This window comes from Oncorhynchus nerka, linkage group LG10, assembly GCF_034236695.1.
Source record: "Oncorhynchus nerka isolate Pitt River linkage group LG10, Oner_Uvic_2.0, whole genome shotgun sequence".
NCBI classification, from domain to species: domain Eukaryota; kingdom Metazoa; phylum Chordata; class Actinopteri; order Salmoniformes; family Salmonidae; genus Oncorhynchus; species Oncorhynchus nerka.
This window is the reverse complement of record NC_088405.1, coordinates 78,416,228-78,533,173: the sequence shown is the minus strand read 5'-3', so window position 1 is coordinate 78,533,173 and position 116,946 is coordinate 78,416,228. Positions and strand designations below refer to the sequence as shown.

At 42.6% G+C, this 116,946-nt stretch overlaps 4 protein-coding genes across 10 annotated transcripts; 2 read left to right on the top strand and 2 right to left on the bottom strand.

Annotated features, from left to right (window-relative positions):
* Nucleotides 1-849: 849 nt before the first annotated feature.
* LOC135573592 (creatine kinase M-type-like) lies at nucleotides 850-5,643 on the bottom strand. Its single transcript, XM_065022857.1, has 3 exons — nucleotides 5,453-5,643; nucleotides 5,206-5,326; nucleotides 850-1,204 (listed from the first exon to the last, which is right to left on the bottom strand). The coding sequence occupies exons 1-3, from the start codon at nucleotides 5,569-5,571 to the stop codon at nucleotides 1,127-1,129; spliced, it is 318 nt and encodes a 105-aa protein (XP_064878929.1). The 5' UTR covers nucleotides 5,572-5,643; the 3' UTR covers nucleotides 850-1,126.
* A 6,232-nt stretch (nucleotides 5,644-11,875) lies between these two features.
* Nucleotides 11,876-19,904, bottom strand: LOC115136045 (creatine kinase M-type). The gene is made up of 8 exons (XM_029671398.2): nucleotides 19,796-19,904; nucleotides 18,096-18,304; nucleotides 14,877-15,031; nucleotides 14,554-14,686; nucleotides 13,685-13,856; nucleotides 13,435-13,558; nucleotides 12,701-12,890; nucleotides 11,876-12,405 (listed from the first exon to the last, which is right to left on the bottom strand). Exons 2-8 carry the CDS (start codon nucleotides 18,286-18,288, stop codon nucleotides 12,227-12,229), a joined length of 1,146 nt encoding a protein of 381 aa, XP_029527258.1. The 5' UTR covers nucleotides 18,289-18,304; nucleotides 19,796-19,904; the 3' UTR covers nucleotides 11,876-12,226.
* Nucleotides 19,905-45,694: 25,790 nt separating this feature from the next.
* Nucleotides 45,695-48,431, top strand: nccrp1 (P1, F-box associated domain containing). The gene is made up of 6 exons (XM_029671397.2): nucleotides 45,695-45,888; nucleotides 46,571-46,651; nucleotides 46,767-46,863; nucleotides 47,492-47,587; nucleotides 47,864-48,002; nucleotides 48,121-48,431. Exons 1-6 carry the CDS (start codon nucleotides 45,747-45,749, stop codon nucleotides 48,265-48,267), a joined length of 702 nt encoding a protein of 233 aa, XP_029527257.1. The 5' UTR covers nucleotides 45,695-45,746; the 3' UTR covers nucleotides 48,268-48,431.
* An 87-nt stretch (nucleotides 48,432-48,518) lies between these two features.
* Nucleotides 48,519-112,231, top strand: slc8a2a (solute carrier family 8 member 2a). Of its 7 annotated transcripts, XM_029671390.2 has the most exons (16): nucleotides 48,519-49,299; nucleotides 84,992-85,054; nucleotides 85,138-85,241; nucleotides 85,804-86,228; nucleotides 86,519-86,656; nucleotides 87,297-87,524; nucleotides 87,646-87,927; nucleotides 88,221-88,676; nucleotides 90,823-91,187; nucleotides 95,664-95,767; nucleotides 102,946-102,963; nucleotides 103,208-103,320; nucleotides 103,470-103,508; nucleotides 108,017-108,119; nucleotides 109,695-109,961; nucleotides 110,225-112,231. In XM_029671390.2, exons 4-16 carry the CDS (start codon nucleotides 85,866-85,868, stop codon nucleotides 110,599-110,601), a joined length of 2,853 nt encoding a protein of 950 aa, XP_029527250.1. In that variant the 5' UTR covers nucleotides 48,519-49,299; nucleotides 84,992-85,054; nucleotides 85,138-85,241; nucleotides 85,804-85,865; the 3' UTR covers nucleotides 110,602-112,231. The 7 variants fall into 7 exon arrangements, with proteins under 7 accessions (XP_029527250.1, XP_029527252.1, XP_029527254.1 ...); XM_029671392.2 differs by lacking the exon at nucleotides 85,138-85,241; XM_029671394.2 differs by lacking the exon at nucleotides 102,946-102,963.
* Nucleotides 112,232-116,946: the final 4,715 nt, after the last annotated feature.

Genomic DNA, 116,946 nt, shown 5'->3' with positions numbered 1-116,946 from the left:
AAAGTAAATGTAATTGCTTTAAGTATCAAAAGTTAAAGTATAAATCGTTTCAAATTCCTTTATATTAAGCAAACCAGATGGCATAATTTTCTTGTTTTTTAATTCATTTACTGATAGCCACACTCCAACACTGACATCATTTACAAAGTATTGGTGTTTCGTGAGTACGTCAGATCAGAGGCAGTAGGGATGACCAGGGATGTTCTCTTGATAAGTTTGTGAATTTGACAATTTTCCTGTCCTGCTGAGGCCTCCCCGAGGACTGGAGTTGCCCACCCCTGTAAGCATTCAAAATGTAATGAGTACTTTTGGGTGTCAGGGAAAATGTATGGGAGTAAAAAGTACATTCTTTTTTAGGAAGGTAGTGGAGTAAAAGTAAAAGTTGTAAAAAAATATAAATAGTCAAATAAAGTACATATACCCCCAAAAAACAACTTAAGTAGTACTTTAAAGTATTTTTTGCTTCAAAGTACTTACACCACTGGTATAGTCTACACCTTACTGTGGTAAAAGGTAGTCTACTCTATTAGTGGCCAAACATTTACACAGAGCTGATTTTGTGTAACAATTCATGTTTACACTATACTGTTCAAATGTAGTCACTATTAAAGTTCAAATTTATTCTGATGGAGTTTAATTTTAACACTTGACGCCAGTGAAGTGTAAATCCAACAAGCAGTGTTAGTATATGTTAAATTTCAACTATTCACAGAGCAACAAACTGAAATGGTTAGAAAGCTAGTGTAGTGTGGGACAATATAAGAACAGTGTAAACTTCAAGTTGATTTAACACTTGTTATGCTCTTACCTTGAGTGCATGACCAAGAAAGACCAAACTACATCGACATCTGTATTGGTTCATGGTAATAGGTTTATTGGACCACAGTTTCAATGATAACTTTCAATTATAACTTTTTACAACCAATGTAATGTTCACGTCTGTCAGGTAAACCCAACTTTGGTGGAGGCGGATACCAGGATGTTTCCGACTGAACAGGAAAGAAGTGGAAAAGATTGGCATAAGGAAGAAAATGAAAGTAAAAAACAGAAGAACGACAAAGGAGAGAGAGAGAAGAGGCAGAATGAAAGAAGAAAAATATCTCCACTACACGCAGGTTGGTTGGCGTCATTGTACCGCTTGATTCCTAGCGCCATGCGTTGGAGATGTCGAACACTCCACCCACGGAGGCAGTGTCCACGCCATCTGTAGAGAGCAGGGAAAAGGGAGAGAGAAGCGGGTTTAAGTGTATGTCTCAGACAATCTCTGCAAAATTACTCATACTGTAAATTATCCAAATGTCCCAAAAATCAGTGGTGTAAAGTACTTTTAAGTAAAAATACTAAGTAATACCTAAGTAGTTTTTGGGGTTATCTGTACTTCACTATTTATATTTTTGCCAACATTTACTTTAACTTCACTACATTCCTAAAGAAAATAATGTACTTTTTACTCCATACATTTCCCTGGCTATTTCTTAATAGCTTTTGCTTATTTTAATTTCTGTTCCTTTTTACAGAATCAGAAACTTTCTGTCCAAAAATGATGCAGAAAAATTAATCCATGCTTTTGTCACTTCTAGGTTAGACTACTGCAATGCTCTATTTTCCGGCTACCCGGATAAAGCACTAAATAAACTTCAGTTAGTGCTGAATACGGCTGCTAGAATCCTGACTAGAACCAAAAAATGTGATCATATTACTCCAGTGCTAGCCTCTCTACACTGGCTTCCTGTCAAAGCAAGGGCTGATTTCAAGGTTTTACTGCTAACCTACAAAGCATTACATGGGCTTGCTCCTACCTATCTCTCTGATTTGGTCCTGCCGTACATACCTACACGTACGCTACGGTCACAAGACGCAGGCCTCCTAATTGTCCCTAGAATTTCTAAGCAAACAGCTGGAGGCAGGGCTTTCTCCTATAGAGCTCCATTTTTATGGAACGGTCTGCCTACCCATGTCAGAGACGCAAACTCGGTCTCAACCTTTAAGTCTTTACTGAAGACTCATCTCTTCAGTGGGTCATATGATTGAGTGTAGTCTGGCCCAGGAGTGGGAAGGTGAACGGAAGGCTCTGGAGCAACGAACCGCCCTTGCTGTCTCTGCCTGGCCGATTCCCCTCTTTCCACTGGGATTCTCTGCCTCTACCCTGTTACGGGGCTGAGTCACTGGCTTACTGGGGCTCTCTCATGCCGTCCCTGGGGGGTGCGTCACCTGGGTGGGTTGATTCACTGTTGTGGTCGGCCTGTCTGGGTTGGCGCCCCCCTTGGGTTGTGCCGTGGCGGAGATCTTTGTGGGCTATACTCGGCCTTGTCTCAGGATGGTAAGTTGGTGGTTGAAGATATCCCTCTAGTGGTGTGGGGGCTGTGCTTTGGCAAAGTGGGTGGGGTTATATCCTTCCTGTTTGGCCCTGTCCGGGGTGTCCTCGGATGGGGCCACAGTGTCTCCTGACCCCTCCTGTCTCAGCCTCCAGTATTTATGCTGCATTAGTTTATGTGTCGGGGGCTAGGGTCAGTTTGTTATATCTGGAGTACTTCTCCTGTCCTATTCAGTGTCCTGTGTGAATCTAAGTGTGCGTTCTCTAATTCTCTCCTTCTCTCTTTCTTTCTCTCTCTCGGAGGACCTGAGCCCTAGGACCATGCCCCAGGACTACCTGACATGATGACTCCTTGCTGTCCCCAGTCCACCTGGCCATGCTGCTGCTCCAGTTTCAACTGGCCTGGGCCCTAGGACCATGTCCCAGGACTACCTGACATGATGACTCCTTGCTGTCCCCAGTCCACCTGGCCATGCTGCTGCTCCAGTTTCAACTGTTCTGCCTTACTATTATTCAACCATGCTGGTCATTTATGAACATTTGAACATCTTGGCCACGTTCTGTTATAATCTCCACCCGGCACAGCCAGAAGAGGACTGGCCACCCCACATATGCTCTCTCTAATTCTCTCTTTCTTTCTCTCTCTCTCGGAGGACCTGAGCCCTAGGACCGTGCCCCAGGACTACCTGACATGATGACTCCTTGCTGTCCCCAGTCCACCTGACTGTGCTGCTGCTCCAGTTTCAACTGTTCTGCCTTATTATTATTCGACCATGCTGGTCATTTATGAACATTTGAACATCTTGGTCATGTTCTGTTATAATCTCTACCCGGCACAGCCAGAAGAGGACTGGCCACCCCACATAGCCTGGTTCCTCTCTAGGTTTCTTCCTAGGTTTTGGCCTTTCTAGGGAGTTTTTCCTAGCCACCGTGCTTTTACACCTGCATTGTTTGCTGTTTGGGGTTTTAGGCTGGGTTTCTGTACAGCACTTTGAGATATCAGCTGATGTACGAAGGGCTATATAAATACATTTGATTTGATTTGATTTGATTTTACTTGTTGTGTGGTAAAAGGGAAGACTGTTGTGATCTGTGACGATTTAGAGTTGAATATATCAGCAGCTGCTCTGGATGTTTTTTGTTGTGTGTGTGTGTGTACCTGTGCCACGCTTCTGCAGACGCAGCCTGGTGGTAGTGGTAGTAGTAGTGTTGATCTGCCATGATACAACGGGATGTGTGAGATAACAAGCAGCATTAGTTCCGGTGCTTTGAACAAATCATGATTTCACCGGTGTTAGAGTCTTTCGAATTCCGAAAGGGGAGGGGACATTTGGCACATCGAATTGCCTGTAACTTGAAAAGAGCGAGGGGTTGAGCTCTTTGTTCTGGTTCCGATCCTTGTTCTATCACTTCTTCTTCTTCTTAAGGATAGGCGTCCCGTCAACGGGACAGTTTCAAATCATACACCTTGTCACGATCGCAGATTTTTTGAGAAACAACAAATATTGGTACATATAAGTGTCTTATATCGGCTGAAAGCTTCTTGTTAATATAACTGCACTGTCCAATTTACAAGAGCTATTACTGCGGAACAAAATGCCATACTATTGTTTGAGGAGAACTTCTAACAACAAAACACTTCTTTCACCGCGATAGGTTTGATAAATTCACCTCTGAAAGTGAAATGTGCACTTACATTTTGAAGTCTTGCTCTGATTTTTCATCCAAAGGGTCCCAGAGATAACATGAAGTGTCGTTTTGTTAGATAAAATCATTTTTTTATATCCTAAAATGGTCCATATAGCATGCACGATCGATTTTGTATTTCCACTCGTTCAATTTGCAAAGAAAGGAATCTGTGAAAATCTAACCCTTAACGTTGTTTCAACCAGTCAAATCACATTAGTATGTATTCCTCAGAGATCCTAGAACGTAACCAGATTTCACCATATCATTAGGGGTGTAGTATATCCTATATGGCACCATATTTGGTCAGAGAGCGATGCCTTCATGGCACACCGATGACGTGGGCGGTCTTCACTTGAACAACTCCAATCGGGTCAAAGCTAGCTAGATAGCCAATGATCAGGGCTTTACGGGAGTATCCGGAAACCATGTATCTGTTGTAAAATGTAGCTACTAACCTTGTACGGCAGCATGCCTTTTCCTTTAGGCCAAAAATTCTAAGAATATTCAGTTATGAAGTTATGAAAACTGGTTGTTTTGCAAATGTTGAACTTATAATATGACTACTAATACTGGAAAAGCTCAATTAAAGTCCAAGTATAGAGATTTGATGATATTCTTGCAGAAAAATTTAATATGAATGCAAATGTCTCCTTCACAATTTGCCCAAATGTACCTGGGTGACTTCACACTAAATGTCATGTAGTTCACTCATAGTTCAAGTTATCCGTCTGAAACTTTGCACATACACTGCTGTCATCTTGTGGACATAATCGGAATTACAACCAGAGTGATGGCTGGAACATTGACCTTTCTGTTTTTTCAGGTAGCAAAAAACAGTTGTTTTTTTCTTTGTATTTTCTACTACCAGATCTATTGTGTTATATTCTCCTACATTCAATTCACATTTCCACAAACTTCAAAGTGTTTCCTTTCAAATGATACCAAGAATATGCATATCCTTGCTTCAGGGCCTGAGCTACAGGCAGTTAGATTTGGGTATGTCATTTAGGCGAATTTTAAAAAGAAAAAAAAGAAAGTGTACTATCCCTGGACCGAAATCTTAATTGAGCATCGGACCAGTTACGCAAGACTTTAGTTCTGGGTTAACCTAAATTAATATTCTTATAATTGTGTCCCTGCGCTTCCATTGTGTTAGGGGTGGTTTTGTGCCATGTCAAAATGGTTTGAGTACCAGTACATACCCTTCTCAGACCAACGCAGAAGCGTCTGAAGACCTCCTTCATATTGTCGCACTTCTCCACGGAGATGACACGCAGGTGAACCTCATTCATCCAGACAAAGAAGCTCTTGGCATCGTTATGCCTTCAGAAAGGAGGGATGAGGTTTCACATGATACATCACCATGATACATTGTGGGATATTCTGTACAGTACAATACAGTATTGTTTTGGTTGACTATTGGTATGGGTCTGTGTTCTGGGTGCGTACCAGATTCCTCTTGCATCGGGCCAGTCAGGGGCTATACCAGCGCCCAGCAGCAGTGGGGAGACGGGCTTGTCAAACAAGAAATGGTCAGCGATAAGCTGCTCCTGCTCGGCATTGGTCATCTTATTCAGGGGGTAGTACTTTCCCTTGAATTCACCGTCCAGGGTGTTCAGAACTGGAGAGACAGAAGTGTAAAAAGTGTATATTGATTTAAATATTTTGTGTTGTCTTGACCTAATATTCTAATCTACAATAAAATATGCATTAAAGATTAGTCGGAACATTCTCACTCTGCACATGCTTTGGGAGGAGTTTCCCAATAGCATTATGACTCTCAGATCATATTTTGTTCTTATCTGTTCAGATGATCTCTCTCATTAAACCTGTTGGGGCTAGCCCTGAATACTGCCCCTTCTGGAGGAATTCGGCACCCATATAAACCATGATAAATTTTTGTCAAAAGTTGCTAATATATGCAATTAAAAATTGTTATCGAATAGGAAACACTCTAAAGCTTATAAAACCGTTTAAATTTTGTCTCTAGCTAAAGCAGAACTCTCAGGGCATGCATTCTCCCAAAGTCTCTCTTGTAATGGGAAAAGTTGCCATCACTTTGACGTCATTGTTTACACACTTCCCAAAGAGCTATAACCATGGAAACACGTTCTATGTCTTCAGCGTGAAGCCTGCTTTCGATGAGGCCTGTAACTGCGAGAATCACGTGCTCACGAGACGTTCAGCGTGACCAAACGTCCCGGTGACGCACAAAAAAAGTTTCACCAATGGGAGACTGAAGATTTCTCTCTCTTTCTCCCAGGACAGACTGAACAACGTGTGCTAATCTGTTCGCCCTCACGATTGCTGTAGACCTTTATAACATGCTAAGGCTTAATTATAAACATAGTTTGACAAGTTTACTCGAAATATAATGTATACTTTCGACGTTTTGGTGCGCAGCCACTTGAAATTTGCATACATTTCGACCGAAAAGTGTCTAGTTTGAGAACGGAAAGACACAGACTTGCAAACTGAACGCTAACTTGGTGAGTATTAACCCTTCCACGTCTTCTGAAGCAAGAACAGCCATGGTAAGGGAATATTTACGTCTTCATTTTGGGTTTCTGCCGACTCCATGATAGAGGAGTCAGCATGCTAACTGAGAGCGCCGACTCTCTATTATAGCCTAGTAAACGCCAAATGTAACGTTAAAAATAATTGTAACATAGCAATTGCATTTAGAAGAAGTTTATCTTGCCATACATATGTAAAACATGCATATTTAGTCAAAGTTTATGATGTGTATTCCTTGTTTGCTGACGTTATCTGCCGGAGCTATTTATTTCTCCTGACATTGGAGTAGCATTTTTTGAACGATGCATAATTGTAAACAGAGATTTATGGATATATATTGCATATTATTGAAAAAAAAATGAATGTACTGTGTAACATGTTATATTACTGTCATCTGATGAAGATTTCAAAAGGTTAGTGAAATTATTTTTCTTTTAATCCTGCGTTTGTTGATTGCATATTTTTTCCTACTTGGCTAAGCTAATGAAGTATGTATGCAGTGGTGGTTGGACATAAATATGTGCTATGTTTTCGCCGTAAAACATTTTAGAAATCTGACTTGCTGGGTAGATAAATAACTTCTTTATCTTTCATTTGAGCCATTTTTCAAGCGATTCTGTGGAGGTTAAATATTTTTAGGATTATTTCTTGCGTTCCCTGCGCCACATTACAGCTCAGGGGGGATGGGGGGTGATCCCAAATGGGATCATGTATCCCCATCAGGTTTTAAGGAAGAGTTCAGAAGAATTACAACTGTTGCTCGAGTCTACCTTTTGCAGAATCTGGACGATTATACTATTGGACTTGTTTAAGTCAAAAGGAGGTGCTGTGAAGGCGGACATGGAGAAAATCCTTGAAGTTCTGTACGGGGTACAGTATGCACAGTAAACCACCTTCACAATAGTATATATTTGTTATACTGTATGTATTCAGTTGCCAGTATTAAATGCAATTATTTGTATAACTTACTTACTTACTTACTGACTGACTTTATTGTCCCCATGGGGAAATTTTGTTGCAGTGTCATGTACACGTTTAAAGTGGCGTTTAAATACAAACAAAATTGACAATACAACTTTCATAACAGTTACATACCAATAAAATATTTTTTTTAAAGACTAGCCTGCTGGCCTTACTGAGTCGATAGGAACATTAGCCCGAGCTATTTAGGAGGAATATCACACCTGGCACAAATTACTGTCTCGTTCTGTTTTTCCTGCTGAGGGGTGCCCTATACCTGCGCCCAGAGGGGAGTAGTTCAAAGTCCGGAGGGTCCTGACCTTAAAGATCTCATCCAGGCCTGTCTGTTTGACTCCAAGTACCTTGCTTGCTGTGGTGATAATCCTTCTCAGCATATCTCTCTGGCTGACATCATATTACAGTGCAACACCATCCAGGAAAGAAGAGACAGTGTGGTCCGTGGCCTGATCATATCCCCCGGCGAGAGGGTTGGAGACCTTATCGCAGAATAAAAGGTTGTTTTTATTTATCATTTATCTCTAAATGAGCTATCTTCCTTTCTTTCCCCTTCTCTCCTCTCAAATTGCACAGTTAATCTAGTAGCCTAGCCTGTTATTTCTTAATTTTTTCACTCAGGATGCTGACAACACCATGATCCGAGAGGACCTCGTTCAGCATGTGATGAAGTTGTTCACTGTGAAGCATCTGCACCAGAATATAGAGCATGGGATCTGCACCAAAATATAGAGCATGGGATCTGCACCAGAATATAGAGCATGGGATCTGCACCAGAATATAGAGCATGGGATCTGCACCAGAATATAGAGCATGGGATCTGCACCAGAATATAGAGCATGGGATCTGCACCAAAATATAGAGCATGGGATCTGCACCAGAATATAGAGCATGGGATCTGCACCAGAATATAGAGCATGGGATCTGCACCAGAATATAGAGCATGGGATCTGCACCAGAATATAGAGCATGGGATCTGCACCAGAATATAGAGCATGGGATCTGCACCAAAATATAGAGCATGGGATCTGCACCAAAATATAGAGCATGGGATCTGCACCAGAATATAGAGCATGGGATCTGCACCAGAATATAGAGCATGGGATCTGCACCAGAATATAGAGCATGGGATCTGCACCAGAATATAGAGCATGGGATCTGCACCAAAATATAGAGCATGGGATCTGCACCAGAATATAGAGCATGGGATCTGCATCAGAATATAGAGCATGGGATCTGCACCAGAATATAGAGCATGGGATCTGCACCAGAATATAGAGCATGGGATCTGCACCAAAATATAGAGCATGGGATCTGCACCAGAATATAGAGCATGGGATCTCCACCAGAATATAGAGCATGGGATCTGCACCAAAATATAGAGCATGGGATCTCCACCAGAATATAGAGCATGGGATCTGCACCAAAATATAGAGCATGGGATCTCCACCAGAATATAGAGCATGGGATCTGCACCAAAATATAGAGCATGGGATCTCCACCAGAATATAGCATGGGATCTGCACCAGAATATAGAGCATGGGATCTGCACCAGAATATAGAGCATGGGATCTCCACCAAAATATAGAGCATGGGATCTGCACCAGAATATAGAGCATGGGATCTGCACCAGAATATAGAGCATGGGATCTGCACCAGAATATAGAGCATGGGATCTCCACCAGAATATAGAGCATGGGATCTGCACCAGAATATAGAGCATGGGATCTCCACCAGAATATAGAGCATGGGATCTGCACCAGAATATAGAGCATGGGATCTGCACCAGAATATAGAGCATGGGATCTGCACCAGAATATAGAGCATGGGATCTCCACCAGAATATAGAGCATGGGATCTGCACCAGAATATAGAGCATGGGATCTGCATCAGAATATAGAGCATGGGATCTGCACCAGAATATAGAGCATGGGATCTGCATCAGAATATAGAGCATGGGATCTGCACCAGAATATAGAGCATGGGATCTGCACCAGAATATAGAGCATGGGATCTGCACCTACATTTCCTCATGGGGGACAATAAAGTCAGTAAGTAAGTAAGTAAGTAAGTTAAACAAATATTTGCATTTAATATTTGTAACTGAATACATACAGTACAACCTATATACTATTGTGAAGGTGTTACTGTGCATACTGTACCCCGTACAGAACTTCAAGGATTTTCTCCATGTCCGCCTTCACAGCACCTCCTTTTGACTTAAACAAGTCCAATAGTTTTGGTGTATAATCGTCCAGATTCTGCATAAAGGTGGACTCGAGCAACAGTTGTAATTCTTCTGAACTCTTTCTTAATGAGAGAGAGTATAGCTTTCGTCTGTCCCCTCGCCTCGACCCAGACTCGAACCAGGGACCCTCTGCACACACAGACAACCGGTTGAAACGCTATTTGCACGCACCACCGCTAACTAGCTAGCCATTTCACATCGGTTACACATGTGATCTGCATCAAAGGAGCAGAGGTCCTGGCTGGTATTCCCAGTGTTAGTCATGTACCTTGTTTATGGGCCTCATCTATGGCTTAAATCTAAGGTACTCCAGAGAACTGAAATATACCTTTTGAGGTGTTCCAAAAAGTATTCTTGGACCTTGATGATCTCAGGACCTCCCCATGGCTCCAAGCTCTAAAGATGAAGTTACTTGTTTTCAGAGATATCTATGAGAACTCTCAAAGGGCCACTCACACACTGTGGTCTAAACCCTACTCAGTAAGCTGAAAAGATAGTTGCTAGGTGGTATAGGAGCTACAGTATAGATTATGTTCTTTGTCAGGTGAAGTCATAAGAGACAAAGAAGCTTTGTTTACTCCATACTCCTTACTCCATATGCGCTAGTGGCTATCTGAGATTATTTGTCAGAAAGCTATCTGGATGTAACTTTACCTAAGGAGGCAAGGTGGAGTTATACCCAGAATGCTTATACCTGTCAAAATATTATCCATAGGGGCTTCACTAGTGCATATAGAGTCAGGTTAAAGGAACAATTTGGCATATTCAGTGGCAAGAAAAAGTATGTGAAAACTTTGGAATTACCTGGATTTCTGCATAAATTCGTCATAAAATTTGATGTGATCTTCATCTACGTCACAATAATAGACAAACAGTCTGCTTAAACTAATAACACACAAACAATTATAAGTTTTCATGTCTCTATTGAACACACTGTGTAAACATTCACAGTGTAGGGTGGAAAAAGAATGTGAATTGGATTTAATAACTGGTTGACCCTCCATTGGCAGCAATAAACTCAACCAAATGTTTTCTGTAGTTGCGGATTAGAACTGTCATGAGGAATTTTGGACCATTCATCTTTACAAAACTGTTTCAGTTCAGCAATATTCTTAGGATGTCTGGTGTGAACAGCTCTCGAGATCATGCCACAACATTTTAAATCGGGTTGAGGTCAGGAATCTGACTGGACCACTCCAGAAGGTGTATTTTCTTCTGTTGAAGCCATTCTGGTGTTGATTTACTTCTGTGTTTTGGGTCGTTGTCTTGTTGCATCACCCAACTTCTGTTGAGCTTCAATTGTCCGACAGATAGCCTTACATTCTCCTGCAAAATGTCTTGATAAACTTGGGAATTCATTTTTATGTTGACGATAGAAAGCTTTCCAGGCCATGAGGCAGCAAAGCAGCTCCAAACCATGATGCTCCCTTCACCATACTTTACAGTTGGGATGAGGTTTTGATGTTGGTGTGCTGTGCCTTTTTTCCTCCACACATAGTGTTGCGTGTTCCTTCCAAACAACTCAACTTTAGTTTCATCTGTCCACAGAATATTTTGCAAGAAGCGCTGTGGAACATCCAGGTGCACTTTTGCGAACTTCAGACGTGCAGCAATGTTTCTTTTGGACAGGAGGGGCTTCTTCCTTTGGTTGAAAATGAATTTCTATGGGGGTAAACGTAGGAAAAATGGCATAGCACAGCATCCAGAAAAACTGTTGCTTTCAAACTAGGGATTTTGTGTAATTGTGGTAAACAGTAATTTTGCTCATATATTATGCATGTATGAACTACACATTGACACGTCCAGACCAAAGTGGGAGGTTTAAAAAATACTTAGTAGTCAGGAGCATGTCTTTAAGAAGTTTCTCAAATGGATTATATATATATTTTTTACATTTTATACCAAAGTAGAGTAATTCCAATAAAAACCAGTGATGGCCAGTGTTATCTTAATTTGCAACTATTTACTGAGTTACAGAATATCTGTGAAATGTACACTTTTGAATGTGTACCATTAACGCAGTGTAGTGTAGGACCATATAGAGACTTTGACTGTTAAATTGAACACTATTAGACTTGATTTAACATTTGCAGTGACTTATCATGAGTGTATGACCAAGAAAGACCAATCTGTTTTGGTTCATGAGGCCAAGTTTATTTAATCACAGTTTCAATTATCATTTTTCTAAAAACAAATTTCAAATGTACGTGAGGCCACATCTGTCAGGCAAGCTGACTTCAGTGGAAGCTGATCCAGGATGTTACAAACTGAACAGGAGAGAAGTGGAAAAAATGGCGCAAGGAAGAAAAAGAAAGGAAAAAAACAAAAGAGAAAGAAAAGGCTGAAGGAAAGAAGAAAAATAGGTGAGCAGTGAAGAGTCTCTAGAGCGAGCATCAGTTTCCCCTAAGCGCCGGTTGGTTGGCTCAATGGCAAATAACTTGAAAATAGAAAAACAAAATACGATCAGCGACGTCAACAACTCTTTACTTCTGGGCGGGGATCATGCCGTCGATGGCCTCTCCCTTCTCCAGCTTCTTCTCCATTTCCACCATGAGCTTGACACCATCCACCACCATCTGGACCTGAGCTACCTCAGAAGATCCCAGACGGTCAGCGTTGGAGATGTCGAACACTCCACCCACGGAGGCGGTGTCCACGCCACCTGTAGAGAGCAGGGAAAAGGGAGAGAGAAGCAGGTTTAAGTGTATGTCTCAGACAATCTCTGCAAAAATTACTCATACTGTAAATTATCCAATATCACCAAAAATAACAGACTCAATGAACAGACGTCCTAACCGCTGTGGACATGGCTATTTCAGAAAAGCTTTTGCTCATCTTAATCTCTGTTCCTTTTTACTTGTTGTGTGGTAAAAGGGAAGACTATCGTGATCTGTGACGATTTAGAGTTGAATATATCAGCAGCTGCTCTGGATGTTTTTTGTTGTGTGTGTGTGTACCTGTGCCACGCTTCTGCAGACGCAGCCTGGTCAGGATCTCCTCAAACTTGGGGTGTGTGCTCAGCTTGGGCAGCTTGACGTGCACGCCACCACGCAGACCAGTTCCCAAGTTGGAGGGGCAGGTCAGCACGTAGCCAAGATGCTCGTTCCACATGAAGCCGTGGTTGTGCTTCTTGAAAGTCTCCTCAATCTGTCAGGTGAAATAAACTCTGTATCAACATTCTTGTAATTGTCTCTCTGCGTTTTCATGTCTTTTCATTGTGTTAGGTGTGTTTTTCTACCATGTCAAAATGGCAGCCAGGTTACCCGTGATACAAGTCAGTATTCAACGGCCATACATATCTGAGAACGTCAGGAGATGACGTGGAAACCGGCCACTAGAGGCAACAGTGAGCACTGTTACCTTCAAGTAGGTGTCAGATTTGCTAGTGTGTTGTGGACGGGGCTGGTGGATGGGCGTAAGCATCTGCCTCTGATTCCAAAGTTTTTGAGATTTTTGTTTTACGTCAATTCTTAAACTTAACCCTTACCTTAACCATTCAGAGTTAATGCCTAAATGTAAGATTTCGGGGCCAAAACTTAACCCTAACCTTGAAAATGTAACCTTAAACATTTTGAAATGTGATGTTAGCATCAACTTCAAGACTTGACATTTGAGAAACATGGATGAATGTCTAATTCTGACGTGAGACTGTGAGAGCTAGTTGTAAAATGGTTTGAGTACCAGTACATACTCTTTTCAGACCAACGCAGAAGCGTCTGAAGACCTCCTTCATGTTGCCGCCCTTCTCCATGGAGATGACACGCAGGTGATCCTCCTCATTCACCCAGACCAAGAAGCTCTTGGCATCGTTATGCCTTAAAAAAGGAGGGATGAGGTTTCACATGATACATCACTATGATACATTGTGGGATATTCTGTACAGTACAATACAGTATTGTTTTGGTTGACTATTGGTATGGGTCTGTGTTCTGGGTACATACCAGATTCCTCTTGCATCGGGCCAGTCACGGGCCATACCAGCACCCAGCAGCAGGGGGGAGACGGGCTTGTCAAACAAGAAATGGTCAGCGATAAGCTGCTCCTGCTCGGCATCGGTCATCTTATTCAGGGGGTAGTACTTTCCCTTGAATTCACCGTCCAGGGTGTTGAGAGCTGGAGGGACAGAAAACCCCTCAGTTTCCGCTCACTCTCAAGATGGTATCTCCCTGCCTGGAGTTATCTGACACCATGCACTAGTCATTGCAGCTAAGGATTCACTTTTGATCTCTATTTCCAATTATCTAAGGCGTTCCTAAGAATTGGATCTCCGGCCTCCCGAATGGCGGTGTTGCCGCATCACTACTGCCTGGGGTTCGATCCCAAGCTGTGTCACAACCAGCCGTCACCGGGGGTCCCATAGGGCGGTGCACAATTGGCCCAGTGTCCTCCGGGTTAGGGGAGGGTTTGGCCGGGGGGGCTTTACTTGGCTCATCACGCTCTAACAACTCCTTATGGTGGGCCGAGCGCCTGCAAGCTGACTTCGGTCGCCAGTTGATCAGTGTTTCCTCCGACACATTGGTGCAGCTGGCTTCCTGGTTAAGTGAGCGGGTGTTAAGAAGCACGGCTTGGCACGTCATGTTTCTGAGTAAGCATGATTCAACCATCGGCTCTCCCGAGCCCGTTGGGGAGTTGCAGCGATGAGACAAGATCATAATTGTATCTCACGAAATTGGAGAGAAAAAGGGGGTAAATGTTTTTAAATAAATACATTTGGATCTCCATTTTTCATTTTGTTCGTTTTATTGCCTAGCTTCATGCATAATCCTGTGTATACATATGTCCTGTAGCTATTGATAGCTGGGAAGCTCACCCTCGACGGACAGTTTCTCCACTGCTCTGCGCTCGCCACGGCTGTTGTGGGGGGGCAGGGTGTATCCTTTGATGCTGCGGCCAGTACGCACACGGCTGGACAGGACGTAGTTGGGGTCCAGGTCATCACCTCCCTATACAGAGAGAAGGTCACAACAGAGTTTCAGACCAGAACATTTAAAGTGTCTCAAAGAAGTTTGTGATTCCCAACCTCCTATGTAGAGATTATTCAAACATTTTCACACTGATTTTACTCAGCAGTACTCTTTGGCATTTCGTATAGGAAATGAAACCCATAAACATGTCAGAAGAATTAGACACTACCTTCAGGTTCTCAAAGTTCAGGTCGGTCTTGTGCTTGTCTGTGGGCTTGTATCCACTATGACGGTCTGAGATGATGGGGTCCAACAGATCCTTGAAGATCTCGTAGGACTCCTCATCACCAGCCACGCAGCCAACAGTCATGATGAAGGGGTGACCTGAGGACAGAGAGAGAGGAGTGGAGGAGGAGGGTAAGAAGGCAGCACATCCACATTAGTAGACTAACTGACATTAATATACCACTCTGTGGTGTGAAAAATATGCTATAAATATCTGCTGCATATTTAATAAGGTAACCTGCATATCTATACTAGAAATGGCACCGGAGAAGAAGACTGATGATCTATGTGTCCCCAACCAATTGTGTTTTTGTTTATTTGTGTTGCTTGTAACCTATTTTTGTACTTATTTTGTACATAATGTTGCCGCTATCGTCTCTTATGACCGAAAACAACTTTGAATAAACTCCACTTCCTTCCATTCTGCTAGCAAACGTGCAATCTTTGGAGATTAAAATGGATGACATACGCAGAAGATTAAACTACCAACGGGACATTAAAAACTGTAATATCTTATGCTTCATGGAGTCGTGGCTGAACAACGACACTATCAACATACAGCTGGCTGGTTATACGCTGTACCTGCAGGATAGAACAGCGCCGTCTGGTAAGACAAGGGGTGGCAGACTATGACTTTTTGTAAATAACAGCTGGTGCACGATATCTAAGGAAGTCTTGAGCTATTGCTCACCTGAGGTAGAGTATCTCATGATAAGTTGTAGACCACATTATCTACCGAGAGAGTTTTCATCTGTATTTTTCGAAGCAGTACATACCCTCACAGACTGAGGCTGGCACTAAGACAGCATTGAATGAGCTGTATTCGACCATAAGCAAACAAGAAAACGCTCACCCAGAGGAGGCGCTCCTAGTGGCCAGGGGACTTTAATGCAGGGAAACTTAAATCCGTTTTACCAAATTTCTATCAGCATGTTAAATGTATGTACTCCACACTATACTCCACACACAGAGATGCATACAAAGCTCTCCCTCGCCCTCCATTTGGCAAATCTGACCATAATTCTATCCTCCTGATTCCTGCGTACAAGCAAAAATTAAAGCAGGAAGCACCAGTGACAAGATCAATAAAAAAAGTGGTCAGATGAAGCTAATGCTAAGCTACAGGACTGTTTTGCTAGCACAGACTGGAATATGGTCCGGGATTCCTCCGATGGCATTTAGGAGTACAACACATCTGTCAATGGCTTAATAAGCGCATCGATGATATCGCCCCCACAGTGACCGTGCGTACATACCCCAACCAGAAGCCATGGATTACAGGCAATATCCTCACTGAGCTAAAGGCTAGAGCTGTCGCTTTCAAGGAGAGAGACTCTAACCCGGAAGCTTATAAGAAATCCTGCTATCCCCTCAGACGAACCATCAAACATGCAGAGCGTCAATACAGGACTAAGATCGAATCGTACTACACCGGCTCTGATGCTTGTCGGATGTGGCAGGGCTTGCAAACCATTACAGACTACAAAGGGAAGCGCAGCAGACAGCTGCCCAGCAACACAAGCCTACCAGATGAGCTAAACTACTTCTACGCTCGCTTCGAGGCAAATCACACTGAAACATGCATGAGAGCACCAGCTGTTCCGGACGACTGTGTGATCCCGCTCTCCGCAGCCAATGTGAGTAAGACCTTTAAACAGGTCAACAGTCACAAGGCCGCAGGGCCAGACGGATGATCAGGACGTGTACTGCGAACATGCGCTGACCAACTGGCAAGGGTCTTCCCTGACATTTTCAACCTCTCCCTGTCCGAGTCTGTAATACCAACATGTTTTAAGCAGACCACCATAGTGCCTGTGTCCATGAACACTAAGGTAACCTGCCTAAATGACTACTGACCCGTAGCACTCACGTCTGTGGCCATGAAGTGCTTTGAAAGGCTGGTCATGGCTCACATCAACACCATTATCCCAGAAACCCTAGACCCACTCCAATTTGCATACCGCCCCAACAGATCCACAGATTACTACGAGACAGCCTATAGGGAAGATGTCAGAGACCTAGCCATGTGGTGCCCGGACAACAATCTCTCTCTCAACGTGATCAAGACAAAGGAGATGATTGTGGACTACAGGAAAAAGAGGACCGAGCACGCCCCCATTCTCATCGACGGGGCTGCAGTGGAGCAGGTTGAGAGCTTCAAGTTCCTTGGTGTCCACATCACCAACAAACTAACATGGTCCAAGCACACCAAGACATTCATGAAGAGGGCATGACAAAACCTTTTCCCCCTCAGGAGACTGAAAAGATTTGGCATGGGTCCTCAGATCCTCAAAAGGTTCTACAGCTGCACCATCAAGAACATCCTGGCTGGTTGCATCACTGCCTGGTATGGCAACTGCTCGGCCTCCGACTACAAGACACTACAGAGGGTCATCTATGCATAGTCACTTTAATAAATCTACATACATGTACATATTACCTCAACTAACCGGTGCCCCTGCACATTGACTCTGTACTGGTACCCTTCTGTATATAGTCTCGCTATTGTTATTTTACTGCTGCTCTTTAATTACTTGTTACTTTTATTTCTTATTCTTAGCCATATTTTTTTAACTGCATTGTTGGTTAGGGGCTCGTAAGTAAGCATTTCACTGTAAGGTCTACACCTGTTTGTATTTGGCGCATGTGACTAACACAATTTGATGTGATTTGAGTTATATGGTTGTGGTATTAGTATGTCTTGAGCTAGCTGAGGATTTAAAAACAATCTAAGTATGTATTTCAGCATCCCGGTGCTGAAATACACAACCATATAAATCAAATCATCCCGGTGTTGAAATACATACTTTTTTTTTTTTTATCCTCAGCTAGCTCAAGACATACTAATACCACAACCATATAATATAACATTTCAGAATTGACATTATTACAAGTAAGTTGACTGATGGTGACTCAGTGTTGTTGCTAGCAAGTAGCGTGAACAGGTCTTGAGCAATGTATGTACAGCTCTGTAAGTCACTTTGTATATAAGTGTCTGCTAAATGGAATATATTATTTTCATATGTAATTATTGCAATTGTATTAGGATCGATCAAACCCTAGAGCGCTAACTTGGTTGTGCAGACCGTCTCAGTTCTACCTTTGACAGTTGTGTGTTTGGTGGCTATCCTCAGGGGGTGTTTGGGAGATATGTGGCACTCACCAGGGTTGTCGACACCAGTCTGGATGACGTCATCCAAGGTGAAACCAGAGGGGGTCTGCTTGTCCCTCAGCTTGGCGTACATGTCCTTGGTCAGCACCTTGGCCATGTGGTTGTTGTGCTTGGTGAGGTCAGGGTACTCCTCCTCAACTTTGAAGTTGAGTTTGAAGTTGTTGTGGGTGTTACCGAAAGGCATGATTGCGTTTCTAACACTGCAGGAGGGAAAGAAAATAAGAAATCTTCAGATATTTATTGTCTAGTTGCACAGAAAACAATCCACAAATCCTAATAGTAACCGATTTGAAAGGAAGTTCACTGACAGCTGAATAAAGTCTACAAGGAGTGCTCTGTCTCAGGGTAAGAGAAACTTCCTTAGCCAAACATTTAAAAGATTGCTGCGGGATACTCAATAGAACAGCTGCAAAAACTCCTAGTGGTGTGGATACCCCGTATCCTAGTTACAAATGTCAGTCAACGTCCCCGTCCATTGGGTCATGTTTCTGTTCTGGAATAGATAAGGTGGAGGAGCACTTGTGTGTTGGGTATTTTTAACACCCTCAACCCAAACCTTACATCCTCTTCAACATTCCACCCTTATCCTATATTCCCTTTGCCCTCTTACATATGCAACATATTTCCAACCTCTCCTCTCCACTCATGCAAAGAGCCCCCCTCTTCATGTCATTACCCTTTGCAGCCCCTCTTGGTTTTCCATCACAATATCTTGGAACATTTAGCTACCTTGATGCTCATCACACGTGAAGTCTTGTGAAACAACATTGCTGTTTTAATAAAGGTCAACTCATGAATTAAATTGTATTCACTCTACTTGATAGGCCATTCTCAAATACATAAATTGTATTTCATTTATTTTCCTTAAATGCATTTGGTTGGCATGGAATTTACCTCAACCTTTCTTGAAATATTTATTTAAAAAATGAGCACATGATCTGGACTTAACTATTGACGCACTTGTTGCATCACATGCCCATGTCCAAAAGCAATGAAAATGGTGTGACTGTTACAGTAACTGTCCGAAAGCAATTGCTGGACATTCTAGACCAGCTATCTTTTTACACCTGTTCCACAGCTGTGTATAGCCCTCATACTTTATCTGATTGTGATACACTTACTTATGTATCTCAGTATCCGCGCCAGAGAACCATTTGCTGACACAAAGCTTATATAACTTTGCAACAGTTCACAACTTTACAATTCACATCTTCATTTCCAGATAAATAAATAATCATCAAATGAACCAAGAGAATCAGACTCCTACTAAAATATCCTGTTCATTATCCCACTGATCTGAAACCCTTCCAGATTGCCCCCATATGTACATTTACTGACCCAGGACTTATTTTTGCATCATTAAGTATATTGTCATTTGAATTAATTATTTGCACAGAAGAAAAATACAAAATTATATGATTAAAACTAAAAAAATGAAAGAAAAGTGTGTAGGAGAGGTAAAAAAAAAAACCTGAGGAGCTTAAAAAGCACCTCTCCCTTTCAAATAGGGACACACAAAAATAACAGAACTCCGCTAAAATCAAAAATGTGCACCATTCAATTTTTCAAACATTTTCTCCCAATAATGTTTTAGGTCAGAAGCCTTTCCGAGTCCAACTAATCCAAACCGCCACACTGCCCTTATCCCAAAGCATTAGCTATTCATACAAAGCACAGCGTTGCATTTTTACCTGCACACCAGACAAGAAAAAAAGTAACAGTCCTTGGGATCAGATCCTGTTCACCAGAGCCAAAATATAGAGGTCACCCAACTCTGAAGATTCTTGAGCTCTTCTTATATACCAGGCAGACACGCAGCCATTGGCTGCCCATTTTACCGCATGCTGGTCTCTCATTGGCCCAATCCTGTGTCTCTGATACCCAGTTTAGTTTACGGAAGGACTGGATTTACATCTGTCATCCAAGGCGGGGCTGCAGCTGCACCTTACCCCTCCCTGCTCTCCCCTCCCTGTCCGCCGCCATAGTGCCTGTGGTAGGGGATCTAGTGTTTTTGTGGAGTCGATCCAGGATTTTTGCAGTCGACTCCTGACTCTAGCTATAATTGAGAGTGTGTGTATACGCACTCATGCACTGTGTGATTGACTAGCGATGCATACGGAGCTGTCTGACAATCTACTAACCAAAATAATCAAGGCTAATCAGTACATCAGCCTAGCTGCCTAAACCTTAATTCATTCATTCAAAACTCAATAAACAGACAGCTTGAAGCTACTCTTTAGTCTAAGAACATGCTATTGTATTGCAGATATGTGTTACTTACATTATCCTAAAATAATCGATATTAGCAGCAATCAATTATTTTTTAAATAAAATGAGAGTAGACCTGCGGAGTTGATGGTCAAGGAGTTGAGGAATTGAGTATTTTGGAGTCGACTCTCCACGGGGTCATCAGGATGGTGGGAGGGGTTGTGCGATGGGGTGTAAGTAGTAAGTAGCACGCTCCAAAAAAGCTGAGCAATGCTTTTGCCAAACATGCCATGGATAGCAGGGGTCCTTATGTCAGTAGCACAGGTTTGGAAAAGCTGGAATTATTTTCCCTTATCACATGGATTCTTATACCCCACAAAAGCTACTCAGTTTAACCTAGTAGGTTTGTCTTTTAATGTGTTTTGTATAGTACAGATTCATTAGTAATGCATGTGTAATGCATGTTATTTACATGTGAAGTGAATGATATGAACGTTATCTATAATGTCACCTTAGATCAATGCAGGTCATTTTAGATCAACGATCTGGCATTAATGATCACATGCACTCTTAAATCTCTACCCGGTACAGCCAGAAGAGGACTGGCGAATCTTCTGAGCTTGGTTCCTCTCTAGGTTTCTTTCTTCCTAGGTTCCTGCCATCTAGGGAGTTTTTTCTACGCACTGTGCTTCTGCATTGCTTTCTCTTTGGGGTTTTAGGCTGGGTATCTGTAAAGCACTTTGTGACAACTGCAGATGTAAAAAGGGCTTTATAAAATGCATTTAATTGATTTATTGAACAGCAGGTCTAGTTTGCTCATCATTATGTTTTTATCAAGACAGAATATTTGCAAGAAGGACATTTTAGCAGCGTTGGAAGCCCATCATGTGGGCGGGGATATGTATCTTTTGGCGGATGAGGGCAGGCCGATTGCTGATGATCCAGGTTTGACAGATGAAGGGGATCAGGGGACAGATGAAGGGGATCCCCTGAAGGGGATCAGTCATTTCTTCACCACGGCAGACCCAGAATAAAGATGATGGAACATGCCACTGCAATAGAACAATAACATCAACAACAAAGCAATGAAATATAAAGCAAAGGAAGAATTACAACTTTTTTTAAAGTATACTAAAGTATATGACCAATTCCCGTCTAGTGCAAATTCATCCATGCATCTCCCACTATAATTTTAATATGATCAAATGACCCCCAGTATTCAATCACATTACTTTGCACACATAATGGACACTACAGACCCCTTCCCTAATTTAATTTATTTATTCATTCTTATGATGTCGTGCTGCTCTCAAATGCTCCTCTGTGTGTTATATTTCCTAGTTATTGAGGTCATAAATATGACATGATGGCATTCAAGTGTTTTTTATTCAGAACAATTCTTCAACCAAGTTAGCAGGCTAGATAAGCTAGCTAACATTGCTGATAATAAAGTTGTCTAACTTGCTAATCTTGACAATATCGTCTTGATTGAAAAGGTGAAAGGTCAGTGAAGAAACATCACAACTCATTAACTTGGGTACTAAAATAATCCTATTCCAGAATTTTCGGACAGCACTTGAAGGCAGCATCATTGTCATCCTCCTGTCGGGATGTACTGCTTGGTCTATTTGCAGCAGGGTTACAGAGTCTGGACAAAGCGAGAGGAGACCAACACTGATGCAGAGAAAGTCCAATGAGCGAGCCATTGTGACGGGTGAAGTGCCTTGAGATAGCCCCAGGGGAGATGGGCATCCTGCCAACGCTGTAAGTCTATGGTGTGATTTGGCCAACAGGCAACGGCAACAGCTGGTTCGTCCCACCACAACACTTGCCTTACCCAATCACACCTGTCACCCACCACGCCACCTTGTTCCTAACCCTAACTGAACACTCAATCCCACACACTATGTCTTCACTCTTTCTTTCTTGACCCCTGATAACTCCCTCGGTCCCGCTGCCTTCCCTCACCCCAATTGCAACCTTACCTAGTACACCCCAACCCATTAGTCTACTCCCTCCCTCCTCTACCACTGTGAGGGGATACGGAGGGGTGGAGTGTGAGCTGGTCACGCTGCCCTTGCCCTGAATTGACACTCTGTCTCTTATTACACAGCTGTCTGCGGCGTGTCCACCTTCAACAGGGGGCAGGGGGCTGACCAAATTAGTCTCTTTCCCAGCTCCTGCCACCCACCCCTCTCCCTATGCCCAATCCCCCACACCCCAAGACTCATCAGCAATATTTAACTGTCAGACTTTCTTTCTTTTATTTTTATTTAACCTTTATTTAACTAGGCAAGTCAGGTAAGAACAAATTCTTATTTACAATGACGGCCTCCCAAAAGGCAAAAGGCCTCCTGCGGGGACGGGGATTCAAAATATATATATATATATAAATATTGGACATAACACACATATTGACAAGAGAGACAACACTACATAAAGAGAGACCTGAGACAACAACACAGCAAGGCAGCAACACATGACAGCACAACATGGTAGCAGCACAAAACATGGTACAAACATTATTGGGCACAGACAACAGCACAAAGGGCAAGCAGGTAGAGACAACAATACATCACGCAAAGCAGACACAACAGAGTGTCCATAATTGAGTCTTTGAATTAAGAGATTGAGATAAAACTGTCCAGTGTAAGTGTTTGTTACATCTTGTTCCAGTCGCTAGCTGCAGCGAACTGAAAAGAGGAGCGACCCAGCCCTGATTAAAGCTGACCATCCAACTTTTTGCAATGGATACACGTTGTAAATTAAAGATTGCGTTGTTTTTGCATTATGAAATTGGAATGAGTCTACTGGGCTGGAATGGGTTGACAACACTGTTAACTCACAACTTGATAATGGTAACCTCAGCAGTGCAGTAATTAGCCTGTGTGTTTTGAGTGTGTTTCTTCCATACCGATCATTAGTCGAGCTGTAGGTTGAGAGATAGTCAAGTAATAGCGTCTAAGAATGACTCTCTCAGTCTCCTGATATAGCAGCTGCAAAGTGCAAACGTCACACACTACAGATGCCCAGATCTGAGCTAGAACAGTTATGCAACGGAGGGCCGTTATACGATGCGTGTGAACCGACAGACCACACTACAGAAGCTACGGAATCACTGCGACTTCACAAGATATGGAAACCCCTCTGCTCCGACCTCAAAAATGAGCTCACAGTCTGTCCACCTCACTACATACAGATGTAGGATCTTAATATGACCTGTATTGTCACAGCAAAATAATACTGCAGCAACAGGATTTGAACATTTAGTCCATATTGTCGCTTGATCGTGGTGAAGCTAATAGCTGGACAAAATGAGGCTACATGAAAAGTGGAATACTGTTAATATACAGGTGTGTTAATGCAGGTTTTCAGTGAATGTATGTAAATCATAAAGCTCATCTGCATTTCCTGTGGCAGAGAAATTCTCAGCAACGAAAGAGTGATCAAATTAAGATCCTACATCTGTAGACTATATATGCTTTTTATACTGTCCTGTTGTCAATGGTCAATTGTCAATGTTTCCTAATGCAGAGAGTTGGTTAATCTTTTTTTGGGTTATGTAAGGGATGACGAGTTCAGGAACCACAGTCCAAGGCTGGAGAAACCTAAATGCCAGTGCCTTCTCACCCCAAAGACTACAGACTACAGACACATTTTTTGGGCATACACTATCCTTTCAAACGCAGACAGTCCACAGACTCTCTCCTAGTGCACTGCACACTGATCAATGGATGTTTGAGCCAAATTTGGTTAGAAATGTTGTTTCATGTAATGTTGTCGCTATAAAATATGAACTTACTGATGTATAGATTACTTTTTTATCCTTCACTTTAATGACTACACTGGTCAATGTCTACATTGAGGTTTCATGATTTATATTGATTAAATTGATTTATTGATGGATTGATACATTTTTGGGGGGTAAAACAATTTGTACAGTTTAAAAACTACAAGAAGCCCAGAGGATGACACATGAACAGACCTGGGTTTACATACATGTGTATTTGAGTATTTATTATTTCAATACCTTTGTCTGTGTATTTTAGTATTTTCAATTGCACAGCCCAAAACAAGTACATTTGTTTGAGTATTTGAACGGTTATTTTTTTCCAACCAAATAGTGTAATTGAGTCAGTGTAAATGAATCAGTGTATGTGGGAATTTTCAAATAATTTTCCAAGTGTATTTCCAAATACATCAACATTTTAAACTAAAAGATATCTGAATACTTACGTTGAATGTATGTGAAATTGAGATATTTGAAATATTATTTGAACCCAGGACTGCACATGAAAGCGTAAAAACACTTATTTCAATGTTGTCCTCGGTGTAAGACCAACACAGGACATAAAACATAGGCAAATACATGGAAATACACAGGAAAATACATCGGCCTATGATAAGCAACTAACTAGCCTACACCTCAATTAATACATAATTAATACAAAATTGCAAGACTAAAATAAGTCTATTTCAGTCATTCTCTTTTGTAGGCCTGTACATGTTTTCTAACCTGCCCTCTAAAGATATTTGTGGACTGGGACAGCTTAATGGCTATTCCACAGTTGAATTCCAGTATGAAAGAAAATGCTCTGTGCCGCATCATTGGCTCTGTGCACCTTGCAATAGTGGACACTGGCTCTTGTATTGTGGCTATATGCTGCACCATGTGTATATGAGTGTTCAAGTACCAAGGGGCAGTACCTTGTTTGACGTTGTGTATGTGGCTAAGTTTCAGCTGTGCTACTTTTTGCTCTTCTGGAAGCATACCAGCATGCCCTGCACTGACTAGCTCCTACATGGGTTCTGGCAGATACGTCCAGCAGATATGTGATTATGTTGTTCTTTACCACCTGCATTCTCTTATTCTGCATCACTGTCAGCCCACTATACCATGTTAAACAGGCATAACTTAAAGTGGTGTACTGTATCAACGGTGTCACCAGCAATTTCTTGATCCTGGTGTCAAACACCCTAGTTTTGCGATATAAAAACTTGAGCTTGTTGGCACTCTTGATGACGACTCTTGTTGCAATAGCTTGACATGAGAAAGACTGATCCCTCTTGGTTCGCGCCCAGGCTCTGTCGTAACCGGCCGCGACTTGTAGGTCCGTGGGGCGACGCACAATTGGCATAGCGTCGTCCGGGTTAGGGAGGGATTGGCCGGCAGGGATATCCTTGTCTCATCACGCACCAGCGACTCCTGTGGCGGGCCGGGCGCAGTGCACACTAACCAAGGTTGCCAGGTGCACGGTGTTTCCGCCGACACATTGGTGCGGCTGGCTTCCAGGTTGGATGCGTGCTGTGTTAAGAAGCAGTGCAGCTTGGTTGGGTTGTGTATCGGAGGACGCATGACTTTCAACCTTCGTCTCTCCCGAGCCCGTACGGGAGTTGTAGCGATGAGACAAGATAGTAGCTACTAACAATTGGATACCACGAAATTGGGGAGAAAAAGGGGGTAAAAAATGTTTTAAAGAAAAAAAAGAAAGACTGATCCACAGTCACTCCCAAGTAAGTGACACTTTCTTTCGACACTATGTAATTTCCTGCACAAGTCACCTTGATCCCATCCACTTTGTTCAGTCTCCGTTTTGATCCAAATAATATGGATTCGTGGCTGGGGACCAAAAGCAAACACTTATGTCGATTATTCCCAAAGTTGGCCCTGCATTTCAATGCTGCTGGCAAGTCATTCACATACAGTGGGGCAAAAAAGTATTTAGTCAGCCACCAATTGTGCAAGTTCTCCCACTTAAAAATATGAGAGAGGCCTGTAATTTTCATCATAGGTACACTTCAACTATGACAGACAAAATGAGGGGGAAAAAATCAAGAAAATCACATTGTAGGATTTTTAATGAGTTTATTTGCAAATTATGGTGGAAAATAAGCATTTGGTCACCTACAAACAAGCAAGATTTCTGGCTCTCACAGACCTGTAACTTCTTCTTTAAGAGTCTCCTCTGTCCTCCACTCGTTACCTGTATTAATGGCACCTGTTTGAACTTGTTATCAGTATAAAAGACACCTGTCCACACCCTCAAACAGTCACACTCCAAATTCCACTATGGCCAAGGCCAATGTCATATGGTCAGAAGAAACCAAAATAGAACGTTTTGGTAAAAACTCAACTCGTCGTGTTTGGAGGACAAAGAATGCTGAGTTGCATCCAAAGAACACCATACCTTTCTGTGAAGCATGGGGGTGGAAACATCATGCTTTGGGGCTGTTTTTCTGCAAAGGGACCAGGACGACTGATCCGTGTAAAGGAAAGAATGAATGAGGCCATGTATCGTGAGATTTTGAGTGAAAACCTCCTTCCACTTCTTTGAAGTGTACCTATGATACAAATTACAGACCTCTACATGCTTTGTAAGTAGGAAAACCTGCAACATCGGCAGTGTATCAAATACTTGTTCTCCCTACTGTATATATATATATATATATATATATATATATATATATATATATATGTATTATATGTGCTTCTACACCTGCATTGCTTGCTGTTTGGGGTTTTAGGCTGGGTTTCTGTACAGCACTTTGAGATATCAGCTGATGTACGAAGGGCTATATAAATAAATATGATTTGATTTGATTTGATGATGAAATGCACATTTATGTTTGATAAAAAAGTTATTGACACCAACTCCATTCACCACGCTCAACAGATGTGGGTAGAGCAGTCTACTAAAGGGTGAAACAAAATATATCACAGAAGCTCTGATGAAGGCCGAGAGGCAGATACTTAAGCTTTGTAAACCAAAGTGATACTGGCAAAAGCAGTGCGTGACGTTTTGTAAAATGTTGTACTTTTTTTGTGTGTGTAGAGCACTAATCGTAATGGATCAAAAAATAAAAGCATAAACACTCTGAAAGGTTTCCTGAAAGTTTAACTTTAAGGAAAGTGATATGTTGGGAACATAAAAACATTGTACATGGAAGATATTTTCACTTGTAGCCTACTCTGGATACGTGTTGGAAGAGGTGAGAATTGTAGCCCCTGAGAGCGCCTTGCTTGGAATCCATACAACTTGACCCTTTGGAGGAGCTAGCCATGTCAACTGTACATCCCATGTCAGAATATCATGGTGGCAAGCTGCAGCTGCCCAAAATACTTGTAGCCTTTTGAAACCTGATTCTGAACACTACATACATAACATGTTCCTCTACAGGATCGCCCCCCACCCCCCACCCCCCACCCCCCACACACCATTAAGCTAACGTAGGCTAATATGATTAGCATGAGGTTGTAAGTAACATGAACATTTCCCAGGACATAGACATATCTGATATGGGCAGAAAGCTTAAATTCTTGTTAATCTAACTGCACTGTCCAATCTACAGTAGCTTTTACAGTGAAATAATACCATGCTATTGTTTGAGGAGAGTGCACAATTATGAACTTGAAAATGTATTAGTAAACCAATTACGCACATTTGGGCAGTCTAAATACAACATTTTGAACAGATATGCAATGGTTCATTTGATCAGTGTAAAACTTTGTACATACACTGCTGCCATCTAGTGGCCAAAATCTAAATTGAACCTGGACGGGAATAATACATTATGGCCTTTCTCTTGCATTTCAAAGATGATGGTACAAAAAAACACATGTTTTTTTCTTTGTAATATCTTTCACCAGATCTAATGTCTTACATTCTCCCACATTAATTTCATATTTACACAAACTTCAGTGCTTCCTTTCAAATGGTATTAAGAATATGCATATCCTCAGGTCCTGAGCTACAGGCAGTTAGATTTGGGTATGTCAATTTAGGCAAAAAAAAATTTAAAGGGTTTGGATTTTTAAGAGGTTGTGGTTTCAACTGGTGGCTCAATGCTTAAGGTGGGAGACGAAGGATCAGGGTTGTGGAGGGTGTTACTCATCCAAAGCAGGGGGCTCCTTTAGGATTCCACATAGTCTTTCCTAGACCGTTATCTTACCCTGATCCATAGTCTTGTGGAATTACTTAAGAAACATGATTTCAAAATTGTTCTTCACCTCTTGTCCTGAACAGCAAATCAAGTTGTTCCAGCTTTTTAACAGCCCACAATACATTTTATCTTAATGGTGACAATTGTTTTCACCACCATGTTAGCTTTGTTCACCTGTCTAACTGCTATGGCATTTTAGAGAAAATATGTGTAAATCCCACCTGTCTTTTGAAAACAGACTAAGAATCATTAAATTAAGAAAGCTAGTGAACGCAGATTGTGTTTATTGAATTTCCTATTTGAAGATCAGTGCTGTTATATGGTTGTCAGTGAGAAGAGAGAGGAGTGCTTGTTTGCGTGGTAACGAGCCTGCAGGGTCATGTGTACTGAGGTCAAGAGGAGGCTATATTTATCACACCCCAAACACTGCCCCCCACCCCCCACCTGCCTAAAGTGGTGATTACATTTCATTGAGTCAGTTGCTTGTCTGTCCACCATCCCAAAGATCTAGTCCAGGCAAACTGTTCCCAGAAAGCCTGTAGGTTCAGCAAAAATGTCATGCAATTGTAGGTGCGAATGGGCATAAAAATGCATGCTACAAAGCCAACAGCCCAGCATATGTGGAACATATATGTACAGGATGTACTCTTTTATGTCATCATGTTTGTTTGTGTGTGACCATAGATGACACGTACTTATGTATATTATACCACTGGGTTGGCACATTTCTAGTTGCTGTGGCAGAATATTTTCCTATCCCATCTGATCACCAGACAGCCTGCATCCTTACATACCCCGAAATCCCCCAGCACCGAGGATGCACGGTCATGTGATGAGTAACATCCGGGTAAATCCGTTTGAATTCAATCCCTTTTTGACAGCATCCCTTTGATTAAAAAATACACTTTCCATACATGCTTGCCGATTGAAGAAGTGGTCAGAAAGTTACTTTTTGTACCTGAATGCCAAAACATTCAGGAGATAAAGGTACTCAAAGTTGACCCATTTGCACAGGAACAGACACGTGGTGTTTGCCAGCTGTCCCGTGGGCATCACCTGGTGTGGGTGCACTGATCCCGGCATAAACAGCCTCTAGCACAGGCATTCCCAAAACTAAGCACAGGCTCAGACAGTACACAGGCCTTCACCCAGTGCAGTGGAAAACATCCTATGCCAGCACCACTCTCTTCTGTTGGGGCCTGTTGGGGCCTGCCTAACAACACATGCTGCTACATACTGTGCATATATGAACACACAAAATACACATACGCACTTGTTCATGTCATTGCAAAACATGTTATTCCGTAGTTCGTGCCAATCCCAACCCCACCGATCCCCACCCTTAAAACACATCAAGTACAAAGCAACAAAACATCAAGCAAAAGCCGATCGTTGGACAGCTCAGCTATCTACAGTCTACATCCTGGAGGCCTTTTCACTAATTTCAGTACAGTTCGGTTCAATAAGCACACAGTGTTTTCTTGTACCCCGTTTCACAGAGCGTTGAAATGTGTACTGTGAAATACAGTCTTGGCACTTGTCTTTCAAACGTATTCAATTTGTTGGTTAATAAGTGTCTTGGCTCAACGAGAGAATTCGGGTACATTTCACTGTGTCATTCCCCAGTATGATTACAGGCCCTGTGCTGCCCCCTGCCAGATTTTGCCAGCCCATATAGGGTGTGGTTGTCTCTCTATGCCACTAGCAGCTGAACCATAAATTAGCTTGTATAAAACTCCAGCCCTAGTTGCACACACACACACACACACACACACACACACACACACACACACACACACACACACATAGTGACAGACAAACACCCTTTCAATACACCTAACATGCTCTACTAAAGGGCTTAGTACATTGCATTCCCATATAGCTCAGGGCCGACCAAACTGTGGCCAGACAATGTTTGGTTTAGACCGTCAAGGGAGGGGGAGGTGATAACTATGGCTCTATTCAAGCTTTAAAGATTCCGCAATATAAGTTTTAAAGTAATGTCCGATTGAGCTGACTTAAGCATTGTTTTTGTGGAAGCAGTCTCCGCTAAGTAGCTAAGTAGAAGGTAGCCTAGTGGTTAAGTGCTTGGGCCATTAACCGAAAGGTCGCTGGTTTGAATCCCCTGAGCTGAATAGGTGAAAAATCTGTCAGTGTGCCCTTGAGCAAGGCACTTAACCCTAGATGCACTGGATAAGAGTGTTTACTAAAATGTACAATGTCAATCATGCTGTAAAGCTGAACTTCTGCAATGCGGAAGCCCTTAGTTGGGCTCTCAATTTACTGTTTGGAGTTAGACAATTAAAATAAACAGGTGCAAAATTGAAATTTAGTAGTGCATAAGCAGCTTTTCACTTTTCAGCACTCCACTCGCAGTGTGCACAGCCCGTTACTGTGCGAAGAATGTGAGGATGGATTTTACCCTCTGCAGCAACAGGACTGTGCGTACTGTTTGTGAAGTGCTGAAACTGAAACTGCTTTTTAGGAGTGTGCAGGGATAGAAGTTGTTCCTTGTGTTTCTTGGCTATTTACATCATTTTGTTCTGTTCTTTTCTTTTGAACTATTATTTTAATAAACACATTTGAAACTGAGCTAATCCTACTCTGTTTGTGTCTGATCTGTGTAAACATTTTGACCCAACCCCCTGGTCTGCCAAAAAGAACATAGACACTTGGTTGCAGTTTTTTTTAAATGTATATATACATCTTTAATACAGGTAATCAGAATGTGCTGTTAGGTGTCAAGTTATATGGCTACAATTGTATTAATGATTGAAGTGTGATTTTTAGGATTGCTTACTAAAGACCTATTGTTTAAAGACCATAAATAGCTATTGTTTACCTTCTATGTGTCTAAATACATAGGCCTAATGTGTATTTGTTTGGCACGCAGCCCAACACGCAAGGCCAAAGATTTGAGCACCTCTGCTACAGCTCATCTAAGCACATAGTCACATCCTAAATGATTGCCACCCTTCATTAAGATGAGCAAAAATACTGTATAAAATAAATAATATAAATACTGAGGTATATACAAAAATTTGAAATTATATTATTTTGTACTAATGCATTTGCTCAGAGAAATATCATTTGTTTAACAAGTTTTTAAAAAGCTAAAACAGATAGCTGTCAAAATTATTGGCACCCCTTATGATTTAATCTCTGCATTTACAATCCACTTTTTAAAAAACTTAATCTCGGTTTAAGGAACTGTATTGTGGCCTTTCACGGCATTGGGTTTCACTGAGCAATAAAAATGAGGTAACCCGCATGTAAAATCCATTTGTCATCCATCACCATGGAGGAAGTCGGATGGCTCCGGAGAAGAAGGCAGACATTTTACGTGCCCCCAGCCGATTGTGTTTCCTTGATAGTTTATTTGCGTTGCTGTAAAAAAAAAAGTGTTCCTTATTTTGTACATAATGTTGCCGCTACCGTCTCTTATGACCGGAAACAACTTCTAGACATCAGGACTGCGATTACTCACCACTCACCATTTTTTTTCCTTTCATGACTCTGACGCAAAGAATATACTCGACGCAAAGAATATACTGCTTCCTCGGGAACAGGCCCAGATACCGGTGATCTGCGTGAAAAGGAGGCGGAGAAAGAGGGGCCGAAGGTCGGCTGAGAATTTTTTAGGTGATCGAATAAACCCCAACTTCCTTCCATTCTGCTAGCAAACGTGCAATCTTAGGATAATAAAATCGGCGAGTTATGCGGAAGACTAAACTCCCAATGGGACATTAAAAACTGTAACATCTTATGCTTCACGGAGTCGTGGCTGAACGATGACAATATCAACATACAGCTGCCTGGTTATACGATGTACCGGCAGGATAGAACAGCGCCGTCTGGTAAGACAAGGGGCGGTGGTCTATGTAATTTTGTAAACAACAGCTGGTGCACAATAACTAAGGAAGTCTCGAGCTATTGCAACCTTGGAGGTAGAGTATCTCATGATAAGCTGTAGACCACACTACCTACCGAGAGAGTTTATCTGTATTCTATGTAGCTGTTTACATACCACCACAGACTGAGGCTGGCACTAAGACAACATTGAATGAGCTGTATTCCACCATAAGCAAACAGGAAAACGCTCACCCAGAGGCGGCGCTCTTAGTAGCCGGGGACTTTAATGCAGGGAAACTTAAATCCGTTTAACCAAATTTCTATCAGCATGTTAAATGTGCAACCAGAGGGAAAATAACTCTGGACCACCTATACTCCACACACAGAGACGCATACAAAGCTCGCCCTCCATTTGGCAAACCATAATTCTATCCTCCTGATTCCTGCGTACAAGCAAAAATTAATGCAGGAAGCACCAGTGACTAGATCAATAAAAAAGTGGTCAGAGGAAGCAGATGCTAAGCTACAGGACCGTTTCGCTAGCACAGACTGGAATATGTTCCGGGATTCCTCCGATGGCATTGAGGAGTACACCACATCAGTCATTGGCTTTATCAATAAGTGCATCGATGACGTCGTCCCCACAGTGACCGTAAGTACATACCCCAAACAGAAGCCATGGATTATAGTCAACATCCACACTGAGCTAAAGGCTAGAGCTGCCGCTTTCAAGGAGCGGGACTCTAACCCGGAAGCTTATAAGAAATCCCTCTATGCCCTCCGACGAACCATCAAACATGCAAAGCATCAATACAGGACTAAGATCGAGTCGTACTACACCGGCTCTGATGCTCGTGAGATGTGGCAGGGCTTGCAAATCATTACAGACTACAAAGGGAAGCACAGCCGAGAGCTAAACTATTTCTACGCTCGCTTCGAGGCAAATAACACTGAAACATGCATGAGAGCACCAGCTGTTCCGGATGACTGTGTGATCACGCTCTCCGCAGCCGATGTAAGACCTTTAAACAGGTCGACATTCACAAGGCCGCAGGGCCAGAAGGATTATCAGGACGTGTACTGCAAGCATGCACTGACCAACTGGAAAGTGTCTTCACTGACGTTTTCAACCTCTCCCTGTCCGAGTCAGTAATACCAACATGTTTTAGGCAGACCACCATAGCCCTGTTCCCAATAACACTAAGGTAACCTGCCTAAATGACTACCGACTCTCTAACACTCACATCTGTAGCCCTGAAGTGCTTTAAATGGCTGGTCATGGCTCACATCAACACCATCACCCCAGAAACCCTAGACCCACTCCAATTTGTATATCGTCCCAACAGATCCACAGATGATGCATTCTCTATTGCGCTCCACACTGCCCTTACCCACCTGGACAAAAGGAACACCTATATGAGAATGCTATTCATTGACTACAGCTCAGCGTTCAACACCATAATGCCCTCAAAGCTCATCACTAAGCTAAGGACCCTGGGACAAAACACCTCCCTCTGCAACTGGATCCTGGACTTCCTGATGGGCCGCCCCCAGGTGGTAAGGGTAGGTAACAACACATCCACCATGCTGATCCTCAACACAGGGGTTCCTCAGGGGTGCATGCTCAGTCCCCTCCTGTATTCCCCGTTCACTCATGACTGCACTGTCAGGCACGACTTCAACACCATTATTAAATTTGCCGATGACACAACAGTGGTAGGCCTGATCACCGACAACGACGAGACAGCCTATAGGGAGGAGGTTAGAGACCTGGTCGTGTGGTGCCAGGCGAACAACCTCTCTCTCAACATGATCAAGACAAAGGAGATAATTGTGGACTACAGGAAAAAGAGGACCGAGCACGCACCCATTCTCATTGACAGTGCTGCAGTGTAGCAGGTTGAGTGCTTCAAGTCCCTTGGAGTCCACATCACCAACAAACTAACATGGTCCAAGCACACCAAGACAGTTGTGAAGAGGGCATGACCAAACCTATTCCCCCTCAGGAGACTGAAAAGATTTGGCATGGGTCCTCAGATCCTCAAAAGGTTCTACAGCTGCACCATCAAGAACATCCTGGCTGGTTGCATCACTGCCTGGTATGGCAACTGTTCGGTCTCCGACCGCAAAGCACTACAGCGAGTAGTTTGAATGCCCCAGTACATCACTAGGGCCAAGCTTCCTGCCATCCATGACCTCTGTACCAGGTGGTGGCAGAGGAAGGCCCAAAAAATTGTCAAAGACTCCAGCCACCCTAGTTATAGACTGTTCTCTCTGCTACCACACGGCAAGCGGTACCGGAGCGCCAAGTCTAGGTACAAGAGGCTTCTAAACAGCTTCTACCCCCAAGCCATAAGACTCCTGAACCACTAGTCAAATGGCTACATCTAGTCACTTTTATAACTCTTCCTACATGTACATACTACTTCAACTAACTGGTGCCCCCGTACATTGACTCTGTATCGGTACCCCCCTGTATATGGTCTCGCTATTGTTATTTTACTGCTGCTCTTAAATTACTTGTTACTTTTATCTCTTATACTAATCTGTATTTTTAAAACTACATTGTTGGTTAGGGGCTCGTAAGTAAGCATTTCACTGTAAGGTCTTCACCTGCTGTATTCGGCGCATGTGACAAATAAAATTTGATTTGAAAGGCAAAGAACTCACTGGAGTTCGCTAAATGGCATTGGCACTTGGATTAGAACCAGGTGCTATGGTCAGATTAGTTGAAAATGGAGCAGGTGTAATTTGTTTTGTAAGGTATTCCATAACTGTGGTGCATTGAAACTAAAGGCGGATTTACCAAACTTTGTGGAGACAGGCGAGACCTCAAGAGTTAACCTACACTGTGAATGACTTTGGTATCTCTGATTTTTATAGTAAATCTTCCAGTAAAACAATAACTCCAGTTATACAGTGCATTCGGAAATATTCAGACCCCTTCCTTTTTCCACATTTTGTGACATTACAGCCTTATTCTTAAATGGATTAAATCATTTTTTCCCCTCACACAATACCTCATAATGACAAAGCAAAAACAGGTTTTTAGACATTTTTGCAAATGTAAAACAAATCAAAAACAGAAATACCTTATTTACATAAGTATTCAGACCCTTTGCTATGAGACTCAAAATTTAGTTCAGGTGCATCCTGTTTCCATTAATCATTCTTGAGATGTTTCTACAACTTGAGTGGAGTCCACCTGTGGTAAATTCAATTGATTGGACATGATTTGGAAAGGCACACACCTGTCTATATAAAGGTCTTACAGTTGTCAGTGAATGGACATGATATGGGGAAGCCCCAAAATTGCCCTCCCTGGAAGCCTGTGTTTCAGACATGAGGAAGTGGAAGGCGACAAATGTTTTACTTTTAAACTCAGGCAAAACTGATTTCAAGGTTTAACTGCTAACCTACAAAGCATTACATGGGCTTGCTCCTACCTACCTTTGACTTGGTCCTGCTGTACATACCTACACGTATGCTACGGTCACAAGACGCAGTCCTCCTAATTGTCCCTAGAATTTCTAAGCAAACAGCTGGAGGCAGGGCTTTCTCCTATAGAGCTAATTTTTTATGGAATGGTCTGCCTATCCATGTGAAAGACAGAGACTCTGTCTTGATCTTTAAGTCTTTATTGAAGACTCATCTCTTCAGTAGGTCCTATGATTGAGTGTAGTCTGGGCCAGGGGTGTGAAGGTGAACGGAAAGGCACTGGAGCGACGAACCGCCCTTGCTGCCTCTGCCTGGCCAATTCCCTTCTCTCCACTGGGATTCTCTGCCTCTAACCCTATTACGGTGGCTGAGTCACTGGCTTACTGGTGCTCTTCCATGCCGTCCCTAGGAGGGGTGCGTCACTTGAGTGGGTTGAGTCACTGACTTGATCTTCCTGTCTGGGTTGGGGACCCCCTCGAGTTCGTGCCATGGGGAAGATCTTCGTGGGCTATACTCGGCCTCGCCTCAGGGTAGTAAGTTGGTGGTTTGAAGATATCCCTCTAGTGGTGTGGGGGCTGTGCTTTGGCGAAGTGGGTGGGTTTATATTTACATTTACATTTAAGTCATTTAGCAGACGCTCTTATCCAGAGCGACTTACAAATTGGTGCTTTCACCTTATGACATCCAGTGGAACAGCCACTTTACAATAGTGCATCTAGGTCTTTTAAGGGGGGGAGAGAAGGATTACTTTATCCTATCCTAGGTATTCCTTAAAGAGGTGGGGTTTCAGGTGTCTCCGGAAGGTGGTGATTGACTCCGCTGTCCTGGCGTCGTGAGGGAGTTTGTTCCACCATTGGGGGGCCAGAGCAGCGAACAGTTTTGACTGGGCTGAGCGGGAACTGTACTTCCTCAGTGGTAGGGAGGCGAGCAGGCCAGAGGTGGATGAACGCAGTGCCCTTGTTTGGGTGTAGGGCCTGATCAGAGCCTGGAGGTAGTGAGGTGCCGTTCCCCTCACAGCTCCGTAGGCAAGCACCATGGTCTTGTAGCGGATGCGAGCTTCAACTGGAAGCCAGTGGAGAGAGCGGAGGAGCGGGGTGACGTGAGAGAACTTGGGAAGGTTGAACACCAGACGGGCTGCGGCGTTCTGGATGAGTTGTAGGGGTTTAATGGCACAGGCAGGGAGCCCAGCCAACAGCGAGTTGCAGTAATCCAGACGGGAGATGACAAGTGCCTGGATTAGGACCTGCGCCGCTTCCTGTGTGAGGCAGGGTCGTACTCTGCGGATGTTGTAGAGCATGAACCTACAGGAACGGGCCACCGCCTTGATGTTATTTGAGAACGACAGGGTGTTGTCCAGGATCACGCCAAGGTTCTTAGCGCTCTGGGACGAGGACACAATGGAGTTGTCAACCGTGATGGCGAGATCATGGAACGGGCAGTCCTTCCCGGGAGGAAGAGCAGCTCCGTCTTGCCGAGGTTCAGCTTGAGGTGATGATCCGTCATCCACACTGATATGTCTGCCAGACATGCAGAGATGCGATTCGCCACCTGGTCGTCAGAAGGGGAAAGGAGAAGATTAATTGTGTGTCGTCTGCATAGCAATGATAGGAGAGACCATGTGAGGTTATGACAGAGCCAAGTGACTTGGTGTATAGCGAGAATAGGAGAGGGCCTAGAACAGAGCCCTGGGGGACACCAGTGGTGAGAGCACGTGGTGAGGAGACGGATTCTCGCCACACCACCTGGTAGGAGCGACCTGTCAGGTAGGACGCAATCCAAGCGTGGGCCGCGCCGGAGATGCCCAACTCGGAGAGGGTGGAGAGGAGGATCTGATGGTTCACAGTATCGAAGGCAGCCGATAGGTCTAGAAGGATGAGAGCAGAGGAGAGAGAGTTAGCTTTAGCAGTGCGGAGCGCCTCCGTGATACAGAGAAGAGCAGTCTCAGTTGAATGACTAGTCTTGAAACCTGACTGATTTGGATCAAGAAGGTCATTCTGAGAGAGATAGCGGGAGAGCTGGCCAAGGACGGCACGTTCAAGAGTTTTGGAGAGAAAAGAAAGAAGGGATACTGGTCTGTAGTTGTTGACATCGGAGGGATCGAGTGTAGGTTTTTTCAGAAGGGGTGCAACTCTCGCTCTCTTGAAGACGGGAGGGACGTAGCCAGCGGTCAGGGATGAGTTGATGAGCGAGGTGAGGTAAGGGAGAAGGTCACCGGAGATGGTCTGGAGAAGAGAGGAGGGGATAGGGTCAAGCGGGCAGGTTGTTGGGCGGCCGGCCGTCACAAGACGCGAGATGTCATCTGGAGAGAGAGGGGAGAAAGAGGTCAGAGCACAGGGTAGGGCAGTGTGAGCAGAACCAGCGGTGTCGTTTGACTTAGCAAACGAGGATCGGATGTCGTCGACCTTCTTTTCAAAATGGTTGACGAAGTCATCTGCAGAGAGGGAGGAGGGGGAGGGGGAGGAGGATTCAGGAGGGAGGAGAAGGTTGCAAAGAGCTTCCTAGGGTTAGAGGCAGATGCTTGGAATTTAGAGTGGTAGAAAGTGGCTTTAGCAGCAGAGAGAGAAGAGGAAAATGTAGAGAGGAGGGAGTGAAAGGATGTCAGGTCCGCAGGGAGGCGAGTTTTCCTCCATTTCCGCTCGGCTGCCCGGAGCCCTGTTCTGTGAGCTCGCAATGAGTCGTCGAGCCACGGAGCGGGAGGGGAGGACCGAGCCGGCCTGGAGGATAGGGGACATAGAGAGTCAAAGGATGCAGAAAGGGAGGAGAGGAGGGTTGAGGAGGCAGAATCAGGAGATAGGTTGGAGGTTTGAGCAGAGGGAAGAGATGATAGGATGGAAGAGGAGAGAGTAAGGGGGGAGAGAGAGCGAAGGTTGGGACGGCGCGATACCATCCGAGTAGGGGCAGTGTGGGAAGTGTTGGATGAGAGCGAGAGGGAAAAGGATACAAGGTAGTGGTCGGAGACTTGGAGGGGAGTTGCAACGAGGTTAGTGGAAGAACAGCATCTAGTAAAGATGAGGTCGAGCGTATTTCCTGCCTTGTGAGTAGGGGGAAGGTGAGAGGGTGAGGTCAAAAGAGGAGAGGAGTGGAAAGAAGGAGGCAGAGAGGAATGAGTCAAAGGTAGGCGTGGGGAGGTTAAAGTCGCCCAGAACTGTGAGAGGTGAGCCGTCCTCAGGAAAGGAGCTTATCAAGGCATCAAGCTCATTGATGAACTTTCCGAGGGAACCTGGAGGGCGATAAATGATAAGGATGTTAAGCTTGAAAGGGCTGGTAACTGTGACAGCATGGAATTCAAAAGAGGCGATAGACAGATGGGTAAGGGGAGAAAGAGAGAATGACCACTTGGGAGAGATGAGGATCCCGGTGCCACCACCCCGCTGACCAGAAGCTCTCGGGGTGTGCGAGAACACGTGGGCAGACGAAGAGAGAGCAGTAGGAGTAGCAGTGTTGTCTGTGGTGATCCATGTTTCCGTCAGTGCCAAGAAGTCGAGGGACTGGAGGGAGACATAGGCGGAGAGATCGGCAGTTCCAGAGGCTACCGGAGACCTGGAACTCCACGTGGGTCGTGCGCGCTGGGACCACCAGATTAGGGTGGCCGCGGCCACGCGGTGTGGAGCGTTTGTATGGTCTGTGCAGAGAGGAGAGAACAGGGATAGACAGACACATAGTTGACAGGCTACACAAGAGGCTACGCTAATGCAAAGGAGATTGGAATGACAAGTGGACTACACGTCACGAGTGTTCAGAGAGTTAAGCTTACGTAGCAAGAATCTTATTGACTAAAATGATTAAAACTATTTTTCCTGAATGCCAAGCGTCATGTCTGGAGGAAACCTGGCACCATCCCTACGGTGGAACATGTTGGTGGCAGCATCATGCTGTGGGATGTTTTTCAACAGCAGGGACTGGGAGACTAGTCAGGATCCAGGGAAAGATGAAAACTTGCTTGATGAAAACCTGCCCCAGAGTGCTCAGTAACTCAGACTGGGGCAAAGGTTCAGCTTACAACAGGACAACAACCCTAAGCACACAGCCAAGACAACACATGAGTGTCTTCAGGACAAGTCTTTGAATGTCCTTGAGTGGCCCAGTCAGAGCCCAGACTTGAACCCGATCGAACATCTCTGGAGAGAGCTGAAAATAGCTGTGCAGCGACACTCCCCATTCAACCTGACAGCACTTGAGAGGATCTACAGAGAAGAATGGGAGAAACTCCCCAAATAAAGGTGTGCCAAGATTGTAGCATCATACCAAAGACTCTATGCTGTAATTGCTGCCAAAGGTGCTTCAACAAAGTACTGAGTAAAGGGTCTGAATACTTATGTAAATGTGATATTTCTAGAAAAAACTGTTTTTGCTTTGTCATTTAGGGATATTGTGTATAGATTGATGAGGGGAAAAAACAGAATAACGTAACAAAGTGTGGAAAAAGTCAAGGGGTCTGAATACTTTCTGAATGCACTGTACATCCACAAATAAATGGTTAATTGACCACAAAAATCAACATTTTGCAATGGCCACCTCAGTCTCCGGACATGAACCCCATTTGGAAACCTGTGGTTTGAATTGATGAGGGCAGTGCATAAGCGCAGACCGAAGAATATAAAGGATCTGGAAAGATTCTGTATGGAGGAATGGTCTAAGATCTTTCCCAATGTGTTCTCCAATCTCATAAAACAATATAGAAAAATCCTCAGTGCCATTATCCTCACAAGGGAAGGGTACACAAGGTATTGAAAAACAGCGGTGCCAATCATTTCGACATCTTTTAAAAAATTATTTTTATTTAAACTTTTTTGTATTACTATTTCTTTTATCAATTGTGCATGTATAAAAAATATACATTTTTTATTTTATTTTTGCATACAATATAGCTCCGTTTTTGTATTATTTATTTTATACCGTCTTTTTTGCTCATCTTTATCAAGGGTGCAAATAATTTGGGATGTGACTGTATATTCCACTGAAATCACAGTATGATTGAAGTAAATTATTAAATCATTAAAGAGTTAAACAATTGTGTAATCCCGTGGATGTTGATGGTGTCTAAAGCTACCAAAATCCTGAGTGGCGATACAGCACACATTTCTCTACAGCACTATGATTTTGGCGCTATTAAATAAGTAGCTTCAGACACCGTCCAACACCACTAGGTGGAGCCATTTCCACAGTAAGCACTGTCAACTAGCCCCTCAAAATAGTCAGCCTACATTGTCAAGTAAAGGAACAGAAAATGCAAATATTCTACTCTATATGACATATTGTGCAATGTCAACTAAATCAATAAACAATCAAATAAACAATATCATAAATGCCTTTTGACATTCTGTAGGAATGGATAGAAATGTATTAAGAAAGGTCAAAGGTCAAGTGCGGTGTGACGCCGTGGGTCAGTGAGTCTCTAGGACGTCCTGAGGTTTCTGTACTGGAGCAGGTAGAGAGATCCAATGCCACTGAGGACAGTGAACAGGCACGTGATGATTCCTCCCCTCCAGGTCTGCCAATGTGTGGACCCCACCTAATACACACACACACACAGAACATCAGGTGTGAATGAATGACAGATTGTATTAGGAATCTCTATGAGGGGAGTACATCAAGCAATCAAATGTATAAAGGCCTTTTTACATCAGCAGTTGTCTCAAAGTCCTTTAATAACAGTATCCTGGTCTAGTATGACACATTCTCTTTCTTCTTGATTGTTATCTCTCTATTAACCTATTGTTCTCTTTCTCCCCTCCTACCCCATTGAACTTACACACCTTTCCCTTGGAGAACATGCTGTTCACCTCATCCCCAATCACCCTCAGCTGGCCCCTGCAATGCTCAGAGGATTCCTCTACAGGACACAGTCTGTGGAGTAGAATGGGCTGTCCTACTGCTTTTATCACACTGGCCCTCTTCACTGGTTCAAACATGAATAGAAGAGGAAGAACACTTTTATCCATTTCTCACAATATATGGAAATCTAGAATAGTTTGGTTATCACCTATCACAAATATTAACACAGAATTGAGTAATTACACTACTAAATGGACATGACTAAATTGTCATATCACATAAATAGAAATGCGATAATATATGCACAAACTGTTTAGGTTAGAAAGTATGCGGCCGCCCTAAAGGCATCAACATGCTTCAGTTCGGCTGTGCTCTCATACTTTAAAAGACCTTTGTTTGAAAAACGACAACAAAATCGGAAATAGTACTGTTTGTCCATTTTGAGACGCCGCCGGCAGTATACACTCACACTCGTTCGATTCAGCTAGCCGAACAATTTTACATCTAACTAAGATGTTTGGTGCAGTATTTCGCAATGAAATGTTTTAATGAATGCCAACTAATACTTAATTGAAGAATCCCTACAGCTGTTGACCAATCACGTACACTTCAGCTGCTGAATTTAGCCTGGCCTTGAGCAAAAATGTAGTGTGCACGAACACCCGAAAAAAAACTACCGAAGTCCAAACTGACAAAAACTTAAAATTCTATCATAATATATGCATGAACTCTTCCGAAATGTTATGGCTGGGAGACATGCGGACCCTTGCCTATGCTAATAGAATACTGGCAGTCTATGCCGCATTATAAACAGATTACACGGTTCATAGACATTATAATTTCCTACTCCAAGCACTCAAACAAACAAAAAATGCAAGGCTGGTTGGAATATGATCCTTATTAATTAACAGTGCACCCACTGTTTTCCGAGCAAGTAACTCTGCTTAAAAGTGATAAGGACTGGCACACTGACAATAAACAGGTATACTGCTAGCTGGTTAACTGACAAACATACAGTAATCTACACAGTTAAGATTGTTAAACAATCTCCATGACCAATCGACAAGCCAATCAGACTTCCACTCCCTCTCCATTCTCTAGGTAAGACTGTTTCGTCTTCTGAATGAAGACACAGGATAATAAAAAGCTTACACACCCTCAATGGAGGACAAATCAACCTTCTAACTTTTATTTAATCTCATTGAAATGTAAAGTGTACCCCTGATGTTTGACACCCACCTGCCTCCCCTGTTTCCAGTGCAGGTGTGTGGGTTAGGGCACAGATATAGGTCTGAGTGGCAGCATCACGGGAGGAGCAGTAAGGCCCTATGTCTTTCTGCAGGACCACCTGATGTGAGGTGGCCATGGGTTGGTGCTGCTGCCGAATGCTGCTCTGCTGGCTCCTTTCCATCACACTTTCCCTCTGGGCCCTAAACGCTACAGGACAAGGTTATAATAGACAATGGAAAGTAATCAAACCATGAAGAAAAAAAATATTGTAAAATTAAATAATGTACCTTTTTGAGATACAACAACTGATCTGAAACTAACATGTTTTCTCTCTCTCTCTCTCTTTTCTGTTGCACTTGTGTTCTGATGCTTCCTGATGACCGATGATAACTTACCCATGATAGGTTCAGTGTCAGGGCCTGGGATGGAGTGAGGACTCTGGGCTAGGGCAGTCAGGTATGTCTGTGTGCCAACCTCACAGAACAAGGACCTCGACTGATATCTGGCAACTCTGTCCCAAACCTGCCACGGGTGCAAAACATTGGACTGGGATGGTGATGTCCCAATGATGTTGGTCTCCAGGTCATTTGACCCAATGTCTGTCCTATGGAGGTCTCTACCCAGATCTATCCCAATGCTGTCTGCTTTGGGGTGGACTTTCCGAAGTTGGTCCATTCTGAGCTGCTTACAATCATTTCTAAAGTGAGTATCTTCTCTTAGGGCATCTGCCCTGTAGCTTAGGTGGCCCAACTTGTCTGTGCTAATATTGTCTCTCACAGAGATGCCAGTCCTGATGTCTGTCCTGTCACTTTGGCAGTTGTCTATTCGGACTGTTTTGGCGTTTTTCCTTCTCTCTGAGCTGAGAATGTTGTCTTTGCTGAAGTTGTCTGGCTGTAGTGCTCTACGGTATTCTTCTATGGTAGTGTTCCCTGTTCTGTGGCTGCCTATACCAGGGCTCTTGGTTCGACCAGCCATTGGAAGTACTGTTACAACTGGTGTCTCAGGAGACAGCTGTCCAGGAGACTAAAGGGAATAATGTCTGTATGAGGGCAGGCCATTTTTGTTTTTGACACATTTTTAGCAATAGTGGGCCAACCCCTTCTTATTAATTTCCATGGCTTGTGTTTGAACAGAGGACTTGTGTTTCCCATCAAACATTTTCGTAGGCAACCAGATAATTAAACATGTTCATTTCATGTGCTACAGGTGAAATTTACCTTCAACCGGTGGCAATGGTCCTTTTCAATTTTCAGCACAGCTTCCCTCCACACATGTTGTGGCATTTTATCTGTCTGGAAACTCATAATTGAAAGGCGGTCGGCGTATGCTATGTTCCTGAAGGTTCAGACCCTACATAGCTTAATTCCTAGACCTCCTTATTTGCCTGCTATTTTGTGCTTTTATCCTATTGATTGTGCTTCGTTAGAACGTTGGTTTAGAATCCTATTTGAGGTCATAATTAAAAATGAAAACCTTTATTGTGATGCCCATAGAGAAGCCACCAAACATCAGATAGGCCTAAATAACCCCTGGCATAGTCTGTAAAACAATATGTAGCCTATAATAAAGTCTAAATTAGCTCTAATGAAAGTGTAGTCACACATTTTTTATTTTTTAATCCCAGCCCCTGTCCCCACAGGAGGTCTTTTGCCTTTTGGTAGGCCGTCATTGTAAATAAGAATTTGTTCTTAACTAACTTGCCTAGTAAAATAAAGGTTAAATAAAATAAATAAAATTGTGAATAATAGCCTAGGCTACTCATTTACATTACATTTAAGTCATTTAGCAGACGCTCTTATCCAGAGCGACTTACAAATTGGTGCTTTCACCTTATGACATCCAGTGGAACAGCCACTTTACAATAGTGCATCTAGGTCTTTTAAGGGGGGGGGGGGAGAAGGATTACTTTATCCTATCCTAGGTATTCCTTAAAGAGGTGGGGTTTCAGGTGTCTCCGGAAGGTGGTGGTACTCCTTAGTTATTGGACAGATATGCCCTATTCAATCTCTATTTTCCTCAATGTTATTAGTGTTTTCTAATAATGAAATGGGTTGATGCTTCAAGTTGACCAAATTAATGTAAACTAAATGAATGGAAGAATGAATATCCTTTATATATTACTCAGAAGTAGTTCTGCTGCGTTCATAACCAAGTGGGTAGGTGTTGTGAAGTCATCAGTCGGATGCATTCACATGCTTTTAACTAGTTGAAAAATGCTAATTGGCTAATGGCCAACAAGCTGTATCAGCCATAAACAAAAGGTAGATTACAGCTATCATGCTTGTAAACAAATTTTAGTGTTAACCGATATATATTTATAGATTGCTTCTTATAAATAATATTTTGTTATTAGTGAAAAAGCTGTTATCAAGGTAATTTCCTTAGGTAATTTATTTAGTAGGTGAGGTCATAGTTCAGCATGTGGGTGAGTCTGAGACAGGGATAATAGATTAGTTTCCCACTAATAGCCCAATTACGAGTTGGATGGGAGTTCTTGTGGATTTTTCCCAGTACTATGTGGTAAATACCACTTTCCCAATTGGTTATGAATGCAGCATTACTTGGGCATCTATCAAATGTCACAATCTTCTCCAGGGGTGGAGCTTGCCTAGAAACCCGAAGTTGAAATGCATTGAATTCTGTCGGTCAGAAATTAGCGTTTGATTTAGAAAAGTTTCCTCAACTGAACTCTCAAAGACATAATGTTGAATAAAATACATGTTTAATGTACTTTACCGTAAATCTGAACGCACTATCAGGGCTTTAAACAGTTGTAGCCTGATTGCACTTTACTGTGGATATGTCTCACATTCCTATCGCCAAAAGGACCCATTTTTTATTTAACCAGGCAAGTCAGTTAAGAACACATTCTTTATTTACAATGACGGCCTACACCGGCCAAACCCGGGCCAATTGTGCGCCGCCCTATGGAACTCCCAATCACGGCCGGTAGTGATACAGCTTGGATTCGAACCAGGGTGTCTGTAGTGACGCCTCCAGCGCTGAGATGCAGTGCCTTAGGCCGCTGCGCCACTCTGGCTTGTAGAGGTCGCGAGAGCAAACTTTCCTTATTTCTGCGCGACGAATCTTCGGGTTTCCAGGTAGGTTAAGGGTGGGGCATAAACTACTATTATCAAATGCAGCTTTCGACTTTACACTTCCTGTTTCACTGTACGCTGGACACGAACACATCACACAATGGCGACCAATGAATGGAAAAAAAGATGCGAAACAGAGTGGAATATCAAAGGCATTTCGATGCCCGATGGAGTGGATTGGAAGTTCGTCTACGAAGCGAAGCCGTTCGGTCGAAATTTGTTGAGGAATCCTGCGCCTCACGGTACCTCACCATGTCACAATATGTCGAATTGTATTGAAAGTGGTGTATGTTTACTGCAGCTGTCGTTAGGTTTCACTGGAATAAAAAGGATAGTAAGTAGTAAAGCTTGATCTGGCATAGTACCTTAGTCTATGTTAGATATGTAGGAGGCAAGGGTTATTTTAAGGGGCAAGGGTTTTGAACAACTAAATGGTACAAATGCAGGAACACTACGACGTAGAGAAAATAGTGTATTGTTTGAACATCAATCGTTGGTTTGCCTTTATTTAAGACCTGTTTGGACTACTAGAGGGTAGGTCAGTGGTATTCAAACTTATTCAGCCCGGACCCCATTTTTATTCTGCAATAATTGCTCGCGAACGCTCCAAATCTAATGACACTTCAAATCGGTGAATTGTCGATTTTTACATCAACAAATAACCTTAAATTCATTGCATTTTCATCTCTTAACAAAATGAAAAGAAACCAATAAATACATTTACTAGGGAAATGTAGTTTTTAAAAGTATTTCTCAAATGTTTGTATATTGGCCCATACAATAATATGTACTCTTAATCTTTTGTTACATTTTTAGAAATATCTGTGTAAATGTTGTTGACTCATGACCCCGACTTTGAATACCACTGCTGTAGGTTAAAGTCCTTTTGTTATATTGACTCTGTCTTCCTCTTTCCCCACCCAGGTGTGAGTCAGGACTCCCCTCCTCCGGAGCGTGAACTGACAGAGTTTCCTCCAGAAGGACCTCCTCGCTCTGAACCAGAGGGTACATAGTTACAGTATACAAGAAGAAAATGTTGACTATTTCCATTTATAAGACCATAATTGATTTTTAACATTAAGTGAAATTCCTTTCATGATTCATATCTTTCAATCTATAGGTGACTATAGTGGCTGGACCACCAGCAGAGAGGACCTTGGTTATGATGCCAGCGGTGTACCACCAGGGGTCACCATCTGTTACCTGCCTAACTACAGGTGACATGAGCAACAACCAACTGTCACCTTTGTGCAAATGAGCTACCCCTCTTTACCTTGTCACAGGCCTCACTATCAGTCAAGCTAGTCGTATAACCACTCCCTCTAAAGGCACATTTCCTGGACTCAGATTAATGGAATATGTCTAAAATGTTCTACTTCATATTCATCATCTCCAGCACCACCATAACATCAACATGTGAAATGGTGTGTTAGTATGTTTTGTAGTGAAAAATATAGAGGAAGATATGTGTTTCAATGACATCATCAAGCAATTAGTAGGCAATGCCTACTCATAATTAGTTAGAATAACACTATGTACACTGATTATGTAATTTGAAACACTTATCTTCCTCTGTTTTTTACTACAAAACAGAAATGTGCAATTTCATACAAGTTGGGGCAGTGCTGGAGATGTTCAAAATTGTGACATTTCTCTATAAGCCTTCCCTGAATTTAAAACATTCTCATTGGAGATTCTTCATTGAAAGTACTTTTTGTCCAAGAGTAGTCTTAAGTAGTCTGGGTGTGGCCGGTAAACCAGACCAAATGCTTCAAGTTTTATCAGAGACGGTGGTAGCTAGATACAGAGTTATCTCTGACTGGTGCTGTGTTTCTGTGTTCTCAGCTGGTTTACCTTGGAGCAAAGAGTGGACCTAAAGGCTGAGGGAGTATGGGACGAGCTGTTGGATGGTTTCCAACCTGACATCGTCATCAAAGACTGGTGGGTTTCAACCTGACAGCCTAAGCATGCATTCATGACTCATGCTACATTATGATGTGTCTATGTCAACATCACAACCTGGGACTCAATCGCTTGAATTCAGATAGCAATAGGCAATTGCAATACCAGCGGTTTCCAATAATTTTGCAATCAGTGTAGAGTTTCACTACCTCTATCCAGAACCACAACATTATGCAACACACACTAGTTTAGATTGACCCTCCTTGTATTCATATTTTGGTTTTTAAAACATAGGAACTGTTTTGACCCCTGTAGGTATGAGGAGAGCCAACTGCACGAGTCCATCTACCAGCTGCGGGTGAGGTTGCTGGGAACAGATGGACAGACGGTCATCTCCGAATACATCATGAGCCCTACTGAGGAGCTTAGTGAATACTCCCACAACTGGAAAGAGGTGGGGCATAGATATCTTTTGTTATGAGTTTGTATTATACATATTAGCTTGAAAGACTGATTGTGTTTGATCATTTTATATACTTATTTGTGCAGTAAGTCATTTTCTGTCTATGTAGGTGTCCCATGTGTTCTCAGACTACGGGCCTGGGGTGAGGTATGTCCATTTCCTCCATAGACTGAAGAACAAGTTCATGGTGGAGTTCTTCCCCACCCTGGTCACAGGAAGTACTGTCCTTATCAAGCCAAGCAAATCCAGCCAATAGAAAACCTTCTAAAGGACCACAATGGACAATTTGGAAGTGATATCCACAATGGACCATGTGTCCAATGTCCATATTGTCAGTCATTGGTAGTGGAAATGTAGATCATATTCTACATTACAAAGCACTTTTGAAAATAAAATAAAGAATCCATCTTTAATGAAAAACGTTGATATTCTTGTTGAGAACCAAGCATTTGGATTACACATCATTTGACATCTTTCAGTCTGCTATTTACAAATAGACCTACAACAGCAGTGAGGACCAATCTTCATACTGCTGTATTATATAGCCCTAATAGGCTCAAATGCAACTAGAAATGTGTAGACTATTATTCCAGTAGGATATAAACATGTAGACCTAACTTTAAATAGGGCTGAACAAAGGTATATACTTAAATGCAAGTCTTTTCTTCTGAAATTAAAGTTAAGTTCTCTAGTACTTAATTTGTTATAAGTAGCCTAGCCTACTAAATGTTAAACTTAATACTTTGATTCAGAGGGGTTGGGTTAAATGCGGAAGACACGTTTCAGTTGAATGCATTTTTGTACAACTGACCAGGTATCCCCTTTCCCTTTAATTTGCTTCTTTAAACAGGCCTGCTTTTGTACTAACTTTTTTTTTTTTTTTTTTTCATAGGCCTTCTATATATGACGCATTCACGTGCTAGTCGGCGCTAAACTCGGTTATGTTCGACTTGCTAACTGGTTGAACGCGGTACGCTTACCATCAGAACCAGTAAGGAATTCGGAAACATGCAAGTTCCAACTAGCACGTGAACGCGGTAATATTCTCTGCTATAAAGAGACGGGTTCGTTGCAGGACCAATGATCGTGTTTGTTTCGCGGTTGCGCAGTGTACGCGGTGTGTGATCACCCGCATGGATTCCAGCATCAGTAGGGGATTGTGAGTAAACGGGAAAGTGCGTCTGTGAGTCCACCTGTTTGGGAAGAAGAGGACCGTTTTACTGGGGACTTGTTCTGATTGTTTCGAAGCAATGTCAGCATTACGGCGAAACGTGCCGTAGGCGACGAGGTAAGAATTAATGGTTCAAATAAATGACAGGTGGACGCAAATACTTTTTCATAGTTGACCGTTATACTTTTCTGTTATTCACAATATATTTGTTTTAGCATTGTGCGTGTGTGCACAGATTGTTTCATTTAAATAATTTAATGTAAATCAGCTATTTTTGATCAACTGTTCAGTAGATCAACTAGTGCGCATCTCTCAGTTGATTCTCGTCGCTGCGTAGCTTACGTTCATTCTAGGCAATTGTAATTGTCATGACTGGAAATGTTACAATGCTTGAGCATGTTTAATGTAATGCAGGTGGTCATGTTATCCATGCTGTTTGAATTTATATAGAATATAACGTTTCAATATCAGACACCTTTTGTCATGTCAACCTACAGAACATAGTAGCTTACTAAATTGTTGGCTACATTTCCCATTTACATCTTACACTTTCAGTTTTATTCAATGGAATACAAAATATCTTATTCACATAGGCCACGTTATTTGCCTACTATAAGTGAGTAATGTCCGTGATGTGAGCTCAATTTCCAACTTTATCGCCTAAATTGTATTCTGTTGCGTCCTATTTATAGACAGTCTGTGGTTAAAATCTGTTGTAAGACAACAAAAAACTCCCAGCTCAGAGTAGGTTTTAGGATGGTGCATGCATGTTAGTTTCACAATCGCGTATAGCAGAACAGCAATGATTAAATGTTTAAATACGTTAACTTCTAATAATGATTTTCTTCGCTTTGTACCTGACTTGCATATCTTAGACCACCCTTTGCTAAACTGATACAAATGTGGATCAGTGAATACAAAATTCACTGCTAAGTGTTTTGTTAACCGAATATTATCACATTGTTTTCATCAGAAGATAAATGTGTGCAATTGTGTTCACGGTCTTCGGCAAACAGTAAATACTACTGCACAATTCTACAATCACTCCGTCAGTGTCATAACATGTACAATATAGGGAAATATCTAGGCAATGGCGACTCTAATTAAATGTGTTTGCTTTAAAAAACAAAACAATATTGCAGACGTGCAGAGGGAGAAAATGTAGTTGGGTTACTTATGTCATCTCCAACATTGTGAACTTTAATTTTAGAGCTTTGCATTGGTGTGGGTTGTGGCCTATACAATCATATCAATTGTGTTCCTTTATTTTTTTCACCTTTCCTTCTACTATGGATTGTGTTTCTGTATGCCAATGTAAAGTCTACAAAACTATGAGAAAAAACCCTATATTGATTACATGGATTTGGATTGTGATTATACCAGTGAATGAATATTGCACACAATGTGCTTTTGCCCATAATTCTGAACCTTTGGATAGTTGCACTTTCAATTTTGATCACCATGATTTTGTGACAGCAAAGAACATGCAGTGATCTACTTGGATTTTTTCTGTTTTGTTTGCTTGGACCCGAGAGAAGTATGGTTGCATTACTCTTTTTGCAGGCAGTCATGTTCTTTTGATGAATGTATTTGCGATTTTGAGTGTATAATAGTTTTGATTAATTAATTTGTTTTGAGAAGGCAACTACATTAAAAAGAAAAAAATAAGCATTTACTGTTTTGCAAAAGGCCACGGAGTTCTGTGGCTTGTGGACTCGGTTCCGAAAAAAATATTTGTACACGTTTGATTAAAACTGTAAGACACTGCCTCGCCAGGAGTAAAATCGACTCATAAAAGTTTCTCAGCTGGTAATCACGACAGTTTGATGTACCGCAAAGGAAATACAGTGATGACGCTTATTGACGTTGTTTGCAAATTGTGGGGAATAACCAATCACGATGAGGCATCGTCAGCTGTAAACTAATAGCGCGCTTCAAACAACTACAGTGAGTGTGACTGTACATCAAATGTTGCAATGGTAAAGCGTCTGATATCATTTTCGGCTGACATACTGTATGTTGGCATGCATAACCCCCTTTTTATATACACATTCTGATGTTTTAAATAATGTGATATTGCACTGAATCATACAAAGCTTGTTAAAAGTGGAATTCTGTTAATATTACCGTTATATCAACCAACCCGTTCAGCAACCCCAAATCACTTTTGTCACAGTAGGTATCAAGTCACTTGTGTTAATGTTACATAAAACGTTTGAAAACATTAGACACGACCACTTATGGGTATGTTCAATGATTTATATATACACTAGAATACATATAGGGGGTGCTGTGTTGAAGCCACCGTGTCGCCATCTTGGCAATCTCCCACCATTGTAAAAAAAATAATATTTTGAACGCTATAGAAATGCAGTTATCAGTGGCGTGTATTCATGGATGCCAAGGCTTCCCCCCCAAAATTGACCAAGAAAAAAATGCAACAATAATACATATTTGTTTCTGTGTTTCATAATGTCCCTTCATGTCACGAGGCTGAATGCATCTCACAGGAGAAAGCACTATGACATTGTTGCCGCCCATAGCATTGAAGGCAAGGGAAGCCAGCGAGCATCTGGCCTCCCTTGACGACAAAAAGTATACAAAATTTGTCAATCAGCGTTGAGCGAAACTGAGCGAGCTCAACTGTGAATGGTCCAGGCGCACCAAAGAAAAAGTGAAAGTGATTGTGGAGGCCATGTCATCTGATCCATCACTCTACTTCTTGGTCAAATAGCCCTTACACAGCCTGGCGGTGTGTTGGGTCATTGTCCTGTTGAAAAACAAATGATAGTCCCACCAGATGGGATGACGTATTGCTGCAGAATGCTGTGGTAACCATACTGGTTAAGTGTCCCTTGAATTCCAAATAAATCACTAACAGTGTCACCAGCAAAGCACCATCACACCTCCATGCTTCACGGTGAGAACCACACATGCAGAGATCATCCATTCACCTACTCTCCGTCTCACAAAGACACAGCAGATGGATCCAAAAATCTCAAATTTAGACTCATTAGACCGGTCTAATGTCCATTGCTCGTGTTTCTTGGCCCAAGTAAATCTCTTCTCATTGGTTTCCTTTAGCAGTTGTTTTTTTTCAGCAATTCAACCATGAAGGCCTGATTCAGAGTCTCCTCTGAACAGTTGATGTTGAGATGTGTCTGTTACTTGAACTCTGTGAAGGATTTATTTGGGCTGCAATCTGAGGTGCAGTTAACTCTAATGAACTTGTCCTCTGCAGCAGAGGTAACTGCGTCTTCCTTTCCTAAGGGGGTCCTCATGAGAGCCTGTTTCATCATAGAGCTGGATGGTTTTTGCGACTGCACTTGAAGAAACTGCCAAAGTTATAGACATTTTCTGAATTGACTGACCTTCATGTGTCAAAGTAATGATGGACTGTCGTTTCTCTTTGCTTATTTGAGCTGTTCTTGCCATAATATGGACTTGGTCTTTTACCAAATAGGGCTAACTTCTGTATACCACCCCTACCTTGTCACAACACAACTGATTGGCTCAAACACATTTAGAAGGAAATAAATTCCACAAATGAACTTGTAACAAGGCACACCTGTTAATTGAAATGCATTCCAGGTGACTACCCCATGAAGCTGGTTGAGAGAATGCTAAGAGAGTGTGCAAAGCTGTCATCAAGGCAAAGGGTGGCTACTTTGAATAATCTCAAATATTTAACACTTTTTTGGTTACTACATGATTCCAAATGTGTTATTTCATATTTTTAATGCCTTCAATAGTGAAAATAAAGAAAAACCCTTGAATGAGTAGGTGTGTCCAAACTTCGACTGGTACTGTATATACACTGAACAAAAATATAAATTTTGGTCCCATGTTTCATGAGCTGAAATAAAAGATCCCAAAAATGTTTCATACTCACAAAAAAACGTATTTCTCTCAAATTGTGCGCAAATTTGTTTACATCCCTGTTAGTGAGGATGTTATCCTTTGTCAAGGAGTATTTCTGTCTGTAATATAATCATTTTGTGGGGGGACAAAAATTCTGATTGGCTGGGCCTGGCTCTACAGTGGGGGGACCTGACTCCCAAGTGGGTGGGCCCATTCCCTCCCAGTCCCACCCATGGCTGTGCCCCTGCCCAGTTATGTGAAATCCCTAGATTCGGGCCTAATTTATTTATTTAAAATGACTGATTTCCTTATGAACTGTAATTCAGCAAAATCTTTGAAATTGTTGCATTTTGCATTTATATCTTTCTTTCAGTATATATAAAAAAAACATTTTCTCTGGTCCCCAAAAAAACATCCCAATACCCCAGGGCAGTGATTGGGGACATTGCCCTGTGCAGGGTGCAGTCTTTTGAATGGGACATTAAATGGTTGTCCTGACACAGAGTTGGGGTGTTAAACCCAGTGTCCTGGCTAAATTCCCAATCTGGCCAGCTTCCAACTGGATTCCCCCGGTCAGTCTGTCATGGAAAGTGCAGGTGTTCTTAATGTTTTGTATATGTGACCCTCTTTATTCAGGCAACTTTTTTATGACTAACTAGGCTAGTACTGATAGAGAGAGAACCCGGGTCTTATATCAGGTGGGGCCTATACTGTATATAGGTGAGGCAATAGTCAACAACGGGGGTGTATATGGTAGCATGTAGGCCTACAGCACACTGTATGTGTATTACCATGAGGCAGTATGCCCATGGATGATACAGGGGTCAAATATACCATAAGAATATATGTGTACCGTGTATAGAACAATGCGGTGCCTCCACCTAATAACCACAAACACTTCATAGGTTATTACTAGCTTATTAAGAACCTATAATACATACTGTAATGACCTCCCAGGGTCATTACAATACTATGATACACCCACACAATGGAATACAATTACCTTTTTCCTCCACGTTAGTGGAATTCATTAAAACAAAAGATAATGGTGAAAAATAGATTAAAATGAAAAGGTACATTTAAGGACATAGCAATTATCACAAAGGACACAAGAGGACAACATAATAATCCTGGACCTAATTAAACACTGAGATTAATTGTTAACAGGAAAAATATTACAACTTAAAAATGAGCAAATGATTTGCAATACCGTTGATTATTTATTTGTCTTATTCAATTGTACGGTCGTGGCTAAACGTTTTGAGAATGACACATTAATTTCCACAAAGTTTGCTGCTTCAGTGTCTTTAGATTTGGTCAGATTTTACAATGGAATAGTGAAATAAAATTACAAGCATTTCATAAGTGTCAAACGCTTTTATTGACAATTACATGAAGTTGATGCAAAGAGTCAATATTTGAAGTGTTGACCCTTCTTTTTCAAGACCTCTGCAATCCGCCCTGGAATGCTGTCAATTAACTTCTGGGCCACATCCTGACTGATGGAAGCCCATTCTTGCATAATCAATGCTTGGAGTTTGTCAGAATTTGTGGGGTTTTGTTTGTCCACCCGCCTCTTGAGGATTGACCACAAGTTCTCAATGGGGTTAAGGTCTGGGGAGTTTCCTGGCCATGGACCCAAAATATCGATGTTTTTTTCCCCGAGCCACTAAGTTATCACTTTTGCCTTATGGCAAGGTGCTCCATCATGCAGGAAAAGGCATTGTTCGTCACCAAACTGTTCCTGGATGGTTGGGAGAAGTTGCTCTCGGAGGATGTGTTGGTACCATTCTTTATTCATGGCTGTGTTTTCAGGCAAAATTGTGAGTGAGCCCACTCCCTTGGCTGAGAAGCAACCCCACACATGAATGGTCTCAGGATGCTTTACTGTTGGCATGACACACGACTGATGGTAGCGCTCACCTTGTCTTCTCCGGACAAGCTTTTTTCCGGATGCCCCAAACAATTGGAAAGGGGATTCATCAGAGAAAATGACTTGACCCCAGTCCTCAGCAGTCCAATCCCTGTACCTTTTGCAGAATATCAGTCTGTCCCTGATGTTTTTCCTGGAGAGAAGTGGCTTCTTTGCTGCCCTTCTTGACACCAGGCCATCCTCCAAAAGTCTTCGCCTCACTGTGCGTGCAGATGCACTAACACCTGCCTGCTGCCATTCCTGAGCAAGCTCTGTAATGGTGGTGCCCCGATCCCGCAGAATCAATTTTAGGAGACGGTCCTGGCGCTTGTTGGACTTTCTTGGGCGCCCTGAAGCCTTCTTCACAATAATTGATGTGCTCTCCTTGAAGTTCTTGATGATCCGATAAATGGTTGATTTAGGTGCAATCTTACTGGCAGCAATATCCTTGCCTGTGAAGCCCTTTTTGTGCAAAGCAATGATGACGGCACGTGTTTCCTTGCAGGTAACCATGGTTGACAGAGGAAGAACAATGATTCCAAGCACCACCCTCCTTTTGAAGGTTCCAGTCTGTTATTCAAACTCAATCAGCATGACAGAGTGATCTCCAGCCTTGTCCTCGTCAACACTCACAGCTGTTTTAACGAGAGATTCACTGACACAATGTCCTTTTGTGGCAGGGCTGAAATGCAGTGGAAATGTTTTTGGGGGATTCAGTTCATTTGCATCATACAAACTGAGGCAGCAGACTTTGTGAACATTTATATTTGTGTCATTCTCAACTTTTGGCCACGACTGTACAACCATATATAAAATATGGATCAAACCTTGTAGACAGGTGCATAACTGCGGGAAGTAGTTTCGGGGTTGGTGTGCTGCAACTTTCTTTGTTGCCGGGGCGAGGGGGGGTAATGTTTTGTCCACAGGAATTTTGTTTTGCCAGTGCTGCAGTCTGTCCACTAATAGAGGACTATTAAAAACTCCCAGTGAACATTTAAAATAAAAAATTGTTATACATTTTCTTAATATTCCGATCTTTCAGGGGGTGCTTTCCCAACCTAGAACCCTGGAAAGCTGAAGCTAGTTTGAAACTGGTACAATAACGTTATACACTACAAGACCAAAATGATGTGGGCACCTGCTCGTCGAACATCTCATTCCAAAATCAGGGGCAATAATATGGAGTTGGTTCCCCCTTTGCTGCCAATACAGCCTTCACTCTTCTGGGAAGGCTTTCCACTAGATGATGGAACATTGCTCCGGGGACTTGTGTCCATTCAGCCAGAAGAGCATTAGTGAGATCGGGCACTAATATTGGGCGATTAGGCCTTGCTTGCAGTCTGCGTTCCAGTTAATCTCAAAGGTGTTTGATGGGGTTGAGGTCAAGGCTCTGTGCAGGCTAGTCAAGTTCTACCATACCGATCTCGACAAACCATTGCTGTATAGACTTGCTTTGTGCCCAGGTGCATTGTCATGCAGAAACAGGAAAGGGCAGTTGCCACAAAGTTGGAAGAACAGAATCGTCTAGAATGTCATTGTATGCAGTAGCATTATGATTTCCCTTCACTTGAAGTAAGGGGCCTATTACGAACTATGAAAAACAGCCCCAGACCATTATTCCTCCTCCACCAAACCTTACAGTTGGCACTATGCATTGTGGCACGTAAGCATTCTCCTGGTATCCGCCAAACCCAGATTCTTCCGTCAGACTGCCAGATGGTAAAGCGTGATTAATCACTCCAGAGAATGTGTTTCCACTGCTCCTGAGTCCAATGGTAGAGAGCTTTACACTACTCCAGCCAACGCTTGGCATTGCTTATGGTGATCTTAGGCTTATGTGCGGCTTCTTGGAATTTGAAACCCATTTCATGAAGCTCCAGATGAACAGTTAGTGTGCTAACGCTTCCAGAGGCAGTTGGGAACTCAGTAGTGAGTGTTGCAACCAAGAACAGATGATTTTTACACACTTCAGCACTCGGCGTTCCCGTTCTGTGAACTTGTGTGGCCTACCACTTTGCCGCTGAGCTATTGTTGCTCCTACATGTTTCCACTTCACAATAACAACACTTACAATTGACCGGGGCAGCTCTAGCAGGGCAGAACATTGACGAACTGACTTGTTGGAAAGGTGGTATCCTATGACGATACCACTTTGAAAGTTACTGAGCTCTTCAGTATGGGCCATTCTACTGCCAATGTTGATAGCATGGCTGTGTGCTCAATTTTATACACCTGTCAGCAACGGGTGTGGCTGAAATAGCTTAAGCCATTAATTTGAAGGGGTGCCAACATACATTTGTATAGAAAGTGTTTATACCTAAAAGCCAGCCGATACTAAAGTTTTACAAACAATAAAAACCTTAGGGCTCTCCCGAAAATAATATAAAAAAGTTTGGTACTTGTCCTTGGACATGGCGGGGTTAAACACTAACGTTGCCATCTATCCAGTGAAGAGAGGAGAACCGGACAGAGGGAGCGTAGGTAGCCAGCATCCGTCTACGAGAGGGCCAAGGATTCCATGGGATTAGGTGGAAGAAACAACTGGAGAACTCCATCGGTGCCAAGAGGTAACTTGAAGAAGAACTGTAGGCAGCAGGTGATGATGTAGTGGTAGGATGCTCCTGGTAGGCTAGGTAGCTTATCTAGCTGTACCGACTAGCTTGGCTAGCCAGCAGTTTGTTTGTCTGTCCCTCGAGGATGATGACGACTCGGTGAACCACAAAATTAAAAGAGAGTAGCGAGTGAAAAGGACCTGGCTAAACTCATACTGTCCCTGACTATTCAATGAAAAGCTAATCGAACAATACACTTTGGTGTCTCACTCTCAATAGCGAACGCTGTCGTTGTTCTTCAAGATCACCTCAGTCCAATCTGTGCGTACCCGGCCAATATACACTGCTCAAAATAATAAAGTGAACACTAAAATAACACATCCTAGATCTGAATGAATGAAATATTCTTATTAAATACTTTTTTCTTTACATAGTTGAATGTGCTGACAACAAAATCACACAAAAATTATAAATGGAAATCAAATTTATCAACCCATGGAGGTCTGGATTTGGAGTCACACATTAAAGTGGAAAACCACACTACAGGCTGATCCAACTTTGATGTAATGTCCTTAAAACAAGTCAAAATGAGGCTCAGTCGTGTGTGTGGCTTTTTTTTTAACCTTTATGTAACTAGGCAAGTCAGTTAAGAACAAATTCTTATTTTCAATGATGACCTAGGAACAGTGGGTTAACTGCCTGTTCAGGGGCAGAATGACAGATTTGTACCTTGTCAGCTCGGGGGTTTGAACTTGCAACCTTCCAGTTACTAGTCCAACGCTGTAACCGCTAGGCTAGCTACCCTGCCGCCCCTACAACGGCAGAGTAGCCTTGTATATGACCTCCCTACAACGCCTGGGCATGCTCCTGATGAGGTGGCGGATGGTCTCCTGAGGGATCTCCTCCCAGACCTGGACTAAAGCATCCGCCAACTCCTGGACAGTCTTTTGGTGGATGGAGCGAGACATGATGTCCGAGATGTGCTCAATTGGATTCAGGTCTGGGGAACGGGCAGGCCAGTCCATAGCATCAATGCCTTCCTCTTGCAGGAACTGCTGACACACTCCAGCCACATGAGGTCTAGCATTGTCTTGCATTAGGAGGAACCCAGGGCCATCCGCACCAGGATATGGTCTCACAAGGGGTCTGAGGATCTCATCTCGGTACCTAATGGCAGTCAGGCTACCTCTGGCGAGCACATGGAGGGCTGTGCGGCCCCCCAAAGAAATGCAACCCCACACCATGACTGACCCACTGCCAAACCGGTCATGCTGGAGGATGTTGCAGGCAACAGAACGTTCTCCACGGCGTCTCCAGACTCTGTCATGTCTGTCACGTGCTCAGTGTGAACCTGCTTTCATCTGTGAAGAGCATAGGGCACCAGTGGCGAATTTGCCAATCTTGGTGTTCTCTGGCAAATGCCAAACGTCCTGCACGGTGTTGGGCTGTAAGCACAACCCCCACCTGTGGACGTTGGGCCCTCATATCACCCTCATGGAGTCTGTTTCTGACCGTTTGAGCAGATACATGCGCATTTGTGGCCTGCTGAAGGTCATTTTGCAGGGCTCTGGCAGTGCTCCTCCTGCTCCTCCTTGCACAAAGGAGGAGGTAGCGGTCCTGCTGCTGGGTTGTTGCCCTCCTACGACCTCCTCCACGTCTCCTGATGTACTTGGCCTGTCTCCTGGTAGCGCCTCAATGTTCTGGACACTACGCTGACAGACACAGCAAACCTTCTTGCCACAGCTCGCATTGATGTGTCATCCTGGATGAGCTGCACTACCTGAGCCACTTGTATGGGTTGTAGACTCCGTATCATGCTACCACTAGAGTGAAAGCACCGCCAGCATTCAAAAGTGACCAAAACATTAGCCAGTAAGCATAGGAACTGAGAAGTGGTCTGTGGTCACCACCTGCAGAACCACTCCTTTATCGGGGGTGTCTTGCTAATTGCCTATAATTTCCACCTGTTGTCTATTCCATTTGCACAACAGCATGTGAAATTTATTGTCAATCAGTGTTGCTTCCTTAGTGGACAGTTTGATTTCACAGAAGTGTGATTGACTTGGAGTTACATTGTGTTGTTTAAGTGTTCCCTTTATTTTTTTGAGCAGTGTACTTGGTGCCACTCCGTACGTGGACGCGGTCATTTCCAGAAAGCGGACATGAGTATTGCCACACATAATAAATTAAATCCAGTCTTTACAGGGGGTTACAAATAAAAAAGCTTATAGATCTAACTTCATTAGATTTTATATATAACTTTTTCTAAATTACAAAATATTAGATACATTAACTCAAAATTGTTTTGTTGACTTAAAAATGTTGAGATGAGACAGATTACATTTTTAGTTGAGAAAGAGTAGTGGCAGCCAGGTAAAGTGTGACAGAATGTGGTTTCTGTGAGAATTACAGGCAGGAGGCGTTTTACCCCAAGACACCCAAGGCCAGCAGTTCCCAAGCTAGAGTTCACCGCAGGAGGAATTTCCAAAATCCTGAAGAATTTTTTTAAATATATATTTGTAACTCACGTCATTACTTTGTAACTCGCATCAGTACTGTTAGAATGTTTTTCATTTGACTGCCATAGCTCCAAATAAAAAAGTTAACATTGGCTGTTAATTACGTATTTTTCTTCACATGGTTGTGGTCATGGGCAAAAAAAATGGGAACAGTCCCCTAGGTCTTAGATGCTGTCAATTGCATGCCCAATTTAGGGATCTTTTTTAACAATGTGATATTGCACTCCAAAGGGATAACTTGAAATAACATGATGTAGGTTAAACAAATAATCAAAATAAAATTGTGATTATTTATTAGGCTAGTGGTTATAAGTATTTAGGCATATCATGTGAATTAGGCCTCATATAAAATCATTGTCAAAAGCACAAAAGATACCGTTGCATGTATGGGTCTAGGTTAGGGTTGCAAAGCTACCGGTAATTTACCAAAGTTACTGGAATCTTCAGTATTTTTTTGTAAATAACAGAAAATCTTTGGCAATCTATCATAAGTTTGGTAATTTATATGATGTATTCCTATATAGTATTCATTTATTATATCTGTGCCCATATCTTCAATGAGTTTCTAGTAGATAGACTATATGGTTCAAGAGAAAATGGCCTAATTAATCAAATTAAAAAAGCATCTAGTCAACAATGGCATTATTTTCACTCTGAAACTTTTTTTCAGGACTGCCACCAGTTTGACGCAAAAATATTGACAGCAAATGCATATTGACATAGTTTAAATAAATTTGTTTGTAATAAAAAAATACCAAGAATATTTCATGCTGAAACCCACATATTAAACACAAATGGTATTCACTAAGTTGATGGTATATATTTAGGATGACGTTTACCTGCTTTGTCATTCTATGTTTTTTGTAATCATCGTATTCAGTTATTTCATATATTTTGAATGGGAAGAGACTGTCACTGGCAAACAGGGTTACAGACCCAACAACATTATATAGCATCCCCTGCTTGTGGAGAAAAGCACATGAGCTAATTATAATACTTGACGGTTGAAAACAATATCCTCAGCTAAACCCCATGCAATATACCACTAAAGCTCAATGAAACGCGACCCTCCCCCTTCGCAGGTATGAGCACAGATTGGGGTCTACCTTTGCCCGAGCACCTGCCCCTTTGCCCTCCCACTCGCCAAGTGCCCTTTTGGGTGGTGGTATAATTTGTTATTTTTTTGTATACAGTTGTCGTTATTGTTCTGAAGCCACTGCCCCAGACTCGTTGTGACATCGTGAAGTTTGTGTGTTTCTGTAACGGCAGATTTCCTCTTCGTCTGAAGAGGAGTAAGGATCGGACCAAGATGCCTCGTGGTAAGTGTTCATGACGATTTATTAAAAACGAACTGAACACTAAAATACAAAACAATAAACGATGTGATGAAAACCAAAACCAAAACAGAACCGTGTGGCGACAAACACTCACACGGAAACAAACACCCACAAACCAACAGTGAAACCCAGGCTACCTAAGTATGATTCTCAGTCAGAGACAACTAACGACACCTGCCTCTGATTGAGAACCATACTAGGCTGAACACAAAAACCAACATAGAAAAACAAACTGACTGCCCACCCCAACTCACGCCCTGACCATACTAAATAAAGACAAAACAAAGGAAATAAAGGTCAGAACGTGACAGTACCCCCCTCCCCCAAAGGTGCGGACTCCGGCCGCAAAACCTGAACCTATAGGCGAGGGCCTGGGTGGGCGTCTGTCCGCGGTGGCGGCTCTGGCGCGGGACGTGGACTCCAATTCACCATAGTTTTAGTGCGCCTCTTAGCCCGTCTCCGTGGCCTCTTTAGAGCAGCGACCCTCGCCGCCGACCTTGGACTGGGGACCGACGCCACGTGTCTCGAATGGACAGGAGACTCCTGCAGCGCCGGGCAGGCGGGAGACTCCGGCAACGCCGGAGTGAAGGGAGATTCCGGCATCGCCGACGTGACAGGCGGCTCTCTCAGCTCCTGGCTGGCCGACGGTTCTGGCAGGTCCTGGCTGGCTGACGGCTCTGGCAGGTCCTGGCTGGCTGACGGCTCTGGCAGGTCCTGGCTGGCTGACGGCTCTGGCAGGTACTGGCTGGCTGACGGCTCTGGCAGGTCCTGGCTGGCTGACGGCTCTGGCAGGTCCTGGCTGGCTGACGGCTCTGGCAGGTCCTGGCTGACTGGCGGCTCTGGCAGGTCCTGGCTGACTGACGGCTCTGGCTGGTCCTGGCTGACTGGCGGCTCTGGCAGGTCCTGGCTGACTGACGGCTCTGGCTGGTCCTGGCTGACTGGCGGCTCTGGCGGGTCCTGGCTGACTGACGGCTCTGGCGGCTCCTGACTGACGGCTCTGGTGGCTCCTGGCTGATGGCTCCTGGCTGACTGACGGCTCAGGACAGACGGGAGACTCTAGCGGCTCAGGACAGACTGGCGGCTCTGACAGCTCAGGACAGACTGGCGGCTCTGACAGCTCAGGACAGACTGGCGGCTCTGACAGCTCAGGACAGACGGGAGACTCTAGCAGCTCAGGACAGACGGGAGACTCTAGCAGCTCAGGGCAGGAGGAAGGCTCTGGCAGCTCTGGACAGGCGGGAGCACCTGTAGGCAGAAGACGGAGAGACAGCCTGGTGCGGGGGGCTGCCACCAGAGAGCTGGTGCAGGGGGGTGGCACTGGATAGACCGGACCGTGCAGGCGCACTTGAGCTCTTGAGCACTGAGCCTGCCCAACCTTACCTGGTTGAATGCTCCCGGTAGCCAGGCCAGTGCAGCGAAGTGGAATAGCCCGCACTGGGCTGTGCTGGCGAACTGGGGACACCATGCATAAGGCTGGTGCTATGTACGCCGGCCCGAGCAGACGCACTGGAGACCAGATGCGTAAAACCGGCTTCATGGCAGCTGGCTCGATGGCCGGGCTAGAGCTGGAATGTACCGGGCTACGCACACACACTGGGGAGACTGTGCGCTCCACCGCATAACACGGTGCCTGCCCGGTCCCTCTCTCTCTCCTGTAAGCACAAATTACCTCGACTAACCTGTACCCCCGCACATTGACTCAGCCTATTCGTTCAGCACTTTCAAAATGGAAAGTAACAGAAATTCAGATAGATGTTGGTTCAGATAAATTCAAGCAACATGTTGAGTACTTTAATTTTAGTCTTCTTTAAGTCACAGACAGGGTGGTTAGATTCACAGACAGGGTGGTTAGCTTACCATTTGAAGTATTTTATTTTGTGGTCTAAAAAGGAAGGACAATTCATCACAATGATCCACTTTTATAGACAATATACTAACACACAGACAGTGCATTGCTCAAACAAAGCGACCCTCGCAATATGAACTGGAATTACATGGGTCTATTACTGAAGTTTTTGTTGAACAAAAATATTTGAATGGGAAGAGATTGTCACTGGTAAACATGGTTATAGACCCAACACCATTATATAGTATCCCCTCCTTGTGGAGAAAAGCACATGAGATAATTATAATACACAAAGTAAGCAAAACAATGACATGCATCATTCTAACATTGCCTAAAATGATGTATAAGCTGCTAATGAGAGAGATCTACAGTACCAGTCAAAAGTTGGACAACTACTCAAGGGTTCAACTATTCAAGGGTTTTTCTTTATTTTTTTACTATTTTCTACATTGTAGAATAATAATGAAGACATCAAACTATTTTCAACAAATCAAAAGATATTTAATATTTTAGAATATTCAAAGTAGCCACCCTTTGCCTTGATGACAGCTTTGCACACTCTTCTCTCAACCAGCTTCACGAGGAATGCTTTTCCAGCAGTCTTGAAGGAGTTCCCACATATGCTGAGTGCTTGTTGGCTGCTTTTTCTTCACTCTGCGGTCCAACTCATCCCAAACCATCTCAATTCGGTTAAGGTTGGGTGATTGTGGAGGCCAGGTCATCTGATACAGCACTCCATCACTCTCCTTCTTGGTAAAATAGCTCTTACACAGCCTGGAGGTGTGTTGGGTCATTGTCCTGTTGAGAAACAAATGATACTCCCACTAGCACAAACCAGATGGGATGGCATATCGCTGCAGAATGCTGTGGTAGCCATGCTGGTTAAGTGTGCGTTGAATTCTAAATAGATCACTTACAGTGTCACTAGCAAAGCACCCCCACACCATCACACCTCCTCCTCCATGCTTCACGGTGGGAACTACACATGTAGTTCACCTACTCTGCGTCTCACAAAGACACAGCAGTTGAAACCAAAAATCTCAAATTTGGACTCATCAGACCTAAGGACACATTTCCACCGGTCTAATGTCCATTGCTTGTGTTCTCGGCCCAAGCAAGTCTCTTCTTCTTATGGGGTCCTTTAGTAATAGTTTCTTTGCAGCAATTTGACCATGAAGGCCTGATTCACGCAGTCTCCTCTGAATAGTTAGTGTTGAGATGTGTCTGTTACTTGAACTCTGTGAAGCATTTATTTGGGCTGAAATCTGAGGTGCAGTTAACTCTAATGAACTTGTCCTCTGCAGCAGAGGTAACTTTGGGTCTTCCTTTCCTGTAGCAGGTCTCATGAGAGCCCGTTTCATCATAGCACTTGAAGGTTTTGCGACTGCACTTGAAGAAACGTTCAAGGTTCTTGAAATCTTCTGCATTGACTGACCTTCATGTCTTAAAGTAATGATGGACTGTCGTATCTCTTTGCTTATTTTCGCTGTTCTTGCGTAAATATGGACTTGGGCTATTATACCATCCCAACCTTGTCACAACCCAACTGATTGGCTCAAACACATTTAGAAGGAAATAAATTCCACAAATTAACTTTTAACAAGTCACACCGGTTAATTGAAATGCATTCCAGGTGACTACCTCATGAAGCTGGTTGAGAGAATGCCAAGAGTGTGCAAAGCTGTCATCAGGCGGTGGCTACTTTGAAGAATCTCAAATATTTAACACTTTTTTGATTACTACATGATTCCAAATGTGTTATTTCATAGTTTTAATGTCTTCAATATTATTCTACAATGTAGAAAATAGTAAAAATAAAGAAAAACCTGAGTAGTTGTGTCCAAATTTTGACTGGTACTGTATTTAAGTAATTTAAAAACTATGGCATAAGAAGGGAACGATGAGCGTATAAGAAGCAAGCCGTGATTTCGATTCAGACCTGAGCGAGCTGACGGACGTAGCCTATATGCCTATTTGTTCAGCACTTTAGAAATGGACAATGACAGAATTCAGAACATGGGACGTTCTTACAGTATTCTCCCTGTACACCAAGTTAGTAGGCTAAATAACAGGGGTACATAAACAGACAATGAAAGCTCTTACAATATTTCTCTAAAACAGGCTATAGGCAACATGTGCACCACCAGGTCAGAACACTAGGCTAAGTTCTGAGGCAGAGAGGGACCATAGGCTAATAACAGCTTACTACACAACATAAACTTAGTATTTCTTAGCTACAGTATACATATCTCTCTGGCATATTATATCACTTATACAGCAACATACAATACATATTTTTAGACATACCGTTGTTGTGCTGACTTGAACAGGAAGGTGGCACGGCGATCCTTCTTGTTGGCAAACTTCTCAATTATTTTGTCATGAAAGTCTGGCATTCTCTGAATGACGTCATGCTGGATTGACAGCATGGCCAATGCATTCAACCTTTTCTGGCCCATGGTGATGCTTGTGAAGGTTTTTATCCTTACGGCTGGAAAATGTCTCTCTGACTCGTCAGTTGTCATCGGAGTGGTGATGATTATTTTGAGACAAGGCCTCCTACAGGTTGTCTCAGACAAGGCCTCCTACAGGTTGTCTCAGACAAGGCCTCCTACAGGTTGTCTCAGACAAGGCCTCCTACAGGTTGTCTCAGACAAGGCCTCCTACAGGTTGTCTCAGACAAGGCCTCCTACAGGTTGTCTCAGACAAGACCTCCTACAGGTTGTCTCAGACAAGGCCTCCTACAGGTTGTCTCAGACAAGGCCTCCTACAGGTTGTCTCAGACAAGGCCTCCTACAGGTTGTCTCAGACAAGGCCTCCTGCAGGTTGTCTCAGACAAGGCCTCCTGCAGGTTGTCTCAGACAAGGCCTCCTGCAGGTTGTTCTTGTAGAGTGATTTCAATAAAGAAAGTTCCATCTTCGCAATGTGCAGCTCAAGATGCGGGTAGAAAGTGGATATCTCAGGTTTCATCTTCTCCTTGTTGCCCACTAGCCATAACTTGGTAGCACACTGAAATTCTGCGGTCAGAAAATGAGCTGTCCACCAACTTTGCCGCAATTAAGTGGTTAATTTCAGAAAAACTTTCTTACACATGAGCGGACTGGCTCTACCCAAAATAGAAAGAGGAGTGGGAGGCCCCGGTGCACAACTGAGCAAGATGACAAGTACATTAATGTGTCTAGTTTGAGAAACAGACGCCTCACAAGTCTTCAACTGGCAGCTTCATTAAATAGTACCTGCAAAACACCAGTCTCAACGTCAGCAGTGAAGAGGCGACTCCGGGATGCTGGCCTAGCCAGTGTCTGTGTTCTTTTGCCCATCTTAATATTTTATTTTTCTTGGCCAGTCTGAGATATGGCTTTTTCTTTGCAACTCTGCATAGAAGGCCAGCATCCCGGAGTTGCCTCTTCACACTTCATTAGCCTTTTAAAATGATAAACTTGGATTGCCTAACACAATGTGCCATTGGAACACAGGATTGATGGTTGCTGATAATGGGCCTCTGTACTCCTATGTAGATATTCCATTAAAAGTTTGCCGTTTACAACTACAATAGTAATTACAACAATGTCTACACTGTATTTCGGATCAATTTGATGTTGTTTTAATGGACAAAAAATGAGCTTTTCTTTCAAAAACAAGGACATTTCTAAGTGACCCCAAACTTTTGAATGGTTGTATATATAGAAATTTCAACAACAAAAAACCAGTTGATTTTTCCCCAATAAATAATTTTAATAGTTAGGCACGCTTGGTTCAATAGCTATTGACGAGAGAAAAATGAATATATATATTTTAAAATAATTCCCTCCGTAGTTAACCACCATGTACAGTGTTAAAATATCTACACATGCGACGAGTCAGCCAGCCATATATCAGGAGTTGGAAGATTATGAATATTAGACTATATTATGAAGTTATTATTAAAGAGCAGTGAAGATAAATAAATTATCGAGCTGGCTTTACATCAGTCATCAACATCAATTATCAGCTGATAGGCTACCCTCTTTTCCCATTATCAATCATGTATTATAAAAGGCACTGTAACTAGCTTACTTAGAATTTTCGCTACAGAGGCAGTTTATATGTTATACATTTTGAGATATTAATTACGAGATATTAATTTTGAGCACCTGCCCCCTGATTTTGAGCACCTGCCCACTGAAAGGTCTGTGCACATCCCTGCCCCTTCGCATGTGTCGTCAGAAGTAAACCAATGCTTCAGTATTGTAGCACGTCCCACTTGGGTAAAGTGGAGGAAGATGAAGAAGGGGCCATACGGTTCTCTAACACGCATACAGGATCAGTCATTAGATGAGCCATATAGGCTATCGGACACACTGTCTAACAGACTGTTTCATCAGGCACAGGTGGATTGATGATTGATGGATGATTGATGGATTCCCTTGATGATTGATGTACTCCCTATCTATCTCCTAACTATATGAGATCTTCTTCCACTTTCACTGTCTCCCTATGTTCGCTTATAATGAGGGTGGAAAAATCGCAGCATATCCAATAACAAAAAAGGCATTCATAGCTTTGTTTCTATGAACAGTTAGTATTACCATGGTTTAGAATATTGATTATGATGGAAAAGTATTGAAGGTAGGCTTTACTGGCTACAAATGTGAATTGGGCATGCTTCAAGGCTGTCCTACATAGCAGGACAAAGTGGTGTGTTTCCTATTGGGAAGTTAGCGGCGGTAGTGGGACAGAGTAACGCGGTCATGGGGGGTACTCTCTCTGGTACTGGGAATGAAGTGCTTATTGTTGGGTATTATTAGCCTGGTCCCAAACAGAAACTGTGTGTGTGTGTGTTAGGGTGCCTGTTTTGTTTTCATTCAGTGTCTATAGCTTTGTCTGTGAGGGCCTACTGGCTGCCTCTGCGCTTTTGTTCAACACTTTGTTGTTCTGACTAAATTGTTGCCCTGAATTCAAAGAGCGGCTTGGAATGGCTTCAAAAGGCACTGCTATGTATTAATCTATGATATAATCTGACTTGTTTAATCTGACTTGTCTTGTTTAAAATATTTAATTCCCTCATTTGTAACTAGTAACTCATAAATTAAATTGTAAACTGTTACCTATTTTCCACACACAACATGATTATGGGTTGAATCCGTATGAATTAACTCTGGCCATCTGGATGAATTGTTTTTACAGTGTAAGGACATCACTTTGTGCTTAAACCAGTTTTGTGTCATAACGGTCTCTTCTACCATGTCGAAGGCTTTATTTAACTTTAATGTATAACAATTGGTTATGTCATATTCCGTCAAATTTCTAAAAATAGTTTTAGTCTTTTAGACTCAGTGATTTGAAGAAGATGTTTCTGTGGGATTTCTACGAAGTATGGAGTGAAAACACGAAAGTCCTGTTTTTGGCACTAGCAGGCTACAATGTCACTCTCCCAGTCCCGGCCAGTGTGTGTACGTACGTATAGTAAGGGAGGCACAGGCCCTGGCTTTCATGCTGTATGTGTCTGTTTTTCGCTGCCTCATTGTTTCTTGCTCGGCCCTGAGTATTGCATAACCAGTGTTTCTCTCTGGGTCCGTGCTGCTCCTAAGGTGACAGGACCGCAGGATGATTGCTGGGCTGGGCAGGGTGTCAGGGCAGTAATAGAAACCTCAGGAGCGGAGTCGCTGTCTGCTGGCTGTCACTGGTTCGTCTAGCGTCCTCTTTCTGTCCACCTCTCCTCTTTTGGTGTGTACCAATGGAGCCTCTCTTTCTTTCTCTCTATTTTTTATGATTTTTTTTCTCTCTCATAATTTTTTCTATCTTTCTTTCTTTTTGTCTTTCTCTCTTTCTTTGGTATTACTTATATGGATAGTTCCAAGTAGATGGTTTGTAGATGTTCAGCAAATGTTAAATAACTGTCAATAACATTTCAAATAACTATCCACTAACCCTAACCTTAACCCTTATCCTAACCCCAAACTCAACCCGCACTCTAATCCTAACCCTAACCCTTACCTTAACCCTTAACCTAACCCTTATTCTAAACCTAACCCTTACCGTAACCTTGGCAAGGAGATGTATATTAACTGATTTTTTGATCGTCTGTAGATCGTCTATAGGGACTATCCAAGTAAAGTGACCTTTATTTCTTTCTTTCTGTGTCTGTCTCTGTGTCTCTCTCTCCTGTTACGTATTCCCAAGGCACATGCAGGGGAAACTTTAGTGGGTGGAGGGCAACATTTTGATACAAAGAGGAGATATCCAGAGAGTGTGTGAGAACGATGAAACGGGTACCAAAGAGAAACTAGAGAGATGAGGACAGAAGAGGGCGATATGCTCAATTCCAAATTGACCCCCCTCTTCAGCCCTCTTCAGCACTTCGATCTAACATTGGGCCCTTTGAAAGGTGGGAATGTTGACCAATGGGGTAATATTATTTAGAATCAGACAGTAGAAAAGGAGTCTGACTTGGTCTGACTAAGGGAGATTTTGGAGCGACAACAAAATTTTATCCTGAATCACCAGAGACAGAGGAAAACAGACTGTTAACAGTTTCTTCAATCCACTTAACTCTACAGTGCCTTCAGAAAGTATTCATACCCCTTGACTTATTCCACATTTTGTCGTGTTACAGCCGGAATTCAAAATATATTTGTTTTTATCAACCATCTACACATAATACCCCACAAAGACAAGTGAAAACATGTTTTTTGCAAACATATTAAAAATTATATTTAAATTGAACCTTTATTTAACTAGGCAAGTCAGTTAAGAACAAATTCTTATTTACAATGATGGCCTTGGAACAGTGGGTTAACTGCCTTGTTCAGGAGTAGAATGACAGATTTTGGCCTTGCCAGCTCGGGGATTCAATCCACCAACCTTTCGGTTACTGGCCCAATGCTCTAACCACTAGGCTACCTGCCGCCCCAGAAATACAGAAATATCTAATAACATAAGTATTCACACCCCTGATTCAATACTTTGTAGAAGCCCTTTTGGCAGCGATTACAGCTGTGACTCTTCCAAGTCCCTAAGAGCTTTCCACACCTAGATTGTGCAACATTTGGACGTTATTCTTTAAAAAATTCTTCAAGCTCTGTCACATTGGTTGTTGATCATTGCTAAACAACCATTTTCAGTTCTTGCCATAGATTTTTAAGTAGATTTAAGGTAAAACTGTAAGTCGGCCACTCAGGAACATTCACTATCTTCTTGGTAAACAATTACAGGATAGATTTGGCCTTGTATTTTAGGTTATTGTCCTGCTGAAAGGTGAATTAATCTCCCAGTGTCTGGTGGAAAGCAGACTGAACCAGGTTTTCCTTTAGGATTTTGCCTGTGCTTAGTTCCATTCCGTTTCTTTTTCACCTGGAAAAACTCCCCACTCCCCAGATTAAGCATACAGTACCCATAACATGATGCAGCCACCACTATGCTTGAAATAAGGAGAGGTGTACTCAGTAATGTGTTGTATTGGATTTGCCCCAAACACAACACTTTGTATTCAGGACAAAAAGTTAATTGCTTTGCCACATTCTTTTGCAGTATTACTTTAGTACCTTGTTGCAAACATGATGCATTCTTTGGAATATTTGTATTATTTACAAGGCTTCCTTCTTTTCCCTGTTGTTGATCCATCCTCAATTTTCTCCTATCACAAACCCAGAGCGGTTTCCTTCCTCTCCAGGCAACTGAGTTCGGAAGGACGCTTGTGTCTTTGTAGTGACTGGGTGGATTGATACACCATCCAAAGTGTAATTAATAACTTCACCATGCTCAAAGGGATAGTCAATGTCTGCTTTTTATTTTACACATCTACCAATAGGTGCCCTTCTTCGTGAGGCATTGGAAAACCTCCCTGGTCTTTGTGGTTAAATCTGTGTTTGAAATTCACTGCTCGACTGAGGGACCTTACAATTATCTGTATGTGTGGGATACATGTTAAACATTTATTGCAGTGTGAGTGAGTCCATGCAACTTATTATGTGACTGGTTAAGCACATTTTTACTCCTGAACTTATTTAGGTTTGCCATAATAAAGGGGTTGAATACGGGGCTGCAGGTAACCTGGTGGGTAGGAGTGTTGGACCAGTAACCGAAAGGTTGCTGTATCGAATCCCTGAGCTGACAAGGTAAAAATCTGTCGTTCTGCCCCTGAACAAGGCAGTTAACCCACTGTTCCCCGGGCACTGATGACTTGGATATCAAGTAAGGCAACCCCGCGCACCTCTCTGATTCACATTTCAGTTGAATGTTTTCATTTGTACAACTGACTAGGTGTCCCTTATTGACTCAAGACATTTCAGCTTTTCATTTTTTATTAATTTGTAAAAATTCTAAAAACATAATTCCAGTTTGACATTATGGGGTATTGTGTGTAGGCCAGTGACAAAAATCTAAATGTAATACATTTTAAATTCAGGTTGTAACTGTGTGAATATTTTCTGAAGGTGCCGTATGTCTGTCCGATACTGATTTGGTAGTGGTGATACATTTACAGCACTGACTAACCCAGTTCACAGGTTCACAGGTTCACACTACACTCTCAGAAAAAGGGTACAGTTAGGTTACAGTATTGTTCCCTGGGGTACAAAAATTCCAAGGGGGGGGGGGATGGATTTTTTTTGCTATTTTTGGCCACCCATGAGTGGAAGCGTTGTACCAGTTGAAGTGGTCTATGGTTATGGTAATTACAATTTGAACATGTCTGATGATGGTTCTGAAGTCTTTATAAAGGCTTACATAAGAGCATGTGACAATAAAGAGCTGTAATTAATATTGATATAATTAATATAGAGACCTTTACCTACCTTGTTAAGCGGTACGGACCTCTTGGCGTAATGGTTAAGGTGTTGGCGTTGACAGTCGTGAGACCCAGTTGGGCCTACTCCCCGAAGTGGCGCAGCGGGGTTGCGGCGTCACTACAGCCTGGGGTTTGATCCATAACCGGGAGTCCCATATGACTGCGTACAATTGGCCCAGCATCGGCCGGGTTAGGGGAGGGTTTGGCCGGGGGGGCTTTACTTGGCTCATCGCGCTCTAGCGACTCCTTGTGGCGGGCTGGGCGCCTGTGGGCTGACTTCGGTCGTCAGTTGAATAGTATAGCTGGCTTCTGGGTTAAGCAAGAGGGTGTTAAGAAGCGCGGCTTGGTAGGTCATGTTACGGAGGATGCATGATTTGACCTTCGCCTCTCCCGTGCCCGTTGGGGAGTTGCAGCGATGAGACAAGATCGTAGTCACGAAAATGGTGAGATAAAGTGGGTAAAAAAAGAAGTGGGATGGAAGAGAGGCGTTTACATGTGAGTTACTTGATCTAGAGTGGAAGTACATTTTTGACACTTACAAGGAACATATGCTTTGTCAATGTAGTGGTACCCTAAAAAGGCAACAAAAAAAAAGGCAAACACTTTTGTATCTGTGTCAACAATATGGTACACTATTGGCACAACTATGTACCTACAACTAATGGTACAATGGACATATCTTACAGAGTACCACTACAGTGACAATAATTTGCACCCCTTTAAGTACAATTCGGTAAAAAAAAATCTTAGAGTGTAGTTGTTGTAGATGGTGTTGCATAGTTGTACCAGTATGACAAAGTGCTGAGTCATAATAATTTTTTACTATAATGCACCGAGTCACCCCATGGCATGAAACAACATTTAGGCTGCCATATTGGATGGGTAAAATCTGATACTGTATAAAAGCTTAGGCTACTCAAAAGCTCACTACAAATTCCGGTAGCCACCATTACATACTAGTCATGCACTACCATCTGAAAGGTTTCAAATTATGTCCCCCCCCCCACTGCAATGGTTCTTGGGAAGCTTTTTTATTTAATTAACATGTATGTTGTGTAGTACCATACATGAATAGATTTGTGCCACAGATTAAAGTTTCACAATAAATATTTTCACTTTGAAAATTGTAACATTTTATTTTACAATTATCTTTCATATGACATAAAGGTAACTGCCCAAATAAACACTTGAGTTAACAAGGGATACAAAGTATATTGAAAGCAAGTGCTTCCACACAGGTGTGGTTCTTGAGTTAATTCAGCAATTAACATCCCATCATGTTTAGGATTATGTATAAAAATGCTCAGTTGACCATTATATTGGCTATCATGGTTAGAAGAAGAGATGTCAATGACTTTGAAAGATGGGTCTCAAAGGAGCATATGGGGTTTAAAGAGTGTGTTTGTCTCAGTCACCAGATCTCAAACCAATTGAACACTTATGGGAGATTCTGTAGCAGCACCTGAGACAGCGTTTTCCAACACCATCAACAAGACACCAAATTATGAAATTTTGCGTGGAAGAATTGTGTTCCATCCCTCTGGTAGAGTTCCAGACACTTGTAGAATATATGCCAAGGTGCATTGAAGGTGTTCTGATGGCTCTTGGTGGCCCAACACACTATTAAGACACTATGTGGCTGTTTCCTTTATTTTGGCACTTACCTGTATAAAGTGCTTTCGGAAATTATTAAGACCCCTAGACTTTTTCCATATTTTGCTACGTTACAGTCTTATTCTAAAATTGATTGTTTTTTCCCCTCCTCAATCTACACACAATACCCCATGATGACAAAGCAAAAACAGGTTTTTAGAAATATCACGTTTACATAAGTATTATGTAATGGGGTATTGTGTGTAGATTGATGAGTGGGAAAAAATAAGTGAATACATTTTAGAGTAAGGCTGTAACATAACAAAATGTGTGAAAAAGGAAGGGGTCTGAATAATTTCCGAATGGCCTGTATCTACTATGTACACTCTTAGAAGAAAAGGTGTTATCTAGAAAAGGGTTCTTCGGCTGTGCTCATAGGAGGGACCCTTTGAAGAACCCTTTTTGGTTCCAGGTAGAACCGTTTTGAGTTCCATGTAGAACCCTTTACACAGAGGGTTCAACATGTATACCCAAAAGAGTTCTACCAGGAACCAAAAAGGGTTCTACAGTACATGGAACCAAAAAGGGTTATCATATGAGGACAGCCGAAAAAACCCTTTGGAACCCTTTTTTTTCTAAGCGTGTAGTTCAATTCTAGTGCTTCAACATTTTAACATCCTGTAGTTCGCATTAACATTTCCACAGAGATATGTTTTAACTTGTTTCATAGTTATATACCTAGTTAAATAGGTCAACATGTTTACATTTCAACACAGTAACTACCTGGTTCCAAATGGTACATAGTCACAACATAGCAATACTTGTTTTAATGAATCTCACTCGCACAGAGACCCATATGTATTTTTCATGTAATAACAGTAACATGCTATTACCATTTTACCTTTAATCGTGTAGGATAAAGTTGAACTGGAATTAAATCCCCCCCCCCCCCCAAAATGGTCAGATGTTCAGACCTCCAAAGTCGTCTAATGTCAATACAAGTACACATTTTATATCATTGGTTGTGTAGATCCATCTACATGCATCAACCCCAAATGAATGGAAAAGATAAGCGCTGCAAATATGGAAATTACATGGTGTCACGCCCTGACCTTAGAGATCATTTTTATGTCTCTATTTTGGTTTGGTCAGGGCGTGAGTTGGGTGGGCATTCTATGTTTTGTGTTTCTATGATTTTCTATTTCTATGTTTTGGCCAGGTATGGTTCTCAATCAGGGACAGCTGTCTATCGTTGTCTCTGATTGGAAACCATACTTAACTACCCTTTTTCCCCACCTGTGTTTGTGGGAAGTTAACTTTGTTTTATGGTACATAGCATTAAGCTTCATGGTTTGTATTGTTTAGTCGGCGTCATTTCGAATAAAAGAGAAAATGTACGCTCACAACGCTGCACCTGGTCCAGCTCTTTTAACGGCCGTGGTGCTTCTTTTTTCCATTTGTTTTAGATTAATTTGTTATGATTGTCATATTTTCTTGAGTTTTTATGTATCTGCACTCCTACCTTGTTGGATAGATAAACTATTTTGATTTGAAAAAATATATAAATATTGTCAAATCACCTTTAAGACATGAACTTTGGCAACTACTAAGTATGATTTAACCCTCCCACTTTAGTCTGAATGTGTCAATGTGTAGTTCATACATGCAAAATTGTTTTACCTCAATTAGCCACAAAAGCCTTTAGTTTGAAAGCAGCTGTTTTTCTGGAAGCTGTGCTGAGCCATTTTCCACCACATGGGCCAGCCCCCTAGCAATTTAAATTCAACCAATAAGTGACAGCTAGCATGAGGCACATCATGCACACAGCAGAGCGAGAGAGCAATGTATGGTGCACATATGTGATGTTGTATGCATGTTACGGGGACCACTTTTGGTTCGTGAGCTCTACTTTCAGAAATACTACCTAAGGTATACGAAAGTACATCATGTCAAACAAAATAATTGTTAATTTCAGTTAATTTGGCCATGACATTTTGTAAATTGCACGGTTGAAGGTGCCCCTATTACTCTCATTGACTTTTAACTAGCAGTAGAGAAAGTTCACTGAAGTTTATAATGACTGTTTGAAGAAATCTGGATTACAGTTTATCCTGGCCCATAGTGTCAGGCTCGCTATCCTCAAACTCCCTGTCATAAATCGACCAAGGCGCAGTGTGCATGTAGTTCCACATCTTTTAATGAAAGTGAAACAACCCCCCCCTCCCCAAAAAACAGGTAAACAGTAAAGAACGTGACGCAACCAAGGTGCACACAAACACACACAGAAAAAATAATTACCCACAACACACAGGTGGGAAAAGGCTACCTAAGTATGGTTCTCAATCCAATCAAATCAAATCAAATGTATTTATATAGCCCTTCGTACATCAGCTGATATCTCAAAGTGCTGTACAGAAACCCAGCATAAAACCCCAAACAGCAAACAATGCAGGTGTAAGTCGCTCTGGATAAGAGCGTCTGCTAAATGACTTAAATGTAAATGTAAATGTAGAAGCACGGTGGCTAGGAAAAACTCCCTAGAAAGGCCAAAACCTAGGAAGAAACCTAGAGAGGAACCAGGCTATGTGGGGTGGCCAGTCCTCTTCTGGCTGTGCCGGGTAGAGATTATAACAGAACATGACCAAGATGTTCAAATGTTCATAAATGACCAGCATGGTCGAATAATAATAAGGCAGAACAGTTGAAACTGGAGCAGCAGCACAGTCAGGTGGACTGGGGACAGCAAGGAGTCATCATGTCAGGTAGTCCTGGGGCACGGTCCTAGGGCTCAGGTCCTCCGAGAGAGAGAAAGAAAGAGAGAATTAGAGAGAGCATATGTGGGGTGGCCAGTCCTCTTCTGGCTGTGCCGGGTGGAGATTATAACAGAACGTGGCCAAGATGTTTAAATGTTCATAAATGACCAGCATGGTTGAATAATAGTAAGGCAGAACAGTTGAAACTGGAGCAATCAGAGACAATGATAGACAGCTGCCTCTGATTGAGAACCACACCCGGCCAAACACATAGAAATAGAAAATAATAGAACATAGAACATAGACTGCCCACCCAAATCACACCCTGACCAAACCAAAATAGAGACATGACACAGACTACTTTCAGCCTGAGTAACCATCTAACATTAAATTGTGAAATACTGATCTTCCCTTTGAGTCAGACATTTGCATCCCTATTATCATCCCTTTGTTAATGGAAAGTTTTAAAACTGAAAAGGTTCACATATACTGTATCTGGACATTCATTATGTGTGGAAAAAAATGAATATGGAAAACAACCTAACCGGGAGATTGTTTAACAAATCCTAGATTAGGCCTAACTTTGAACCAGAGGTCCAGGATCCAATTTATTTTCAAGTGGTAATTATTACCTCTGTCTTAACAGATGCAATGTGTTGGCGGTAAATTGCTCTTCAAAAAGGCCTTTTCAGTGAAGTCACAATTGTAACATTATGGAAGTTAATTTGGATAAAGCGTCTGCTAAATACTGGTAACCATGAATTACTGTGTGTCCGGCAATCCTATTCTTAATCATCTTGAACATCTGCATGTACACATCCCTCACTTATATCAGAATTGTAACAGTTTTATGATAGTAGGTCTAATTGTAACAGTGCCATGACAGTCTGTCTGTCTGTGTGGCCCGGGGCCAGAGGTAGATTAGTTTACACTCTGACTCATCTGGTTCTTACAGGTTCCATGGACAGCCCTCGCTTTACTTATTAAAGGGATAGATCACTTTCCTTTCTTTCGTTTAACAGCAAACAGGGTGACTGTCTAACTGCCATGATTTGTGGGTAACTCAAACTAGCATTACCATTACGGCATAATGGATCGGTTGCTTTGTTGCGAGTAGCTACATTTTGCTATCACATTTGTGGTTTTGCTTTGGCATATTTTCAAGGGCATTGAATAATAAAGTGTTTTCCGTGAAAAGACCAAAAGGGTTATTTCTAAGATGTCCATGTTAGGAGTAATGCTGTATACAGGCCTCTGTGTGCTAACAGAAACGAGGCAGACTTTGGCATGCTAACCCTCCTGAAACACATTCACTTTAGGAACAAAAACACAGTGAAAGACTTGAAGCTGGGTTGTCTTTGAGCCAAAACAGAGTCACTGTAGAGAGTCCAGTGTGTTGTGTTTGAGCTAGAATGGAGCCAGCATGCTCTCATTGACAAAATTAATGCAAATGGAGTATACTGCCACCTGCACCATGATGGTTACAGTTCACTTGAGTGAAGGTTTGTGGTCTTCTTTACTCCTGTTAAGTGCTATAAAATGTCAACACAGGCATTCTATTAAAGGAATAGTTCAGATAAATGGCATATTTAGACATTTGTTTCCTCACCTTGAAAGAGCTTTATGTACAAGAACTGACTGCAATCCACACTTTGGTATTTTTAAACTAGCCATTGCCAACATACGTATTGGTAATATAAGCATTTTTAGATTTAATAACAATGTAGCATGTTTAGGCTAATACTGTAATGTTATATACTGTATATTGTTTGATTATGAAATTAAACAACAACAAAAACATTTTGATAGTGACTTTTTTTCTCTATATAATTTTAAAAACCATTCTTGGCCCATTTGAGTGTATTCTCTTATATTATTCCTTCAGCAGTGGGGTCCATTTACATAGAAAGACCTCACTTTGCTTAAGTGTAAAACACTCATCTCTGTCTCTTCCTCTCTCACTTTCTCTCTCTTTCTCTTTCACTCTCTCCCTCACCTGAACCTAGAGAGACAGTATCCCTTACCTTACCTGACGCTTCCCCTCCGTCACCATGTGGGGAGAGAAAATATGAAACGGTAAAAGGTGCTAACTCCCATTTTGTTGACGCTGCTATCTGTGTAAATTAATCCCAGGCAATCACTTATCGGCGTCGCTGACAGACAGCAGCCGTGTCGCTGGGGTTAACGAGAGAAGAGCTGTCACACAGCTCAGTGTCCTGTACAGGAACAGAACAGGCGACGGACGAGACGGTTTACCGTACTGACACCTCAGAGAGGACAGGAGAAACGACCTTCTCCATCAAAGAACAGCTTGCTTGGAAGGCGCATGGAATGCTTAAATCTCATTATTGGTCATTGTTAGAGAGTTAGAAAGTAGTTCAATATTTTCAAATATTAAATTATTAAAATATTTACATCCATTATAATTTCTACATACTTTCTGGTTTTAGTCAACAAGCAAGAATTGACCAGCAGGCATGGAGTGATTTCAGCGCAAACAGAAATTGTATTTGAATTTAATAATGTTTAATTTGTATTAAGCTATTGAATTTGAATGTAATATTTTTTTATGTTTAATGCACAAATTGAATCATTCAATTAATAAATTGAACTTGTATTTCATGATTTTAAACCGAATTTAATGAACATTGAATTCAGTTTTTAAATGTTATTTAAATTACATTTTATATTCAATATTTATATATTCAGTTTCAATATTGTAGATACTGCATTCATTGTTTGTGTATCAAGTTTATAAACCATAATTTCAGTCAGGAAAGGTAAAGGAGAACAGATGGAATCAAATCAAGTTCAATTTATGAATTCAATGATTCAATTATTGCATTACAAATCCAATAATATTAAATTCAAATTCAATATCCTAACACAAATTCAAAATTTGCTCCATAAGTGGGCCGCATTTGGCCACATAAGACTATTAAAACACAGTCAGGGTCTCACAGATGTAAACAAGGAGACGCAAACAGCTGAGCAGCAGCCACAATCCCAACAGTTTGCCCTCTGCAGATCTGCTGAGTAGAGAGACTGAAACACAACGGAAGTCATTAACCCATCTAAGCTCTCACCCATTGTGAACTGAATTAAAATACACTCTAGCCTGGGAACTACAGTGCATTTGGAAAGTATTCAGGCCCCTTGAATGTTTCCACATTTTGTTACATTACAGCCTTATTCTAAAATGTATTAAATAGTTTTTTTCCCCGCATCAATCTACACACAATATCACATAATGACAAAGCAAAAACAGGTTTTTATTTATTTTTGCAATTGTATTCAAAATAGAAACGGATATCACATTTACATAAGTATTCAGACCTTTTACTCAGTACTTTGTTGAAGCACCTTTGGACGAGATTACAGCATAGAGTCTTCTTAGGTATGACACTACAAGCTTGGCACACCTATATTTGAGGAGTTTCTCCCATTCTTCTCTGCAGATCCCTCAAGCTCTGCCAGGTTGGATGGGGAGCATTGCTGAACAGCTATCTTCAGGTCCCTCCAGTGATGTTCGATCGGGTTCAAGTCCGGGCTCTGGCTGGGCAACTCAAGTACATTCAGAGACTTGTCCTGAAGCCACTCCTGCGTTGTCTTGGCTGTGTGTTTAGGGTCATTGTCCTGTTGGAAGGTGAACCTTCACCCCAGTCTGAGTTACTGAGTGCTCTGGAGCAGGTTTACATCAAGGATCTCTCTGTACTTTGCTCCGTTCATCTTTCCCTCGACCCTGACTAGTCTCCCAGTCCCTGTTCCTGAAAAACATCGCCACAGCATGATGCTGCCACCATCATGCGTCACTATAGGGATGGTGCCAGGTTTCCTCCAGACGTGACGCCTGGCATTCAGGCCAAAGAGTTCAATCTTGTTTTCATCAGACCAGAGAATCTTATTTCTCATGGTCTGAGAGTCCTTTTGGTGCCTTTTGGCAAACTCCAAGCGGGCTGTCATGTGCCTTTTACTGAGGAGTGGCTTCCTTCTGGGCCTGATTGGTGGAGTGCTGCAGAGATGGTTGTCCTTCTGGAAGGTTCTCCCATCTCCACAGAGGATCTCTGCAGCTCTGTCAGAGTGGCCATCGGGTTCTTGGTCATCCCCTGAACAAGGCCCTGGCCGGGCGGCCAGCTCTAGGAAGAGGCTTGGTGGTTCCAAACTTCTTCCATCTAAGAATGATGGAGGCCACTGTGTTCTTGGGAACCTTCAATGCTGTAGAAATGTTTTGGTACCATTCCCCAGATCTGTGCCTCAACACAATCCTGTCTCGGAGCTCTACGGAATATTCCTTCAACCTCATGGCTTGTTTTTTTCCTCTGACATTCACTGTCAACTGTGAGACCTTATATAGACGTGTGTGCCTTTCCAAACCATGTCCAGTCAATTGAATTTAACAAAGGTAAATTGTTTAATTTGTATCAAGTTGTAGAAACATTTACATTACATTTACATTTAAGTCATTTAGCAGACGCTCTTATCCAGAGCGACTTACAAATTGGTGCTTTCACCTTATGACATCCAGTGGAACAGCCACTTTACAATAGTGCATCTAGGTCTTTTAAGGGGGGGGGGGGAGAGAAGGATTACTTTATCCTATCCTAGGTATTCCTTAAAGAGGTGGGGTTTCAGGTGTCATCTCAAGGATGTGCAATGGAAACAGGATGGACTTGAGCTCAAGTTCTAGTCTCATAGCAAAGGGTCTGAATACTTGTATAAATACTTGTATAAGTATTTCAGTTTTTTATTTTTAATACATTTGCAAAAAAAAAAAAACTGTTTTCCCTTCGTCATTATGGAATATTATGTTCAGATTAAGGATTTAAAAAAAAAAAATTTTTTTTAGAAATAGCTTATTTATACAAGTATTCAAAACTAAATTTGTAAAAAGAGTAAAAAAGTCAAGGGATCTGAATACTTTCAGAATGCATTGTAAGTCTATTTGTAAGGGTTTTCTGGTGAAAGAGAAGCGGACCAAAAAGCAGCGTGGTGGTTATTCATGTTCTTTAATTTATAAAGAAACTACACATGAGACAACTAACAAAAACAACAAACGTGAGAAAACCTAAAACAGTCCCATCTGGTGCAAACACAGAGCCAGGAACAATCACCCACAAACACACAGTGAAACCCAGGCTACCTAAGTATGATTCTCAATCAGAGACAACTAATGACACCTGCCTCTGATTGAGAACCATACTAGGCCGAAACATAGAAATACCCAAATCATAGAAAAACAAACATAGACTGCCCACCCAACTCACGCCCTGACCATACTAACTAAATACAAAACACAGGAAATAAAGGTCAGAACGTGACACTATTATGGGATTTATGGGAGTGATAAATAATCTCTACACCTCTGTTACCCTATGAGTCTATCGATTGACTGTTCTTATAAACGGGTTTCATCTGCAGTGTTGCCTGATGGTGGTCCAGAGGGAGAACCTAAAGGCATTGATCTCAATATGGATTGGAAACCCAGAGTGAGTGCACCACTTAGTAGTGCCTTCACCCAATCAGAATCACAATGTAAACACATTTGAACTGCCACAGATGAGTCTGGGTCCCGACCAGAAAAGGCCTCAATAACGGACAATGCAGTGCAGTGCAGTAAGCACTTGTGGAGATCTGAAATAATTTGACAGATAGAAGCAATATGGTGAAAGTCCAACCAAGCCTATCAGTTATTAATACACTTAGTGTTCAAAACATTAAGAACACCTGCTCTATCCATGACAGACTGACTAGGTGAATCCAGGTGAAAGCTATGATCCATTATTGATGTCATTTGTTAAATCCACTTCAATCAGTGTAGATGAAGTGGAGGAGACAGGTTAAAGAGGCTTTAAGGCTTGAGACAATTGAGACATGGATTGTGTATGTGTGCCATTCAGAGGGTGAATGGGCAAGACAAAAGATGTGCCAGGCACACCGGTTTGTGTCAAGAACTGAAATGTTGCTGGGTGCGCAACTCAATATTAGGCCAGTGTTCCAAATGTTATATCTATTCAGTCCTCTCAGATCTACATGAAGTGTAGTGGCGCAGCGGTTTAAGGCACTGCATCTCAGTGCTAGAGGCGTCACTACAGACCCTGGTTTGATTCCAGGCTGTATCTCAACCGTCCGTGATTGGGAGTCCCACAGGGCGGCGCACAATTGTCCCAACGTCGTCCGGGTTAGAGTTTGGCCAGGGTAGGCCTTCAATGTAAATAATAATTTGTTCTTAACTGACTTGCCTAGTTAAATAAAAGATAAAAAAAATTAAAAAAGGTTTACCGGTGAGGGGTTGTTTATGGACCAGGCCTCAGAGTGTGAGTTTACAGGCAGCTAGCTGTCTGTCGATAAGGTTTATTTTCTGGTATGGTGTGTTAGCGGTGTCCTATGAGTGCCTGTATGAAAATAAGTATGTGTTTGTGTGGCTCCCTCCTCTTTGTGTGTATGATGTCCATAATAGCACAGCCTAAGGGTCACAAGGAGTGTTTATGTATTTTGTAAGTCTGTTGATTAGTATTACTAATCAATTAGTGCTGCTGCTCCAGTTTCAACTGTTCTGCCTACGGCTATAGAATCCTGACCTGTTCACCGGACGTGCTACCTGTCCCAGACCTATTATTTGACCATGATGGTCATTTATGAACATTTGAACATCTTGGCCATGTTCTGTTATAATCTCCACCCGGCACAGCCAGAAGAGGACTGGCCACCCCTCATAGCCTGGTTCCTCTCTAGGTTTCTTCCTAGGTTTTGGCCTTTCTAGGGAGTTTTTCCTAGCCAACATGCTTCAACACCTGCATTGTTTGCTGTTTGGGGTTTTAGGCTGGGTTTCTGTACAGCACTTTGAGATATCAGCTGATGTACGAAGGGCTATATAAATACATTTCATTTGATTTGATACTACAGCATCTCTCTTTGCTGTGCTCTGTCACCTGTTCAGTATTCCTGTCCAGGTGTGAACAGTCGGTGGGTTATTTTTGGTTCGGGCCCCTTGGCCCCACTGCCCGGTGTAAGGTGGCCCTCAGTCTGAGGCCATGGTAACCATAGCAGGCCTTGGAAAGTGAAATGTGATGCGGTGCATGGTGCTCGGGGCCACATTTCTCAATCACAACCTAATAATGAGCTTGCCAAGGCACAGGAGGCATCAATGATGCAACACTGCGGTGTCTGTTACCGTGGGCAACGCACACCTGCCAGCACGCTTCCATTTCCATCACTCACTCTCACTCAATCACTTACCCCCCTCCACAAACACACACACACAAGCTCATGCTCTACACATTCTTTCAAGTCCATAGATGACCCCTCCCCATTTTTTTCACCCACACATGCATGTATGATCCATGTTACATGCATGCATGCACGCACAACCTTGCATGCATTGACTTACACAAACATACACTCAAGCATGCATGCACATTTTTTATGTAATAAGTGTGTGTGTGTTCCCTAGATCCGGTGTTCCCAAACGTTCTGCTTCCTGACCCACCAATTGCAAAAGGGTTGAGTGGTGAAAAAATATACCCAGACCAGACAAAAGTAAAAAATAATTATAAAATCATCCTCTTTAAAATATTTAACTCTTATGTAGATTTGACTATGAGCTCTTGTGACAAATTCTAATTAACTGAATTGTAACAATGCACAAAAAAGTCTCACCTGGACCCCTGCCGTAGCCCACAAGTGGGTCCTGACCCACAGTTTGGGAACCACTGCCCTAGATGACATACATGGGTTTTTAAAGTTCTTACCTATTAACAGTTCAAATTAGCATTAGCCTAAAGCATAGGTCTTGTTTGTGATTGCACTGAAAATGTACCCCGTATTTAGTAGTGTAGATAAATATGAATGTATTTGTAGCTAGTTACAGAAGTTATCATCAAAAACTATTAAGATGTCTGCCTCCATTCTGTTTTTCAAAGTTATCATGGCAGCATACTTGACCTGCTAATAGACAGATTCTTTCCATTGTAAGGACCCTTTTTCATAATGCATGTTTATTGGGGGCCAGTCACAGCCAGGCTTGTGCCCATCATAACTAATTGAACAAGTAATGACCTTAAGTTCTCAATGAATAAGACATGGTGCCACACACACCACCCTAGGGTTACCTGTGCAGGGGGGGGGGGGGGGGGGGGTGACAGGTGACCCTATAGGTGGCCTCACGCATAAACCCCCCATGGCCAGTGGGCAGCTCCACTCCAGGGTAAGGATGGGTTTAAGTCAGATAGGGTGTTTAGTGTTACCCCACCTGCATCTGATCTCCACCTTCAAAGGTGCTCTGGTAGGACTTTACATTAAGGTTCTGTTTGAGGGGGGTGGTTTTCCCTTTTAAAATAACTTTCCATATTTAGATATTAGTTCATGATTTATAAACATATTAAAGCTATATTTAACTGTCTATAACCTACATGCAAAACCTTCCCTTAAATGGTACCTACATGTAGTGTTACCGCTGCACCACCTTTAGTACTATACAGGCCTCACATCTTTCTGTGTTTGAATGTTCTTTCATGTTTCTGTCATTGTAACTCTTTGCCTCCTGCAGTGATCTTATATCAGTGTCTTTATACCTTCTCTCTGTTTGTTTGTTTGCACCTCTACTCTCTCTCCCCCCCTCCTCACTCTCTCTCCCCCTCTCTCTTGTTTCTGTCTCCTCTCCTCTCGATTAGATCGCTGCTGACTGATAGCACTCTGCATTTGTCTAGACTGGCATTTGATACCGCCAGAGTGAGGTAACATGCATATTCACTCACACACTCATTGGTCCTTGTTCTTTTCATTTTGACGATATTTGTCTATATTTCTTTACCTTGAGAATGGTCTGTGTGCCAGAAGAGACTTCAATCCACGCTTTGGGTTTTGTTTACTAAGCTCCAGTGCCCAACCACTAGCATTGGCATCGATGACTGTAAAACAATGGTACGTTTCTAGAGAACTCGGGTTTGAAGTAACTAAGGTAATGTTGGACAATGTAGAGCATGCTAACTCGGGTCCCTTAACTTCCATTGTGTATTAGTCCTAGCTGCTAATATTAACCGTTGGTGACTGTAGCTAAATAAACAAATATGAAACATCCCCAATCCTTAATCCCCCCCCCCCACCCCTACCAAGGCGCATACAAAAAACAGCACAAGAAACAGATAAACAGTTCAAAACAAACAAACAAACAATAGCAATAAATATTATACTAATACTTATAAAATGGTCATTATAGCAGCATTGCTGACATTCAGAATGTTAAAATAACTACTTTAAAGTAGGTAGGTTAGGAACAATTTTATTTTTGGGTGAACTATCCCTTTAATTCATCTCAGAAATACCCAAATGGCATTCATTTATGTGGGGAGTGGCACAGTTGAATGTATTGTAGACCTTATTAATATACCCTAGTGAACAATTTAGAGAGCCACATCCTCAACCCCTGTTGTTCTTTTGGTGTCTCTCTCTCTCTCTCTCTCTCCCTCTCTCAATGTTCTTTCAGGAGAGTGTTCCTACCCAGCTGCTCCTCCGGTGACCCCAGGCACCACCTAACTCAGGGATAGCATGGGACCCCACCCTGTGTATCCCCCACTCCCATCCTTCCTACTCCTCCTCTCCATCCTCCTCCTCCTGCCCCACCCGGCCACCTCTTCCTTCCATTCCAAGCCTCAGGTGGTGGAGCGGGCATCTGTATCAGGCACCCCGGCTTCCCCATCTGGTAACACCACAGGGGGCAAGCGGGCGTGCACAGACAAGGTGATGTGTAGACCTGGCATTGTGCTGCCTGTGTGGCTACCACTCAGCCCTCCACTGGCGGAGCAGACGGGGAGGGCGATAGTCTACTTTACCTGCCTCATGTACATGTTCCTGGGTGTGTCCATCATCGCCGACCGCTTCATGGCCTCCATCGAGGTCATCACCTCCCAGGTGACCAGTGACCACTTCTCTCTTTGTTTTGTCCTTCAGTCATTCTCGTGCTGTGGTGATTCTGAAAACTTTCCCCAAAGTTCCCAGGTTTTTCAGAAATTTAGCAGGATTGATTCTGGGATTTCTCAGACCGGGATTTCTGAAAAACCTGTGAACTTTGGTGAAAGTTCTGGAACTTTTGAAATACTGTCCTCTAGCATCAGCTCATAGGCAATATCACTGAATTGTTGTATTGGTAAAACACTAGCTGCATGTTCCCCTAACTGTGATGTGTGTCCTTGTCTTTGTAGGAGAAAGAGGTGACTATCACCAAACCCAACGGGGAGACGTCAGTGACCACTGTGCGGATCTGGAACGAGACTGTGTCTAACCTCACGCTCATGGCCCTGGGCTCCTCTGCACCAGAGATCCTTCTCTCTGTCATCGAGGTATGCTGGTGACCCCACAAAACCTTCATCACTACACACCACCCCAGAGTATATACAACACACTACCCCAGTGTCCCCACTCCCCATAAACCCCAAACCCATCAGGTTAGGGCTGGGTAGGTCGTATCTTTCATCACTAACTAGGGTACGGGCAGGGCTCAGGTATCACAAATTGATCACTAACATTTTGAAGCTGAGCCATTTGCGCTTGCTCCCCTGCGCGGTACAGTCATATCTGAGTAAGATCATAACAGGATGTCAGAAGTGCTTCAACCTGCACGCAGGGAGCGAGTGACAGACAGAGAGGAGCAGCTAATGCATTTACTAATGGAGGAAGTTATTTCTGATCTTGGGTTTCGGGCAGGGCCTTCAATTTCGCAGAAGCAATCGGCCTGGGTAGGGTAGGGCCTGAACGTTGCGAGTATGGGTAGGGCTCGGGCTTAACATTCATGCCAGTGCAGGGCTCTACACACTACCCCTGAGTGTCCCCACAATCCCTTTGTACTACATGCTACACCTGACGGACCCTTGATTTGCTTGAATTAGACTGGGTTCCCCATTGACAGATACCTTAATGGAGGTAGCGTAACCCTAGCTTATTTTGTTATTCAACTTGATTTCTTTGCTGTCTTGTTGGCAGGTGTGTGGTCACAACTTTGACGCGGGTGAGCTTGGACCGGGCACCATCGTGGGCAGCGCTGCCTTCAACATGTTTGTGATCATCGGAGTGTGTGTGTGGGTCATCCCCGACGGGGAGTCGCGAAAGATCAAACATCTGAGAGTGTTCTTCATCACAGCCTTCTGGAGCATCTTCGCTTACATCTGGCTCTACCTCATCCTGGCTGTTATCTCCCCGGGAGTAGTGGAGGTCTGTATTATTTGCGTGTGTGTGTCTGTGTGTTTGTGTGTCAGCGGGGGTTTATAGACAGATTTTGAATGCATTTGTGTGTTTTTATATTATATAGAAATGTTGTGTGTTAATTCTGCAGGTGTGGGAGGCTCTGGTCACTCTGCTCTACTTCCCAGTGTGTGTGATCTTGGCTTGGATCGCCGACCGCCGCCTGCTCTTCTACAAGTACATGCACAAGCGTTACCGTGCAGACAAGCGGCATGGCATTGTTGTGGAAACGGAAGGTGACCTGGCGCCCAAGGGGATCGATGTAATCATGGACGCTAAGTTCTCGGATAGCAATTCCACTGCTGGAAACTCCTCCAGTGTCTGCACAGTCTCTGTTCAGACAGGCAAGGAGCTGGACCAGAACAGAGATGAGGTAGGCTGAGCCAGGAGAACAGGAAAGAGAATAGTCAGGACGAGTCAGAAGAGTTTAGCATTATAGGAGAGTGGAGTGGGCAGGGAGATGGTATTGGTCCTTTACGTGTCTTGGCCCTGGTGCTGTTCCTTTTTAAAAAACATTGTGTTAACGTTGTATTTCAAACATTGTGTTAACATTGTGTTAACATTGTGTTTACATTGTGTTTACATTGCGGTATCATTTTGTTATCCTTGTTTAAGCCTGGTATTAACATTTAGTTAATATTGTGTTTACGTTGTGACCTAACCTAGGTGGTACGCATCCTGAAGGACCTGAAGCAGAAGCACCCGGACAAAGACCTGGAGCAGCTTATCGAGATGGCCAACTACTCAGCTCTGGTGCAGCAGAGGAAGAGCCGCGCCTTTTACCGCATCCAAGCCACACGCATGATGATCGGTGCCGGCAATGTGCTCAAGAAGCATGCCGCCGAGCACACGCGACGCAAAGCCGCCGCAACGGAGTGCGGCGCCCTGGACAAAGAGGACAGGGCCACGTGCACCCACCTGTCCTTTGAGCGTGCCCAGTACCAGTGCACAGAGAACTGTGGTACCCTGAGCCTAGCAGTGATCTGTGAGGGTGGCATGGGGCAGCACACCTTCTATGTGGACTACCACACGGAGAATGGCTCGGCAAATGCCGGGGCGGACTATGAGTTTAGCGAGGGGACGCTGGTGTTCAAACCAGGGGAGAGTCGGAAGGAGATTAAGGTTAGATGGAAAGGAATGAGAAGAGAGGGGGGGGGGGGAAAGAGGGTGGAAAATTATGAGAGGAGGGAGGTGAATAGTCGCTGTTTACTGTAGTTTTGAGTAATACTTCGATCAACCAAACAATCAATCAACTAACTCATTGACTAGTATTTGTTTACTAGTCAATTTACTAGTTTACTAGTACAATACTTGTGAGCAACTTGTCATGGCCTGCACCTCCAAAGAGCGAAAAGAGGCGACAGTGGCAAGGGAAAACTTGCTCTTGGATGGATTAGAGATTAGTTTAAATCATTTCAGATGAGATTAGATTAAAGGCACAATGCAGCTGTTTTTACTTCAATATCAAATCATTTCTGGGTAACAATTAAGTGGGGGCGGCAGGGTAGCCTAGTGGTTAGAGCGTTGGACTAGTAACCGGAAGGTTGCAAGTTCAAACCCCCGAGCTGACAAGGTACAAATCTGTCGTTCTGCCCCTGAACAGGCAGTTAACCCGCTGTTCCTAGGTCGTCATTGAAAATAAGAATTTGTTCTTAACTGACTTGCCTGGTTAAATAAAGGTAAAATAAAAAAATAAAAAAGTACCTTACTGTGATTGTTCTCCATCAAAATGCTCTAAAAGGAACAAAAATAACTTCTTAATTAACAGGAGCAATTTCTCAAGGAAGAATTTTGCTAGGACTGTCTGGGAGTGGTCTGAGTGGGGAGGGGAAAACTAGCTGTTATTGGCAGAAAGGTTTTGCCAATAACAGCTTATTGGAGTTTAAAAAAAAAAAAATGATTTCACCTTTATTTAACCAGGTAGGCAAGTTGAGAACAAGTTCTCATTTACAATTGCGACCTGGCCAAGATAAAGCAAAGCAGTTTGACAGATACAACGACACAGAGTTACACATGGAGTAAAACAAACATACAGTCAATAATACAGTATAAACAAGTCTATATACAATGTGAGCAAATGAGGTGAGAAGGGAGGTAAAGGCAAAAAAGGCCATGGTGGCAAAGTAAATACAATATAGCAAGTAAAACACTGGAATGGTAGTTTTGCAATGGAAGAATGTGCAAAGTAGAAATAAAAATAATGGGGTGCAAAGGAGCAAAATAAATAAATAAATGAAATACAGTTGGGAAAGAGGTAGTTGTTTGGGCTAAATTATAGGTGGGCTATGTACAGGTGCAGTAATCTGTGAGCTGCTCTGACAGTTGGTGCTTAAAGCTAGTGAGGGAGATAAGTGTTTCCAGTTTCAGAGATTTTTGTAGTTCGTTCCAGTCATTGGCAGCAGAGAACTCGAAGGAGAGGCGGCCAAAGAAAGAATTGGTTTTGGGGGTGACTAGAGAGATATACCTGCTGGAGCGTGTGCTACAGGTGGGAGATGCTATGGTGACCAGCGAGCTGAGATAAGGGGGGACTTTACCTAGCAGGGTCTTGTAGATGACATGGAGCCAGTGAGTTTGGCGACGAGTATGAAGCGAGGGCCAGCCAACGAGAGCGTACAGGTCGCAATGGTGGGTAGTATATGGGGCTTTGGTGACAAAACGGATTGCACTGTGATAGACTGCATCCAATTTGTTGAGTAGGGTATTGGAGGCTATTTTGTAAATGACATCGCCAAAGTCGAGGATTGGTAGGATGGTCAGTTTTACAAGGGTATGTTTGGCAGCATGAGTGAAGGATGCTTTGTTGCGAAATAGGAAGCCAATTCTAGATTTAACTTTGGATTGGAGATGTTTGATATGGGTCTGGAAGGAGAGTTTACAGTCTAACCAGACACCTAAGTATTTGTAGTTGTCCACGTATTCTAAGTCAGAGCCGTCCAGAGTAGTGATGTTGGACAGGCGGGTAGGTGCAGGTAGCGATCGGTTGAAGAGCATGCATTTAGTTTTACTTGTATTTAAGAGCAATTGGAGTGATGTCAACAGGCAGGCCAAAACTCCATCCCACCAAAACAGCATGACATTTCCAACAGCTCTCACACTAAAAAGTGCATTATCATCATGTTCTCAATTTCACAATATTATTCCTACATGGAAATATATATAAAACCCAGGAAAGTCACATTTTTGACTGCACTGGGCATTTAAATAAGATTGTCTCAATGCATACAGTAATTCCACACTTAACTTTTTGTGTGTCCCCTGTCCTTTTCAGGTGGGCATCTTGGACGACGACGTCTTCGAGGAAGACGAGCACTTCTTTGTGCGGCTGCAGAATCTCCGTCTGGATGAGGGCGGCAACGAGGTTTCACTGGGAACGCCGCCCAAGGGCCGGCTGGTGGAGCCGTTAGTTACCATGGTTACCATCCTGGACGACGACCACGCCGGCATCTTCACGTTCGGCGAGCGCGTGCTGCGAGTGAGCGAGAGCTCCGGTACGATGGTGGTGACGGTGGTGCGGAACTCTGGCTCGCGGGGCACCGTGATGTTGCCCTACCGCACTGAGGATGGCAGCGCCCGTGCCGGCGTGGACTACGAGGAGACCAAGGGCGAGCTTGAGTTCTCCAACGAACAGACCAGGTGAGGCCTGCTCTATATGCACTTACTTACACAAACAAATCAATGAAGTACAGACAGGAAGCTGAGAAACCCAGTAGACTTTGTTAGTAGCAGTGCTGTACAGATGAGAGTACAGAGTACAGATGAGGGTTGAGGTCTAGAGGGAACTGTCATACAGTTCAGTGTAAATGCATCGTTGTATGTTGGTAAATGTGTTTTTCCATCAGTTTGTGTCCACATTTGTCTATGTACAGTATGTGTCCACATATACTGAATGTTATACGTATCCCTCCCATTAAGCAAATGGGATCAAAATTATATTCATGTACAGTATGTGTGTGTCTGTGTAGGTGTCCACATGTACTATGTTATATTGATGGAAATGTATCCTAAGGCTACAGTAACTGGGGTGATGGGGATTATTATGGTTTGTCACTGTGTCAGTCAGTGACTCCCATGTGGAGCAGCGTCCATTAGTTTATGATTGACAGCCTCTTGCTAATGTTAGCGGACAGATCCTTTCCCTATTAAACGTTCAGACGATATAAGCTGTGGTTGCACGTTGGACTAATTGTGCACTTACATGTAGTACTCATACTGTAATGTGATGTCATTTCAGGTCATATATTGTAGTTATTACTGTAATGGTGCACTAACACCTCGATCACACCTACAGTGGGGCAAACAAGTATTTAGTCAGCCACCAATTGTGCAAGTTCTCCCACTTAAAAATATGAGAGAGGCCTGTCATTTTCATCATAGGTACACTTCAACTATGACAGACAAAATGAGAAAAAAAAATTCAGAAAATCACATTGTAGGATTTTTATTGAATTTATTTGCAAATTATGGTGGAAAATAAGTATTTGGTCAATAACAAAAGTGTATCTCAATACTTTGTTATATACCCTTTGTTGGCAATGACAGAGGTCAAACGTTTTCTCTAAGTCGTCACAAGGTTTTCATACACTGTTGCTGGTATTTTGGCCCATTCCTCCATGCAGATCTCCTCTAGAGCAGTGATGTTTTGGGGCTGTTGCTGGGCAACACGGACTTTCAACTCCCTCCAAAGATGTTCTATGCGGTTGAGATCTGGAGAATGGCTAGGCCACTCCAGGACCTTGAAATGCTTCTTACGAAGCCACTCATTCGTTGCCCGGGCAGTGTGTTTGGGATCATTGTCATGCTGAAAGACCCAGCCACGTTTCATCTTCAATGCCCTTGCTGATGGAAGGAGGTTTTCACTTAAAATCTCACGATACATGGCCCCATTCATTCTTTCCTTTACACGGATCAGTCGTCCTGGTCCCTTTGCAGAAAAACAGCCCCAAAGCATGATGTTTCCACCCCCATGCTTCACAGTAGGTATGGTGTTCTTTGGATGCAACTCAGCATTCTTTGTCCTTCAAACACGACGAGTTGAGTTTTTACCAAAAAGTTATATTTTGGTTTCATCTGACCATATGACATTCTCCCAATCTTCTTCTGGATCATCCAAATGCTCTCTAGCAAACTTCAGACGGGCCTGGACATGTACTGGCTTAAGCAGGGGGACACGTCTGGCACTGCAGGATTTGAGTCCCTGGCGGCGTAGTGTGTTACTGATGGTAGGCTTTGTTACTTTGGTCCCAGCTCTCTGCAGGTCATTCACTAGGTCCCCCCGTGTGGTTCTGGGATTTTTGCTCACCGTTCTTGTGATCATTTTGACCCCACGGGGTGAGATCTTGCGTGGAGCCCCAGATCGAGGGAGATTATCAGTGGTCTTGTATGTCTTCCATTTCCTAATAATTGCTCCCACAGTTGATTTCTTCAAACCAAGCTGCTTACCTATTGCAGATTCAGTCTTCCCAGCCTGGTGCAGGTCTAGAATTTTGTTTCTGGTGTCCATGACAGCTCTTTGGTCTTGGCCATAGTGGAGTTTGGAGTGTGACTGTTTGAGGTTGTGGACAGGTGTCTTTTATACTGATAACAAGTTCAAACAGGTAACATGAATACAGGTAACGAGTGGAGGACAGAGGAGCCTCTTAAAGAAGAAGTTACAGGTATGTGAGAGCCAGAAATCTTGCTTGTTTGTAGGTCACCAAATACGTATTTTCCACCATAATTTGCAAATAAATTCATTAAAAATCCTACAATGTGATTTGTCTGTCATAGTTGAAGTGTACCTATGATGAAAACTACAGGCCTCTCTCATCTTTTTAAGTGGGAGAACTTGCATAATTGGTGGCTGACTAAATACTTTTTTGCCCCACTGTACATCGTCAATGCGCAAAATGATACGCAGCATCATCTGGATATGTGTGCAACAAAAGTTCAACATTCACCGTCTGCTACCTTTTCTGTCAAGCCGTCTATGCATACATTTTGATATATACGTTCGATAAATCCAAATGAATATACTTCTGGTGTACCAAAACACAATGATGCTGTCGGTGTGATCAAGGAGTAAGTGGTAAGTGGTTTAAGGTTCTGTTTATCTGTTGTTTAGTTCATGTTTGTATTTCTGTGTGTGTACAGTACCGTGTGTGTTTGAGTGTTGTGTATGTGATGCACTGTGAATGATTTAGCCTCCACTATGTGTTAAATTCTTTATTGCACCTCAGCTACTGATGTGATTTAAATGACAGGGTGTTTGTTAATGTTTCAGAGGGTAGGAAAGTATTGTTTGCTTGCATCATGGGACGGTTGCGAGACCATTCCATCATGGTTGACAACTCCAGGAGTTCAAAGAACCTTGGCGTGATCCTGGACAACACCCTGTCACTCTCCGCAAACATCAAAGCAGTAACTCAGTCCTGCAGGTTCATGCCCTACAACATCCGTAGAGTACGACCCTACCTCACACAGGAAGTAGCGCAGGTTCTAATTCCGGTCATCTCCCGTCTGGACTACTGCAACTCTCTGTTGGCTGGGTTCCCCGCTTTTGCAATCAAACCCCTGCAACTTGTCCAGAACGCTGCAACCCGCCTGGTGCTCAACATTCCCATGCTCTCCCATGTCAACCCGCTGCTTTGCACATTCCACTGGTTCCGGTCGAAGCCCGCGTCCACTACATGGTGCTTTCCTATGGAGCAGCAGAAATTAAACCCTTGCATTTTGTGAAGTAACAGTCACACTTATTGAGAAACAATTGAAGAGTTTCATTCCAAAACGCTATACTGTATATCAATTTTCAGAATTGTTTGAAAATGTGCTTTTATTTTTTCAAGAAATTATGAAAGAGATTGGTGTTTTTTTACTGTCTAATCATGGCATAGGGTTGTTCAATGACAGACATGTATTTGTTTAAAATCTGTTACTTGATGGTTTCATTTCAGAGACAAATAATCATGTTTTTTTAATGCTATATATCCACGTCACTCTGAGAAATAAGTAGTACTGCTGGGTTTTACACAGTTAACTCTTACAAATAACTACATTTTAAATAAAGAACTGTACAAATGACACATTTGTGACAAAAATAAATAAATAATAATTCAATACAGTTATGAGATCTGTATGTAAAACATTTAATTTTGACATTTTTGTCAGATGCTCTTATCCAGAGAGACTTAGTGCGTTCATCAACCACAAATCACAGTCAAATGTACAGGATAGGAACGGTTCCAGCTAAACAATGGATATACTGTCTAGTGTTTTGCAAAATAACACATCTAAACTCTATGTATAAAAACATGTGTCACGTACGTGTGGAGAGACGGACCAAGACGCAGTGGATGTTGAGTTCCACATATTTATTATAAAGTGAAACTTAGTTTATCGATTTTTTTTGTTTGTTTTTGCTAACTTCGAAACGTGACTATGTGGTGCACATGCACAAAACACAAACTAATATTCCACAAACACAGGTGGGAAAAATGCTACCAAAATATGATCCCCAGTTAGAGACAATGATTACCAGCTGCCTCTAATTGGGAATCATACAAATCACCAACATAGAAAAATAAACTAGAACGCCATATAGAAATCATAAACTAGAATACCCCCAGTCACGCCCTGACCTACTACACCATAGAGAAACAAGGGCTCTCTATGGTCAGGGCATGACAACATGACGCTACCCATACACATGAAGTTACCCATAAGCAATCATTTCTGATGAAAAAACAAGTGAAAATGTGTGGATACAGTGTTTTATAAGTACTCTTCAGTTGTACTTGCTATTACTGAGATGTGGTTGTCTCACCTAGTTATCTTAAGATGAATGCACTAGCTGTGTGTGTGTGTGTGTGTGTGTGTGTGTGTGTGTGTGTGTGTGTGTGTGTGTGTGTGTGTGTGTGTGTGTGTGTGTGTGTGTGTGTGTGTGTGTTATTCAAAAAAATATTTATCTTAACATGTTTTCCTTTTATCCTCATCAAATGTGTTTAAAACGTCTACAAATATAACAATGTGTATTGATGACAACCGTCTTCTCTCTCTCCCTGTGTGAGTGTGGGTGTATATGTATGTATGTGTGTGCGTGGGTGGGTGGGTGCATGCTTGCATGTCTCTCCACAGTCAGACTCTACAGGTACGCATTGTAAATGTGGAGGAATATGAGAAGCAGGAAAACTTCTTCATTGTGCTGGATGAGCCCAAATGGCTAAAGCGAGGAATCTCAGGTCAGTGGGGTGTGTTGTGTGTGAAGGTTAGTGTTAGTTAATAAAAAATCTCAAAAGGTTTGTTCAACCTACTATCCACTGTTACACACAGCGAAAATTGCCATTTGGCACATATTGTGAGAAACCTTTTCCCACTACACTTGCAGTATCTCTAGAAGAGTTTTATAAGATAAGATAATATAAGATTAAAGGGATACTTCGGGATTTACAGTATTTACTTCCCCAGAATCAGATGAACTGTCTCTACAGCCAATTTTCAGGAAGTTACAGGTAACTTCCAGTGCCGACAGAGATGGCCGCCTCGCTTCGCGTTGCTAGGAAACTATGCAGTATTTTGTTTTTTTACGTGTTATTTCTTACATTGGTATCCCAGGTAATCTTAGGTTTTATTACATACAGTCGGGAGGCACTACTTGATATAAGAGCAACGTGAACTCACCATCATTACAACCACTTTCCACTCCCCAGCAATAGGGAGTGAGCCAAGATTAGAGTCTCCCAGTGTCCATGAGAACAAGTACAAACTTCAACCCCCAACGTCCAGGGTTTGAGCACGCTCTACCACTATAGGACAGTTTAGTTGGCGTAATGTAAGACAGTCTCGTTTTCCAAGTGTTTGTTTTAGTAGTGTGAATTGTTCCTGATCACACCGAGGTGAAGAGCTGAATAATTGAAGGAATGAAGCCGAGCCTCATGCTTATCACCTGTGGAAGGCGGGACTTCCAGCGAGGCGCGGATTTCATGGGCCTTATTACGTGTGATTGTATATCCTTCATTCAAAGTTGTGAGAGTGCAACTCCCCTATAGTATGTTGTAGCAAAGTTGACTGACTGAAAGGGAACTCAATGTGCCAAGGAGGAGGTGGTGTGGGAATCAGAAAAAAAGGAACAGAATAGATTAAAATTGGATTGAGGAATGGAGGATGTTTATTTGAAAGGAGGGAATTAAAGAAGAGCTGAACTTAAAAAACAACTGAGCTGATTGAAAACGGCCTATATATCATCGGTACTAGTCGAAAAAAAAAATTGTAATTGCAAAATGGACTACGGGTAAGTGGTAGAACTTTGGTCATTACGTAATATTTTCCATAACCAATCTTCCAAAATCTAGGGTACACAACAGCTTTCCCACAACAGCTTTCCTTTTTTGGGGTTTAGATTTCAATCCTGCCCACATGCTCATGGTTGGCAGTGCCAAAATAATCAGTGATTCGGAGCTCAGCAGCAAGCGACCCGATCTCACTGCAGACTCAACCTAAAGTACAGCTGCATGCTATCCAATCGTAGCAGTAGAAACAAACCTATAGCCCGCCCTTTTCTTTATTGACACCAATTGAGGCATTAGCTGGACTAAAAACGAGACATACATCATCGCCAATGTTATGTTGACAGAACGAGACTTGTTCATCATAAAGCATTTTCAAGCATTTTCACATTTTTGAGTTAATGTTAGCATCACAAACACAACTGTTATCAAAGATACTACTCTTCTTCTTCTATTGTATAATTTTTATTGTATATATTTTTTTATTTCACCTTTATTTAACCAGGTAGACCAGTTGAGAACAAGTTCTCATTTACAACTGCGAACTGGCCAATATAAAGCAAAGCAGTGCAACAAAAAACAACACAGAATTACACATAAACAAAAGTACAGTCAATAACACAATAGAAACGTCTATATACAGTGTGTGCAAATGGCGTAAGGAGGTAAGACAATAAATTGGCCATAGCAGCGAAGTAATTACAATTTAGAAAATTAAGACTGGAGTGATAGATGTGCAGATGATGATGCAAGTAGAAATACTGGTGTGCAAGAGAGCAAAAAAAAGTCAATAAAAACAACATGGGGATGAGGTAGGTAGTTGGATGGACTATTTACAGATGGGCTGTGTACAGCTGCAGCGATCGGTAAGCTGCTCAGATAGCTGATGCTTAAAGTTAGTGAGGGAGATATAAGTCTCCAACGTCAGTTATTTTTTCCATTTTTTCCATCATTGGCAGCAGAGAACTGGAAGGAATGGCGGCCAAAGCAGGTGTTGGCTTTGGGGTTGACCAGTGAGATATACCTGCTGGAGCGAGTGCTATGGGTGGGTGTTGTTATGGTGACCAGTGAGCTGAGATAAGGTGGAGATTTACCTAGCAAAGACTTATAGATGATCTGGAGCCAGTGGGTCTGGCGCCGAATATGTAGCGAGGGCCAGCTGACGAGAGCATACAAGTCGTAGTGGTGGGTGGTATATGGGCTTTGGTGACAAAACGGATGGCACTGTGATAGACTGCATCCAGTTTCCTGAGTAGAGTGTTGGAGGCTATTTTGTAGATGACATTCCCGAAGTTGAGGATCGGTAGGATAGTCAGTTTTACGAGGGTATGTTTGGCAGCGTGAGTGAAGGAGGGTTTGTTGCGAAATTGGAAGCCGATTCTAGATTTAATTTTGGATTGGAGATGCTTAATATGAGTCTGGAAGGAGAGTTTACAGTCTAGCCAGACACCTAGGTAGTTGTCCACATATTCTAAGTCAGAACCATCCAGAGTAGTGATGCTAGTCGGGCGGGTGGGTGCAGGCAGCTATCGGTTGAAAAGCATGCATTTAGTTTGACTAGAGTTTAAGAGCAGTTGGAGGCCACGGAAGGAGTGTTGTATGGGATTGAAGCTCGTTTGGAGGTGTGTTGTATACAGAATGGTGTCGTCTGCGTAGAGGTGGATCAAGGAAGCACCCACAACAAGAGCGACATCATTGATGTATACATAGAAAAGAGTAGGCCCGAGAATTAAACCCTGTGGTGCCCCCATAGAGACTGCCAGAGGTCCGGACACCAGGCCCTTCGATTTGACACACTGAACTCTATCTGAGAAGTAGTTGGTGAACCAGGCAAGGCAGTCATCTCAGAAACCAAGGCTGTTGAGTCTGCCGATAAGAATGTGGTGATTGACAGATTCGAAAGCCTTGGCCAGGTCTATGAAGACGGCTGCACAGTACTGTCTTTTATCGATGGCGGTTATGATATTGTTTAGTACCTTGAGCATGGCTGACGTGCACCCGTGACCAGCTCGGAAACCTGATTGCACAGCGGAGAAGGTACGGTGGGATTCGAAATGGTCAGTGATCTGTTTGTTAACTTGGCTGTTTGTTAACTTGGCTATAATGGCATTTGCAATAATTGGATGTGCATTCCGCCACCTACTGTGCAGGTAAATATTAAGGATCCCTAAAAGGAAAAAATAATATACAAAACTAACAACGAACAAAATAATTACTAAACAAAATCAACCCGCTTTTCTGTCTTTGAGCCCCAAAAACGTATTGGCTGCAGATATAATGATATCCAGTAATGATATCCAGCTTCTTGGACTTCTTAGACACTTATGCTGTACAATTAATCACTGTGGCTATAAATGCCACACAATCCACCTTCTTCACAATGAATGTATCAGGATCACTCGATTGACTTAAAACACTAGCAACTGGTTGTAATGCATCTTCAACACTGTTGCCTCTTGCCCCTTGGACTGTCTTCAACGCCTCCACATAGATCTGCTGCACAGCCATGATCCTTGACACCTCCTTCACCCTAACAGGGCACTTAAGGAAGTCTGGAGTATGATCCCCACCACAGTTGCAACAATTTCCATTCACAGATTCTTCAATACCATACTTCTCTCTTCTACAAACATGTCACCATATAATACCTACATGTTTCAAGCAGACCTCCCTGTGCCCTAGAAAGCGAAGGTAACCTGCCTAAATGATTACCGCCCCATAGCATTCACGTCGGTAGCCATGATGAGATTTGAAAGGCTGGTCATGGCTCACATCAACACCATCATCCCAGAAACACTAGACCCATTCCAATTCACATACCGCACCAACAGATCCACAGATGACGCAATCTCAATCGCCTTCCACACTGCCCTTTCTCACCTGGACAAAAGGAACACCTATGTGAGAATGCTGTTCATTGACTACAGCTCAGCGTTCAACACCATAGTGCCCACAAAGATTATCACTAAGCTAAGGACCCTTGGACTAAACACCTCTTTCTGCAACTGGATCCTGGACTTCCTGACAGGCCGCCCACAGGTCGTAAGGCTAGGCAACAACACATCTGCCACGCTGATCCTCAACACGTGGGCCCCTCAGGTGTGCGTGCTTAGCCCCCTCCTGTACTCCCTGTTCACCCACAACTGCGTGGCCAAGCACGACTCCAACGCCATCATTAAGTTTGCTGACGACACAACGGTGGTAGGCCCGATCACCGACAACGATAAGACACCCTATAGGGAAGTCAGAGACCTGGCAGTATGGTGCCAGGCGAACAACCTTTCCGTGAGCAAGACAAAGGAGATGATCGTGAAATACAGGAAACGGGTGTCCATATCACCAACAAACTATCATGTTCCAAACACACCAAGAAAGTTTTGAAGAGGGCACGACAACGCCTTTTCCCCCTCAGGAGACTGAAAAGATTTGTCATGGGTCCCCACATCCTCAAAATGTCTTACTGCTTCACCATTGAGAGCATCCTGACCGGTTGCATCACCGCCTGGTATGGCAACTGCTCGGCATCAGACCGCAAGACGCTACAGAGGGTAGTGTGTACACCACTGGGGCCAAACTTCCTGCCATCCATGACCTATATACTAGGCGGTGTCAGAGGAAGGCACAAAAAATTGTCAAAGACTCCAGTCATGCAAGTCATAGACTGTTCTCTCTGCTACCGCACAGCAAGCGGTACCAGAGCGCCAAGACTAAAAGCGTCCAAAAGGCTCCTTAACAGCTTCTACCCCAAGCCATAAGACTGCTGAACAATTCATTTGCATTATTTGCATTGACCCCCCCCCCCATTTGTTTTTACACTGCTGCAACTTGCTGTATATTATCTATGCATAGTCACTTTACCCCTACCTACATATACAAATTACCTCAACTAACCTGGACCCCCACACATTGACTCGGTTTTATTGTTATTTTATTGTGTTAAATTGTTGGTTAAGGGCTTGTAAGTAAGCATTTCACGGTAAGGTCTACATCTGTTGTATTCGACGCATGTGATGGATATAAAATCACATTTTATCTTGTACAATTCCCACACTATAATGGTTTGGGCACAAGTGCTCTCACCGCATACCTCACATATCCAAGCTTCACATATTCAGGTAGAGTCTCCTCAAACAACAATAATAATGATAGGCTTTTCTCCTTCCTTCCATTTACCATACGGATCAGGCGAAATGCACTGACCACTCCTAGGATTTTCTGACTATATCCAACGAGACTCCAGCTATAACTCCTTTGGCAGGCGCCCTGCTCCGAAGATCAATAGATGTTACTTCTGACGTGGACAATTTTGCCAGATCCAGTGCAGCTTCGAGTCACCTTGATTGATTGCACCTTTCCCACTGCTTTCTTCACAGTCCTCGATATTACAAATGGACTCCCCAAATTAATCTCCTTGTCCAAAAAACGCAGTCCAATAAGAAATGCATTATTGGACCGGTCCTTGTCTTCTACTACAACTTGCTTGGTTTGTTCCATTCTTTTGATTTCACTATTTTTGATTCATTGTCACACACTTCACTTGCCACACTTTCAGATTTAAACACATTCAAAGATACTTCTCTAGAGATGAGGACATTTTAACACTCGGAGCTTGGGATTCTTGACCAATTACCTTCACGTTTTCATGCTGCGTCACACAGTTGGTACGGTGGCTGTTTGGGATATCACACCCACATCAAACCACACCCCCAAAACGAATGGCTTCTTGCATTTTTTGTGAGAAGGCTAAAATACTAGGCCTAATCAATGAGTTCAGCCCCTCTTTGAAGGCAGAATGTAGTGAGGCTGGGAGATGTGCCAAAGATTTTTAACTACACTGACGAGATAATGGACTTCGTTCATCGTTGTCCATGAAGTCGGAGGAAAGGCTGGAACTCTTAGCCAATAAGATGCCAGAGAGATTTGTCACTAGGCAGAACAAGACCTGAAATAAAGTTGTTTTTCTCAAATTCGTTGTGATTGTTGTATCTAGCTGAGCTGTAGAACACACGTTTGCACGGTTTCACATTGTAAATCACTCATACTACCTCAATTGGGCCGACCAACCAGTGCTCCCGCACATTGGCTAACCGGGCTACCTGCATTGTGTCCTGCCACCCACCACCCGCCAATCCCTCTTTTACGCTACTGCTACTCTCTGTTCATCATATATGCATAGTCACTTTAACCATATCTACATGTACATTCTACCTCAATCAGCCTGACTAACTGGTGTCTGTATGTAGCCTCGCTACTTTTACAGCCTCACTACTGTATATAGCCTGTCTTTTTACTGTTGATTTATTTATGTACTTACCTATTGTTCACCTAATATTTTTTTTTGCACTATTGGTTAGAGCATGTAATGAAGCATTTCCCTGTAAGGTCTACACCTGTTGTATTCGGTACACATGACAAATAAACTTTGATTTGATTTGACATGTGCCACTCATTCTGATAATCCATTCATATATAAAGCAGCACACTGTCGTACACCATAACAACCGCACAGTACGACGTACAGTGCATAACAGTGATGTCAAGCCTGTCCACTCATACAGGACCTTCATAACAATATAAACATTATGTACCTCCTAGTCGATCTTATAGGCCTCACGTAGTGAATTAGCTTTCTTTTTTTCATGTTAATCGAACTCGATGGACCCTCTCCCATTGCATCCCATTGAAAAAGCACTTCCACATTTTTTTTCACATGGATGGAAGTCAAGCCTATACCTCTTTGGATGAGCTCACTGGACTATTGCATTTAGTAGAGGATGGAGACGCAGGAATATTTGAATTTGGTGTCGGTTCATTTGTACTGATTCTTTCCTCACTGCATGGTTACTTTCAGAATGCACATTGTGATCTGATGAATCTGTCATTCATTTATTGTTTGTACATTGTCCGAAGTATAATGTTTCTCAGTTGATCAATTCCTTGCATGTGTACTGTCACTTCTGTCTTTTGTCGACTGCTGCTATTTTGACAAGGTCTCTCTTGCAAAATACATTTGATTTCAATGAGACTAACGTGAATAAATAAAGTTTCAATGCAGAAATCACTTTAGCTTGAATAGCATTATAAGTAATCACATCTCAAAATCACGCATTTATTTTTTTCTCTTCCTATTGCAGCTCTGCTGCTCAACCAGGGTAAGATCTCATAAGTTTTGCACACAATTGAAAGGTCCACTGTGATTTTTACAGATGCTTTTGAACATTAAAATGATATATACCCATTGATTATTTTACAATATGGCTTATTAATGCATCATGAGCTTAGTTCCCCTGTCTAACCCCATCATAACTACAAAATATGTATTTGTTTAACTCCATTTATATTAGTCCCATCATGTATTGTAGTAAGAGAACATTCCCCTTTCCTCTCCCCCTTTAGGGAACCCTACTCCAGAAGAGGAGGACGCCAGGCGTATCTCAGAGATGGGGAAGCCCATTCTAGGGGAGCACAGCAGGCTAGAGGTCATCATAGAGGAGTCCTACGAGTTTAAGGTGTGTGTGTGTGTGTGTGTGTGTGTGTGTGTGTGTGTGTGTGTGTGTGTGTGTGTGTGTGTCATATACAGTGTGTGCGTGCGTGTCTGTATGTGTGTTGTGTTATGTTTGATTAACCCCTCTCACTGTGGCACCCTCTCACCCAACAGATCCGACAGGGAATGACTCCAAATGGGATACTAGACCCGGTATTGTAGCCACTAGCATGCAGTGTGCTCTGGGATTTATTTGACAGGACTGAGGTGTCTCTTAACTGAGAGCCTCTAGAACTGGAGGATCTCTACTTCCATTTACACGTTCTCATCTTTCAGAATAGAACAGAGCTGTTGCTCAACCTAGTTTTGCCCCCCACCAGCCATTACACATTTGGTCTATTCAACCACCAGAACACCTGATTCAACTTATTAAGGGCTTGGTAATTAGATTACTAATTGAATCTAGTTCTAAAAATGTATTTTAAACTAATGTGGAATCGCTGGGGTAATCTCTCGGGTGGTATGTCCGAAGACCAGGTCGGGAAACACTGGAATAGATACAGTATATTGTGATGTTGATAGAATGTATATCAAAGCCAAGAAACCTTTTCACACAAACTGTCCTGTAAGTGACAAGACAGGAAATGTATGTAATGTAATTGAAAAATAGGGGTAGGATTGTAGAGAATCAAAGGACTGTGAATGTAATAAGAAACCTTAGGTGCTGGTTTGAGCCCGGTAGCAAACACTACAGAATGTCCGGTCAGAACAAGGATGAGGCGGATATCCAGGTTAAGAGGAGTTTAATGGAGGATATCCACACTCACACACACAAATGACACATCTGACCACTCATGGTTCAGATAACTGAGAATCATGTCCAGTGTTAACTGACATTAACTACAGTGAGGCAAAAAAGTATTTAGTCAGCCACCAATTGTGCAAGTTCTCCCACTTAAAAAGATGAGAGAGGCCTGTCATTTTCATCATAGGTACACTTCAACTATGACAGACAAAATGAGGGAAAAAAATCCAGAAAATCACATTGTAGGATTTTTTATGAATTTATTTGCAAATTATGGTGGAAAATAAGTATTTGGTCAATAACAAAAGTTTATCTCAATACTTTGTTATATACCCTTTGTTGGCAATGACAGAGGTCAAACGTTTTCTCTAAGTCGTCACAAGGTTTTCACACACTGTTGCTGGTATTTTGGCCCATTCCTCCATGCAGATCTCCTCTAGAGCAGTGATGTTTTGGGGCTTTTGCTGGGCAACACGGACTTTCAACTCCCTCCAAAGATTTTCTATGGGGTTGAGATCTGGAGACTGGCTAGGCCACTCCAGGACCTTGAAATGCTTCTTACGAAGCCACTCCTTCGTTGCCCGGGCGGTGTGTTTGGGATCCGTGTCATGCTGAAAGACCCAGCCACGTTTCATCTTCAATGCCCTTGCTGATGGAAGGAAGTTTTCACTCAAAATCTCACGATACATGGCCCCATTCATTCTTTCCTTTACACGGATCAGTCGTCCTGGTCCCTTTGCAGAAAAACAGCCCCAAAGCATGATGTTTCCACCCCCATGCTTCACAGTAGGTATGGTGTTCTTTGGATGCAACTCAGCATTCTTTGTCCTCCAAACACGACGAGTTGAGTTTTTACCAAAAAGTTATATTTTGGTTTCATCTGACCATATGGCATTCTCCCAATCTTCTTCTGGATCGTCCAAATGCTCTCTAGCAAACTTCAGACAGGCCTGGACATGTACTGGCTTAAGCAGGGGGACACGTCTGGCATTGCAGGATTTGAGTCCCTGGCGGCGTAATGTGTTACTGATGGTAGGCTTTGCTACTTTGGTCCCAGCTCTCTGCAGGTCATTCACTAGGTCCCCCCGTGTGGTTCTGGGATTTTTGCTCACTGTTCTTGTGATCATTTTGACCCCACGGGGTGAGATCTTGCATGGAGCCCCAGAACAAGGGAGATTATCAGTGGTCTTGTATGTCTTCCATTTCCTAATAATTGCTCCCACAGTTGATTTCTTCAAACCAAGCTGCGTACCTATTGCAGATTCAGTCTTCCCAGCCTGGTGCAGGTCTACAATTTTGTTTCTGGTGTCCTTTGACAGCTCTTTGGTCTTGGCCATAGTGGAGTTTGGAGTGTGACTGTTTGAGGTTGTGGACAGGTGTCTTTTATACTGATAACAAGTTCAAACAGGTGCCATTAATACAGGTAACGAGTGGAGGACAGAGGAGCCTCTTAAAGAAGAAGTTACAGGTCTGTGAGAGCTAGAAATCTTGCTTGTTTGTAGGTCACCAAATACTTATTTTCCACCATAATTTGCAAATAAATTCAATAAAAATCCTAAAATGTGATTTTTTGGGATTCTTTTTCTCATTGTGTCTGTCATAGTTGAAGTATACCTATGATGAAAATTACAGGCCTCTCTCGTCTTTTTAAGTGGGAGAACTTGCACAATTGGTGACTGACTAAATACTTTTTTGCCCCACTATGTGGTCCTGAAAGGAAAGAGGAGAAATAAATCATATCACATATGGCATCATTTAGTAACCAAAAATGTGTTAAACAAATCAAAATATATTTTAGATTTTAGATTCTTCAAAGTAGCCACCCTTTGCCTCGATGACAGCTTTGCACACTCTTGGCATTCCCTCAACCAGCTTCACCTGGAATGCTTTTCCAACAGTCTTGAAGGATTTCCCAAATATGCAGAGTACTTGTTGGCTGCTTTTCCTTCACTCTGCGGTCCAACTCATCCCAAACCATCTCAATTGGGTTGACGTCGGGTGATTGTGGAGGTCAAATCATCTGATTCATTCTCCATCACTCTATTTATTGGTCAAATAGCCTGTACACAGCGTGGAGGTGTGTTAGGTCATTGCCCCGTTGAAAAACAAATGATAGTCCCACTATGCGCCAACCAGATGGGATGGCGTATCGCTGCAGAATGCTGTGGTAGCCATGCTGGTTAAGTGTGCGTTGAATTCTCAGTAAATTACTGGCAGTGTCATCAGCAAAGCATCCCCACACCATCACACCTCCTCCTCCATGCTTCATGGTGGGAACCACACATGCAGAGATCATCCGTTCACCTACTCTGCGGCTCACAAAGACACGGCGGTTGGAACCAAAAATCTCAAATTTGGACTCATCAGACCAAAGGACAGATTTCCACCGGTCTAATGTCCATTGCTCGTGTTTCTTGGCCCAAGCAAGTCTCTTCTTATCGGTGTCCTTTAGTAATGGTTTCCTTGCAGCAATTCGACCATGAAGGCCTGATTCACCTAGTCTCCTCTGAACAGTTGGTGTTGTGTCTGTTACTTGAACTCTGTGAAGGATTTATTTGGGCTTATCCTCTGTTGCAGAGGTAACTCTGGGTCTCTGGGTCTTCCTTTCCTGTGGCGGTCATGAGAGACAGTTTCATCATAGCGCTTGATGGTTTTTGTGTGCACTTGAAGAAACTTTCAAAGTTTTTGAAATTTTACGCATTGACCGACCTTCATGCCTTAAAGTAATGATGAACTGTAATTTCTCTTTGCTTATTTGAGCTGTTTTTGCCATAACATGAACTTGGTCTTAGCCCTATTTGGTAAATCTTCTCTATACCACCCCTACCGTGTCACAACAAAACTGATTGGCTCAAACGCATTATGAAAGGAAAGAAATTCCACAAATGAACTTTTAACAAGGTAAACCTGTTAATTGAAATGCATTCCAGGTGACTACCTCATTAAATTGGTTGAGAGAATGCCAAGAGTGTGCAAAGTTGTCATCAAGGCAAATGGTGGCTACTTTGAAGAATCTCAAATATAAAATATATTTAGATTTGTTTAACACTTTTTTGGTCACTACATGATTCCATATGTCCTATTTAATCATTTTGATGTCTTCACTATTATTCTACAATGTAGAAATAGCAAAAATAAAGAAACACCTTTGAATGAGTAGGTGTGTCTAAACTTTTGACTGGTACTGTATATAGAATAGAAAATAGCTTAGCACAATAAATGAGTAATGCTAATAAATGCTAATCACTAACAGTTATGCTGAAATGCTCATGCATTCCAATACAAAATGCTAATGGTAGTGCTAACGCAAGCGGGAGCTCGAGCTAGCTAACAACCTCAATACACAGTAATTGTACACAATAAACCACAAAACTTAGCTCCACATAATATGACACAGATCTCAAGGCACTTATGTTTAGATGCACACACAATTAAACATCAGACATACAGGGATTCAGTCCACAGCAGGAAAAGTTCAGCAGGAGGTAAAACTGTGGATGTGCTCATCAGGATGGGGATAGCATGTTTCTGACCACACAGAGTGCTGGGGTCATAGACTAACTGAAACTGAAGTCCTGGGAATCAAGGCCAGTGATAGGCTGAAAGGAGATGTGGTGATAATTATTTGGACTGACCTTGACCAATAAGACACTAACAAAAGTGGGGGTCCTCTGAATGGGAGACTAAGCTGCCAAAGTAATGGCTAGAATCAGCTGACTGAAGCTGGCTGTTTTAACAGTAATGATACTTCTCTTCTACCCTCATGTCTATCCTGACTTCAGTTTGATAAGAACAGAAGTCATGAGACAGAATGTGTGTGACATTTTATGTGTTTGCGCTTCAGAGCATGCCGTGTCAGCTTTTGTTGTTGAATACTTGCCCACTCTCATTGCTAATCTTTTTTGTGTTTTGATAGAGCACCGTGGACAAACTCTTGAAGGACACCAATCTGGCTGTGGTGATTGGAACTCATTCCTGGAGAGAACAGTTCATTGAGGCGGTCACAGTCAGTTCAGGAGGTCAGACATAACCTGAGTTATGTCATGTAAATAATTCACAAATGTGTAATGATACATACAGTGCATTTGGAAAGAATTCAGACCGCTTGACTTTTTCCACATTTTGTTACGTTACAGCCTTATTCTAAAATGGATTAAAAAACAACTTTTATTAATCAATCTACACACAATACCCCATAATGACAAAGCGAAAACAGAAATACCTTATTTACGTAAGTATCCAGACCCTTCGCTATGAGACTCGAAATTGAGCTCAGGTACATCTTGTTTCCATTGATCATCCTTGAGATGCTTCTACAACTTGATTGGAGTCCACCTGTGGTCAATTAAATTGATTGGACATGATTTGGAAAAGCACATACCTGTCTATGTAAGGTCCCACAGTTGACATTGCATGTCAGAGCAAAAACCAAGCCATGAGGTCAAAGGAATTGTCCAGCCTCCATCATTCTTAAATGGAAGACGTATAGAACCACCAAGACTCTTCCTAGAGCTGGCCACCCAGCCAAACTGAGCAATCAGGGGAGAAGGACCTTGGTCAGGGAGATGACCAAGAACCCAATGGTCACTCTGACAGAGCTCCAGAGTTCCTCTGTGGCGATGGGAGAACCTTCCAGAAAGACAACCTTCTCTGCAGCACTCCACCAATCAGGCCTTTATGGTAGAGTGGCCAGACAGAAGCGACTCCTCAGTAAAGGAACATGACAGCCCACTTGGAGTTGGCCAAAAGGCACCTAAAGGACTCTCAGACCATGAGAAACTAGATTCTCTGGTCTGATGAAAACAAGCTTGAACTCTTGGGCCTGAATGCCAAGCGTCACATCTGTAGAAAACCTGGCACCATCCCTACGGTGAAGCATGGTGGTCTGGGAGACTAGTCTGGATTAAGGGAAATATGAACGGAGCAACGTACAGAGAGATCGTTGATGAAAACCTGCTACAACGCAGGAGTGGCTTCGGGACCGGTCTATGAATGTTCTTGAGTGGCCCAGCCAGAGCCCAGGCTTAAATCTGATCGAACATCTCTGGAGAGACCTGAAAATAGCTGTGCAGCGGCGCTCCCCATCCTACCTGACCAAGCTTGAGAGGATCTGCAGAAAACAATGGGAGAAAGTCCCCAAATAAAGGTGTGCCAAGCTTGTAGCGTCATGTACCCAAGAAGACTCCAGGCTGTAATGGCGGCCAAAGGTGCTTCAACAAAGTACTGGGTAAAGGGTCTGAATACTTATGTAAATGTGATATTTCGTTTTTTTATTTGTAATAAATTTACAAAAAAGTCTAAAAACCTGTTTTTGATTTGTCATTATGTCGTATTGTGTGTAGATTGATGAGGGATTTTTAAAGCCAGTAACGCAACAAAATGTGGAAAAATCAAGGGATCTGAATACTTACCGAATGCACTGTACATATATAATGTGTATATTTTACAGTATATTGTGTGTGTGTGCGTGTGTGTTTGTTTGTCTGTATGGTTTGTATCATGGTTTGGTCTTTTCTCCGGCAAATGTATGCTATCGATAAATACTCATCGATAACACTGTTTGTCACTGTCTTCTACCTGCCTCATTTTGCCAGGTGACGAGGAAGAGGGAGTGGAGCGGCGAATGCCAAACTGCTTCGACTACTTCATGCACATTGTGACAGTTTTCTGGAAGATTCTGTTTGCCTGCGTGCCACCTACCGAGTACTGGAATGGCTGGGCCTGCTTTGTGGTGTCCATCATTGTCATTGGCTTACTAACCACCGTCATCGGGGACCTGGCCTCCCACTTTGGCTGCACCGTGGGCCTCAAAGACAGTGTCACTGCTGTGGTGTTTGTGGCTCTGGGCACCTCCATCCCTGGTGAGTGTGTGTGTGTGTGTGTGTGTGTGTGTGTGTGTGTGTGTGTGTGTGTGTGTGTGTGTGTGTGTGTGACTGAGTGTCTGCTTTAAGTTACTTTATCTTCAATCCAAGCTAGCTATTTACCCTAAACCTAACTCTTGAACCAACTATAACCCAAAACGATACCTCCCAACCTCTATTTAAACCTCTCCCAGCCTTAGTGATACTAATCCTAACCTTATTCTAACCATATTCTAAATTCTAACCCAAACCTCTTTCCATAGACACCTTTGCCAGTAAAGTCGCTGCCACCCAGGACCAGTATGCCGACGCGTCGGTGGGCAACGTGACGGGTAGCAATGCGGTCAACGTTTTCTTGGGCATCGGGGTGGCGTGGTCCATCGCTGCCATCTACTGGGAGACCAAAGGTCAAACTTTCCGCGTGGACCCCGGCTCACTGGCCTTCTCGGTCACGCTCTTCACCATCTTCGCCTTCATCAACATGGGGGTGCTGATGCTCCGCCGCCGGCCATCTGTAGGGGGAGAGCTGGGGGGGCCCAAGGTCACCAAGGTGCTCACCACCCTATTCTTCTTTGGCCTCTGGTTCATCTACATCCTCTTTTCCAGCCTGGAGGCCTACTGCCATGTAAAGGGCTTCTGAGGGAGCACAGGGCTAGATAGGTAGATGGGTAGATTGAGAAACTCACACATGCACACAGACACACACACATGCGCATACATGCTTGCACGCACACATACACACACACATACACATCATCATCATCATCGCCACTGCAACGACACATCTTCGACATCTAGCAGAAGATCCACTACCAGGAGTAATGATGCAAATGTCTATTTTCTGTACTCACTGCTCACAGAGAGAATGTCAGACACTCTCTCTCTCACACACACACACACACACACACACACACACACACACACACACACAAAATGTAGGGTGTAGAAGAAAATGTAGAAGGAAAAGCTGGTTATTAGTAGAGGAATGTGGTGGTGATGGACTATGTGATGATCACAATCACAGGATGCTAATATGCCTGGTATAGAAAGTGGAGGGGACACCGTGCAAAGACACTCTTTAAAATAGGCTGCTCAGGTTAAGAGGAAAGACATGGATGGAGTGTGAAGTCTGGATCTTGACAACACTGGAGACCACATCAACATGATTCTGGTCTGGGTCTGTCTGGGCCTCAGCTCCTGAGGTCTGGGTATAGTTTTACAGTTTTGGACCAGGCCATGATCTTTGGTAGTCTCTCAACTCACGTGGTCAAGATCTGTCACTGAATACCATCTCTTGTCAGAGTTATTTGGCCACGTAGCTCTGGTCCATCGTGCAACGAAACAACGAGTTACCTCTTCAGAGGCAACTCGTTGTTGTCATCACGCGATGGACCAGAGCTAGTGGCCAAGTAGGACTGACACAACACTGAGGGGACACCTTGTTCTGCATGCCTTGCCGGCGGCAAAGTATCAGCACCCCAATGTTAATTCCCTAATGTGGGAGCCGGGTAGGAATGCAATGGCTAACACTTAGGTGGACCCATTGTGCAAAACTGTTTGAAATTATATAATTTCAATCAGTGTTGTCCACTGGGGAAGATGCCTTATTTGACTGTAAGGTCAAATAAGAGTTTTGGTTTGAGTCTAGGTCTTCATCTTGCTGCTTATGGCCTACCTATGTTAGTTGAACGAGGGCACTACGGTGGCTGATCCAGATAAACTTGATGAACAGAACAATGTAAACTACACATGGCAGATAAGCATCTCCCTTTCTCCCTTTTGGTCCTGTATGGCACAATGGATACAGCTGCCTCCGACACCCACAAGCTTTTGTATTATACATTTCTCTTGGAAATAGTTGTATCTCTATTTCCTATTATGTCATCTTGTGGCAAGAGGTGAAATGCTAATATAATGCGCTTATCCCCTTTCATTTGGGCTCACCCCAGTCTTCATAGCAAAAACAACCAAAGACTATGGGCTCAATGCTGTTTAGTAGCATGCTATTGCATGCTGTTTAAAAATGCTGAGAAGCTGCTATGACATGAAATACTGTAAATTATAGAGAAATCACTGAGTATCTGCCATTTAGAGTGACAATGTGACAGAGATAATTCATCCAACTCAAAATGAGTAGTCTTATCATCAATTTATTTATGAATTTTGTCATTAAATGTATGTATATTTTAATGTAAGAACTTACATTCACAAGAAATGACATTGTAATTTATTTCAAGTTGTAACAATTACATTGAAAATGTATCACAGTTCTCAGTCTCTGTTTGATCAATCTCATATTTTATTGTAATATTTTAATGATTTTTTTGCCTAAGATGTGAGATGTGTCTCTGAGATGTGTCTCAGACACTGAGATGTGTCTCAGTGTCTGTGGCCTAAGGAAGTTTCTGCTGGAGCTAGCTCAATATTGGACTAAAGGAGCATAACGTTACTCCTTAGTCCTCGGACCATACATGCTGCCAGCAGCATACCACCCTGCATACCACTGCTGGCTTGCTTCTGAAGCTAAGCAGGGTTGGTCCTGGATGGGAGACCAGATGCTGCTGGAAGTGGTGTTGGAGGGCCAGTAGGAGGCACTCTTTCCTCTGGTCTAAAAAACAAATCCCAATACCCAGGGCAGGGATTGGGGACACTGCCCTGTGTAGGGTGCCGTCTTTCGGATGGGACGTTAAACGGGTGTCCTGACTCTCTGAGGTCATTAAAGATCCCATGGCACTTATTGTAAGAGTAGGGGTGTTAACCCCGGTGTCCTGGCTAAATTCCCAATCTGGCCCTCAAACCATCACGGTCACCTAATAATCCCCAGTTTACAATTGGCTCATTCATCCCCCTCCTCTCCCCTGTAACTATTCCCCAGGTCGTTGCTGCAAATGAGAATGTGTTCTCAGTCAACTTACCTGGTAAAATAATGGATAAATAAAAAATGTCCTAGGTAAAGGGCAAATTGGCTCTGGAAGCCAAAACAGCTAAATACTCCATCTAAATGTGAATCGATTCTCAATTGCGGTATAGTCCTAGAAACATAAACTACTTTCATATCACATCAAAATAATTTCCCAAATGCAAAATACACACTTACTGTACATTGTTTTAATCTATTTTTAACACAGTTGCAGCTGACAGTATTTTTCAGTGACAACATGTTTGTGTTGTCTGTCTTCTCTTTACACACAGGTGTTCAGAGAATCAGATAGCTAATTAGCACAGGTAGTCCACACCAATCTTCCCTCTAAACTGCGTGCGTGCGCGGGACTGCCATGCGAAGGAAATATAAGCGCACACAGAGAAGCACAAGATTGAACTTCACTCAAAGTTCTAGTTTTCCCCCTTAGTTAACACTATCAATGTTTCCCTTTACTGTTGGAATTGTGATAGAATAAACACAATATTAACCATCAATGTAACATACTGAAACAAAACCAACTATGCAAGAATAGTAGGCAGAACGTATTGTAGTAGGATTCTATTGCATTAACATGCACGACACTGTACTCTACCTGTGCGGCTTAACCAATCAGAACTCTAGTAAGTCTACAGTTGAAGTCAGAAGTTTACATACACCTTAGCCAAATACATTTAAACTCAGTTTTTCACAATTCCTGACATTTAATCCTAGTAAAAATTCCCTGTCTTAAGTGAGTTAGGATCACCACTTTATTTTAAGAATTTGAAATGTCAATAATATTTGTCAGAAATAATGTCAGAAATTATTTATTTCAGCTTTTTAATCCATTCCTCCTGACAGAGCTGGTGTAACTGAGTCAGGTCTCCTTGCTCGCACACGCTTTTTCAGTTCTGCCCACACATTTTCTATAGGATTGAGGTCAGGGCTTTGTAATGGCCACTCCAATACCTTGCCTTTGTTGTCGTTAAGCCATTTTGCCACAACTTTGGAAGTATGCTTGGGGTCATTGTCCATTTGGAAGACCCATTTGCGACCAAGCTTTAACTTCCTGACTGATGTCTTGAGATGTTGCTTCAATATGTCCACATAATTTTCCCTCCTCATGATGTCATCTATTTTGTGAAGTGCTCCAGTCCCTTCTGCAGCAAAGCACCACCACAACATGATGCTGCCACCCCCGTGCTTCACGGTTGGGATGGTGTTCTTCGGCCTGCAAGCCTCCCCCTTTTTCCTCCAAACATAACGATGGTAATTATGGCTAAACAGTTCTATTTTTGTTTCATCAGACCAGAGGACATTTCTCCAAAAAGTACGATCTTTGTCCCCATGTGCAGTTGCAAACCGTAGTCTGGCTTTTTTATGGCAGTTTTGGAGCCGTGGCTTCTTCCTTGCTGAGCGGCCTTTCAGGTTATGTCGATATAGGACACATTTTACTGTGGATATAGATACTTTTGTACCTGTTTCCTCCAGCATCTTCACAAGGTCCTTTGCTGTTGTTCTGGGATTGATTCGCACTTTTCGCACCAAAGTACGTTCATCTCTAGGAGACAGAATGCGTCTCTTTCCTGAGCGGTATGATGGCTGCGTGGTCCCATGGTGTTTATACTTACATACTATTGTTTGTACGGATGAACATGGTACCTTCAGGCATTTGGAAATTGCTCCCAAGGACGAACCAGACTTCTGGAGGTCTACAATTTTTTTCTGAGGTCTTGGCAGATTTCTTTTGATTTTCCCATGATGTCAAGCAAAGAGGCACTGAGTTTGAAGGTAGGCCTTGAAATACATCCACAGGCACACCTCCAATTGACTCAAATGATGTCAATTAGTTTATCAGAAGCTTCCAAAGCCATGACATAATTTTCTGGAATATTCCAAGCTCTTTAAAGGCACAATCAACATAGTGTATGTAAACTTCTGACCCACTGGAATTGTGATACTGTGAATTATAAGTGAAATAATCTGTCTGTATACAATTTTTGGAAAAGTTACTTGTGTCATGCACAAAGTAGGTGTCTTAACCGACTTGCCAAAACTATAGTTTGTTAACAAGAAATTTGTGGAGTGGTTGAAAACTAGTTTTAATGACTCCAACCTAAGTGTATGTAAACTTCTGACTTCAACTGTATATGCAAATATACCATTGCCATATATGGATCTGTGCCATTCACTTTGAACTGGACTATATTTACAGCATGAGGGTCGTGAGTAGATGTTTTGTTGAGATCAAAGCGAGAGTGGCATGTAGCCACGTGTGCACATTTGTTCATATCCTTTGCTAGTTAGTGAGTTATTATTTCAGATATAGATCATTGATAGTTAACAATGGGGGCGTGATTTCTTCCTACAAGAGCACAAAACTTTCTAGGCATCTTTGAAAAGCTAGTTGGGTAAAGAGCTTTTTTTGTCTTAAAGGGGCAGTGTTGCATTTTGAGACAGGCTTGAATAAGCTATGTAGCCAATAGGCAGAGGGTAGCATAATTTGTCTGATTCTCTGTAATAATGGTATGGGAATAATAGTGCATTTTATTTTGTAAAGTGTTTTCTTGCATCAAATAACACAACAACACAACAACATTTTCAGTCACCTCCTTGTCAGAAGGACAAGTAGATAATCAAGCCCTGCATGTTTTTATCTAAAGTCTCATGGAATGTAAGGCCTACATTGAACACGACACATTGGTTGCTTCTGTAGGCTGAATGATAGAAAAGCTATTTTCATGTTAAAATGTTATGGGATGCATTTTCTCCTTTGTTTTTAAAAAATGGTAGACTACTCTGGTAGGCCTACATTATGATCAAATAACCAAAGTAGCCTACTTGACCACTGTCTGAAATGGTACATTAAAGTGGGTACAGCCTCAGTGTTCATAGTAAACGCATCTGGATGTTGCACCGAAATTTCACAAAGTTTCACAAAGTTCAAGTTTGCGCTCAGCAGACCTGAAATTAGCTCAGTGACCAACATTTTTGGAAGGAACATAGGTCCACACCGTCCACACTGTTTTCCATAAACAAGTGCTGTAACATGGAAATATGGCTTTGGGAACCCTAAACCTATAAAGGTTTGTGTCAATTTAACCTTTATTTTTATTTATTTTTCTCACTGATATGCAAGATAAGGTCCTTATGCTTCTAAAACTGTACCGCAAGCGATTCGTGTTCATGTTCAGACCAAGTGTCATGGCTCTTAACAAAACACCCCCCCACAGAAGACGCATTCGTCCAATGACTTATGTGTAATGTAATCAGTGGTGATTTTAGCATGTAAATATTGGTGGGGCAAAAAAATTAAAGTGGGATGCATGCCAGCAAAGCCACTACACAACACAATACAACACTAAATAATACATTAATTGCACTATAACAGTGGCAAACTGTGCCCACAAACTGTTAGGGCCTACATAAAGCTGTCCCAACAGCAGTCCCAACATCTTACCACTGCTACACCTGGCTATCAATGGAGCCTTGTCTGGCAGCGAAACAGTTCATTCAGCCTCATTTACTGCCTTTTAAAACACATAGCTGATATGGCTGACTTGCTTAAACAAATGTGTTTTTTTTTATGACAATTGAGATGTACAAACTATGGCATAAGGGAAAGGAAACGGGGGATACCTAGTCAGTTGTCCAACTGAATGTATTCAACTGAAATGTGTTTTCTGTTTTTAACCCAACCCATATGAATAAGAGAGGTGCGGGGGCTGCCTTAATCGACATCCATATCTTTGCTCGGGGAACAGTGGGTTAACTGACTTGCTCAGGGGCAGAACAACATATTTTTACCTGGGGACAACAAGCGGATAAGCGGATAAGAGGCAATCCATAATTTCGATTAAGACATTGAATGAGCTAGGATGGACGTAGTCAATATAACTATTTGTTTAGCACTTTTTAAATGTACTGCGACAGAATTCAGAACATGGGCCGTTCTTACAGTGTTCTCCCTGTACACCAAGTCAGAACCGTAGGATAAATAAAGGGGGGCATATAAGCAGACAATGAAAGCTCTTACAAAATTTGATGATTACATTTCTCTAAAACAGGTTATAGGCTATATGT

Coding starts and splice junctions, on each gene's coding strand:
- LOC135573592 (XM_065022857.1), bottom strand. CDS start 5,571: ATGACCAATGCCGAGCAGGAGCAGCTTATCGCTGACCATTTCTTGTTT. Junction 5,327..5,452: donor CCCGATGCAAGAGGAATCTG/GTACGCACCCAG, acceptor TCCTTTCTGAAG/GCATAACGATGCCAAGAGCT. Junction 1,205..5,205: donor TCTGCGTTGGTCTGAGAAGG/GTATGTACTGGT, acceptor TGCTCTCTACAG/ATGGCGTGGACACTGCCTCC.
- LOC115136045 (XM_029671398.2), bottom strand. CDS start 18,288: ATGCCTTTCGGTAACACCCACAACAACTTCAAACTCAACTTCAAAGTT. Junction 14,687..14,876: donor TGAACTTTGAGAACCTGAAG/GTAGTGTCTAAT, acceptor CTCTCTGTATAG/GGAGGTGATGACCTGGACCC. Junction 12,406..12,700: donor TCTGCAGAAGCGTGGCACAG/GTACACACACAC, acceptor TGCTCTCTACAG/GTGGCGTGGACACCGCCTCC.
- nccrp1 (XM_029671397.2), top strand. CDS start 45,747: ATGGCGACCAATGAATGGAAAAAAAGATGCGAAACAGAGTGGAATATC. Junction 45,889..46,570: donor GAGGAATCCTGCGCCTCACG/GTACCTCACCAT, acceptor TTCCCCACCCAG/GTGTGAGTCAGGACTCCCCT. Junction 46,652..46,766: donor TCCTCGCTCTGAACCAGAGG/GTACATAGTTAC, acceptor TTCAATCTATAG/GTGACTATAGTGGCTGGACC.
- slc8a2a (XM_029671393.2), top strand. CDS start 85,866: ATGGGACCCCACCCTGTGTATCCCCCACTCCCATCCTTCCTACTCCTC. Junction 103,321..103,469: donor AGGAGTCCTACGAGTTTAAG/GTGTGTGTGTGT, acceptor CTCACCCAACAG/ATCCGACAGGGAATGACTCC. Junction 109,962..110,224: donor TCTGGGCACCTCCATCCCTG/GTGAGTGTGTGT, acceptor CTCTTTCCATAG/ACACCTTTGCCAGTAAAGTC.